The 141,815-nt window shown below is 47.4% G+C and overlaps 5 protein-coding genes across 9 annotated transcripts; 2 read left to right on the top strand and 3 right to left on the bottom strand.

The window, feature by feature from the left end:
- Window positions 1–39,319: 39,319 nt before the first annotated feature.
- THNSL2 (threonine synthase like 2) lies at window positions 39,320–47,977 on the bottom strand. Of its 3 annotated transcripts, XM_074903714.1 has the most exons (9): window positions 47,846–47,977; window positions 47,018–47,245; window positions 46,119–46,313; window positions 45,700–45,852; window positions 44,779–45,009; window positions 43,757–43,905; window positions 40,928–41,053; window positions 39,868–40,007; window positions 39,320–39,745 (listed from the first exon to the last, which is right to left on the bottom strand). In XM_074903714.1, exons 2-9 carry the CDS (start codon window positions 47,238–47,240, stop codon window positions 39,517–39,519), a joined length of 1,446 nt encoding a protein of 481 aa, XP_074759815.1. In that variant the 5' UTR covers window positions 47,241–47,245; window positions 47,846–47,977; the 3' UTR covers window positions 39,320–39,516. The 3 variants fall into 3 exon arrangements, with proteins under 3 accessions (XP_074759815.1, XP_074759813.1, XP_074759814.1); XM_074903712.1 differs by lacking the exon at window positions 47,846–47,977 and having other exon boundaries at window positions 47,018–47,507; XM_074903713.1 differs by lacking the exon at window positions 47,846–47,977 and having other exon boundaries at window positions 39,320–39,760; window positions 47,018–47,507.
- Window positions 47,978–58,603: 10,626 nt separating this feature from the next.
- Window positions 58,604–62,976, top strand: FABP1 (fatty acid binding protein 1). Of its 2 annotated transcripts, XM_074903717.1 has the most exons (4): window positions 58,604–59,178; window positions 60,233–60,405; window positions 62,308–62,400; window positions 62,926–62,976. In XM_074903717.1, exons 1-4 carry the CDS (start codon window positions 59,112–59,114, stop codon window positions 62,974–62,976), a joined length of 384 nt encoding a protein of 127 aa, XP_074759818.1. In that variant the 5' UTR covers window positions 58,604–59,111. The 2 variants fall into 2 exon arrangements, with proteins under 2 accessions (XP_074759818.1, XP_074759817.1); XM_074903716.1 differs by lacking the exon at window positions 62,926–62,976 and having other exon boundaries at window positions 62,308–62,815.
- A 2,097-nt stretch (window positions 62,977–65,073) lies between these two features.
- Window positions 65,074–92,242, bottom strand: SMYD1 (SET and MYND domain containing 1). 2 transcript variants are annotated; one of them, XM_074904304.1, is made up of 10 exons: window positions 92,017–92,241; window positions 81,300–81,476; window positions 80,392–80,605; window positions 78,569–78,699; window positions 76,567–76,605; window positions 73,469–73,661; window positions 70,008–70,100; window positions 68,667–68,830; window positions 67,071–67,239; window positions 65,074–65,614 (listed from the first exon to the last, which is right to left on the bottom strand). In XM_074904304.1, exons 1-10 carry the CDS (start codon window positions 92,151–92,153, stop codon window positions 65,456–65,458), a joined length of 1,476 nt encoding a protein of 491 aa, XP_074760405.1. In that variant the 5' UTR covers window positions 92,154–92,241; the 3' UTR covers window positions 65,074–65,455. The 2 variants fall into 2 exon arrangements, with proteins under 2 accessions (XP_074760405.1, XP_074760406.1); XM_074904305.1 differs by lacking the exon at window positions 76,567–76,605 and having other exon boundaries at window positions 92,017–92,242.
- A 3,538-nt stretch (window positions 92,243–95,780) lies between these two features.
- KRCC1 (lysine rich coiled-coil 1) lies at window positions 95,781–115,886 on the top strand. The gene is made up of 7 exons (XM_074904133.1): window positions 95,781–95,835; window positions 108,288–108,394; window positions 110,042–110,149; window positions 110,239–110,404; window positions 111,711–111,959; window positions 113,490–113,604; window positions 115,097–115,886. Exons 1-7 carry the CDS (start codon window positions 95,781–95,783, stop codon window positions 115,884–115,886), a joined length of 1,590 nt encoding a protein of 529 aa, XP_074760234.1.
- Window positions 115,887–133,899: 18,013 nt separating this feature from the next.
- On the bottom strand, window positions 133,900–136,524 carry LOC141959835 (uncharacterized). Its single transcript, XM_074904124.1, has one exon. It carries the CDS (start codon window positions 136,522–136,524, stop codon window positions 133,900–133,902), a length of 2,625 nt encoding a protein of 874 aa, XP_074760225.1.
- Window positions 136,525–141,815: the final 5,291 nt, after the last annotated feature.

The following is a 141,815-nucleotide window of genomic DNA, read 5'->3' on the forward strand; positions in this document are numbered from 1 at the left end:
ACCAGCAGAAGTTTGATTTGAAAACAGCAAAGCAAGCACTTCTGGTTGGGAATCCTGATAGTCTGTCTCATCCAGATGGTCAGAGAGCCAGAGAGAGGGAGGGAGGGAAGGAAGGAAAGCGAGTGAGAAACTATGGCTAAAGCAGGGTATGACCCACAGATGGCATGGGACCCTCTGGAGTTGGCATGTGGGTTACAGCAGCACTTTCCCCCTCTCGGTTTGCACCGAAGGAGTATCTGGGTGGCTGTGGCAAAGTGGCACTGGCTCCACTCCACCTTCTCCAACATGCACAAGGTTGCTCAAAACATTGCCCAAAATAAGGCAACCTTGCCCCAAAATCAGAGGCCTCTCAGACCCAGAGGGGCAGAGAGAAATGCGTAGGAGATGCTGTGTTCATAGGTGCGATTGCACCACTTGTCCCCGCAAAGCATGCTCTTCTCCGGGGAGGAAATCCCACTGTCCCTTCCCATTCCTGCCTGCCTGCCCTCCTCATCTCTTGGGGAAAGTCTGGTGTCTTTTTGGTCCCAGCCACTAAGTCAGCCCAAACCAAGCGTCCCACCAACATACAGCCATGCCTTTCTCTGCTACAGCCACCAGCTCATCCCTGTGGCACACGTGAACTCCCATGTCACTCAGGGCACATCTGTGTCTCCCTGAAGGAATAAATAGAAGGGCACAATGCATCGTTGGGCTCCAGACCTTCTCCCATGGGATAAAACCCCACAGCCTGTCCCTGAGGCCAGCCACGCTCAAGCACCACAACTGTCACCTGACGGCTCGGACACTGTGCTGCTCATCCTTTTTAAAAAAAAACTTAAATTGTTCTTTCTTTTTTTTTTCTTTTAAACTATGTCTCTCTGTCCATCCCAGATCCTGACCTATTTGGGGAGATGGAGGAGTGGAAAGTGCCCTTTTCCCTCCTGGCTGACCCCCTTGGACATCTCTCACTGGACACCCATAGCACCATGACATCCAACTCGCTCTCTTGGTGTTTCAGCTCTTGGGGGTGACCCTAAAGAGGGGATCAGGTATTTTGGGCCATCCTGGGGGATGGCGCTGGTAAACCCATGGACTGAGGGGAACTGCTGCTGGCTGCTTCCCCCCACTGCCCCCCTGGCCTCTGCAGCCCCCTCCCCGCGTCCCCCCACCCACGGCCCTTCGCCGGGGGAGCCGCAGCGCGGCGCAGCCTGCCCAGGGCTGGCAGGTCTGAGCCTTGTGAGAGACATCAAAGTCTCGCCTGGAATGTGTGTGGCTCTGCCGGGCTGCAAGAGATACGGAGCCAGGGATCATGAAAGAGATACTGCGATGGTTATCGCCCCATCAAATCAAGGGGAAGCTGAGCGTCAGGCTTGCCAACAATACCTGTTATTGTTCCTCCCCTGTGCGGTGCTTTATTAAGCGCTATAATCATTTTAATATTCATGCATCCGCAGCCATTCCACCCCCCTCCCCTTCTCCTCCTCTTTGCTTTTCAACGTATTCCACATTGGAAAGTGCCTTTCTTGCATTTCCTGGGAACTTGCTTTCCCTCCGGGCAGCAGGTGTTTCGGTCCACAGCACCCAGGCAACGTCCCTCTCCACACCGAGCAAAGGGGATTTTCTCTCGGTCTTTTGCTTCACTCCTCCCCACCTCCTTCCATCCACCATTGCCTTTTTTTTTCCTTCAAGTAAAAGCTAATTAAACACCACCCTGCTCAAATGATGGCATTGTTTCACTATCAATGAAAGGGAGAAGCTGGAAGCCCTTGGCCACACAGAGCTCCCACTCTGGTGGGGTGTGTGCTCCCGGGACATCCCCTCCATCTCCATGTGGCTCAGGAGTGGTCTGAGGGTGTCACTGCACAGATGCTGTAAGGCTTTCCAGTGGCTGTGCATGGGGTTGAGGTTTGCTCCAGCCAGCCTTGGGATGAGCAATCGAGGCACAACAGTTTGCACCACCTCGGTGATGCATGGATGGGGAGGCTCCTTTGCCCATCCTTTGCAGGCTCTCCAGACTTCATTCCTCAAAGAATAAAACTCTTTGTGGAGTGGGTCTAAGTGTGGGTACCCCAGAAATCATGGCACCACTTCCCCAACTTCCCTAACCTGATGGCACTGCTCCTTGGCACCAGGAGAGGCCAAATCCTAGCCAAAGCATCAGCCCCAAAACAGCTGAAAAGTCGTGCTCATCACCTCTGTCCTCCCGCCCATCCCTGGACAGGTGTCAGCTTGTCACAGCATCTTTGATGGGGATGGTGATCATCATGCAGCACACAACAGGTTCGAGTGGCAGGATGTTTATTCAGGGATTACAGACCTAAGAAATACCTACGACATGGAGATTTATTTTGTGGCGTCTCATCCGTTCTGGTCTGGGCAGTGTTTTCCCAGGGGTGGAGATGTGACTGTCACCGGATCCCTGGGAGCAGTGGTGAGATCTGGCATCTGTAAGTCATTGAGAAAACAGCAAATTTGGGAGTCGTTTCATGGGCAAATACCACAAAAATCTCCTTCAAATAGCTGTTTATGGGATTAGCTGCAGATAAGGGAGAAGTGTTGCAGCTGTCAGACCCTTGCAGCTGAGGATATTGGGAGTAACTTGGAAAAGAGGCTCCAAGCCTGATGCTGTGCTGCTTCACACCTTTGTCCAGATGTTCACAGTGTTGCTTTCTTACCACTTGGTTGAGTTGTGATTCACCCCAAAAAATGGGACCAGAGAGTCATGCGCTTTCCACAGAGACCCAACCAGGCCTGACAACAGGGTAAGAGACACTTCAGCCAAAAACAAAGCCCAGCAGCAACACCTCCACCTCGCTTCCAGCTCCATCCAGAGCCCATTGCTTGTCCCAAAATTTACTTTCATTTTGAGGCACCTGAATCCATTCTTAAACTCCTTCCTTGGTTCAGTAATTAAATATTTTCACTTGGAAATGAGATGGGGAAAAGGCACCTCTAAAATCATTAGAGTGAAATTAAAATTTTAAAAAAGGCATGGTGGGATAATTGCCCAAATTCCCCCAAGTACCTTGGGAACACTTCCAAACCCTGGCTTTCTGGTTACCATATTTGAGTAAAACCTTCCCCTGTTTGGTTGTATTTGGAGTACCTGTGGCAAAGGGAACCGGGTGCATTTAGAGTCGGATGGCAATGACGAAGGTGCAGAGGGAGGATCTGTGAGCTGCCAGGGGACAGGCGAGGGGACAGCAGAGCCCCATCTGGGCCAGGGGAAGCTGTTGGCATGAACCATGCTCCAGGGCCAGGCTTCCCAGCAGCAGCAGCTCAGGGTAACCCTCCCCAAAACAAAACAGGACTTCAAGGTGGGTCAGTTTTTGGCCTAGGGAACTCTTGACGGTCCAGCGAAAACTCCTTTTCCAGCAGCAGGTGTGAAGCCCGGTGCTGGGCTCATCCTGGTGCTGTGCAGGGGTGCAGGATGCGGCCCCTGGCGCCTTCAGCTGCGGCTGAGGTATGCACAGCTGGGGCTCGCTGGCAGGGCTCTGCGCCGCCGTGGAGTTCCCCCGAGTTCAAAGCTCTGCTGCTGACTTTGTACCCTGCTGGAAGACACTTCCCCTCACCGCCTTCCGGGTGAGATTTCATAGCTGCAGGAGAGAGGGCTTTTCATCATTTGGCCTCAGCCTTTTTTTTTTTTTTTCTTTCTTTCACCCACCTCCCTCCCCCCCCACCCCCCCCTTCTTTTCTTTTTTTGGTAACAATATCCTATACAGAAAAGGAAACAAACAAATTAACCGCTCGGTCTCCAGGCTGAGGCAGCCTCACCCACACACAGCAGCCGTCACCCTTGATCCCCAAAGCTCTACATCCCCTGCCCCATCCCACAGGCATGGCAGCAGAGGAGCCGATGCGGGCAGCGGGGGTTTTGAAGCTGCATGGAGCCCTATTCGTCCCATGGCAGAGCTCAAGGTCAGAGGGGGGGGTCTGTTTGCTGGGGCAGCCAGGGTTCAACTCAGGGCTTGACATCAAGTGTTGGGGATCTGCAAGGCTGGTGTGCGAACGTGCCTCTACTTGGGTCTCCTTCTCCTGCTGGGTTTGTCCTGCGAGCACAGAAACTATCAGGTCTTTTTCCCTGGAGGGGAGCATGAGCGATGCTGAGGTACATCAGCGTAACTACTGTAACATCCACACCTCATGTCTGGTTGTAAAGCAGCACTAAGCCTTAAGGGAGACCAATGGGTGCTTGGTGCCCTGTGTTCTCCTGCCCACCTCACGCAACAGCTTAATGACAACCTGCATGGCACAAGCTTCTACCAGCGCCACCTGCATCGTTGTGTCTCCCCATGCAGGTCTCTTGTAACTGTCACCAAAGCCAGGCATGGACACCAGGTAGAGGAGGGACACCCAGGAGCCCTTGCACCCCCAGCAGAGGTCACACGTGGGGCTGCAGGAGAGGTCCCTGGAGGTCCACCATCAGGGATGTTCCGTAAGACACCATAAAGGGCTTGAGTCAGGTTGTGGCTGAGAGGTTGGCAGGCAAGGCTACAGGAGAGGGTGGTTTGTCCCAGACGTGCAAAACACCCAGCGATTCTCACCAGTGCTCCCATCCCTTCATGACCAGCACCCTGTGGGGTGGGTGGGCTCGGTTGGGATGGGGTCCTAGCTGGAGGGGCTCAGCTATGCTGGGAGGCTGCAGCTGTTGCAGACACACCAAAATCCTCACAAGTGACAGTGGAGGCATGAAGGAGAAGAAGAAATCTGTTCAAGTGCACCAACGAACCTGGGATTGGGAATATACCAATTTTTTTTGTTCATCAGTTTGTAAAGAGCCACTATCTACCATAAAGCTTTTAGCATGGTACAAAAAGCAGCCAAACTTTTGAGAGGTAAGGTAGGTAGAGAGGAGATGTTTGAACCTGGATGAAGCAGTGTAGGGCCATGGACCATGACCCCTGGACCATTTTAAGGGGAAAAATGAAGCAGTGCCACTGGTGTGCTGAGCACCTAGCAAAGTAAAAAACCAAGTCTCCTTGGAACACAGCTGTGTTGGTGCCAAATATTTCAAGACACAAGACCTAATTTTGGTAGTTGCTGGATGACTTAAATCCTGTTCCTAATTCTGAAGCGATGTACATCTAGTATTTAACCAAGAGAATGAAGTAGCCTAAGTTTATTATGGGGCACACGGTCATACTCATAGCTTATAGTAAATAGGTAAGTCAGACAACTTAGTGGATAAGAATCACGTTCCGGGGTTAGGGTATTGTTAAGAGCTGTTTTGCTAAGATAAGATTTCTGACATCCATCATTGCTTCTGTCAAACCTGAGAGGTTGTGAATATGATAAGAAGTTGTCGTGGTTTTGCTTTGTTAAAAGACTTTCTTGAGTTTAGCAATGAGATTTTTAAAAAGTTTGATTTTGCAGTGGTGATAATTCCCTGCAAACGGGTAGCATGCCCCATAGCATCTTAAATAACTGTTGCACTAATATTTTGTGAGACAATTCTGGGAGCTATTTAACTATTTTTGTCTATTATCTATCCATTTATCTTTTTATCTATTTATGTATCTATTTTTATCTATTTTATCCAAAACCAGCACTTGGTCCAGGCAGGCAACTACTTCTACTGCTGTAGTTCAGCTGAGTTTGACAGGAGCCACGACTTCCTGAGAGTCACTTTAGGGCTCGTGGTCAACAGTCTCATGGGGATTCAGCAAATTACCACTTGTTAGGCAGAGCTGCATCAGGTTACCACAAACAGGTCAATTCAACCCAAACCTCCCTCGATGAAGGCTTTACCCCTCACTGGGGCTCCGCATCACTCTGGGCCTCCCCATCCCTCTGAGATGGAGGCAAAAGACCAAACCTCCCTCTCCAAGGAGTTCAGATCACGTGGGAAAACCGCACAGAGCGTGGAGGGATCTCAGCGTACAAATGTGCGGTGCCTCTTCAAAGCTCCAGCACAGAAGCTGTTTACACTGTAAATAAACAGACACAAGTAGCGGGTGCAATCGTTTTCCTCATGCTCTACTCCTCTGGGGAAGAAAGGCAGCTCTAGAGGTGCCGTGCCCGAGTGCAATGGCAGCAAAATCCTCCTTTTTTTATTTTTGGGGGTGTGGTGGAAGGGGTCCTCTGAAATAAACTGAGCAAAAACTGGCCAAGAAGGCTGGAAACAGAAATAGCAGGACCTCATTTTAAACAGCAGGTTTTCAGAGAAGGCACACAAGGGTGATGCTGGATTTGCTCTGGCCATCCTGTGCCCAGGCACGTCCAGCTCCTCTGCCAGCACTGTCAGCGAGGAGCGCTGGGAAACAGGGGCAATTCAGGGCCGGCTGGCACTGTCTGTCCCTCCTGAAGCACTGGTTTCCAGAAGGGGAAAAGCAAACTTTGGATGAGCAACAAGTGAATCATTTACTCCTGTCTGATTATTAAAAGAAAATCTGAACTGGGATGACAGGTTTAGTGAGTATAAGCGTTACTGCTGCAGGTACAGGGTTGCAGCTCCTTCACACGGGTACAGCTTTTACCCAGGCTGCGGGGGGGGGGGGGGGGGGGGTGTCCTGCATGCAGGACCCCAAAAAGCAGCCCTGAGCAAGCTGCAGTGGGGAGGGAGAAAAGTTTTTCCACAGATTAGGTGGGAAGAGGAGGACAGAAGGAAAGAAAACAAACATGTCTTAGTGATGGGGAATGTGGAGTAGGGCAAAGGAGCATCCATCCCTGGAGAGGGCAAATGGGTGTCCACCTAGTGCCCTGGAAACCCAGCAGGTGAAAAAGCAAGGACAGGAGCACCACAGGCTGCTGGCTGAGCAGCCACTAAGCAGAGGTATAGAGGATCTCCCATGGGTGACTCTTTCAGCTACAGGACAGCTGTGTGACATTTCTTGGGGCTTTGAGACCTGCCAGTCCCTTTGGCTTGGCCATACAGCACCCTGGTGTCAGGCATCAGAGGAGAAAAGCAGAGCACGCCTGAGCATGAAAGCAGCATGAGACCTTCATATGATCAGGGGTGCCAGCAGCCACCGGAGCTGTGAGCCCAGAGCAAGATGCAGAGCAGCTCTGCGGGGCCCAACAGCACCCGGTGGGTGGGGTGGCACTGGCTGGACCAGCAACTTTGCAGCACCACTTACTTGGCTTTCAGCCACCAAATGCACTTTCTCCTCCTGTCCAGCCCTGTGGGATTAAACTTTCCTCTGCCAGGTGCTCTGTAGTTGGGGCAGGGTTTGGAGAGGCTGGGTGGTGGTGGGCGAGAGAGCTTTAAAATAACCCAGGGTGTGGACACTTCTCTGGCAGTCATGTTATAAAAGGGCCTGGCTTGCCCAAACAGGTATGAGCTGTGTGCCCTCAGCCCTCAGTGGTGGGTATCTCTGCCATGGCAGAGTTAGCTGCAGGTGCCCTTATGATGGTCAAGCCTCAGAGGCTTGTGAAGGACAAACACCCTCCCACGGTGCACGGCAAAGCCATCCCTTGCATGTCTCCAAATAACTAGGCTTTGGGTCAGGCTGCCCCAGGGCTTGCTGCCAAGCCTTGGAGAGCCAAGGTTGGACTAGATGACTTCCAGAGGTCCCTTTACACCTGAATTATCCCATGGTCTGAGAAATTTCCCTATAACTGTAGGAGCAGTTAGATGCACATCATTTGCTGCTCTGTAACTAAGCCGTATCCAAAACTCCTCCAGACAGGGCTTGAGTCATGCTGTCTCTTGATATAATGACACTACGCTCCCAACCAGTGCAACAAGATCCTGTCATAAAACAAATGTTACATGATAGAAGTATGGGAGAGTTAATGCATAGGTCCATGGATGGGCTTTCACCAGGAATCAGGCACCGTTGTATCTCCAGGCACAAGAACCTGGCCCCACTACATCCTGAGGGTGTGTGCCCAAGCCAGGAGGACGCCACACAGTTCTCCCTGCAGCCTGCCCATGCAGTACCTGTCCTCCAAACCAGGGTCCAGCCATGGCCATCCCCACCTTTGGGTGTTTATTTCCAACTTGTTTGGTGTCAACGAATGCTCTCATTCTTGCCCCAAACCATTTCTATCATGGAGCTGGTTCACAGCATCTCAGCTGGGCGACTAATTCTGCCCAGAGGATGATGTGGCTGTGTGTTCCTGCTATGGCAAGAGGGGACACAGGGCAGGATGATGGCAGTACAGCTGGGAGAGTGGATGCGGCTGCTCCTGCTGCTTCTGGATGGATGAGAGGCATAAGGATGGGCAGAGAGAGCTATCAGTGGAGGGGGTCCCCAGCCTGCAGCTCCCACCTGCTATCAGCACAGCACCACGGACCCCACAGCTGCAGGCTGGGAGCTTTTCACAAACTGAGCACCCAACTGCTCACGTTGTTGAGGCCTCTGTGCCCCCAGTGCCATCCTCAGCGCTGCCTCCCGCTGACAAGGGAGCACTAGTGACGAGATCCTGTGTGTTTTTATTTGTGCTAGCTTTGCCGAGATAATTACCGGCAAACAATGTAGCTTGATAAGCAAAACATTGGCAAGCTGCAATTTCTAAAGCATCTTTAGCTAAATTTGTAGCGGTTGTCTCCAATTTGCAGTCCTGTTTGTGTCTGTGAAGAAGACACACACTTTCTCAGCTCCTTTCTCATGTTCCCACTTGCCTTGCACAGCCATGGAGGTAGAAGGAGGATTCCCCTCGCTTTATGCAGCTTGGCTTTGACTGAATAGCTTCCAGTTACCTTGAAACCTAATCTTCTTTTGAACTCTTTTTAAGTCAGTTGCATTCTTGGAAGGAGATGAGCCTGCGAACTTGTATCATCTGATGAGAGAGATAACAACTCTGCAGAACCTACGCCCGGTGGCAGGCACAAGCCAGAAAACATCTGCACCTGCTCACATGGAAAAAGCACCCGGGTATTAGAGGAGGCAATTTGCCTTTCATGAGTCTGGGGATGTTTATTCCATTGGGAACCTTCTCAGAGCTGTCCTGGCTGCCTGCTTTGGGACAACAGCCTGTTAGTCTTATGTGAGTGCTGGGACGTGCTGCAAGACAAACCAGTAACTGTCTCTAGATGAAGATGATCTTCATAATTTGCTTTTTGGGGTGGTCTGGTCACAGCTGATAAAATGGACTTATGGAAGGAAGCTGAGAGCCCTGCCCTTCCTTAGATCCAGGATTCCCAAGCTTTGTTATTCTTCTTGCCCTATACAGGGACTGAGCAACAAGATGTGCTCAAAATTAATCTCTGTCTTCCTTGTCAGTCCCGTTCCCAGTGTCAGCAGCTATCCATGGCCACCAGTGACCATGGGGAGAGCCCAAGGATCACATAATTTCTAAAGATCACATGTTGGTGACCACTCTTCTAGAGTGTTCTATAGAGCTCTTCTCATTGTTGTCCCCATACCCTAGTCATTGGGTTAAGGTATGACTTTTGGGCAGTCTGTCCGTTTTCCTGCAGATGTGCATCCCTCTAGGGTCTAAGTGTCTCTGATGAGTGTCTGAGCTCCCATTGACAGGATCCAAGGGTTTGGTGTTCAGCTCTTCTCCTCCACGTGGAGCCAGCCTGGGGTGGCCTTGCTCTGCTGTTGGCTTTGCATTAATAAATTTATTACTGCTAAGAAATGAGCTCAAGGAAGCAAGCAAGGAGACTCAGGGACTACGTGAGAGATGCAACCAGATCTGTTTGCTTTCACCCATTCCTCCACCCAAACTGGCCACAAGACAAAATGGTGGCCACTGCCTTTGGTCTCCGCCATGGAGCAGAGGAGCATCGAAAGAGAGGAGGGATGGAGAGAGGGACAAAAGTTGCTGCAGGTAACATCAGGAGGCAGGGCTGGATGCTGAGTGTGAAGCACCCAGCCTACCCAAGGGCAAAGACCTGGGCCCTCGCGACTCCTGCAGGGACCTGGGATGATGCCACATTTTTCATGTGCCTTCTGTGCTCCTCCATGGCTCCTTGGATCCTCAGCTTCAAACACAGCTGCTTATCTTCCTGCATTACTCAGTGTTTCCCTGTGTGTGCTCTAATGCGTCTTCAAAGCACAGCACTCACCGCAGTGAACAGACCGGTTGATTAAATTAGAGCGACTTCTAATCGTCAATGGTAGCGACTGCAAAGGCTGGGGAAACAATTTGGGGTAGCTGGGAATAAAATTGCCCTAAAATTGCTTGTTGTTAGAGCCATCCAAGGCGATACCCGTAACAACTCATAAGTCTTCTGTAAGGTCTCACCCTTACAGGAGCAGAGGAGCCTCTGCAAGAGCAGACGTGTACTAATGGGTTTTCCTTTTTTAGTAGTGTTATTCCCACTGGGATATTAAAGACCTACCCCAGAGCATCTGGGCAAACAGTTAATTCCCCCGAAACCCAGGGCGGTTCATCAGCCCAATGCATTTGCTCTGAGTTGCTCTCAACACTCTGCATGCCAGATGCGGGTTTCAAATTGTAACAGCGAGGGCGAGAGGAAACAATCAGCCCTTTTCCCCCTCGGAATTCCTTTGTTCATTAAAAAAATGGCAAAAAAGTGGTGAAAATCTAAATTCTGGTTCCCGAGGGTGTGTGCAAGCACTCAGCTGGAGTAAAACTGGGCTTTTGACAAAAGCAGGCTTGGGATCCTGGGCACCTCCTGGCCACTGGTGGTGGTCAGGAAGGATTTTTTTTCATTATACACACTTTTTTGAGCCATAGAATCGCTGTTTATTTTCACCTTCCTCCAAGAGCAGTTCCTGCCCTGTTAGCCACCATAAGATGACATGAGGTACCCCGATGACTGGAGAGGAGTCTCTTTGTCAAGTAACCCAACTGGAGTCCTCCCAGTATGTGGTGGTCACATGATGGTTGTAGGGCGATGGGAAAGGAGGCGAGTGGGAGTGGGACCGCCAGCTGCCAGAACAGTTCATACAGCCCACAGCGTGCTCCTGCCCACATCTGAGGAGCTGTCGGGAAGGTGAGCGAGAAGGAGGGAGCTGCGGACCAGATGCATTTCTCTGGTGGGCCGTCTCCAGCCTGCAGGCCATCGAGAAGGCACGCCTGCACCAACGCTCCCGGCGGTTGCTCTTTGATAGGTGCCGTGGAGCGAGATTGTGCATCGGAGAGAGAGCAGTGGGGTGATCCAGTCCGGGAAGTCATGTCTATCTTTGTTCTCCTCCTACCTGATTGCGGGATGACTCATCCTCTTCAAACCAGTGAGGCTATTTCTGACACGAGGTGCTACTTGGCGTGAGTAAAGATGGAAAAGCCTGCCCCATAACTTGGATGATAAAAAGGATAATAATTATGCTTTATATAGCAGACTTACAAATAATGGCTTGCTTCTTTGGCTGTTCAAGACCACACACGCTTTTTTTTTTTTTTTTCAGGGGGAGAGGTGTGGGGGGTTAATTTGGGACTTTTTTAGCTGGAACAGGAGATCTGTGTGGTCCCGTAGGCTCCTGTATAATAATTCTTTTAGCTTAATATCTTTTGATCTCCTCTAAGTTATTCATCAGCCCTGAATAACACACTGCTTGACAGTCAGAACTTTTTATTGGTGAAATGGTGCTTCATTTCACCTTCAAACAAAAGCAAGCTTGATGCTGTGCTTCCCCAGTTACTGCAGGAACCCATGGGCAGGTGTCAGGTATGTTAGGAGAAATGGGATACTAAGTGGAGACAGGAAGGAAGGGGAGGAAGAAAAAGGAGAGACATCAACAAAGAAAGGTATGACTCAAAGGAACAAAAAGAAAAAAAAAAAAAGCCCCCAACCCATTTGAATAAAAATAAAAGGGGAAAGAGGGCTGAAGTGAGGGACAGGTAAAGGGGTAAAGGGGAGTTAGTTCAAGTCACCTCAAGTCATTCAGTGACTCTCTGCTCCAAGTCCCCACAGGAAGCAGACATTGGGCACAAGGGAAAGGGGACTCTGGAGGAGAAAGTGGCCACATCTGGGGAAGTGGGTTCAAATGCTCAAGTCCAGAGAACCAGATTTTCTCATCCTGCGAAAGCTGCCAAGTTGGGGAAAGCACAAGTGAAGATCACCTCCACTTGAAGAACAGGCCAGGCTCCCTGTATTTGAGGAGGAAAGTGGTCTGTCCAGCTAAGCTCTCTGGACTGAGATCAACAGCATGGAGAGTGCTGGAACATCTCCCAAACACCGGGATGGACAGTACATTTTTACAGTGTAAATGTTTTGGAGACTTGAAAAATGCTATAACACTTTGGAGGGCACACAGGGCATGGTATGGAGGACATGGGTGCTGCCATGAGCTGGAGGGGAACAGGGATCCAGCTGAGAGAAGGTGAGGAGTGACCTGTGCAGGAAAAGATCAGCTGAAGGGAAGGGAGATCATTAATGAGGCTCCCGAAGGGTCAGCATTGGAAACCATCTCACATCCTTCCTGGTGACTTAGCACAAAAACTCCACTGTATTGATAAATCAGACAATATCAAAAAATGAGGGAAGAAGGAAAGGCATAACCAGTCTGGAAAAAGACATGAAGTCCAGAAAGACCGCCTGACTCCAATGACAGGGACACCAGAAGTGGGGAGGCACTGAAGAGCACAGAACGTAAGCTGACACATTTAGGGTGACATTCATCTGACCTTGCGTCAGCCACCTGAAAGTAGTCCAAACCCACTCTACAGCCAGTGCAGAAAGAAAAGCAGGTCCCAAGGGTAGTTTTCTCCACCCGCTATATGTGTCTGACTTTTCTATGGATGAAATTCATGTCAGAAATTAAGGTCTCCACTAGGAAGCAGCATTAATAGCTGTTGCTCTACATACACCATGTATGACCGCATTGTGCAAGCCAGTGTAGAAAGAAAAAAATGATGCTTGCTCCAATATGCAGTTTTCCCTATGGAGAGGCAGAGGCGATGCAGGATAGGGCACATGGCAGGGTGCAATCACAAAGACATGGAGGCCCAGGGACATTGCCGGCATCTCTGCAACATCCGCTTTACGAAGAGATGGTCACCCAACGGTGCTCACCAGCACCGGGACGTGGAAGTGCGGGAGACCACAGCAATACAGTGAGGAGCTGGCTACCCCAGGTGGTGGCAGGAGATGGCTAACCAGCTTGGGGTTGGCTGCTGGCACATCCCCAGCTTACGGCAGTGGGGATTTTGAGTTTCATCATCGAGTCTAGTTGGGACAGATTAGTGATAATCCATCCCCAGGCTTCCTACTAGTGCTGCTGTAATGTCTGAGGAGCGTTTACTCCCTGGCAAATCTGGAAGAGGGAATGACTCTTCCAAGGCTTCTGCACCTCATGTAATACATGCCCCTACTTCATCCAACACAGCCAGGAAGGATTTCAACTCCATTCATAGATGGATGATGACTTTCCCCTTCTTTTCCCCTGGGTGCCCACGTGTAACCTGTGGGGTACAAAGAGACCAAAAGAAAGTGAAATGAAGGCCGTCGCAAGGCACCTGTAAACAGGGTCACCATGGTTCTGACCTGGGGGACCTGCTGCTGCTGGAGATGCCCCCTCATGAGACCAGAGAGGCTGGGAGGCACCTCTGCAGTTTGGTGTCCATCATATTTGTCTGTCCGTGCTGAGACCTATCTCCAGTGAGAGTCTTGGGCTAGCAGCAGAAAACAGCAACCAATTTCTGATGCCTGGGAAGCAAGGAGAATAGATGCAGAGGTCAGAAATAAGTCCCAGTGAACTGCGGCCACCATTGGCAAGCTAACCAAATCAGAGTTTCTCTCTCCAGGTTTTAACTCCATCCTTGCAGTACAGTAGACAGGTCAAAGCCTGCTTTGAAGCGAAACCCAGGCTGTAACCTATATGCCCAGGCAGGCACATGGCCAGGTTCACACCGTGCATTAACCCTGGCTCTCAGGGCTTGTGTGTGGACAGTCTGGGTGAAAGCTTTGGTGGAAGAGTCAAAGCTGCGTGGGAAGCGTGCTCCCCAGGAAAGGGGCCAGCGCTGCAAAGGCTGCGGTGTAGCCAGGTGGCAAACGCTGGTGAGCGAACTGAGAAGAGCAAAAGTGGTCCAGCAGCAGCAAGCAAGACCAGTGGGCAGGAATTGGGACCAAGATCCTGCACGGGGCTGGCTGTGGGGAGACCCACTCCAGCCAAGCCCCTGCATTGCATCCTCCAGATGTGGTGCTTTGGCAATGCCAACCCACGCTGGCACTGGGACAAACCCAACAGCGGGCAAGACGGTCCCAGCACCCAGACGCCAGCAAGAGCAGGGCTGTGCTCTGCCTGCTGCCCCCATGGGGGCTTTCCAGCCAGCCTCACCCCACACACACTGCCCCATCCCAGGGCTACCCAGGAGCAAAGTCTTTATGAATGTGCTGGGAAGGGGAAGGCAGAAAGGCAGAGTTGCTGATGCACAGTCTGGATCTGGGTATCTGCAAGGTTATTGGGAGTAATATTTTGGTTTGGGCTGGAAAATGAAAGATGAACAGCAAAGCATGGTATTTAGGTGCAGGTTAGAAAGGAACAGTAAATAATGGGCAAGAATGTAGCCAGGAACTGGATTATTTACTATGACAAAGGCAGCTGAAGGCAGAAGAAAGTCTGGGCCTGAGTGGCAGAAGGAGGGATGCAAATTAAAGCCAGGGCTGAACCGGCATGTTGGCAAATGTGTTTATTGTGCCCTTCAAATGCAACAAGCTGCAGCTGGGATCCTGGTGCTGGTATTCTACGGGGAGCTTGAGGGTGGTGTTAGGGTGTGGGGGTTTGAACTGGGGATTTCTGAACCTGTAAGGATTGAAGATAAACCGAGCAATGGGCTTTGTGTTGAGGACAGTCCTGGCTCAGCAGGACTCTGCTCTGAAAGCCTTAGAAACACACATGGGAAAAGTTGAAGCTGTGGCTAAAATCTGACCCTCCTTGTCAGGAAAGTCATTTTAATCTCAGCTGAGAAGCAGACTCTGGCTGAAAGTCTGTTGCCTTAAGAGAGGTGTTGAGATGCATTCAAGTATCACCCCCAGGCCCCAGCTGCTGCTCCAGAAGGGCACCGGTCTCTTGTGGACACATAAGCTAGCCCTTGAGGATGTCTCAGATAGCCCAGCACCTCTCAGATGGCCTCAGGTGCCACGTGTGGTTGACAAAATTTGGCCCTCAGAGTCAGCAGAGATGGTGGAGAAAGTTCACATGGCCCAGACAACTCTATTATAGAAACACCCCCAAGTTTAAGGATTTATGCCTCAATTCTGAGTCCAAATAGCTTCAGAATAATTCCATGCTCCAGCTTGGGAATCTTTATCCTGCTCATTACTGAGCCGCAAGTTTTCTCAGCCATAACAGTGACTGCTAGCAACTGGCTCTTGCACAAGCAAGACACAAGGCTCTTAAGCAAAGCAAAATTCTTATTTGCAGCACTGATAAATCCTCACGAGACAACAACGGAGTCGATAGGTCAGATGGGTCACATTTCCATATGTTGTGAATCAGCTTCGCTACATTCGAATGAAGGCAGTCACATCAATTTACACCTGCTGTAGAAGTGGACCCAAGAAACTTGACAGGAAAGCTATTTCATCTGTCATGACTTCACTTTGCAAAGCAGGTCGTAAGGCAGTTCATTGAGTGCAATGTTCAGATGCAATACGATAAGGCACTTCCATGCCTGGAAGAAACACCTGTCTGGAGAGATTTTAATAATGACTGCCTTGCAAAAGGGTCGTACAGTTGGACAGCAAATGTCCTCATTCTGTCTGTGAAGAAGATCTGCATTTAAGCCTGGTGCGCCAGTTTTCCTGTTAAACCAGACTCCTAGGAAAGACTAATGCGGAAGAAGATGCAATCAAGGCAAGCTGGTGGAAAGATAACCCATCAATTACCCAGCGGCTTGGGATATTCCTTCAAAGGCCCATTCAATTAGACATCTGATTTGCATGTCTTTCCCATTTGCTGTAGGTACTCATTAGGGGCATTTAAATACAACCCTGACTGCAGCCCCACAAAGCCTTGGGTGGATGCTTTTGAGAACTCATTTTAGTTTATCAGAGTTGTCAGAAGTTGCAATTACTGTAGAGCAAGAAACGAAGTGCGTTATCGTTCCTTCGAATCTGCTGGGATTAACATCCCCCTTGCAAAAATAAGTGTCTTTGCAGTCTTTAAAGGTCCCAGAGATGAAGATCTCTTAAGACCCATCAGAAAGACAAGCACAGTGATCCCCAAACACTGGGCTGATGTGCGGCTAGGCTCAAGAGCACCTTTTGCCCCTTTTTTTAATAGATTTGTGCCCAAGTAATTGTTTGCCATCCTGGTCTTTGTCAACTCATACCACAGTTCAGACTAAGCCGGGAACAGTTGTTCTCCCTTCAGGAAGAGACCAGTGCTGGGTCCTGCCAGTCCTTGGCTGCAGTATCTCGGTTTTTCGGCAGTGGAGAGGGGACCGCCCTGCAGTCCCCACGCAACAGGTCTGTCCTGTCCTCCTGTCCTCCCTCCCTGACCTTTGCTGTTCTGTCCGAGCCTTGTGCTCTCCCTTCCAGCTGCTATTTCAACACCATCTGAGCTGAATTAGGACTGGAGTGACATGTGGACCCCCATCCAGACTGTGGTCAGATGCTTGGCTGAGAGTTTAGATTCTCAGATAGGCAGCACAACCCCACCAAGCTTGACCCATGGCTGAGACATTCACACTGTCTCTCTCCCATGTGGGTGTTGATCTCTAGTGAGGTCAAATCTACCTGGAAACTGCCCAGGAATCTATTTCCATGTAAGATGTAGGAAATGAATGTCCTCAAGTCTGCCTGCCTCCCTGAAAATTTGCCTGAAGTTGACCCAAATCTTCAAAGATCACTGTGGAAGGAGAGGTCCGAGAGCTGACAGATCCTTGAGGAAAACAGCTGAAAAAAAATCACGCCTCCCTTTCTCCTTCCCCCCTTTGGCAGAGCAACACAAGCAGACGTGGTGTAGACACAGCTGTACCCGCACACAAGGTCTTTGGTCAGCGCAGCCTGTGTTATCGTGGGAGGCGGCGCAGCGAAACACGCTCTGGCAGGAGAAATCCTTGCAGCATTGGCCCGGTCTCGGTCAATATTTGTCCTGAGTTTGCATGGAGCCAGGCCCAAGGTCAGCAAGGACAACTTCACAACCCCCCGTGCGCCAGATGAGGAGACCTGGTCAGGCACAAGGGCTGTGCATCTCCTCCAAATGCAGCAGGACCCCGTCCCTGTCAGGGTAGGATGGGTGCTGGAGGAGCCATGAGAGAGAAACTAGGGGTGGCCCCAAAACCCCATCCAGCCTGTCCCCATCAAACCCTTCGTGCCCTGCTTGTGCCCCGGCATCCCAAACACAAGCAAGAAAACAGACAGTGTTTTAAAAGAAGAAAACCATGTTAGTCTTATCCCAGCCTTTGATTTCTGCTTGGATGTTCTTGTACAAGGTATAAAGGTAGTGTCTCTAATGAGATTACATATTATAGTCAGTGAGGAGCTGTTAAAGGGCTGCTTCTAATGGGATTAAAATGTATAGCACCCAGTTATAGCCGTAATTGCATTACACCCCTAAGGAGAGCCTGTAGTGTAAACTGAAGGCAGGTCAGGGATTCAGAGCACACTGCTTCGCTTCAGTATCTCCTGAGCTGCTTCCCTGTTTTTCCTTTTTTCCCCTGTCTTGGATGAAGAACAAAGAGGGAGAAGATTTAGCAGAGTGTCAGGAAGTGACTGGAGGCTAATCCCTCTGCTGACACTCCCCAGCACCAGGGGGAAGTAACTGAGATCAGCCAAATTGGCATATCAAAAGCCTTCTAATTATGTCACTGGTGGCTTGAGCCAATTCCTAACATTCTTATTCATGGAGTTTCCAGCACAAGAAAACCCTTCTTAATCCAAGCTGCTGTTGTGCAGAACATAATGTCATGGATGGGTTTCTCTTTGTTAGTGCTGGGGACGCCAGGACGGCTCCCCGCTCACAGGCTGCCGCCCCGCGTGATGGCAGGACATGGCGGGGTATCTCACAGTTGATTTTGTGCAGCAAAGTTTTGTCAGCATAGATGTATCATCCAAAAAATAAAACCAAATCCCTCCTCTCCATGAACTTGCACTTTGGTCATGGAGAGCTGCAGTAAACTCAGCCCAGCTTTTTCCAAAAAATGATAGTGTGACATGAGAGATCCTGCGTCCCTGCGTGTCCGCCCAAGGCTGTGCTTCTCAGCACCAACCACCATGCCACCAAACCCCACATGCAGAGTGACCTTCTGGTGTTAAACCCACCACGGTCAGCTTTGAAGTAGCTTGTTCAGCTCCAGCGCATGATCTAGCTCTTAAAAAGATGCTCTCGAGCATCTCCCTACCCCAGGTTTGCATTCCTTGCTGCCACCTCGGTGCTAGCAAAGGTGAGGGGCCACGCCGGACAGCACGTGAGATGTGCCCATGGCCATCAAGCAGTCAGTGGCAAGGACAAGCCAAAGACCCAGGGCATCCTGGCAGACGGTGTCTGTCCAACCTGTTTGGCCAATGCCTCCCTTCAAACAGGGACAGCCAGCTGGCTCAAAGGGTGTGAGTTTAAAGCAGTATTAATACTCGGTCCGTAGGTAGTACTTTTCATCTGCATCCTCAAATCTCTTGATAAATATTGCTTGCAGTAACAGAGATCTGAAAAGAACAAAGGAATTGGGTCTGTGCCCATCTTGCTCCTTTGTAATATGCAAAGAGGGCCAGAAATCACTTTGTTCATGTTAGATTTTATTACTTTTCTTCTAAGGTATTAGAAATGCAGATCTTCATTGCTCAAGAGAAAACAGTACATCCACATCATGGGGCAGATACTGAGCAGGTGACACTCGAGCAAACAGGCAAATGCTTTGTTCTCAAGCTACTTAAATCACCGCCTTTTGTACCTTTCTGTTGTTATTGTTGTTACAACTCAAGAGCCTGCAAGACACTTGGGAACAAAGAGAATTCTGGTAAGACCTCCACACGGCACCATCACTGGTCAGCAGAGCTGAGATGCTCCAGCCCCAGCTGAGATGTTGGAGCTGCTGTGCCCAGCAGTGCCCGAGCCACACGTGGGCTGTGCAGAGTATCCAGCCAGGGCACGGGGACACCAGGGCTTTGAAAAGTTTTCAGTGCCCTTAACTTTTGGTACCCCTGCAAGGCTGTGCTTTGGGTTCATGTTTGAAAGTAGCACACAAAGGCTTCGAGTTTTTTGTTCTAGAAAGCACCTTTTTAAACTCATTTTTTGGTGATGCAGCAAAGCATCAGCCTGTGTGGAACCAGCACCCAGCCCTCCCAGCTCTTCGAATAGTATCTGCCCTCATTAGCAGGCAGTTCTGACTCCAAAGCCATCCTCCCTTAACCCTTCTAAGACACATCCCTGGGAAACCCCTTTCCCTGGCTCCGGCATTCCCAGTGCCACACAGGATCACCAGCTCAGCCGGCGAAGGGGTGATGATTCACACACTGAGAGCCTGTTGGACCCACAGCCGGCCAGCCGGGGTGCCCAGCAGTCCCAGAGGTACAGGTGGTGTCTCCAGGTTCCCTCTGCCCTCCCTGGGCCCTGAACAGGAAGGCAAAGCTCTCCCAGCCTACACAAGGCAGGGCAAAAATCTGGCACCCGCTTACTGCCCCGCAGCGCTCCATCAAAGGGGCTTGGTCCAGGCAAACGTGCAGAGCAGAACGTAGTCCTGAGGTGGCTCTTGGGGAGTGTGGGAGTGAAATGGGGGTGCTGGCCATCAGTTGGATATTTGGGCTTAGAGGGTCCCTGCTAACGTTGGGCAGAGATGAGCTCCATCTTCCTTGGCAGTGGGAGCAGAGATGGAAAGGGGATTGATTGCAAATGTTCTGGGGAGACAGTAGTTGGGACAAAAGTCTTCTAAAACCACCAGGGAGGTAGCCAGACCAGGGACCCAGCACAGGTTTGTACAAGAAGGCAGCATGGACCATGGCTCAGCCACATCCCAATTTTTTTCCGATTAACAATGGATATTTTTCTAATCCAGGTGCTTGGGATGAATAAGGGGTAAATGAATAACGAATTTCCTCTTGCATTGCACAGCTGGTGAGAGGAGAGGATACAAGCTCCCGACTGCCCCAAATCCCATCAGTGCTTCACTAGAGGGATGTTACAGCCAGGAGCAGGGTTGGTGACACTGGGGAGATGTGGAGCTTTTTCCCAAAGCACCTCCTGGCTAATAGGGCAAGACAGGGATGGGAGAGGAAAACAGGCTTCAGAAGCAGGAGGCAAAGACACCTGGACACTGAGCACTGAGCCGCACTGTCGGCCCTATCCATCTGCCTGCCCTCCCAACAGTGGTTACTGCCCTGGGGTGAGCTGGCAGGGGGACAGCCCCTTCCCAGCTCAGAGACCCAGCACAGGCCCTCCCTCCTCCACCAGAGCTCAAGCTGGAGATGCTCGGGGCACAGGGACCCATTTCCACCCCTTCCCCCTGGCTAAGCTGGAGCAGAAAGCAGCTACCCTGGCTCCGGAGAGCCAGCTCCCTTGAGATGCCGACGGGCAGAGCCGGGACCCCGGCCAGGGTCTGCGTGCGGCAGATGCACGCTCCATCCCCTACCCCAGGCTCCGTGTCCTACTCGCCTCCCCCAGCTACGGCATCACCTGCCTGTTTATACGGGAGATTTGAAAGCTGTTACCTCCAACTCTTTTTATACCTTGGTCTAATCTAGATACTGTTAATGATATTTACTTTCAAGACACTCACCTTAGATTGGCTTTTCAACATCTAAATTAAGCGTTCCATCCCAGTCTTTGATATCATGACGGCACTTCAGCTACCTTTGATCATATCTACTAAGTATTCTCATTAGTAATCAACATTACTTACTTAAAATAAACACATGTTTTCTTGAAGCTTTGTGGTTACGCTTAATCAGCCGCAAAAATTCCCCTTAAGATGGTTTGTATCATTCAAGGGCATTTGCGTCCATAACCCTGTAAATAGTTGTTGTTTTCCGTGCGCTCTCCAAAATGCCGTCTGCTGAGATCTGACTTTCCTTTAAAAGGGTTTGATATCCGTAACATCCCCCCACTGACTAAACCACTGTTCGATACTGCTGTGTAAACTGAATCATGGGGAGAATCGCTGTCAGCAAACTCCGTCTTTCTCATCTCAGACTATCGGCTTCGGCAGAGGTCAGAAAACGGCTCCCGTGGTGCTGAGCCTGACCCCTGACTTCCCAGCAGCGGCGAAACCGCCCAAGAGATAACTGGTGGTGCTTTGAATGGGAGGCAGATACCGCCAGGTTTGTACAGCGCCTGTGCCCTCAGACCACTCCATATGATTTAGGCAATGCAGGTCCTTACAACAAAGGTCCCTTTGACACGCAGAAAATGGTGAGAAACTTCTACTTTTGGGTAAGCTGTGTGTGAATCAGCTACTATTGCTGCAGTCTGGGCAAATAAACCTTACCTGGCTCAGGGTCCTGCATCCGCCACACTTCACACAGCTAATGAACAGCTTGGTACATGAGCAGCCCTGACTCACCCCTGCCTGCATCTGAGGAAGCCTCCAGGGGAGGCAAATAGCTGTCTCCCTTCTTCCCCAGCTCTGAATGTGTCCCGGTATCCCCTCCCAACTCGTCCCTCTGCTACTGCTCTTGTTCCTCCCTGTTCCTCGCCTCCTCCCTTGGGAGTCCCGTTCTGGTGTCCCATGTCTTGGGGTGGCCCCAGTTCCCCCAAATCCATCAGCAGCCACTCACGGTGGGGGATGGCAGAGGAGGTGGACCCCAGGAGACAGCTGGGCAGGTGACCCCAGGTGTTGGGCTCCCACCAGGACTTCTCCATCCCACCTGTCTCCAATGGGAGGGGACCATGCTGCCCCCCTGCCTGCCAGGCACAGAGGGATTAGGGACACAAAACCCCCTGCCAGGGGGGGATTTTGCAGGGTCTAAATCTTTCCCACTGCTGATAAAGCTTCCTCTGGCTTCACCCCATCCCCTCCGCCCTTTGATGTCAACTGGAGGCACCAGGTCTAAAACAGCCACTGCTGTTGATTAGACCTAATTAGTCCCTAATGCCCTCCTAAATCCCATTTTAAAAGGGAGCCATTCAGCACATGCAGAGCTGAGAAAGCCCTGGCTGAAGGCAACGGTTAAGGGGTCTGCGATCAAAAGGAGCGAGAGTGCTCACCAGGTAATTCAATATGGCCGGGGTGCTGGGCGGGCACCAGCTCTCATGGCATCGGCTGGTGCAGGCCAGGCAGGAGGGCAGGCAGCATCCCACCACAACTGGAGTGTTTCTTCTCCACAACTTCTTGGAGAAGAAACCCCAAACCCATGGTTTCTTCTCCACAGAGGCATCTCTGGTGTTGGGGACTGCTCATTTCTCTACTGAGAGAAGACACTGATTTCTGAGGGGGCAGGAGCCATCAGCAAGGTGGGGAGGGGGAAAGGGGATGAAGGCTTCAGCAGTTCAGGGTTAGTGCATCTGGTTTGTCTCTCAATAGCAATGTTTTTCTAAACAGATACACTTCCGCTGAATCAGTCTGTTGAATCAATACCCCTTGGGGACATCCCTTGGTTGGGGAGAGGAGAGCATCGCCCCCATCACCCAACTCATCTCCCACCAGTGCAAGAGGTATGAATACAGCCAGGCCTGAGCAATTTGGGCTTTGGTTTAGGAAGATACAGTGGGGATGAAGTCCCCTTTATCACATGTTCCAGTGCCACTAACCTCTGCGGCTCCTCGCTGCTCCATCCCCATCCCATCTCTTCCATGAGGCTCAAGAGCTGGGAACAAGATATTCCCCAGCCTGGGCCTTTGCCTCAGCCACACGACCAACCTCCCGCCTTTAGGTCCAACTTTCTCTAGAAACCAGGCTTGCGTCCAAATTAATTTTCTGTATGTGTTGTTGGAGCGATTAGATCTGCAAATCAACATAGCCACAAACTGAATAATGCACCAGCGCCTAGCGCTGTTGGGGCAAAGCCCCAAGATCCTCATCAAGTTCAGTCCTGCAGAGCCTGTAACTAATGATTTTTCTCACTTGGCTGGGAGTCAGCACTCTGTCTCTCACATGCACACACAAACATTGTACGTGTGCCTCGTTAGCATAGCGCGATCTGCAGATAAAGGGAGGCAGAGCGGTGCGCCAGCGCAGGGACACTCGTGTGACGCCTCACCCTCAGCACCTGGTGGGAGATGCTGAGACCAGGAGGGACGGCAGGATTTGGGGAGAAGCATCCCACCACCCAGCTCCAGTCATGTTGTGTCACTTGCCCTTCTCCCTTGCTGGGATGTTTTGCAGGTCTTTTTTTTATGCTGCTGTTGAGGGCTGGCCCAAGGCCCACAGATGTCAATGAAAGCCAGTGATGAGCAAAGTGGTCTGGCAGGTCCCAAACCTGGACATCACCACCCTGGCCACATGGGCATGGAAGCAGAGGGTGATGGTAAGCTCCCAGAAACTCCCCAAGTGTCACCTGGTTGGATCCAGGGAGAAGAATCACAAGGGAGAACCAGGTATAAGATGTCTTCTTCTACAAGCGTGCTCTGGTCCCCTAGATTTCTCTGTTGGAGATGTTGGACTCTGACAGGGTCCCCTCCCAACAAGTTAGGGTTCACACCCTTCCCCAAGCCACAAGCTTTATCTCTGCAGGTGATCCCATAGCCCACAGCCTTTCAGGCCAGAGAGGCAGCCCCATTTGGGACACACTGGCTGTGCTGGTAAGGCACAGGAATGAACTGCAGTGGGGAAACCAGCACACAGCTCTGGGCTGCTCTGCTCTGAAGTCATCTTCTTGCAGCCATAGAGGTGGGTTCACATTCACGAGTTTTCCAGCAGCCTGGCAGGAAGGTAGCGTTCTTAGACAAAAGGAGAGGAGGATGCTTATGTCCTAACATACCTCCTAGAAGTTACCTGTGGCACATCTACAGTCCACAGCAAGAGACAGGATGCCCCAGAGGACCAGCCTGCTCAATCTTCTGAGACATGTCTAGGTCAGGTAGGCTTAGTTGCCCTACAGACATGGGCATTTTGTTCTACAACCTACTGAAGTAGCCCAGGCAGACAAGTAGGGCCCATGTGGCATTCACACCGCTCACCAGTCAGTCTGGTAGTCTTTGTAGTCACCAAAAGCCCTCTGGAGCTGCAATTCACCCAGCCTGCTTGCAACTGCTTTAAGACAAGATGAACTGCACCCTAAATTTCCCTGGCTGTACAGATTAGATCTCCATCAGCTATAGAGGGAGCATAGCGAGACCTCTAGGCCTTTCACCCATTTGTATTTGGTCATATAGTTCCCACCCTTGGTGACCGAAGCTGGGTGAGATAAGGATTTGCATTAATGGAGAAAAAAGCAGGGTAGGTGAGTCCCCCATGCCTGAAACAAGGAGAAAGATCAGCAAAATGGGCTTGGGGGTGAAAAAATTGATCTGCCCCACAGGGATGTCCCTTCTTGGATGGGTTCTGTGCTGATAACTGCTCAGGGCAGAGAGGCCCTCAGCAGCGGATGCCAGCTCCCAGGACAAAGTCCCAGCTATTTAGTCCCGGCTCCTCATGCCACCTAAAGCCAACCTGTAGAGTAAGCGGCATGTCCGTGCACTCTCAGCACTGCCATCCAGCAGTGAGACAAATCAGCTCGTGGTTTTAACTTGACCTAGATAACCTACCATTGCGCCAACCCACCACGCTGGTACCATTTTTCAGGACTGCTGTGACATTTGCTGCAGAAGCATCCTTGTGAGTAGCTTGGTCTCCTAGCCTGACAACTGTGTTGCAGATACATGATGTTTAATGCAAAGCAGAGCAGCAAACCCTCCCTTCTGATGCTGAACAGGATGCTCTTGTGCTCAGGTATAGCTTTAGCTGCGATCATCAGTTGTATTACCCTGTTCATTCTATTTCCTTATGATAAAACTATCATTCATCAATTTTATCATTTATGCTCAGTTGTCACTCAGGTGTCATAGCTGTAGAGGAGGTTATTCTTTATATCACACCTCTTAAACAGACTGGGGCCTCCTAATCTGACACCAGCAGAAGCAGATCTATCTCCATCCATTCCTTTTTCCCCATCCCATGAGACAGCTGCCACTGAAAAGGAGCCCTTCAGTGCTACTGTTTCTACTGTAGCAGTTTTAAAACGACTCCTTTAAGATCCTTCCAAAGGCTATCACCTTAGCATAAGCCTTGAGATGGAGGTTGTGTGCTCAACCCAAATCCATCTGTCCCCTGTCCTATTCATATATCCCTTGTCTCCTTCCTTGGGATCATGAAGTGGATCATCCATCTCCCAGGACAGAGTGGGTATTTCACTAACCTGACAGGGCTTGGTCCCAGATGAGTTGAAAAAGGTTGTTTCTACAAGGTTGGGATCTTGGAGGGCTGCAAACATGATCCCTAAGCCCATGCAACATGCCACCTGTGCTAGATGATGGGAAAGGAGAAGCACTACCCTGGTGTCGCCTCATCATCCCCCTTGTGCCAGCACTGATTTCCTGGGGTAGACCTAGCTCACACCAGCAGAAAGGTAAAGTCCTGCAGGTGTAGCTTGTACCAGCTTGCCAAGAAAAAGATCAGTGCAAAAGAATGTACCTACAAGTATAACTTCATGGATTTACCTTGGGGCCTCTGTCATTGCAGAACTATCACCCCAGCTCACGCCCCAACTAGATGTTGCCACACAGCAAAGGTTTAGGGTGAAGTCACCCTCGGGAGAAGTCAAGAGGACTTCTGCTCTGGCCTGGCTGAGCACCACGCAGACAAGCCACAGGAGGGACAGCCCGGGCGCCCCAATTAACTACCCAGCAGAGACCATCCACTCTTTCCCGGCGCACCCATCAGCCATTGTTATGCTGTGGGAACCTGGTGGGGACCTTTTCCTCTTTCCACAGCTTTCCCCTGGGAAACAAAGCTATAGAGCTGGCCAGACAGAAGCAGGACATCCTGGAGCCTGGGAAGGGCACAGCTTGCACCCCCTTCTCAGTTTGGGTGCCTTTCAGGGAGGACAGGTCAAAATCAGTATCCTGCCAGCATCAAGTCTTGCACACACGTCCCCTTTCTACAGCAGACGGAGGGACAGTCATCCCTGGTGGTCCCCATCTCCTCTTGTGCGTCATCTAAGAAAGGTCAGGGATGTGCCCACAAGGCCCCACTGTGCCCCAGGACATGGCGCGAGGACATGGTTCCCAGAAGCATCCTGACACAAGGAGCCCGATGTGCGAGGCACGGCCCCAGGTGGGTCTCAGCCGCCCACTCACACAGCAGCTCCCGGTACCCCACCACGCAGCTTGTCCTTACAACGCCTTTGCTCCGCAGCGAGATCAAAAGGCATCCAACCCACTGATCGCTCAGTTTTGTGTCGAAAGGCTCCCTGATTACCTCACCATTAGCTGCACCCATTAAACAAAATCCTAAAGGTTTTAGACAAAGCTGAGGTTTCAGATGAGAGGGCGAAGGAATGACTCAGTGCCTTTAAAAGCCAAAGTCTTCTCCTCCGTCCTGTTTGTACAGCACCTAGCACGAGGGGTCCAGGTGCATGCCTAGGGCTCTGAAACACCGCCACAATTAAATAATAAGTGTAATAGCAGCTGTACTCCCACCAGCAGGGTTTTGTTTTATTATTTAAATACTCAGTTACGCTTGGTATCACCTCTCGGAGATGCAGTTTACTTCAGCAAGGTGGAGAATGACCCCCTGGCTGGCCACTGGTAGCCACCGTTGCAGCACCGGTACAGCTGGGAGCCCGTTGGTACATGTTGGCACCCACGGGAGCAGCTCTGGTGCTGGTGAAAGCAAGGACAGGGCAGGAGGCAGCAGGCACCAGGGTCCTGCAGTTCCTTGAGGGCTGGGGCAGGGCTGGGCAAGTGGGCTTTCAGCTGATACAAGAAGCTTAATATATAGGGTCTTTAAAGATGGTGAGACCCCCCTTGGGACTTTTCCAAATGAGACCCCCGGCTGTAGGCATCTCTCCAGATGAGGGCACCTGGGGACAGCAGGCACAGCAGTGTCATCTGGAGCCAGGGGCAGGCAAAGGGGAGCAGGGAGGGGCACAGAAGCTAACTTCTCCTCCCTTTCCACCTGGAGAATCAGCAACAAACAGTGAATTCAACCCTAAAAAAAGAGCCGATATAAAACAAGCAGTGCCGTGGTTTGGCACCGCTGCCTGAGGTTTGGGCTGACGATCACTGACTCGCCGTTGGGCACTGAACCCAATGGGAAGGCAACCTCCAGGAGGACAGGTCTCCGCAGGGACCTTGGAGACTCTCTACCCAGCTCCCAGCATCAGCCAGCCACAGCACCCTGTGGAGCCCACCACTGGCTCCCGGGGCTGATGGGGCTCCTGGGAAGCAGCTTGCCCTCAGCCTGGTGCTTCTTCTGCCAGGTCCAGCTCATGGTTCAGAGCAGTGGTGGGAACCACCTGCATTTATCACAGAAGAAATAGTGCCATCTACTGACATTAATAAATCTATTCCTAGAAAGCGAGGGGCGGATGCTTATCTCCCTTATGCTGATGGGCGTTCGGGGTCATGCCAGCCTGAGAAACCCCACATGGGCCCATGCTCGTGGGGCAACCCTATCAGTGACCCATGCTCATGGGGTCATGCAGGCAGCCTGAGACCCCCATGAACATCCAAAAAGGCCCCATGGTCCAGACAGCCTCAGTACCAGGGATGCAGAGCCTGAGCACACCTGGGAGAAGAGCTGGAGGGGAAGGTGTTGGTCACTGCCACACAACAGGGTTTAATTAACCTCTTATCCCCTTCACTGTAATTAATGAACAAAGCTAAACCCCTCCAACAAGCTACTCTTCAAAGGTCATCCCCCATTCCATACAATTCCTTAGTACAGTTTTTTCCTTCCCAATCTGTGGTCTTACCTCCTTTGATCCTCTGGGGTGCTGGAGTTACTGGGGCTCCCAGAGGAGTTACTGGAGCAAGTCCCTTAGCTGGTATGGTAAGGATTGAGATTTTTTTTAACGGTCCTTCTCAGACTCATAAAAGCCTCAGCTCCCATACAAGTCCCTGAGGAGGTAACTGCATTCAGTAAAATGGTCCCTACATGAGTTTCAGACTAGATTTTTTACAATGAGGGTGGTGAAACACTGGAACAAGCCGCCCAGAGAGGCTGTAGATGCTGCATCTCTGGAAACATTCAAGGTCAGGTTGGATGGGGCTCTGAGCAACCTGATCTAGCTGAAGATGCAGGGAGGCTGAACTAGATGACCTTTAAAGGTCCTTTCCAACCCAAAATATTCTATGATATACATGTATACACTATGCAGGTTGTATATATGTTATGCGGGGACCATGGCAGGAGATTTCACCGGTCTCAGATGTTGGCAAGGCAAAAGTCACTGCTCATGTCCAAAACTGCTTCTGTGGGAACATCCTTCCCCATGCAGGGTGGCACCAGGACCCCAGGTGGTTAGAACCCCGTGATCCCACCCCACCAACCTCCCCAGGGACACGTGAGTCACAGGACACCAGGTCAAAATGAGATGGCATGACCTGTGGCGAGTCACCAAAGCCTGGTGGAACTCGGCCTGGGAACGGCCCATGGAAAGCAAAGCTGCTAATTTTCTGATTTTCCAAGCTGACCTACCAATAGCAAAACCATCAAAGCAGGAGGCACATTCCTGAGGTCTGACCCAGTGCAGCAAAGTCAAGGAAAAGTTCTCACTGAACTCAACGGACACTGGACCTCAGCCACAACACTCACATATAGCCAAGATTTATTTATTATTTTTCCCCATGGTTTTATCCTGCCAGGACTCTGTCTCATCCTGCAACGAGGAAGTCAAATTTATCCTACAGAGCCATTTTAACACAAAAGATAACCAAATATATATAGTTAGAAACATTACCATGTATGCATATATATAAAACACATGTATATTATATATACATACAAATAACTTCTTAAATGAGAGGCCAGCATAAAAAACAGAGTAAACACCGTAATAATTCTAATTATGCAACATATTCTAACATATTTGTTTTTAATGGTAGTCATTTTAATAGCTCTAAGGCCCTGAATTAGTCCAATATGTTCTTAACTACGTTCACTTTAAATACAAATGTTAATGACTTTTCCAGAGGGTCCAGCGCCCTGGATGAGCTTGCTGCACACCAGTATGTTCTCCTTAACATGTTTACCTTTAATAACAGGTTTAATGATGCACTCGGGGCCTAATAACTGCGTTTAGTCACAAAGAGAAAAACCAGCTACGAAATACTTTCTCTAAAAACTAGGCTACAGGGGATTGCCACGCCGTTTTAAAGCCACACCAGCCATCCTTTAATGTGCCTCTACGTATTTCAGCTCTGCCTGCATGTGAGCTGGAGACCCTGGCCACAGATAAGCAACTCCATCGATTTTTGGAGTCAGTTTTGGGTGACCCAGGGACCCTGTGCAGTGGCCAAACTGTTTTTTTTTCAAGTGAAGGACCACCTGAAAGATGTGGCCTCACCTCCTCCCCACTACGGTGCTTGGTGGTTGGATCTGGGGAGATGCATGGGTTGGGTTTCAAAGAAGGGTGTTCCTGGGCTCCGACAGAGGCATCCCAGGGTTCTCACTGACGTCGCTGGCAGAGATGTGCCAAAGGGGAACGTGTTTGAAAAATCACACCCACTATACATTTAAAAAAAAAAAAAAAAACCCACCAAAAAACCCCAACAACAACAAAACCCCAACTCCTACCTTTAGCTTTACAAGAGCTAGAAATACAATCAAATTAAGAGGCAGGAGGCAGCTGCTCTTTGCTTTTGTGCCCAGATCAACGTGTTCCCATGAGCCCACAGTCCAGCCAGCTCCCCTCACATTTCAGCCCTCCCAGCTGGGGCTGGGGGCAGGCAGGACGCCCAGGGCACATCCACCCCAGCAGAAAGGTGCTTTCAGCTCCCCAAAAGAGAGATTCACCCAGCAGTGCAGCTTGGCAGGGCTTTGCTCTCCCTGGCCGTGTCCAGACCTGTCCAAGCCCAGACCTGTGAAATCTCATGCATCAGGGAGATGCTTGGAGCTGCCTGTGTGACCTGCAGGCATAGGACCAGCCCTACCCATCCCTTTCCATCCACAGTTTGAAGGGTCACCCCACGAGGTGTCACAGATGTCCCCAATGCGTGGCGGGTCCACGACAGAATGTGCTGGCAGGGCTGAAGCTACCCCAGGGGCAACACACTTCTCCTGCGTGGGAGCATCCTGCCCGGGGTGTGCATCTTGCACTGAAAAACCTTACGGATGGTCCTAAATATAACCACAGCAGACCTCACCAGACTTCAACTCCGGTTGCATGGAAAACACTTGCAAGTCTTGAACCAGCTCTAATTTGTATACCTTCTGCCCCAGGGCCCGAGCGAAACAGGAGGGTGGAATCCAATAGCATGTTGTGCATAAAAAGATTACGCCAAAGATAACCTTATTGCTAATAATAACCCTGGAATCCGACCCTGTGAATAGGCCCTATTGAATGTTTGAACACAGGCATTCCTCGGTTAGGTTTTTCTGCCTCCAAATATTTCGCTTGAGTCTTTAAATACTAATCACAGAATTCAGGCGAAGGCTTTTTATCTTCAAAGTGCTACCTAAAAAAAAAAAAAAAAAATTAATTCATTAATCAAACATAATTAAAGGGCAGAAAACATGCCTTTTTCAAGTGCGGGAAGCCAACCAACGCAGCATGAAGCCATCGCGGGGACTCTGAGCATCTTTCCCGCTGCGAACGTGATTTTCCCGGAGCGGCACCCGGGCAGTAGCTTTGCTTGTTCCCAGCAGCTCCTCTCAAGCTGTCTTCCTGACATGTGTTAGGCTGTATGTCTGCCACGCAGGAAATAGGGTTTGAAGCTCACAGCCAGGAGCAAAAACTGAGATTGAGTCTTTAATGAAGCTGGGATTGAGTGGCTAGGGTGGTTCAGTGAAGCAGTAAATGCAAACACATTATCACCTGAGAACTTGCTCCAATTTCACACCAATTAACTAGGAATGAGTGAGGAGGGCTGGGGCTGGCTGCAGAGATGGTTGATAATCCCGTGAATGGGCAGAAATGGCTCTTATGCAGAGGCGCTGGTGCCAAAACGAGTTTGTTAGATAACGCCAGTCCCGGCAATTTTGTCTTGAGGAGGGAGCATGTCATTACTGGAGCTGCTTTTATTAGCAAATATTAAAAACATTTGCAGAAATACAGATGCCCGTGAGGGAAGTACGGGTGGAAAGTAATAAAGCAATGGCTGATTATTTTATTTCTCTGCCAATGCGTCATATAACAGGGGGAGGGAAGGGGCAAGGGGAGAGGGAGGAGAGGGCTGGGATGTGAAGGATTGCTGGTACGAAGCCGGCAGTTCATGGAGGAGAATATCTCAACCTCAAGGAACCCCTCAGGATACTCAGCTCGGGATTTGGGGAGGGTTTGACATCTAACCCACCACCTGCAGATGTAGGTCTGAACCCCACAGGGAGGGCAGAGCGCATCCCCAAAACTCGCCTTGGTTGCAGTGGTAGGACCCATCCCCGTCCCCTCTACCTACACCCAGGAGCTGGTTCACCTTCGCTGCATTTTCATTTTTAAACTATTTCCCTTTTTTCCTGCTAGGATTGTTTCTAGATTAGGGGTTAGGGTGGAAAAGGGGCAGCAATTTAGAGGAAGTGCTATTAAATGGATTTCTATGGATTAAATACTAAACCAAACTGCATCCTCAGTGTGCTGGGCCCCACATCACCACTTCCTTAACTGCTGGTTTTGATGTCTGCATGCAACCAACCTGATCCTCCAGACCACACCAGCCATGAGACATCCTGCAATCAGCAGGATGAACTCGAGCAGTTTCTTGTATTTATATGAAATCTTGTCTTCGTTTTAAAATGCATCAGTGATAAAGAGGCTACCCCAAATGCAAGGGCAAGAACCGTTTGCTGGGTTTCATGGTGACACACCGGGCTGGAGAAGATCTCAAGAAAAACTGAGGCTTTGGTTGTTTTTCATATCTGGGCAGGAAATATTTGAGAGGTGGGGAGTTTCTCATCTCCATCTGTGGAAGGTGTCAGTACAAGGCAGGGAGGGCTCCTCATCCTCTTCAGCGCAAAGTCAGATGGATGAGAGTGAAGCCCTCCAGGCTCAGCATCAGGCACCACAGTTGCTGTTCAGCCGGGCTGGTCCTATCCATCAGAGGGATGTGAACGAACCACTTGAGCAGCATCACCTTAAACTATGGCAAAGCAACGGCCTGGCTAGCAAAACACACTGCTGCCCTTGGGCATGCAAATCTATATGGATTAACTTGGATGCTCTAATGCAGCATTTTGAAAACAGAAACGCTGGGGGAGGTCTGTGCCCTGAGAGAGGGCTCCTCAGTGCTGCCCCAGATCTTCTGCATCAAGGCAGCACCTGGGAAGTTATGTATTCCCTGAGAGCCGGCCTGTCCTGCTCCACAGCAGGAAGCTCCAGCAAAATAATTGCGAGAAAGGTGCAAACAGGAGAAAAGCGGTCATCATCTTCCTCTCACTCAATATTGAATTACTCCAGGCTACGAGAAGGCCTGAGATATCTCTCTTTAACATCAGGAAGATGTTTTCTTTGGCCATGGAAGATGGAGACCCAGTAAGGGACAAGGACAAACCATAATATCCTAAAAAGTATGGGACATCTCACTAAGAGCCAAGGAGAGAGCCAGGGCTGGGTGAAGGTAATGCCCCATCTCTGGGCAAGGGGGGGCCCTGGGTGCTTCCCTCCTTGCTGTGAGCCCAGTTTTCAGCATCCTGTTCACTTCAGGTGTGTGTTCCCTTCTAAACAGGCTTGGGAAGGAGGAAAAAACTGTGGCTTAAATATGCCATAGCAAAGTCAGCACCTGCCGAGCCCACTGCTGGGGGATGCTCGCCCCTGGGGTGGGTGGAGCAGGTTGCTGGAGGGACCTCTTGCTCCAGCTGTTCCAGCCATGGGGAGTGGGGACCTGTGGTCCCTCCCTCCCTCCTTGCGGCATGCAAACTGCTTTCCCAAGCAGGAAAAACACTGCTAAGTGGCAAATCTCCCATACTATACACAACGGTGTGCCCAAGCCCCGGTGCAAATCCACAGGGCTCTTCCTGTCCGCTCTCTCCAGCCTGTAATTATCTTAAAGGCAACAATTAAAACTATTGAAACCCATGTGATGGGTTTAGGGAGCATAGCTTGCCTAATCCCCACAAGCATCCTGGAGGAGCGGAAGCGAAGAGCTCCCAGGGGCTGAATACTGGTGCTTTGCTGGGCAGGTAGGGACCAAGTGGAGCTGCAGAGAACTGAACTCAGGGAGAGAAGGTGGCAGCAGCCCAGCCCCCAGCCAGTGTGGGACCCCAGGAGTCACCCACACGGCAGTGCCCAAGCCGGTGCCAAGGGCTGAGTGGGCTGCGGGAGGGTCTCCCTGGTCCTCACCCCATCTTGACACTCCCCAGGGTGATGCAGTGACATGAAGTCAGTGACAGAAAAGACCCCCAAAAGCTTCTCTTTTGCTTGAAGTTCTGTTTGTAAACTTCAATGTCAAGAAAGTCATCTTTCTTTTTCCGTGTCAGTCCAGGATCTAGCACAGCAAGTCCTGCTTCATTCCGTATGTCAGATACCAAAATAAAGATGTGTTCAGACACAGTCCCTTCTGCCTTCCCCATTCGTTACTGCAGCATCCCACTGCTGTTTCATATTCATGTGCAAAAGGCTGTGCAAACATCCACCATGCTCTCTGCTCAAGGAGTCCCAAAGCAAGAGCAAGGAGATAGATAGCAAAGAACCGCATGAAATATCAGTGTCCTCCTGTGCTCATCCATTCTTTTTTTTTTCCCCATTATTTTTGCTATTTTTCTGAAAGCATCACCCTCCTGGAGCCACGTTATATGTGATTCTCCACTCTGCTTTCTTTAAGAAGCGGCATCTAAACTGCCCTAAAAATGCTAAACAGCTTTGGGAGCCCCAAAAGGCAGGGAACTAGAGAACAAAAAAGAGAACACAAGCTCTTTGTTCTCAGTATCTTGTGATCTTAAAATGCTCAGGGTGATCTCAGGGGTGTCAGGGCAAGGACAGAGTCACACAGGGCAGCCTCTGGCCCCTGGCTCCTCTCGTTTTTGGCCCTCTTGCTCCAGTAAGGCAACACTTTTCTTGTCCTTCATATCACCTCTTTTGTGATGTGGTGTTTTAAAGATTATTTAGAATTATTTTCAAAATTTCTAAACTTATTTCCTTTCCAAAAACTCAAATACAATTTTAACCATTTGGACAAAAAGTGAGTCATCTTGGCTTTAAAATATCTTTTTTTAGCTCAAATATTTTTTTACAAATTCTGCTCAAAATCAGCTCATTTTTGGTGGAACAAAGTATTTTGTTACAATACAAATTAAAATTGCTTTTCAATTAAATATTTCATTTCTGTCTGAATGCAAGCTAGCTTTACTTTCTGCTTTTTTTTTTTTATTTTCTTTTCCCTCTCATTTCTCTCCCTCATTTAAAAAATGCAGATAATTGGGAAAAATCCTCTTCTGAACAATGTCTGCTGCTCTTAACAACTCCAGAGATGATCCCGTGCTCCCCTCAGTGTGGAAGGAGCCTGCAGAGGGTCCTGGACCCCTCTCATGGTACCTGTGTGGCTGTGCCAAAACCACAGGACAGACCCAGCCACAGGACTGGGGGACAGAAAAACCCATGGCAAATCCAGCCTCAGGTTGATAGGACCCCAAAAGGTCCGTGGCTGTTTTCTGAAAAGTGTGGTGAGCCATCAAGGCAGAGGAGCATCATTCAGGGTGCCTGAAGGGCTGTGCTGCCCCAGATCGGGGACCCCCTTGCAGGCAGGCAATGCATCTGCTTTATGTTCTCCGTATATTTATTACACATATGCTACAGATCTCAGGTTATAAATTACACAAATTCATCCTTAAATGTTTCCATTCAAAAAAATATATATGTGCAGCTCCCCACTGTCTTTGCTACAGTGAAACTCTTCATTTTTGTCATCTGTTGAGAACAGGATCTAGCTACAGGCTGATATGTGGATTTGGGGTACGGGCAGGACCTGGATCTGTTCCCCCATACATCTCCTCTCCTCCCTACCATGCTCCCCAGAGCAGCTGTGGGACAGAAATCTGTCTCTCATGGCCCAGCTCTGACCAGGGTGTCCTCCAAGCGAGCTGCATCTTCTGCTCTTACAAGTGATACAGCAGATGGCCAGTGTCTCTTCATGTATTTATTGATTAACAGCAACATTTTAGATAAATGAAGTCCAGTTGCCTTTGAGGACTGGAATAACATTGGGTGTAGGTGTCATTCAGCACTGCAGGCATATGGTAAATTTTATCTGGGGGTTGCTTTTCACCATGTGAGCATCTGACTTTTTTATTTACATTTCTAGAGGGCTTTAATGCCGAGTTTCTATTAGAAGCAGGGTTGGTGAGAGGGCAGCAGGGCTGGTGGGAGTTCAGGTTTCCCAGGGAAGCACACCCTGCATTGGGAGATTAATATTGACCACGGGAGCAGCACAGGGATGGGGATTTACAGCAGTGCCTGGTTTTTCACAGCAACGGTGAAAAAAACTGGAGAAACCAAGAAGCAAGTGAGAAGGATGGACTCCTGTCTCCAGATCTTCAGATTGAGATGTTCATAAGCCAACAAGTTGCTGGGCTCAATGAACGCGGCAGAGTGATGTTCAAGAGACTGTGTTGTGCCGGAGATCAAACAAAGTGATCTCCTCCACCTTTAAAATGTATGAAGTTGCAAGATCTTAAGGGCATATAAACTTACTTTGATTGCCGGGCTGGGATCTTGGAAGTCGCATTCCTTTAATTTCCTTGAGCTGGTTGCTTTCCCCATGAAGGACATGCACAGGGTGGTGAGTTTTCAATGGAAACTGGTTTTGCCTCATTTTCCACTTCTCTCCTGCTACAAGGAAAGAAGTGCAGAGCTCCGGAGGCCTGCCTGCCTCTTTCTATGCAGACAGAAAGGGCTGGGTGTCTGTGTTTAATTACAGCCTGAAAGAACTGCATTTAAAAGACAACAGCAAGCTATTTAATTAATACTTATCATTAGCACACATAGGAATGCCTAGCAGCAAATTGCAACAACAAAGCAACTGCTTTTTTTTTGCTTTTTTTTTTTCTTCCTTGCACTTGGGATAAATTAATTTTAAAAAAGAGTAAACAAACCATTTGCACCAGATTGGAGATGACTTTTTATGGAGTGGAGAACTGGAATAGTAGATATTACCCTAGGACAGCAGAGATCTATAAGAGGAGGCTTTTCAATCTCCACCTCTCCTGGCCAAGAAGCTTATCTTCACCTATCCATCTATCTATCTTTCTATCTCGGCATTTACATTGGGCTCATCCCCATGTCTGAGCGCCTACTTGTCTTCATACCTGTCCATAAATTACATGGTGCCTTTGGGGCATTATAAATAATAATTCAACTCCTAAACCTTCAGAACACTGTTTTAAAGCATTGGCTTATAATTCGCCACGTTGTGAACTCCTCCTCCCAGCCCATAAAGGCAATGCTGGAGCTGGATGTGACGCCCTGGTCAGTGGAGGAAATGCCCCAAAATTAGTTCCTTGGGTGGGAGAGATGGGGTGAGTGGCCACCAGTTGGAAGATGGGGATGGACACTGTGGCAAAGTACGGGGGAAGGCTGGACCGCTCTGTTTGTGGGAAATAGCATCCTGATCTGCAGATCATTGGGGATTTTTATATCCCCCTGAATTTTAGCTCATCCAGCACTGCAGACAGCCAGTCATCCCATGTTCTCCTTTAATTAATAACACTCTTAATGGCTCTATTAATTGTTGGAGCGATGAACTATAACATATCTCTGCTGATGATGGCTCCATGGGGTGCAATGCCAACTGACAGTTGCTGGCTCAGAGGCAGATGGCTTGAAGGGTAGACCCCACGTGTAGACCCTGGACAGATCCCAACCCGCGCGGGGACGGGTGCCCCAATCCCTTGTTGGACATGCCAACAGAAGGCTACAGGACAGCAAGATGCTTTGGTACATGTGAGCTATTGGGTAGAAGTCTCCATAAGAGCCATGGGGCACCCTATTCCTCTATCCCAGCACATTGCATTTCCAACCCAACACGTTGCATCTCCATCCCAGCACATTACTTTCTCCTTGAGGTATGTAGGCATTAGGAACACATCCAAACCATGTCCCTCAGTGTGAAGGGTGTCCTGACCTCTGGGAGAACATGGGATCTCCATGGAGGATGGCCGCTGGCTCATGGGCATCACTGGCTCCTGGATCACATGGGTCGGATCTGCTCAGAGTGAGGGACCTGAAACTGGAATTTTTGCTGGAGAAAAACGTGAGCAGTTGATATATGAGATGAATTATTTCACAAGTCTGACCTCATTTTGCGATCATCTCTGGAAGGTGCAGAACTAATTGTGAACCTTGGGACTATGTCAAGCTGACAGAGCACTCACAGCCATGCATCAAAGTGTTGGCTGGGGAGGTACCACCTTTCTGCACGACTTTCCTCCCTCCATTTTCCATCTTTTCATCAAAGTTGACCTTCCTTTTCAGTTGGAGACTGAGGGGTGAGCAGAGCCCTGAGCACCCATTTGGGGCCAAAGTGGGAGCTCCTGGTGTGGGAGCAGCCCGAGGTCCCCGAGCAGACGGTGGGACATGGCATGCCCACCAGGCCAGGTTCACCCCCACATCCCAGGCACCCAGGCTGCCCTGCGCAGCTGTGCGTTGCCCTCTGCGGGAGCATGGCCGCCCTGCAAGCTGAGCCTGTCTGTGCTCCTTCTGCCTCAGCTCCAGGCATGAAACAGGCTTTTCCTGCTGGGCTTCTGCTCCAGAAATCACAGAAAGAGTTTTCATAGTGTCCTGCCCAAAAAACATCTGGTTTGGACTGGAGGAGAAGCAGCACCCTCACCCCATGGGGTTATCCTCAGAGATGGCTGAGAATTAAACTTCTTTTCACACCACATGGGAATCGTCTGGACCCTTTACCCATCCTACTGCTTCAGGGCACTGGGATGGGAGCGTGGGATGTATTTGCCATGCTTTCTGCTTGCAAAACACACCAGAGCTTTGACAGGCTGCAAACTCAGCGCCACTCGCCCCGTCCTTCCCCATGCTCCCCAGCTGGAGATCTGGGACCAGCCCCTCTCCCCCATCTCCTGCTCCAGTCCCGGCCAGCAAGCTGGATTTGCAACCTCTCGCTTGGATGTAGAGCTAGGTGTAATTTTAAGCCTCTCCCCCCTTGCAGGGTGTCTTAAGCTATGATTAAGAGATAAATTACAACTGGGCAGCCGTCCCTGGCTGACAACCGCAAGATTTGGGGAGGCAGCTATTAAAGGCGGTGGAGTCCAACGAGTACAATGTGTGCATCAACAAAAGTGGCAGCCGGTCGTGGGGGTCAAGTGAGATCAGGGGGTTTCTCTTTGGCACCACCAGTGACTTGCTACACCACCCGCCAGTGCAAAGTCATCCTTTGGGGAAAGGTTATTCCTGAGAATAAGGATGTGTTGCTGCTCAAATAAGAGTATTTTGCTGGACAGTTTGGCTCTAAAGGAGAGGTGAATAATGGCCTTGTGAAACATCAGACCTTTCCTGGACCTCACCACCATTTTCCTCCCAACTGCTCGATCCATGCAACTAGTAGAGCCGTTAACATTAAAAGCATCCAGAATCCAAGTGCTGTGGCTTTGGCTTTTTACATCATTTTCAACTAAGTTGTTTCCCTCATCCCTGTTAACTGGGATGGGGCAGCCTCAGCCCCCACCTTGAAGGAGGCACAGGTCCCTCCTCTCCCGCAGGGTTTCGGTGGGATGGAAGGAGGCGGCACGGGGCCGGCTGTGCTGGGGGGAAGAGGAGGAAAAGGCTGCGCAGGTGCCAGCAGGGCAGCTTGCAGCCCAAGCAAAGCTTCCCACTCTTCCCGCACATTCTGCAGCATCCAATGCTGATTCACTTCACAGAACTTACTTTTACCCTGCTAAATGCCACTGAACCTTCAAATTAATCCTTCCATTATGGGACTTCCTTTGATGTCAAAGGCGGAATTTTTTTGATGGCAAAGGGGGATTTTTCCCCCCTGCTGTAATTATTCCTATTTTTCCCCCCCCCCTTTTTAGGCACAAGAGATTCCTGCCAGATGCTTAACTTGTGGAGGCAGCTCCCACATGAGGTATTTATATATTTATATGTATATGATGGGAACGTGGTATTGGAAGACCTAAAGTTTCAGACAGAAGATAAGGGGAATTTCCCATTTCCTATTTGTTTCAGTGGAAGTTGCCCAGGAAGAGTCTGCAGCAGAACTGGGACCAAAAGCTGCAAGAGACGGCACTGGAAAGTAGCTCCTTAAGATAAACATGTCCAGGAAAAACATCTGCTATTTAACACTGAGCAAGTTTCAATGCCTGTGAACAATCCCTGGCAATGTTTAAATTACAGGGATGGGTAAAGTAGATCCACTCCAGCCCTGCGTGTGCTTTCTGTTGAGCATCTCATGTGCTACTGGGATTGCTGGGCTGAACATCCCAGCACGGGGTCAGAGTTGCTGGTAATGCTCAGGAAGCTGGCGACTGGGGGTAGTGCTAAGGGAGCTTTCTGTAATAGCTACTAATGATGGAACAGGAGGGTTTATTCAGTTTTAATCATTTTTTATGAATTGTTAGGGAAAAAAGAGGATACAAGTGCAGAGTTCTTTACTGAAAATGTTATGAAATAGTCTATATAATTCAACAGCTAAGTGTGTTCTTGCTTGTATGGAGAATGTAGGCTCCTCTCCCAGAATAACATGGGGGTGTCCTGGAGGCACTGGCCAGCCATGCCCTGGTAGTTCAGGTCTGTGTGACTCCCTGCCCAGCGATCCCCCACCTCTGTACCGTGGCTTCAATCCGCTCCCGGAGTGCCTGTGCCCAGTCCTGCCCCCGCTCCAGGGGAGTGGACCTGGTCTCCATCGCCATTAAGGCAGTGATTTCAGGGGGGAACTGGGGAACCAAGCCAGCTCGGAGCAGGGCATCCGGAAATTTGGCTGCGGAGGCTGGAGCTAAGCAACACCGGGGCATGCTGGAAGGGGAAAAAAGCAAGAAAACTTTTGATGTAAACAAGCCCTGAGATGGAGATGCTGCTGGAGCAAAGGGAAAAGTGATGCTCTGGTCCCCGACACTCCCGACCATGGCTGTCCTTACCTGTCCAGCTGCAAGTAGTGGTAGTGAGCAGCCACAGCAGAGTGGGGGCACAGCAGGTAGCAGTTTTCCTCCCAGCAGCGCTGCATGGCTCCCACAATGTCCTCATCGGAGGCTGAGCACGAGCGTAGAGTCTCAGAGAGCTGCAGCCATGGGGGAAACAGGGCGGTTATCACAGGGCATCACCACCTCACATGTTCCAAGATGGGCTTCTGCCATGAGCACTCAGCAAAGCACTTCAAAATAGGGATGCTGGAGGCTGGAGTTTGCCAGGGACTGAAGGAAAAGGGGTTTCTGCTGCAACCAGGAGATGAGGCACTGCTGGAAACGGCCACGGGGCCAGGGTGTGATTGAGAGCTTTCCATCCCCAGGTGCTGGGACCATGGGTGGAGAGGAGCCAAGACAGCTCCTCAGCTCTGCACCACTATTTGTATGCTCCAAGGGAGTTTCTGAGGGCTTGTAAAGCCCACCTCAGTGTGATAGCTCTTCTTTCTTTTAATAAAGCAATTTTTTAATATTTATTTTGCTGCTATGCAAGCAGGAGTGGGCGCCGAGCAAAGGATGCTCAGCGGGGGACAGTTGGATGGGAAGAGGCAGGACTTTGCATTTGACCCAAAGAGCCTTGCAATTCAAACGTTTGGTTTTATCTTGTATTTCTCTCTGCTTTGTGTTCATGCTCCCATTTGCCATAACACCAAGGCCGAAGTGCAGCACCAAACCCAGCAGACCCGCTCCCAGATGCCATGCTCAGTTTGTGCCAATACCCACATGCACAGCCAATGCTGGCACCAGAGTGGCCAAGGACAGGGTGGTTTCACATCCTACTGAAATAATTGTAGGCATTTTGTAATGAAGAAAGAGATTTCTTTTAAAAAACATAATTAGAAATTGGCTTTTAACATCTCTATGCACATATAAAACTTCTGTGCTGGCCTCACGCTTAAATTTTTGGTTTGAAACTCTTCACTATGATTTTTTTATTCTGAAAATGAGTTGAAAACAACTGGTAGAGGTAAATCTCCTTACACATACACACACAGTGCTGTGTGCATAAGGAACTGACCTTTCTGTGCAAATCCTCCGGTAGCTTAAGTCTTTTTGACAAACTGAATCTCTCCATCAGCGTTTTCATCAGGCAGCTGTCAGAGCCTGAGAGCAACCAGAGGATTCTCTCCATGTTGTAAGGCTCCTGGGATAACAAAACAATAGGTGAGCAATGGAAATTCAAGTGTCTTTCCTGAGGGGGAGAGCACCTGTGTGGATTCTCCGGTGTCTAATCACAGCTGAGGTCCTACTGCTGCATTTTTCTCTGTGGAAGCTGGGGTGGGCTTTGGTCTTCCCCCCGCATACCTACATCCCAAGACAAGTCTTTAAGAAGACAACGTCTTTCAGACCTCTGACCTGTCAGAGCAGTCTGGCAGTGACCATCAGATTAAAAAAAAAAAAAACCCTAATGAAAGGACAACTGATAAATCAAAGGTGTGACCGCATCTGTAAAATCACTTTGAGGAGCCCAGGTTAATAACACACTATGCATTTGAGAACCAGAAATATCCAGCTGTTTACTCAGTGTTGCAGATGCTGCTGTGAGTCACCCAGCTTCCGCGTGACTTAATGAGACACCCAGCTCCCTTCAGGGCTGACCGATAATCTTTATGAACATATAAGGCACACACAGGGCCTGACCGGCCTGTATGGCTATGTAGCAATCCATGTTGCAACACTGCAGCAAAACTCGGTGCAAGACTATACAGGAGGGTCCCAAATCAACTTCACTGCTCACTGCCTCATTCCTGACTGCTCACAAGCACCAAGAAACATTTATCCAGGTGGTTTGGCCGAGACACCTTGTAGGGACAGACAGGACAAGGGGCACCAACTACCAAGTCCTCATCACATCTGTGTCCAAGTACTGGTTTTGGATGAGCTCTTCATACCGTTTAGCAGCTGACAGTGCCTGTGACCTTTTGGCCCTCCATTCTGACTCTACCTTGGGAAGTCATCAGGACTTACTCAGCCTTTCGTGTCCTTATCTGGGTGGCTTGTGGCCCCTGTCCTGTTCTTCATCTTCTTACCATCATCTCCCAGAGCCTCCAGCCTGTAATCTTCAGTCTAGTCTGGGTGTAGCCTGCCCTGTGTTTTAGGCTGTCCTCTGCCTCCCAACCTGGCTGTCCTGAGAAGCTACGTGTCAGCATGCCTGGACTTCTATGACCTGCTACTCCTGCCCTTCCTTCTGCTGCTCCCACATCCAGACCTTTCCCTTCACCCTCCATTCATACCAGCCTTACGGTTTCCACTACAGACCATTACATTGACACCAATAAGTCAAACTGGGCCAGGACACCGGTGCAGGCACTGGCTTTGCCATTTAAGTTATTACCCAGCTCTCCAGTCTGGTTTTGTCCCATGTCGCTAGAGTTGTCCAGGAGAATGTTGAGGCCCAGTTTGGAGGACAGGTCACGCTGGGCATGTGGACATGAGCTGCATGGTGATTCCTGACCTCAGGGCCAGAGAACAGCCCCTAGTTGGTTTTAGGTACTCCAAAGACACAGCATCTGCTAGGATTCTCCTGGGATTGCTCCTTACAAAGCCCATCCACACTAGACTTTCTGCTTCACCTTCTGTCACGTCCGGGACGTGACACCTTCAACTCTTCAGTTAGTGTCTAACCAGAAAGTTTTTTCTCCTTTAGCTTAGTCTGTAGAAGAGGCGACCTAAAGAAGTTGTGCACTGTCCATCCTTGAAGGTTTCCAGCACCTGACTGGACAAAGCCCTGAGCAACCCGGCCTGACCTCAGGGCTGAGCCTGCTTTGAGCAGGTCCCAAGTCCCAGCCTCCTAAATTCCCCTCCAGTGTGAATGATCCATTGAGCTATGGAAATATTTGCATGGATGCTTCAGATGTGAGCTGAACAATGATGTCCGATGTAGCTGTGGAGAGGGATGTGCAGAGGGATATACCCATCCTGTTCCTGGGGAATCTCTGTACATCACTTCACCTGGCTACCTTCCCTCATGAGCCCACAGTCTGGCACACGCTCAGGTGCCTCAGCAGACCCGTGTTACTAAAGAGACATGGGCCAAGAGAGCAGCCCAGCTACCCTTTGAGCTCTGAGGAGCCCCACAAATTCATGCCTTGGGAGGAAAGTCAAGCTGCAGACGACAGCAGCCTGGTGCTAGGGGTATAATGACTCACTGACTGCAGAGCATGTTCCTCTGGGCTCCCAGGTCCTCACAGTGTGTTTGAACAGCTTGGAAAACCCGGGTAGCTTAAGGCCACAGTGATACAACAGCAAGTGTTTCACACTTTGGTCACTTGTTTGGAAGAAGATCCAATTCCTGTAGATCACAGGGTAGGTGTGAAATAGCAGTTATTTGCTTCCAGGTGTTTTGTTTCTGTACCTCCATGACTTTTCATGTCTGAGGCCTTTGCCTGCCTGCTGAGACTTGTTCTGCTCTGAGCAAGTTGAAGACGGCCATAGATGAGGCATTTCTTCTGGGCTTCCCTACCTTCTTCCTGGTCTCTTCGCTTGCTCTTGGTGAAGCCTTTCGGAAGCATCAACAAAGCCCTTGAGACATGATGGGATTTATCATTTTCTAAGTGTTAAATTTTGAGGAAAACATCCTTCTTTTGCTAATGAAACCCCAGAAACCCAGCATTTACCAATGAAGATTACAACGTCAAGCCCTGAAAAGTGAGGAAGAAGGTGTGTGATCTATCTCAGCTCAGCAGTCTGCAGCATAGGTGTTCGATATGAGTCAATACATCACTGAGAGGCATTGCCAGTGGCTTTCATATACTTTCATAAACCAGGTAGAATTGAATACAATGGAAAAAAAATAATATATATATAATACTTAGTATGTTCCCATTTTGGTCAACTCATCACATACCTGAATATCCATGGCTGATGCTAACGTAGGCTTCACACTCTCTGACAGTGAGAAATCTCCATGTTGAACAGTCCTGTGAATGATGTCATTGCTGTTAACCACAGCAACAAGTCGAATCGGGAGACCCATTTTTTGGGCAATACAGCCAGCTAGGAAAAAAGTGAAAAATTATATGCATGCTTGTTGAAGAAACATTTGAAGAAGATTTAGCAAAGAAGTCATTCTACAAATTGTCTGAGCATACAGTTCAGGAACAGACACAAAAGGCATTCCCTAATGGGCTCTGAGATATCTGTCTTTAATGTTTTGGTAGAGCACCAGATTATAAAATTCAAGGATGCAATGTTCCATCTGCCATCAAACACTGATCCTTGGGCACCTCCACATTTGAAGATGGATGGGCAGGGGACTGAGAGGTCAGGCAGCTGCTGTTCAAGCAAGAGAGATGAAGCTTTTGGGCTCCTGCAGTTTATTAATTGCATTGCATTGCCTCAGATGGGCAGCCTAGAAGTGCAGCAAATGTAGTTGAGTGTATCGAATCCTTTATTGCTTTCATAAGACAGTCGAACACCTATTTTGGGATTGAGGCAATCATATTTAGAAGGCCAGATTATGCAATTAAGAGTGGTTCTCCTGACTGCTCACTACCATGCAGACCAGAGTAGGACCAGGCAGGACTCCACACCTCTGTTAATGTCTCACTTAGGAAATCAGAGCCACAGTATTCTCCCTCTTTTCTGGATCAAACAGATTCTGTCCTCTTCTAATGTGCCCATCCTCAAGATAGCTACAGCCATCATCAAAGGGTGGTTTGGGATTTTCTGCACCTTGCAAATCATCAGTGACACCTGAATGAGTAATAACCATATATGAGTAATAAAATGTAAGTGGTTCTGAAGAAATCCTACCAGAGAGTGGGTGTTTTAATAAATAGCAATATTCAGTATCTGCAAAGTGCTTTTAGTCCATAGGTCATAGCACACTCTCTCTCTTCCTTATCTAACCTATCTTTTTCCCTTCACCTGTGATATTTCCTCCGCCTCCTGTTGGCACAACAATTTCCACCACTGGCAGTGGGGTGGTATCCAGGGACGGGGCACACTGAAAATAAGCATAGAAGTGGTGTGCAATCTGCACCATAATCCTAGACCAATTGACCGAATTCAAGCTCATCAGATTGTATTTTCTGGCAAAATCGACATCAGCGAACAGTTCCTTTATCGGTTCATCGATTTCATCGCTGTTCCCATGAGCTGTCATAAAGGAGAAAGGAAAGATTAGATCTGCCAGCATCAGCGCATTAGGCACAAGGTATTTCTGCTCAGAAATAGGGTCAGTCTCAAGCCCTGCGGTTTGCTGTGGTCAGGGGTGTCCTGAGCTGCCCGTCTGCCTCAGGGGCTGTACGAACCAGGGGTTGAGTAGCACCACCTGGATGCCAGGTGGTTTCTGCAGACATTGGCACTCTGGGCTCTTGCTTATACCAAGTATATATTTGCTAGGAAAGCAAACACCTGCATCCCCTGTGAGATGACAGGATGAGACCTGGCTGAGCAGAGGAGTCCATGGGACAGCTCAAGCTCCATGGGGAGGGCACAGCGGTAGGGGATGGACCACCTGTGAAGGTGAGGGGACAGAGGGAAGGGGTGACTCTAAACCCTTTTAATGCCAAAATATGGTGCCGAATCCAGTGCAGCTAAACACTAACCACCTGCATGGAAGCAACTCTAATCTGTGGCCCGGAGAAACGGAAGTCTTGAACCTCGTGGTCATCAAGTGGGGACATCTGCTACAGTCTCCTGTTAGCCAGATGCCTGGGCACGGTGACCATGATGGCAATGAGCCAGCTGGCTGCAGCTGCTAAAGCCACAGCACCCTGAGACATTTAGGGTCATGATTTTGACACAGTAGGGCCATAAAGTGGACAGTCCAAAAGCAATGCCAACCAGCAAAGACGTGCACGTTGTCTTCAATGACAGTGGTCATCTGAAGTTCTTGTATCTGTGTGCAGAACCCCTTGGGCAGTAGAACAAAGATGTCCATGTTCTTCTGCCCTCTTACGCTTTCAATAGCCGAGCTCCCTGTGTCTCCTGAAGTCCCTGTTTCAAAGTGAGGGAAAACCAAGAAAAGCAAAAAATTGATGTGTCAGTTAAACCTGTATAGCTGCACTTTAAGAAAAAGATGCAGAGGTACACCATGAGATGTTTTGGGCTAGAACAGTCACCTTGGCATTGTCCTGAGATCACCCACCAGTCATCCCTGAGACCATACCACCCCGGGGCAAGTATGGGGAGGGTCATGGGATGATGGCTCTCAGGGTAAAGACCTGCTCAGAAATTTTATCCCCCCAAAGAGGCATACTCACCCACCAGAACAGTGACATGCTTCTGCTTTTTCTCCAAGAAGTACTGTAAAAACTGCCCCGTGCAGGACAAGGACAGATCCTTAAATGCATAAGTAACCCCGTGCCAGAGCTCCAAAACATTCAGCCCATTTTTCAGCCTGGACAGATGGATGACATCCTTGTGTCTGAACCTGCTGAAGGCCCTGTCAATCAGGTCTAGAGGGAAAATTGTTAAAAGGATTGTTAGATTGGGTAGAGAAGTGTTTTTCTGACCCACAGCTTCCCACACCTGAGCTCTTCATGCTCCTGGGAAGCTTTCTGCACAACCAAAGTCTCAGTTGATGGAGAGGTGACAGATATCCATCAAGGTATTCTTAGGTATTAGGAGTAAACCAGCCCAGCTTCATTGTGTTTGATGGTGACAGCAAGCAACCCCAGGGAACACTCGACATAATCAGAGCAAACTCTGTTAAAATATAAAATACAGGAAACCCAAATTTATCGTAATGTGCTGTTGAAACAGAGGTTGTAGCTGCCCTCTGGTGGAAAGCGATAGCTGTTAAGTGCTAAAAACTTTTAAAAATCAGATCTCTACAAGAGCATGGAGCAGCAGAAAGCCCTGGTGGGAGGGCAGGTCTAGAGCCCAGCAAAGCAACAGGGTACCCCAGAGTGAGCAGGGCAATAGCATCAGCCTTCGCTATTGCAACCACCAGAATCTCTATCTGCACACAGGGGACACCTTTTCCAGAAGGTAACAAGTCCCAGCAAGGTGACAGAGGAAAATAGGGTACAGAAAGGAGCAGGCAGTGGTGCAGCAGGCTCAATCTTCTGGGGGCTGAGAAGAGGATAGGGTGAAGGCAGGTAGATGCATCCAAACACCCCCAATTCCTCATGCACATATTTGCGTGGTCGAGGCTCACCGTTGAGCGTGCTCCGCGGGACCAGCTCGGCCGTGATGAAGAGGGAGCACAGCTCCTTCACCAGCTCCCGGTAGGACAGACGGCCCCACCTCCGCAGGGTGTCCCCGTCCAGCGAGGGGATGTGCTGGGGCATGAAGAGGCCCCCGTCGGGTGCGTAGCCAGAGAAGAGGGCTCCCTCAAAATCAACGGCCCCCGCGCCTCCCCGTGTGCTGACGTACTCCATGGGTGCTGGGGAGGCACGACAATCACTGCCAGGGCCCTGGAGCATCCCCCCCTCTGGGAACAGCCCTGTATCCCAAACTGACCCCCCATAAACTTCCCATGTGGACCCACAGAGCTCCTCGGGGAAGAAACCACCTCCTTCCCAAATAAATCGTGGGGAGCTGGATTAGCTATGGCTGGTGGAGGTCACACAGCGTTTTGCTGGCAGTGGAAACACAGCCCGGGACTTGTACCGAGGTGGCTGGAGCATTCTTGTCCCTCTTTCCCTGCGCCCTTCCCACCCTGCCCCGGAGACACTTCCCAGCCTGGGCAAAAGCCCTGACCGCGCAGAAGTCACTGCGCAAGCACGTCATGTCCCCTGCAGGCTATTTGCAAAACCTGGAGTTTTAAAATCTGAATAAATAAATAAATAAAAGGAAATAGCTACGGTTTTAGAGCAGGCTGATTTTCTTCAAAGGGGTTAAACTAAGGACAGGATTTAACTCAGTGTAGGAAGAGCCGAGCTAAACCCTCCGAATTCACCCAAAACACACCAAGCAGCTGCCGGCGGTGCCGGGAGAGGCCCCTTCTCGCCCCCATCCCGTGGACCCCCACAGCCATTCCCACCTTGAGCACTTGGGCCGACGGTGAAGCCCCCTCGGCACGGCACAGCCACGGGTCGCCTGACCCCACGCAGAGGCAGGAAAGCGGCCAAACAACTCGCTGTCACTTGTCACCCGGCCACCCTTTGCACTTGTGCTCACGGAAAACTTCTCCCCGTTGCAACCTGCCAACGTTCCCCTCGCCACGGCGCAGCGGCCGCCCTGCACCAAGCCTGGGAAGGGGAATGGGAGGGAAAGATGGAGCTGAGCTGCTGCTGGTGGTGCCGGACATCGGGGCAAGGGGCAGCAGGCCCAAGCTGCAGCTGGGGAAGAATCTAGTTAAATATTAGGAAGTAGCTTTTAAGCATGAGGGTGATCAAGGACGGGGCATGGAGAGCCTGTTGTCTCCAGTAGGACTCAAAATTCAACTGCGGAAACACCGAGCCACCTGATTTAACTGTGAGGTTGGATTTAAATTTGAGATTGAATCTGCTTAAAGAAGGGTTTGGGTCAGAAATCTCCAGAGGTCCTTTCCAACAAAAATGAGTCTGTGATTCAGCTGTGCAAAGCCAAGTCTTCAGCCGGGCTGGGACGTCATAACAGCCCCCTCCCACTGACGGGGAAACTGAGGCACAGAAGGGAGAGGGGGCATGTGCACAGCTGTGCGAAAAAACTCAGTTCTCCTTTGCAGAGAAGGGCTGTGCATCGCTTTTCCTACTTTTTAGTTTAATAAATAATAGTATTTTTTGAAGGGCAAAGTCAGCACAGGACTGGTGGCTGCACAGACCCGGGGTGCAGCGCAGTGTGTGCTGCTGGAACATGTGCAGTGACTTCAGCCCAAGAAGGCAAGGTGCAGAGGTACAAAGGATGGCTGATAACTGCCAGCCGTGAGTCAGGAAGCCCACGTCTGCAGTAAGGGACACATCATCTGCCAAAGCATCGGAGTCCGACCCAACACGCGTTGCCTGTCTAACTCTGGTGAGTAGCTGGAGCCATGAGAAAAATCTCCAGAGTGGTCCAGTCCTTGACCCGAGCACCGATGTGAAAACAGGCTGTTCTACACCCAGCATCCAAAAAGGTTCTGCAATCTCCTCAGTGGGAGGCAGAAGCTAAATTTCAGGCTCTGGGCAAAGTTGTCCGTGATGGGGTTGCTCAAGGTTAAACAGGGCAGCTGTAGCAGAGCAGGAAGCAAATAGCAGCTTTTTAATAATGTATCTGAGCTTACCCAGTGGGTCAGAGCACTGTTAATAGTCTCCATTTTCTGACCACCCCTAGAAAATCATCTAGAAAGGGAGCTACTTATCTATAATTATATAAATTATATCACCCAGCCTGCCCACATCTCCCCACCATAGGGAGATCTCTGTGCACAACATTTCTCATTATATTGCAAAGATGAAGCCTGAACCACCCAAACCTGCTCAGCCCCAGGGTCCTCCCTGTTCCCACGGCCACCAGGTCCTCATGGCACACTGGCATCTAGTGGGGTGCTGACCCTGTAATGGGGGTCCATCCCCATCCCAGATGAGCATCCAGGTTCTTTCACAAGGCACTGGAAAAATCAGGCAGCAGGACTGGAGCTTGTTCTTCAGGGATGGCTCAGGGTTAAATTGGTGAAACCTCCCCAGGGCCATCCCCAGAGTCACCAAAAGCTTCCAGGGTCACCTGGCTAGCTGAGGAGAGTAGCCAATGTCCCCAAAATGAAATGTTACCTCCCCATCACGCTCCAGAGGTAGCTGACACAAAAACTTCAAGTAGCATCTCTGGACAAAACAGTGAAATACTAGATATAAAGAAAATACTAAAAGCTGCACAATACATGATTTGCCTCCTCTACTCTGACCTCTCCCACCACAGCCTGCTGAGGTGAATTCAGGATTTTCCTTCCTTGCAGCAGTCTCTGCCCATGCGGAGGCAGAGCACACTTTGAGCCCAGCTCAAATTTAGGTTAAAACAACACAAGGATCAACCCCCTAGGAAAAACTGCACAAGCTGAGAGTTTTTATTATCAGTGTAACAATTTAATATCACCATTGTCCATCTGACCATCTCCGCAAGGGTCACCCGGCACACCCCAATGGGACCTCAGCTGCTTCCACCACCATGGGACTTTATGCCTCTGGGCATTTACTTACCATATGTCCAATTCTTTTAATGTGTGCATTAACTGTAAGATAACTTCGCTGATGTATTAATTTTTTTCAAGAGAAGAGCTTACCATGAGATTGATGATCCCTTTAGCATTACATTCCTCCAGGGTGCATGCAGGAACCCTGAAAAATAATTTAAAAAAAGGGTTATACCAGGATACTTACTGCTCTGCATTTGCAGACAGAAATAGCAGCAGGACTGTTGCCACAGCTTTATCTCTGCCCTGGGTCTATCAGCAGTGATAGCCCTCACTGAAGAGGTCATCGGTTAATGCTGTGATGGCAGGGACTGCTTATGTGGCAGCTACAGGTGGGTGCAGAATACAGGGGAAGCACCTGGGACACGTACTGGAATGACAGTGCCATTTATTGGGAGAAATTTTCCTGTGCTTGGTCCTGCAATTTCCATCTATTCAAGTTTAGAGTGCCATTTCTTTAATATTATTTTGAATTTTAAAAGAAAAGAGGGAAAGGGAGTGCCTGTGCTGCTACACACCAGCCCATCAGGGCTCAGCCACTGCAGCAACAGACCACGAAAATGTAAAAAACAGACCAGGAAAATGTAAAAGCCTTCAATTGACCTGGTCTTACTCAGCGCCTCCATATTCCTGTTAGGATTTGCACTTTCACTTTGGACCCTGTCTGCTCCTGAGCGGTTCATGCTCTTTGGACTCACACGTCAGAAAGCAGCTGTATTTGCAAATTCCAGCTAAGGCTGTGGTCAGACTTTTCCAACTTTTTGTTCTGTACTGCATCACTTTTCATCCCTCCAGACGGAATCTCCTCAGCCTCTCCACTGACCAAAGGCATCCCAAAGCGTGGCAAGGACTCAGGGAAGCAGAAGGACACGTAGTCCCCCCATAACCCTTCCCAAGTTCCCCCCCAAACCTTCAGGTCTCACCCCAGAGCGTTGCAGCGCTCAGAGGAAAGCACTGCACCCTGTTCGCTGAGCAGCTTTCTATCCTCCCCGACACGGGGCCCCCCTGTGTGTGCCAAGCACAAGCGAGGCGCTGGGTTTGGGTCCCCCTTGCACAGTCCCAGGAGCGCTGGGGACCGCAGGCTCTGCCTGTGTCACTAGATGGCAGCAGCACCTCGCATCCACGGAGGAGAGGCACAAATCCTGCCCCTGAGGGGCTTTGTCCTGCTTGTACCCAGCTTTTCCCACCCTCGAACACGTCCTTCCACCTCACGCCCAGCCATCCCACCGGGATTTCCAGCAACAAGCCAGGAAACATCTCTCCAAAGAGCCCCATTTTGGAGCGGAGGAAGAGGAGGCACAGGCGATGTCCTGCAGAGGGAGGCCAGGCTATAAACCTGGGTGGCCTGAGCCAACGCAAAAGCTTGTCGAGGTGGGGAGAAGGTTCCTCATGTTTACCCCATCATCTCCACAAGTTCCATCCTGGGCTTTTATCACCCTCCTTCCAGCTGGGTCTCTGCCCTGGTGGGGGTCTCTGGAGCTTACCCCCAGGGAGAGACTCAGAAAGGGGCGCGTGGAAAGACCACAGGTTGCAACCAGGACCAGAATGCACCAAATTTAATTAAAAGGCATCATGTAAGCCTGGGCAGCACAAAAATCCCCTATCTCCCACTTCTGTCTCTGCCCATTAGCTGTCTGGTGTCTGAAACCCAGACAGAAACAAAAGTTTTCAGACCTATGTGACCCAAGTAACACCAGGCAGGACCAGTAAGGATGATAAGGATGTCTGGGGTTTTGCAATGCCATTTGCTACCCCTTACAGAGTACTTCCCAGTGGGAAGTGTGTTATGTTGTCAGAATAAAAACAGATAAGCTTGTTTTGGGGGATTGTTGAAGGAGTTATGTGCCCCCTGCCCTCTCAATGTACAGAGTATGAACTTTCACAGAGAAAACAGGCAAATTCCAGGTAAAAGCTGTAGAGTTTTGACCAGAAATCAAATTATTTCAATTATGCCTTTCTTAGAGGCAGACCCACATGTCTGTGAGGTTCAGAGATCCGTAGCAGAAAGGGGGTTTGGGATGTTTGCAGAGAGTGTCTGCAGCTGCACAGGAAAACGCACACCCAGAATTATCTGTTTGAGCCTCATGCCAAGGAGATATAAGGCAGAAATGTACAACTGTAAATAAATTAAAGTGCATGAATCTGCCCCTTTATTACAGTGAATGTGGATCTTTTCCCCTCTTTCTCAATCTGACATAAATTGTCAGTATCTTAGCTGATATGAGGTAGGACTTCCACGTGGGACAACACCTCTTCTCACCTACAAATGTGCACACACACAATTTTCTACCTTCACCTCTGGTGATTTTGCAGGGCAAGGAGCTGCCAGCACATTGGCCCTTTCCCCACGGCTGGGCACAACACTCTTTCCTCACCACGAGGTGTTTCACACCAAGTTCAAGGACATCCATGTGTGGTTTGGGTCTTGTAGACTTGTAAAGGCAGAGCAGAAAAGGAGCACGAGGATGGGATTGAGCAGTGCTGGCTCCTGTGGTGGGATGCTGAAGATGCTGTTGCCTGGAGAAGGTTGTACAATCTGGTCCTACTATGCTGAACTTCACATTAAACCCCAGGGGCAAATTTTATCCCAGAATCTGCAGTCACATAGGATATGGGCTCTATGACCACGCACTAGGGACTCAGCAAGGAAGATGCTGTGGAGGCTGAGCAGTTACAGCATGTTTTTCTCTGTCGTCTTCTCCAGGTGACGCTGGGGAAGTCAGACAGTCTCTGTGTGCTCCATTATGTACAAAACAGGGATACCTGTGCTCAGGGAGGTGCTTTGACTATAGCAAACACAGCGGCAGTACCAAGAGAGATGCACACGGTGGCAATCCTAGACTGTCCACAGCTCTGGCCTTGCTGACACCTTAGTCTTTTTCCGTGGAGCATCTTCCTGGCTGTGAACCTGGTGAAAACTCAGGTGCTCTCAGACCCCATGAAACCCCTCTACCTCCTCGCAGCAGTGGCCTGCCTTGGGCCTAAGCCTCTGTGTCATTGCTTTCCCCAGCCGAAGAGCACCATCTGCTAGGGAAAGTCTTGGGGGGCTTTTGTTTTGGCTTTTCTTTATTTTAAATATAATCTGTGGTTATATATTTGGCTCAGAGACAGGCAGGAACAGTGGACTTTGGCTCAGCACATCTGCACATTCACTCTGGAGTGGTGAAGATACTAGGGTGATGATCACCCTGGAGAGTGAGGCTCTGCTTAGATATATCATGAGTGTGGGACGCCAAGTCAATTGTTTGACAGTGATATGACATTTATGAAAAGCAATTTCAGAGAATGGGACATTCATATAGTGCATGTGTGTGGTGAGATGGGTTGGACATCAAGACTCACGTGCAAATAGTAGGGCACGCAGATGCGCAGGCTCCTCCGCATGCTTGTATGGGCCTGAGAAGCTCTCCTTGACTAATTAGCTGCAACCCACTGTGAATAGTCATTAAGTGAGCTGCTGTGCCTGATAAATCAGGGCTAAGGAGAACATGGGCCAGCTGGAGAGGTGAGCACAGGCCCATAGAGACAGCCAGGTGTCCCTCCAGGACTCATCTGAACACGTGTAGGCACTTGGAGGCTGCTGATCTTTGCACCCCAACGTGCAAGTGTCCACTTGGTCAGACAAAGGTTTACTTGTATCTCTGCCGTGCCTCAGGGGCTCTTCATGTGCCTGGATCAGATGGAGATGTCTGCACCACAGACGTGTGGGGTGAGATGAAATGCATTTGCACTGGTTAAATGTTCACTGGCTCTGCTTTGGGGGGCTCTTCCAGACCTTCCTCACTGAAGAAAGTTACCTGCTAATGGCTCCATTTATTTCCCAACATTTTCTTTCTCTACCCCAGCACACACTAGTTCCATAACAATGAGCACCATTTTCAGTCCTTGCCAACTGACTCCATAAGCTGGGCAGTGGGATGGAGGACAGCATCATCCCACCAAAGGCCAAGCTGCAGGGACAATACCTGCCCTCTGAGGGCACGAGCAGGGGTCCATGTGCCTGGAGAGAGGCAACGGCACTATGCTGCAGGTGTCTGAGGCAAGAGAACAGGATATGAGCGGCATAGCATCTTTATTCCTGCTATAAGGCAAGACCCCAATGGCAAAGAGCAGCTCTTCTGTAAGATCTGCTCCCCAGGTGATCATTGGTAAGCCAAGCTAAGGCAGTAACAGGTCTCATGCTATCAGTGAAACCGCTGCCTTGCCCTTGGAGAAGCAATACTGAGCCTTTGCTCCCTTTGGGACCTTTGTAAAAAGATGACAAGGGCTCAGGGCTGCCCTTCACTGAATTTTGGCATTAATGGAAAGCTTTATCAAGCAGCAGTGCTCTGTACGAGCTGCCTCTTTCGGCAGTCTTATCAAGGCTTTGATAATGGCATATCTAATCTAAACCAATATGAACTGGCGCTTGCATGTCTATGACTTGGAAGTTACAGCTTGGAGGCAGCCAGCCTCCAGGAGACTGCCACGGCTGTTTTAAAAAGAGAAAAATCTGGGAAAGGTGCCATATTTCATTTCAGTGCTGTCTTGGTAATGCAGCACAACAAAAACTTGGTGGAAATCAAGAGGGACAGAGAGATCACAGCAGCAGCACCATCTTTTCCCATCCAGCCTTTTGAAGCAATACAGACATGTGGCCTGCTAAAGAAACCTTTGTTCCTCAGGGTTAAAAATAATCAGACCGAAGCTGTGAAAACTGTGCAGCAGACCAGGTTCCCAGGTACAAGGGCAGCAGAAATATGGGTGACCCAAGCAATAATATGGGTTGAGACTGAGGGAAGCCCACCTGGGGATCTGTGACTAGCAAGCTTGTGACCAAGCTCTTAACAGAATGGCTGGGGGTTTTGGGGTGTCCAAGTGGACCTGTGTTACAGAAATCCATGACTGAATCAGCAAAAGCCCTGGCTTGTAGATTTTCACATTTGGGCTAAGAAAATCCTAGCATAGAGCCCAGCTCCACCTTCTTAAAACACTGAAGTGAAACCAAAGTCTTTGGTTTTGTGAAAAAATCTGAGGAGTCACTGGTGGGACAGATAAGAAGAGCAAGAGAAGGGATAGAGGCGAGGTGCATGAAGACATTCCCAGACCTCCATAAGGCCGCCAGGTATTCCATCCTGGGCTACAGGAAAGTGCCTCTCCCCACACAGTGCTGTAAAGTCCTTTTCGTAGTTCAGAACTTAAATAAGAGTTTTATTTCAAACTGGAGGAGGCAGAGAAGGATTTTTGCTGCAGGAGCCCTGAGACACAAAATCTTGTTCCCCACCATAAAATCCAAATTGTCAGGAAGCAGTGAACATAGGAGGGTGGTTTCCCAGTGCCCTGGCAGACATGGAGTGAAAGTGAGAGCTGGGACTGGGAATCCCAGGGAAAAGTTGAGGGAAGGTCATAACAGCCTGCAGCTGCTCCGTGGGAAGCTACAGAGATGATGGGGCCAAACTCTTCTTGATTATGGCATATGTTGAATCATGAGGCACCAGCCAAAAATCGCACTTTGAGTGGTTTGGGTTAAGCACCTCTTCTTCAAGAGGTGGGTGGTGTGGCCGCAGGATGGGTACCCAGAGAGGCAGAGGATGTGGGGTTTGAGATTTGGCCAAAGCCATGTTTGATCTGATCTGGTGTTGGTGATGTTCTTGCTTTGAGCAGGAGGTTGAACCAGAGAGCTTCAGAGGTCCCTCCCAAACAGCATTTTTCTGATTCATCACCTTGGGACAAAAGAGCATTTGTATACCTCCATGGCTAGGAGGGAGCTGAGAAGTTTTGCATGTCCATGTCTTTGATTCAGGAGCAAAAATCAGAAATGAGACACTTGTATCCTTTTTTCTGACAAGCTTCTAAGATCCTATGCTGTATTTTCAAAGCAACTTAAACACAAAAGTACCTGCTGGCTTCACTCAACATGTAGCTTCCTCAATAATTTTTGAAAATGTTCCATGTCTTTTCTCTTTCTGCAAACCAGGTTCAGGTTTCGGGGTATGGATTTAGTTCTAAACAAATGGTCAATTGTTAATTGTGTTAATGCAAATCAGGTGCATATTCATGGCTCTGGTAAGTTAAAGTGATGTGTTTTAAAAGATCCTGTGTTCTGGTGGGGAGATGTACAAGTATTCTGAACTTTGCTATTGAGATTAAGTTTATCTCACCTGCTGTTTGCTCAGTAAGCCTGGCTAGATAATAATTACCCTGGCCAAATTTCATTCAGTAGGGGTTTCTTCTTTTTTTATAAGAACTTCTGCATTTCTTTAATGGGGGAAATAAAAGAACACAAGTCCAGCAGACGGTTGGTTGCATTCCCAAACTTGCCAGCAGTGATCCATAGTCCAGATTTATCCAACACACCAAAGCTGGGAGCGTAGATATGTTATATCTATCCACAATAAGTAGAAGTGTAGAGGATACCTGCAGAAACTTGAGTCCCAAATGTGGTGAATTCTGTCGTGAGTTGTCCATTTCCTCCAACTACTTGAAAAATTTCTGCCCAGTTATCAAGAGTCCTGAACAATTATATTCCCCTTTTAACATTTGATGGGCAACATCCAGACTTCAGGAGCCTGGACTGCCCAGGGGGAGTTCTCAGTCAATTGCTGGTGATTTTCTAAGTGGTTTAAACTGTCTAGATTAGGCATTATAACCATTTAAAAGTTTGTGGGACAAAACCTGGTGGGCTTTTCCAAATCCTATTTTAGGCTCGGGCCTCATTAGCTTGGTGGTTGTATCTCCTTTCAAGCTGGCATGGGTCTCTCAGAGAGATTGTGGGTCTGGGAAGTGTGCAGTGGCTGAGATGTCAGGCTTCCTTGGGGGCTTGGCTCCTTCAAGCACCTAAGAGTGGATTCATTTTGGATAATATGAAATGTTTACAAATGCCCTAGACATGTAGGCTTCTTCTGGAGAGTCTGGAGGGGGATAGGCGACCCTGGGATATTACTCATAGCGTGTTTCTCCTATTGCTCTCTTTTGACTTACCTAGATTTCAGCTCAGAGGTACTCATTGCACTGGATGTGGCTGAGGTTACCTGAGAAAGGTCTCTTCCTACTGACTTGGCAGCTAGCCCTTCTCCCTAGCCTGCCCGTGGACCAGGTGACCGGGTGACAACCGGACATCCCCCCCAGCAGCAGGACGTGGATAGACAAGGCTGGTTTGGGAGTGCATCTCACTGAAAAATGAATGAAAACCACAACTCCAGACTGCTCCAGTTGACAATGGCGGGGGAAAAATGAGCCATGCAGAGCTGAAGCTTCCCCATGGTGATCACCCCACTGCGCATCAGGAGTGCTAGGCTCTGAAATTAGTCAGATGGAAAAATATTCAAGTGTTTTTTTCAAGTCTGAATCTCCCCATCATGCAAAGAAAGGGGACCCAAATTGCCTGGAGGAGCAGCCAGAGGTCCAGGGCATGAATGCATGGGAGGCACACGTGTGCTTCCAGGTGGCCCATGGCTGGAGAACATTGCCTGGCAGGAGGCAGGGAGCTGCCAGCTCTGGCTGCTTCCAGGACGAGGCCGGAGAGGTCAGTCACCACCGTCCCCATGAAGAACACACTGAAAAGGGACATGTGGTAGCGCAGTCCAGCGTGACCACGAGTTATTCACTCAGGGTGGGGGAAAAAATGAAATGCAATTCCTAAGGTGATGTCATTCCTGTTGGGAAGTGGGGGATAAAAGGGAAAAGAGCTGAAAAGCTGTTTGGAGAAATTGCTGAATCAACCCACTGCCCCATGAGCGCTCTCTGAACCTGCCTGGCCACGGAGGGGGAATGTCCCCTACGGACGCCTCCCCCCAACCAACTTCACCCACTGCCCGCCCCACCGGCAGAGGTTTTTCTCTCTCCTGCCTCGTCAGGCAGACACTGCCTGTACTAATTAACCAGAAACTGAGGCTGAATGCAGCCGGGCAGTGTCACTGTGCACCACTGCAGCGCAGAGTGGAGGTGGGCAGCTGAGCCTGCAGGAGCAGGACGGGCGGCTGCGGAGGGCTCTGACAGCATCTGCAAATTGGAAGGAGAAAGGGTTTTTTTCATGCTTATCCATTATTTTACTTTTAAAAATGCCAAACATGCTATAAGAAGGCAGAATGGAAGACCTGCAAAGAGGAGAAGACATATGAGTGAAAAGGGGGAAAATCCTTGAGCTGGTCACTTTGGGAGTGAGGAGGAATTCACAGGGGCAGAGGATGAGATGGGAGCCAGAAGCTGAGCCTGGGAGTCCAGACCCAGAGGACAAATGCTCAGGTGCTGTGCAGCAAGCCAGGACACTCAGCCAAGGGAACCACCCTGCGAGAGGAGCCCCTGAGTCCTGCTTTGGAGGGAGGAATTGGAGACTGCTGCTGGCCCTACTTCTGACACGGCGTTTGGGAGAAATGCAGCTCCGAGGACCAGGATGCTCCTTCAGTACACGAGTGACTGTGGTTCCTCTGGGGAAAGGAGAGGAAAGGGGTTTTTGGCCATGGCTCCTGGCAACAGCCTTGGTAGATCACTAATGGCACTAGTCCATCTATCCACATGAAACCCCTTTCTTGGAAGCAAGGCCACAGTGATCGACTCTGAATTAAACTGCAATCTTCAGGATGGGCCAGTTCGAGATTTGATTTTGAGCCATGTTTTTTTTCTTCAGGGGATGATGATTTTGTGAGTACACCTGTGTTACACCAAAACCCACCATTAGAGAGGACTGTAAGGCATGTGAAGGAGTGAGCAAGTTACTCCCTGCCAGCGTGCAGCCACTACTCTACATGCCAGCGCTAAAGAGCCAGTGAGCAGAAACCCCACGGGTGTCAGTTCCAGGGGTCACCATGATCTTTCACCGCTTTCTCCTCTTCCAGATGTGCGCTTCCAGACCGCGACCTGATTAGATGATTTGGCTCACTCCCCTGATAATTAATCTCTTTGCACAATTTTTTTTTTTTTATCCTTTGTTTATGGATGCCACGTTGCTACCTCCATAAAATGGGTTTATGGGATTTCCCTGCCCCCACACTGTAAATCAAGGTCTAAAAATGTAGAGCAATTTATCACTGACCATTGCCCAGTTTTATGTTTGAACGTGGCCGTAAAAGAATTACATCATCTTACCTCTGACCAACTTTTAAGGCGAAAGGACCTTATAAAACCAAGCTCTGTTTACCAGCAAGGCACCTTCTCTTGTGTTGGGAGCACAGAGAGCCTTTCCATCATGAGCTTCACTGGAAAGTATGAACTCCAGTCTCAGGAGAATTTTGAGCCTTTTATGAAAGCCCTTGGTAAGTGCCTGCACATGCTGTGTGCTGCTTTGCTTCCACAGACCCCACTGTTATTTGGGAATTCAACTGTGCTGATGTGCTGATGATGTAGATTGAAAACATCTCTCAGATTTCCTATTTCTGTCTGTCATTTTGAAATTGTTGGGTTTATTTTAATGCATATGCATGGAGATGGGATCTCAAAATAGAAGAGAAAGCGTCTCTCTGGCTGGTGGCTGGAGATCAAGAGATGTTGGGTGAGGTTTTATGGCTTGTAGGAAAACAGTCCCAGTGGGCTCTGCAGCTGTGGGCCAGTGCAGCAGGGTGCTACACACACGTGATAAACCAGTGGAACTTTGGTGGCTTAGGGTGACTGCAGATCTGTTCCATCATGCTGTGAAATTTGAGGATGAGCAGGACATTGCTCAGCCCACCATGCTGCTGCTAGGGGATGCTGCAAAGCCCCAAATTCTACCATTCATCAGAAAAATAGTCAGTGTTGTTTAAATGCTTTATGATAAATGTGTCTAGCCAGAGTTCCACCAGTGTCTGTGCCAGGGAATGTGCTCCTGCAGGGATTCAGGAGGCTTTGCACTACTTCTGCACAGTCATGTGCTGGAGGGTTCTACCTGTCAAATTAGCTTCAGGCTTTGGGAGAAGACGTTAGTGAGCTGGTTCTGAGGGACTCTGAATCTCATTAAAAAACTACTTGGTTCCCTCATTCTGCCTCCATTTATTCCATTTTCTCTGCCTGCCTCTCAGTGAAGTAAAGAAAACAGGATTTTTGTCTTTTCATCTGGTGTTTAGCCAGGCAAGTAGCTGTTCTGCTCCCAGCCAGGTCAGTGAGACAAGGGAGAGGTCTAGTGCCCACACAAAACCCAGAGTGACAGCATTTCTTATTCTTCCTCCCCAGAAGACTCAGGGCCATGTGGCCCTTGGGGAACCATCATCCTTGAAAGGTTTTTACATACTGGAATACAAATTTTCCCGGCTGTGGGTCCCCAAATCCCACCACATTCACTCAGCAGCAGCAGTCTGCTCCAAGGTCCAGCTAATATCTCTTGTTCCTGCACAGGGCTTCCCGATGACCAGATCCAGAAGGGCAAAGACATCAAGAGCATCTCAGAAATCGTGCAGGATGGGAAAAAGTTCAAGGTTACCGTGACCACTGGCTCCAAAGTGCTGCACAACGAGTTCACCATTGGGGAGGAGTGCGAGATGGAGATGTTAACAGGGGAGAAAGTCAAGGTGAGTGATCAGCAACTCCTCTGCCAGGGCTGCAGTGGCTCAGGGACATCAGATTTCCTTTCCAGCCATTCCCTCTGCACTTGAGCAAAGCAAATGACCAGACCACAGGTGTTAAAGCTGACACAGGAAAAAGACTTGGGTAATTCCCCAGCCTAGTTCTGTCTCTCACAGTTTGTGTGAATGATTTAATATAACAGGAAGGGACTAATTGCTGAAACCAGCTCTGCAGATGTGACACCCACTGCCCCGCTCCCTGCAGGTCCTCTGCAAGTCTTTTAAGGACACATTTCCAAAAGTGACAGTCCATTTCTGAGCCACTTTCCTGGGAAAATCAGAGCCCAAGACTCTGAAGTTCCCATCTCCCCTCTTTGCTTTTGCAAAACAACTTTCCCCACCAGCACTTCAGCAGATGAAGCCTTGCATTTCTAAAGATATTTTAATAGCCAGTTTGGAAAACACTGGAAGCCAGTGTTTTAATAGCCCATTTGGGAAAGGGGGATAGAGACACTTCTGCAAATTTTTCTAACAGTAAAATGTCTGAAAGATTTGAGGTGGAAAAGGGTTGACTTTCTGTCATGCTGCAACACAAAACATACCCCCACCTTCATTTTGTTGACCTAAAGGTAGTGCAGGAAAGTCAGCCAATCATAAACGAATAAAACTCTCCTTTTAAGTCCCAGCAGCTGTCAGATTCTCTGCTAGCCTTTACCACTGCTTGTGTTTACACTGGGTGAGATGATTTGGCAAGGTGAGGATTTATCACCCTTGAAATTGGGTCAGCTCCCAGGGAAATTAGTTTCCAATGGTTCATAAAATGTCAAGGCAATGCCACTGGCAAATATTGCCTCTCACCTCTCCCTTGGGAGAAGATATTGCAGGGACTTTTGAAAGCAGGAGGGATGATCACCAAAAAAAATGCCCCAGTGAATTGGGCTCTGAAAGCCGTACCAGCTGTATCATGATTTCCAGCATCACTGAAGTCCTTTGCACATAAACTAGGGGGAAATGGCTATTAGAAAAGTTTTACCCTCGTAAATCAGCAGCTCAAGGGCAGATGAACATGTCTTATAGCTGGACAGACAGATGAACAGAAATGGGGTTTTCTCGGTTGTTTGAGTAATTTCAGCGATCAATGATAGCTGCCCTGGGGGTGCTGGTGCTGTTTGTAGATTTTTTAGATGTGCAGCTCCTGAGGGGCAGAGATTCAGAAGATGTGCCTGTCCCTCTGAGAGCTTTCCTGCCACGACTGAGTTTCTGAAAGCTCCTTAAATAGTTTCCCACTTTGACCAAGACTCCCCCCAGACCCATGCTGTTGCCCAGTTCCCTGTTACCCCACCCCAAAGGAGTTTACAGCAGCTATATGGAACAGGTGGGTGGTGGAGAGGAGATGACATGGCATGTCCTGGCCCAGCTGAGGTGGCTCTGCAGTCCTCTCCTTGTAGTTATGCAGCTCCTTTTGGTCTGGGTGCTGCATGAGGAGTTGCCTCAAGGAGCATCAGGGCTGCACAGAGGCACCAGCATTGTCAGGGTGAAGAGCCTTCCTTCTTCTCCCCCAAAACTCCTGCATCGGTGTGATGCCAAGGGATGCCAAGGATCCCTGCTCTGGCATCTGAGTGTGGGAGCCATGAGTGAGTCTCAATTTGAAGGGGAGAGAGGTGGATACGGTGGCAAAATCACATCCCTGTAGAGGCCAAAGTAAACATCCATACCCTTGGGTTGTAGTCACCATCAGCACAATCCCCTCTCCTCCTCCTCCCAGGAAAGCCAAAATCAGCGAGGGAGCAGCTTGCTCCAAACAGCTTACAGAGGAGACGGTGGCAACTCCATACAGAAGAGGAAGGACAAAATGCAGGGGTTGAGATGGTCTCCTCCAATAACATGAATGCCTCTGTCTTCTATCAGGCTATTGTTCAGCTGGAGGGTAACAACAGACTGGTTGCGAACCTGAAAGGGCTGAAATCTGTCACTGAACTCAACGGAGACACCATCACCAATGTAAGTGCAGAAGAGAAGGGCAATGGCTGGAGTAACGGTGCATGCAGTTACCTTCAGGTGGCTGGGCCCCAAAAAGCCTACAGAGATGCTGGGAGCCTTAGGGAGGTGCTGGAGATGAGCACGTCCTTGCACTCAGGCTTTGCAACCAAAGTTGATCTGCTGGTCAGGCCCTGAAGGCAGTGTTTCATTATAGTCCAATCCAAAAAGTACTCTTTAAGACCCCAGTAGGCATGGCTGATCAAAGTTTCATGTAATGGGGGCATGCTCTCACCCACCCAGAGGTATAGGTATGTGTCTGGGCCTGACACTTTTAAAGAAGAGAGGTGCAGCAGACTGATCTCAGTGGAGGGAAGCCGGATTATCCCTACCTGCTTTGGATTCATGAAGAAATCCAAAGTTTTTACAATTTAGTTTATAGGAGATAGACTGGGGACCAGTCCTGGTTTCATTTGCAAAATTTTCCTTTCCAAGTAGAGTTTGGAGACAAGCACCATGAAAAGCTAACACTCTCCATTTCTTTTTCAGACGCTGACTATGGGAGACCTCACCTACAAGAGAATCAGCAAGAGAATCTAGAAGCCCTGCACATACAAATCATTTTACTGTGTAAAATGTGTCCATTAAAGTAAAATTTGTATTGAAGGCCTCTTTGTTATCATCAACATCTTCACTGTTGCTATAAAGAGATGCAAGCCTCCAAAACTCAGGCACCCCCTGGTAGAAGTTGGGCAACAGGCTGAGCCAAGGCTGTGCTGATGTTGGTGGATGGAGCCGGGCCAGGGCGCAGGCTCCGAGCCATTGCGTGACCCTCTGAGACGTGCTTCACGCTGCTGAGTGCTCTTCCAGCCCCTTCTTGGGGACAGGTGCCAGCATCCTGCTGGGGATGTCCTGGTGAGTGGTGTACCCACAGCTGCCCTGGCTGGGTGGATGGAGGACCACCAGGCAGAGAAAGGGCTTTGTTCCCTTTCCTTACAAACATGGCCACGTGACCACAAGGTGACTGGAAGGGGTAAAGGATGGGGTGGTTTAAATGGGCTTGAGGAAATGTCAGTGATCCTGCCTGGAAAGTTGCCTTGGGGAAGCAACCAGCAGTGGGGCAATCTGGGTGTCCTAACTACCATCTTCATCCTCACACCTCTGCAACAGGATCCAGCCCTACAGGTTCTGGCCACCCCATCTCCTCCCCATCCCTCCCCACCAGCAGGAGGGCCCCAGACAGCCTTCAGGTGTCCAGTGTATGTTTCACCCCAAACTGCACCTGATAAATTGGGTTGAACTGGAACTGAACACTTCTTCCAGGGTGAAATAAAGGTTTTTTCTCCTGGCAGGAGATGGGCACTGGTTGTTCACAGTGTAGATATAGAAGGACCACCAAAGTCATCTCCCATGCTCTTGCTTGGTTCTGCAGATGGGATGGAGATGTGGTTTTCTAACGCACACAGGAGAAGCAACTCTTCCTTCTTAGCTGCATTTTCCAAGCCCTGTGCTTGGATGATGGCCGGGAATTGTCACTGGGAAACGGGTATATGGCTGGTGTGATACACCTAGCTGGGATGATGTTCTTACAACCGCTTAAAGCTGATCAGGATGTTAGGAAAACACCACAAGTGCTTCCCCACCTCCTCCTGCAACCCCAACACGTGCCACTAAAGGACCAGTTTGTCCTCACGAGTATGTCTCCCACAATTCCTCTCTCCTCGGGGAAGGTTTTCATGTTACAGGTCAACACTGATCCTCATGCTGAGAACTGAGCCAATATGGACTGTCACACTGGGCATCAGATGGGCACCTCATGGACAAACGGAAGGGCTTAGCTCAACAGCGCCTAAAAAGCAGATGTTGATCCCCAGCGAACTCATCTTAGATCTGGAGAAACATCAGCAAAATCACTGAGAAACGTCCAAGAGGAAAAGCCGTGGTTTTGCTTTCTTCCTATTCTGCTGAGGAACAGGTAGGGGAGTCTTGAACAAACCATCCCTTTTCATCTTTTGGCTGCCATTGAAGGTCTGGAACAAATCAGCTGGACCTTGAAATAGATGAGCAGAGAGCAAAGACCTTTTTTTATCTATAAACCCAACCATTGCCCTTAGACTTTTCCTTAGCTCCGTTGGCTGTCCACTGGCAGCTGATCCATGGACTATCCTTTTTTTTTTTTTTTCTCAGATTTTGATTAAGCACCTGTCTAAGCTGAAAGGCAGGTGCTGAAAGACATCAAAGCCCCCAACTCACCCTGAAGGTGAGCAAAGGTGGATCCCCCTCCCTGGAAACTGCTTGTTCAGTTAGAGCAATCCACCCAGGCAGGGCACCACAGCAGTGCAACGGACTCATCTCATGTCCATCTGCTGCCATCACTACAGGCATTTTCTGATTTTTAACTAAGGAGACTAATTTACCCTAATGAATTTATCCTGAAGTAGGAATTCCACTTAGTCTTGCTTGCAAAGTGCCCACAGTTTGATGTTGCACTTATGTCAGCTGCAGAATCATTTTTCAGCAGATTTTCATCAGAAAAACACCACTTTACACAAAACACCATCTGTGGCTCCTACTCAGTTTGCACTCAGTGCTCACAGGCATACATAACACTTATTGGAACCATCTTCCCACTTTTACCATCCCTTGATCAACCACCCATGAACATCACTGGAAAGAAATGATGTCATCACAAGGAAGTGATGGGAAAAAAACACTTTGGAAAGAATCAATTAAAATTTAACCAAGGACTTCAGGATCGGGACCTGTGTAGAGAGAAATAGGTTTCCAGCGAGAATGTAAATAATTTTATAACAGGTTTTTTTGATTCCATTTTTAATGCTGGTGGTAGAAAAAAGATGTTGCTTCTGCCAAGATCTCTTCTGCTTTGAGCCCTCAGAAGATTTCTCAGGACTCCACCCCAGCAGGTCCATGCTGGGTCATGCTGGATCATGCTGGTCAGATTGATGCCACTGGAAACAATCCTTGTGGATATATCACATTCCTATATCTCATTCTCAATGTTTGGAGGCGCCACAGGTGATGTTATCCAACAGGCATGCATTTGTGCCAAGCTTGGGATTTATTCTTTCTTGTGGAAGAGGCTTGGTGAGGTCTCATTGCTGGGTTCAGGCATGACTTGAATCTTTTGGTTTTTGAGGGCAGCTTCCCTCATCTTGTAATACATGAACTCATTCTGCTGGAACATGCGCAGCTCCATCTCCGTCTGGACACGCATGACCTGAGGGACACAACAGGTTATAAAACCTGTGACACGGGGGATCTCGAAGCAAGTGAATAACACACTGCCTAAAAATGGGGACCGTCCTTCAGGGATGTCCTAGGCCAGGTAATGACTGATGCACCTTACTCTAGGTGTCCCAGCAGCAGGACCAAAGCTGACTGGACACAGTTATCTGGCTCCTTTCTCAGACCTGGTTGCCTGTGTACTGTGAAGATGAAGAAGGCATAAGCCCTTCCTCCTTTGGGAGCCTCACGCTCCCAAACCTGATGCAGGACCTAGAGACAATGCTGTGCAGAGCTACAAAGGAGCGCATTTCCCATCCATCACCGTCCCCATTCCCATCCCCATCACCGGGGTGGGGGTCACCTCCTGTAGGAGGAGGCAGCGGAGGAGGAGGATGCTCAGTCCCTCTTTGACCACATCATAATTGCACCCCTTGCATTCCAGGATTCACCATGAGCAGAGTCATTCCTAGTGCTGCATTATAGCAGAGACTCAGGAGGGATTTAGGAAATCTTTTTACACCTGTCTGTGCGTTTATTCAATCCTTGATTTAGGAGCACAGACATAAGCATGTGCTATATATCCACTATTTTCCTCCTAAAGTAAGTGGGAAAGGAAATACAGAAATGGAGGTGGAGTCTAGCCCTCTGCTATATATAGGGAAACAATCAACAGACAGGTTGGCTTTAGGTGCTAGATACTCATTTTTCTGATGATATAAAATGGCAATAATAAAAGTCATAGCTCTACTATAACAGGGACAAAGATATCAATAAAGGATTTCAGTTGGTATCATGTAATTTTTCTGGCTAATAAAGGAGAATGCTGTAAAGCCAACAGGTCACATCAGGCGAGTTAGATGCTAAAGAAATTACAGATCCCCTGCTACAATTGTAAAGGGTTCATCGTAAGTGAGCACATGTCATTCCCTGGGATCTGCAGCTCTTGACTCTAAGCTAGGACATAGACCTATCAGTCATTTGAGCAAAAAAAATGCACTGCAGCTTGGGCTGGGGAATGGTAACTAAAGAAGAATGAACACTGATAAAGAAAATCAGTTGGTAAATTGGGAACATCAATGATACATAATTTGATATAGTCAAGTCATAATGCCATCCATCCAAGAGCAGCAAAATCAGCCTGGTTGAAGAATGGGAGGCTCTGTTCTTGAGCATAGCACTTTCAGAGAAGATTCTTTGGGGCTCAGTAGCTATTTTTAATGTATGTCCTGGTGCAAGATAAAAGCTATTATTCAGGGATGAAAATTTCCCATAGGAAGGGACATGCATTTCTCAGCAGACTGTAACATCATCTAGAGAAAACCACAGCGCTAGTAAGAAGCAATCAATACTTGATACAACTCTCAGCTCTTACACACGGGTTGTTTCCACCACTTGAACACAATTTTGCACTGACGGACAACAGAGACAACACAGGAGATGACACCTACCTCCAGGTCTTTGGTAATAGGGTGGGAAGGTCCATGGGTTATCAGGAGAATGGCATAGGCTTTACAGATCAAGCCATGTCCGGCTTCAATGAGACCAGCATGCCAGTGAGTCACTCCTGCCCGCATCACAGCCATCCCCAGCTGTGCGTTGTTGGGATGGTATATTTTCCTAGAAAAACATTGAGTAATTTTAGTTCAGGAAAGATCTGGGTTCACAAAAATGTTTGTCAGTGACATGATACATTTGCCAAAGAACAGACTGTTTACTCAACTGAAGGGCCTATTGCATTCAGTGCCACTGAAATGTGCAGCCCTGCTTAGAAAGGGGCAGGTGCAATTTACATGAGGACATGAGTTATACGAGGACATGAGCTGTTGCGAAAGAGGATGAACAACCTGTGAACAGGAAAAGTTGGACATCTGGGTTGGAGCACGCCAAGCTCTGTCATTCCACATTATTTTGGCGCAAAGAAAACCCAGCTCTGACCCTACAGCCCAGATGGCGCTAACTTAACGCTTAATGCAGTGCCTAAACTGAGAATGCAACACACACCAGCTTTCCCTTCAAAGTGGGCAGAGAAATAGGTGGTTCTCGAAACTCCAGAAATGTTCATCTCACCCTCTGGAGATGCGTCCCTGCCTCTAGGAACTGTCAGATCACTCCCCTACAGTCAGTACCTGCGGTCTTAAAGCAAGGAAGGACATTACTGCAGTCCTCAGTCTGGACTGAAAAACTGAGAAACAGGGAGGAGAAGAAATTTCCTCTGTGTCCTTCAATTAGCTCAGTGCCAGGGCTGGGACATGAAGTGGCTTGTCAGGCCTGCAAGACAGGGAGGGGATTCTGTCACCCCTCAAAAAAGAACAAAATATCACAAGTCTTTTGTGGTAGAACTGACCAAAAAGGCAAGTAATGGGTATGATAGGATCTCAGCAGGAGGGTGAATGAGATGACAAAATGGGCTTTTCTCTCTTCTCTATGGTTTCCGTTACTTTATGTTTTCTTGTTATTTAATACTCATCAGTCCTGTAGTAAAACCTCAGTAGTAATAAAATACATCCTTTTTACTGATGTACAGATTTGCCATAGAACTATGTGAACTAAGCCTGAGTTTCTTTATTCTCACTGCGCTTTGACCACAGAACTTGTGTATACTAATTAGCCAAGACAAAAAACCATGTATTACTCAAGAGCAAAGGGATATCTTGAGTGACACCATTTCTCTTGTCTCTGTAACCTCTCCTTCCTGCGGGGTGCAGGGGAGTAGACCACCTCCTGCAGTGACAGCCTCTCCGTCCTGTACCCAGGCTCTTTGTCTTGCTACCAGGGCAGTCCTGAGATGCTTTTGAGACAAAAAGTAAAGGCCAATGAAAGATGTACCCAAACCATTTACCAGTCAAAATTTAGAAAATCAGGATGTTTGGGAACCCTTGTGCATTTAAGAAGGGGTCTCTCTTTGTCTAGTGATACAATCAGGTCCTAATCTGAACACCAGTACCACTGCCCTGATGGGAGCAGACTAAGAAAATTATTCCTATAACGTACTGCCTAACATTGCATAACCACAGAGAGCTGCCCAAAATAGGGCACAGACATACAGGTAGCCGTCCACCATCCTCTTGGCATAGTCAGCTGCTTCCTCAAACATCTGGAGGTAGGAGAGCACCTCGGAGGCAATGCTGAGGATCCTCAGGAGGTAGATATTTGTGTCCCCCAGCACAGGCTCCTGTTTCTTCAGGCACTCGCGGCACAGCTTCACGACCTGCGCCCGGAGGAAGCAAGGAGAGAAAGTCAAGTCAAAGCACCTTTGGCCCCAAAGCTGCCACAGCAAAGCCCTGGGGGGTTGCATGGTCCATACCAGTCTTGGAGACCAAGCCTCTGTGAAGGTTGGGGAAGATAGGATATGGTTTGATTTGTTGAGAAACATCAGCCTAGCAAAATGATTGGTGCTCAAAGCTTTCTCTCCCAAGGTTACATTCAGAAAACTGGTGAGGAAAAAGTGATGTCTACTATTCAGGAGAAGAAAGACCCCAGGTTTTCAGATATCAAGCACCTACAGGACTCTTGCGCCCCAACGCCATCCACCCAACCTCCTACAAGCACTTGATGTCATGAATGCTCTTAACAGAGACATGGAATTGCACTGTCCCATGCCTGTCCGCTCAGCTGGGTCACATCTGCACCTAGCCCTTAACCAATGTCCAGATTTTTGCTCTGGGGGACTTCAGCCTTTTCCCAAAGTAAGGTCAAAGCCCAAGGTTGTTGCCTAACCTGGAGTGTTTTTCTAAAGCTGTTACACTCTGAAGAGAACAATCAAATATTTCCCAGGTCAGCAAAAGAGGGAGAAAGGAAAAAATTGCTTGAGGTCTTTCATCCTTTGGCCATGTGGGCTGTGCTTCAGGTGGGACATAGGTTTCCCACACCACACACCTATCCTCAGTACCCGACAAATAAGCAACAAGTAGGAGGCCAGGAGGAGAAGAGGAGAACAGCACAGGCAAACACAGCCCACAGCTTAATGTGGGAAGTCTCCAGACTGTCCTGTCCCTCTCCTAGAATGACTGTCCTTTTTATGAGTTAACTTGGCAGAGCTGACTCCTTACACTGGCCCTGTAACTCATGTTTTTCACCCAGGAGGCCCCTGGTTCAACACCTGTGTCAACTGGAGGGGCTAGAAGCCACCTGAATCTCCTTGTATCATCACTATGAAAGAAATCAGTCTGGGATGTTGTCTCAGACACAGTTGTGGTTTACAGAGGGCAGAAACCAGTGTCAGCTTTCATAATTTGAGCTGCCAAGAGGGCAGGAAGCACATGGGGATATTCAGATTACAGCAATAAGGGGTTGTTTCATCCTTAAATCATTGACGTAGAGAGGGACAAGACCTGCTTTCCCTGTCAGTGTGTATACAGCAAGGGAGAAAAAGTACCAGGACTCACTTCGTGGTAAAGTCCCTCCATGCGGGCCTTGTTGATCTTCTCCAGCGTGTCCTTGGAGAACTGGACGACCTCCTTCACCGTCTCTGCAGAGGGCTGGGGACAATGTTAGGAAAACCAGTGAAGAAAATGCACTGCCCGACACATGCTGAAATACCCTGGCTGAAGGGATGCTTGTTCCACAGTCTGGGAACCCAAATCAGCTCAGGGGGATGCTTTCCACATCACCCGCTACCTTGCTGCCACTGGCTGTGTATCCCATTGTGCCTCTCAGTGCTGCCCAAGACTGGGCTGAAATGGTCCTGCTACCCAGTTGAGAGGTGAAGCTCCTGCTGACTTCATCAAGAGTGTTGTTCATCAGGATAGTGGCTGTTTTACATCTGGCATGCATAACTGCGTTCCTTGACTCTTCCCCCCAGATCTCTGCTCTGGAAAAGGGACAGAACTGACCGTGCAATGGGAGGTCTCACGAGATGCCAAAGAGGCTGTGAAAGCCACCAGCTGATGTGTATCAGGTGCTCATAGTGCAGCTGCTTGAGAGAAACGAGACTCCTGAATGAGAGATGGGTGGACTAAGGATAAGAAAGATGACTAAATTTTACCCACTCTTAGAAATGCTGTCATCAGGTCCAAACACTATAATACGGTTGACCTCAGATTTAACCGGCATCCAGAGGGTGAAATGTGTTTTCCCACACACCTCAAAGAAGTTTGGATTTCACCATGTGTTTGAAGATAATCCTGATTGATTCTATGGTTCTAAGACACGATGCACATCTAGGCACACCTCGCAAAACACTAACCAGCTCATAATTATCTGCCTTCACTTTTATTTAATGCTGAAATATAACATTATGATATCCAGCACCATCATTCATTCTCTGTTTTTCTGAGCCTCTAATATGCATTTTCAAACTATTCTAGCTATTGTGACCTTCCTTTTTGTAAATAGGAAATCTGAAATCAGCCCACAATCACGTGACTCCAGGAGTTTGCAGAAAGAGCCTGGTCTGGAGACACGCACTAGAGCCAGAGCACAGGCACGTGCTCAGCAGCCAGGAAGGACCTCTGGGTGTAGATCACAAGCAAAGACACAACTTTGCAACGAAGAACACAAAAATTTGGAGTTAGGACCATAGGACTGTCCCGTTGTCTTTTTCCCACATCTGGCCAATCAGATTTTTGAGGAATCAGTGAAATTCAGCTAGTTGGGAAAAGCTCTTTAAAGTCGAGTATGGAAGGAAAACCAGTAGCTTTGCAGAGCCATATACCCCATCTATTTATGGATACATATGTATGTGTAGTGATATATTATTCTATATTACTAGACTAAAGCTATCATAGCTAATCAGATTTTGGCAGCTGTTTGAGCAGCACACAGGGTTTCCTAGTGCGCAGAGCACATTCAAAGTCAATTTTAACATCACGTCGCTATGCTGTCTGAGTAAAGACTCCCAGAATAGACACTTTAAACAGCACTTCCACAGTGGCTTTGTCTAATAAAAATCCTCTCTTGCAATTACTAGACCCTAAGGCTGTTGCCATTACAAACAATGGGAACTTTTCTACTATTTGGAAGGGGTGAAGGACTGGAGGTCAGAGCGGCTGTTGAGGATGTAAGCTGTCAATCTTGCATATATTCATAGCACATTTTCCATGCAGCTGTGAGTGTTGCTGCTCTCAGGCAAGTGAGCCTGAATTCAGAAAATGCGATACAGCCAGCAGTGAGCAGACGTGCTCTGCGGGGTGAGGTCAGTCTGGATACTTATTGTCTGTGGATGGAGTGTATTTTTAATAGTTGAAATCATGCAGCTTGCATAGTTAGAGGCTTTTTCTACACAAGCACTTCCGATTGTGGAGAACATTTACCCAAAAGTGTACGTCTTCCCACTGCGTGCTGCAGAGCACCTCTAATGCTCATGAAAAGGGGATGGTGCACCTCACTGCTGGGTCAAGGCTTGATAGCAGATGTTGAATGAGAGCTGAGATTTTTTTATGCCATTCACTGGACGAGGTGTTTGAAAATACTTCTACAGAAAGTCAGATAAAAATGCTTCTGCATCAGAGGCCTCAGCTCTGGGACAGCTTTACATTAGAAGCGGGGAGTTTCAATAGTCAGGATTAGCTTTAAAATGAAGTTGGATAATTAGTAACAGGATTATATAGCAGGGTCTTTTGCACTAGAGGAGAACTTCACCCATAAAGCAAAGGTCTCCTCTAGTCCCATGTCCTATCTCCCATGTGAGCTCCCTGATATCAGCCTGATACCTTTTCTCTAAACCTTTCTCAAGGAGACTTATACTCTGCAATATCTGACTTTACCTGACTGCCACCTATATGAAAGAATAGACATAGGACTGAGCTTGGCTTTCTGGTAACTGCTGAGCTGGAGGCTGAGGGTTTTGTACTCCTTCCCAGGAAGGTGCAGCTCGCTGTCCTCTCCTGGTGGCAGCCCTAGTCTGAGGTCACAGTTCCTCATCTCACCTTTGCTGTTTGGTCCTGCCCCACATCATCCCCCGAGCTATACTGTCTGATTGATTACATGACTGCTAAATAGTGCAGATAATACATTAAATTGCCCTTCCTTGCTTTGCTTTGCCTTCCTTTATAGAAACTCCCTAAGCTAACACTGCCACAGAGGACAAAAATATGAGCAATTATATCCTTGGGTAGAGGAACCAAAAAGAAACTCAGAGCTACCAGCATGCTCATATACTGAAGCTGCTGGCCAAGCATCACATCCCACTGTCGACAGAAAGACACAGACTTACACCTTCCACTGGATGACTTGTGAGACATCAAAAAACCCCACAGATTACTTAAAAATGAACAGTTAAACATGTTAATTCTTCACAGTCAATCTGCTCGCAGCACCCATGCACAGATGTCAAGCGATTGGTACAAACTCCCTGTGACAGACAAGTCAGGGACTGGAAGTTTAGGATTCCCACCTTCCTGGAGCCAGTGCGATGGAACACACTTTACAGAGCCTCAGCAGTGCTGGTTAGTCCTGTCACCAGGAACTACCTGCAACACATTTTCCTTTCTGCTGTTCAAAACTTCGATTCCCTTTCAGTTCCTCAAAAAAATCCGCAATCTAAATGCCAGAATTTTTCTCATCTCTAGACCTACTTTTCCCAAATTTTAGCATTCTGCCTGTTGATGGACTTTTAGGTTAAAGTTAAAGGCAACATCTGTGGGCTTTTTAAAATTAAAAACTGCACTTACGTTGCATCATTAGGGATTAAACTGGCCTTGCATGGTGGGCTTGAATTGGTGTTGTGAAATGTTCAGTTCTGTTCTCATTTTTTACATTGGCACTAGGCAGGCTTCTGCCAAAATCTGACTCTGTTCCTATCAAGAGTGTGCCTGGGCTGAGGAACCACAGTCACAGAGACACACAGATGTCTTGGTGGAGGAGATGCAGCCACTTCTGGGTTCAGACACAGCAGGACAAACCATACCTTGCTTTCCCCCGCCTTCGCTGCCAGCATCAGGTCGTCCTTGATCTGTTTCTTGCAGTGCTCGCAGGTGCAGTCGAAGTAATACTGCTTCTTCAGCTGCTTCCGCCGCTCCTCGCTCACGTTGAGGAAATCCACGTAGGAAACAGTCAGCTCAGCCCCTGGAGAAATCTTGCTCAGTGCCCGCAGTTCGATCCTGAGCACAAAGGAGACAAGATGTGGACTTAGAGATGCAGCAGAAGCGAAGGTGAAGCCATAGAGCCATCAGGGACAAATCCTGTGACTTGCCCCCACGTTGCAGAGGTGAGCCCCTGCCCTAAGGTACTTCAGGAAGGTAATGCAGAGCTGGGCAGCAGTCTGGTTAACTGAATACAGAGTAAAAAAAGGGTCACACCAGTTTTTCCTTCCTCTCTGCAAGTCCGTGGCAGGGATGCATAAGGGTCCGAGCTATACACAGATTATGGCTTGATTACTTTATTCGGATGGGGTCTGAACTTAGACATAAGCTTTTATTATGTTGCAGGAGATCTCGCCAGAAGAAAACCCTGAGATTAGAAATATCCAACAAGCTTTGCAAAATGCTGAGTTTGGACTTTGGGTCTTTCTTTAAGTACTGCTTTGCATGTTCCCCACACATTCCTGGCTAGACTCCCAGATCCCAAGCTGTGCTGCTTTCAGTATCGTTTTCACTCCAAAAAGTTAAGACAAATTCCCTCTTGGTTCTGGGTAAGAGATGCCCTCATCCCATTCATGCATCTCTACATAAAGGCTTAGCAACAATTCTCTGGGAATAGCCTATTTTTTAATAGCTCATTTGATCTGACGCCTAGTGCTAATATAAACCACAATTCAATCGCCAGTCTCTGTTACCAAACCAAAATCCACAGCAAGCCCTTGATGACAGGCTTTTGGAAAGCCAGACCTTTGCACCTGCCTCCCTCTCATGTCTTTCCCTGCAAAAGGTCTTAATGTGGACACTCAAAACTATTCCCTTGCTGTTTCACTCTACACACTTAATCTCCCAGTCACTCTGGGCCATCTCTCAGTTGCAGGGACTGGACAGGCACAACTGGTTGAAGAATTTGACCAGAGTGGGAAAAAGCTCCATCAAATACCAATTGCAAGGTGGTTCTTCTATATTCATCTATTCCCCCATCTACTAGTGACTCTACCCACGGTTAGAAATAATTGACTGCACTTGACCTTAGGCTGACCTTAGGCTCTCCACTCAGATCAGTCAGTTGGTTAAACACATTTCTGCAGGTAGGCATACTTACTGGTTATCAAATGAGCATTCCCATGGTCTGAGCTCCCACCCTATCGTCACGCTACTGTGTGGCGCGTCAGTTCCTGGACTCCCTCACCGTGGGCAGCGTGCCTTGATCGTCCTCCTGCCGAGCTGAACAGCACGTCTGATGTACACACCTGCTGCAAGGTGGACCTGGGGGGGATCTGCTGGCTCCCACTTGAACACGAGTGGCTTTAGATGGGACCCAGTGAAGGTCTCACCAAAGGCACAGGTGGCATAGGACCCAAAGGTCTCACCAGGTGCATTAAAAATAAGTCTTTTGCAGAGGACATGACTTTTTCTGTGTGATCATATTTCTGCAAAGGGATTGTAATTCCCTTGTAATTCCTGTCACAAACTGCCAGCACTAAAGACGTAGCTCTGAGCCTTTGAACTGTGCTAAAGCTGCTGTGAAAACTACTCTCTGAGGCTGGTCTTGACCTCCTCTGGGTGTTAGATCATATCAACAGCATATTTCATACAAAATTTTTCACTAAACATGCCATCATAACGAAGGGCAGCTATTAGTTATGTCGCAACCACGGGAAAATGCCAGCCAGAGAAAGGTGCAACCTGCTACTCCGGGAGAAAGTGCACGAAAAAGAGCAATTCCCATCAGAAAGGTTTACAGATATAAACATTCATGTTCACACTTAACGGGATCCTCGTTAAAGTGAGTCATGCAACCAGAGAAGCAAAATCAAGCCTCTGACTTTTATGATGCCCCTGATAGCCTAAACACCGTAGGTATATTTTAAGCAGCCATCCCTTGTATGGAGGGGATTTATAGCATTTGGGATAAGCCTGGAAACACATGGCATATTTTAAATGCTATAGTTAAAGAGACACTCTCAGCCGAGAGCACCCCACTGAGCTTGTCCCATGCTCTTTCCCCAGTGTCTGCCCCAAGCACCAAGGACCTTGAAAGATGCAGGCACAGCAAATGCCTGATAGTTCAAAACTCAAAATTGCCCCAAAATAGCAACTCTAATCAGAATCTAATCATTTGGCCCTTTTTATGGTCCTATCTATAATGCACCAAGTAAGCGTCAATGGTGAAGAAGAGCACTTCAAAAGTATTTCCTGTCTTATTTGAGGAAATTGAGTGTTTGCTAGAAATTAGAGTTTAAAGACAACAGTGTCCCTTTAACAGGACCAACTATAATACACCAAGTGCAGTGAGCTAAGCATTTTTTTTTATATATATATATTTTTGTGATTTATTTAGTTTGGACCAGGTAACAGTGGCATCATTAAAAGGTAAAACATTAATCATGTATTACAATAAAAAAGGATGAAACCTACATTTCACAGTGTTGCTACTGTAGTTAACACATTCAACGGACACTGTTTGTTGCAGAAAAACGTGGACTATTTAGTATGTCAGTAATGCAATCATTTCTCATCTCCTAATACGCAAGGTTTTATTTTGGGCTGCACAAGATTAGCAAGACCTTGTTCTGACTTTCATGCTCTTGCTGTAGTCAGGGGAGGAGAAATGAGAAGTGGAGAGGGGAAATACTGACAGGGAGGAAGCCAAGGGAGAGGGTGGGAAGGCAGAGAGGGAATTTGCTGTGGGGGAGACAGTCACAGTATTACCATCACCACTATCATTTTAATTTACTATAAAATGCAGAGTTAGGTAAAGTTTGGGTTTAGTGGGGCTTTACACGGGGAAGAAGTTCAGAAAACAGGGAAAGTGAAATTTTCTACAAACAGAGGGAGCCCCTTGGGCTGTTTGCAGCTTTTCCATTAACGGGGCATGAGGGGTACAGGGCAAGGAGGGAGGATGATGCTTTCAAGACCGACCCACCTCATCTGTGTGTGGAACATTGACCTTACAGCCTCATGACTGAAAGACAAAACAAACATCTACAGTTTACACAGGTACAAGTACAACAACAACAAAAATGGGTACATGGTGTAGGGCATCGGGTCATCATCCTGACGGGAGACAAGGGGGCTGCCTGTGCCTGGCTCAGGCCCTCAGTTTCACTGCATGAGAGCTTTGCTTTTGCTATGCAGCTGCCATAACTGAACTTCCCATCACTGGGCCATGGAGAACTGCCCTGGCACTGTGATTTTAGGAGTGGTCTTGACCAGGGGGTGTGCAAAACCCGCTTCTGACCTCTGGCAAGTACAAGAGGGCTAGTTCTGTGTGTGATTCTCCTGCACAGAAATGTCTCATCAGCCATCATGCTCTCTACCACACAGCTTGAAATGGAAATTAGACTGGGATATCAGCAACAAGGACTATGCTCTGTGTGATGAGTTTAGTGGGTCCTCATGTCTGGTATCGTGCCTTGAGCACTGATAGAGAGCTCAGTGTTCACAGCAGGGGCTTATCATCAGGTTTCCACAGAAAGACAAGAAACCTTCATAATTTACCTGGCCAATAAGCAGATGGTCAAGTTTAAAGTCAGTAACAGGATATATGTGGGAGCTTCGAGAAGCTGCCAGGAAAACAAAATACCATTCCTCTACTTACCACCCAGAAACTCAGACTTCAGGGTTGCTATCACTGCTAGTTACCTCCTCCACTTCCCAGGCTGGCTGGAGAGGCTCTCCATCATCCCACTATGGATCTGATCCAGGGCAATTAACTATCAGAGCACAGACTCCAAACTGACTGGATCAGACATTATTTCCCACCAAGGTAATCATACTAATGCAGTTTTGTTTTCTCTTTGCTCGTTTACCAGCTGCTTGATAAACGCTAGTATAGTTTTATCAGGTAAAACCAGCCGTGATAACTGGAGTGCACAAGCAATGTGTTAATTAAAGAAGAGAGGCTGGGGGGTTAACTTAAGAGGACTAAAATTTGGTGAACATGGCAATTTGTAAAATATGAGTGGAAAAATTGGATGAAATACTGTGGCTGTGCAGTTTTTGGCAAGCAGCTTCCCACAGATGATGTCTTGCACACGATGCAACTTGCTGGATCAGCAGCAGTTTATACCTGTTATGGCCTGGAGGCTGGGAAGGGCAGAGCACCCTCCCGCAGGCTGCCTGGAGCACTGAGAGCAGCAGCCTCCACTCCCAGCTCTGTTGAAATGTTCTTGTATTTCCCACTTAATCTTTTTCCATCTCACATGTCTCGCAGAAGTTTTCTTACAGGACTTGGGTGAGAATGGGGAATGCTCAGCAGCTTGGGGCATCCGGCACTCTCAAGTGACTGGGCTTGCAGGTAACAGTCACAATTGTCATTAAGATCTCATTGCTAAAGAGTTAATCAGTGATTAACAGAGATGATAGACTCTCACAAAGATGAGGGTTCTGTTATGAATTGTTATAAACACATGAGCAGATAGTGATACACCGCTGATTGCAAGCTTTGGTTATGAGAAACTCCTGGACTGTGGACTTGGTATAATCTTTAATGAATAATATTTAATAAATTATTAACCATAATTGTTCCTTAACTATCCATAAATAAAGTCTCAATATTGGGGGTGATCTAGTAGGCAGCTATTTAGTACTTTAAATACCTATTTTCAGTCTGGTTTCAAAACTCACAGAAACCAGGGAAAAATTCTTTGCTGATTCACTGGATCTCGGGTCAAACCTTGTGTATTTGTTTAGTGCATCAGACAATAACTTTTAAAGTAACAATAATGAGAGAGAAAACAGTTCCTCTTTAGAAAGAAAATCCTGGGGTTTTGGTTGTTTTTTTTTTTTTTTTTCTGAGCTAGAGAAGGAAACAAGAATGATTAGATTTTCTGGGGCAGGGATCTGACACTGTGGGGTTAGCAGAGTCTGCTGAGGTGCGCCTTAGGATGCATCCCCGCTGCACCTGAGGAAAGAAATCCACTCACTTGCCGTTGTTGAAGATGACAGTACAGTTGGGCCAGCAGTCATGGTTGGCCTGGCAGAGATTGGGGAAGATTCCCACACCAACAGCCTGCAGTCCTCGTTGGTCACTGAGGGTAAAGCCGTTGCAGTTGATCTAGTCCCAAAACATAGGCAAGAAGAAAAGGAGAAAAATCTGAATTCAGCTACATTCAGGATTTCTCAATTCCTGCTGATGCTTTAGAAGAGGTGTATCTCCAGCATCCCATCTCCAAACTTTAAGGAGGAAGGAGTGCCTACAAGATCATGGCAGAAGGTAGTTGTAGAAACAACATCTTTAGTTGGGATAAAACATCAGAAGAGAAGCAATGCAGGACTTATGCAGCTGGACCAACTCAGAGCAGAGCTGAGTAAATGCTTCAGAGTATTTGCTGTTAATATCCATTTTGGATGTCTAAGATAGATTTGGTTTGACCATGCATTTGTTTCCTTATATTCACTTCATGCAAATAATTCGGAAAAAGGTCACAGGAAAATGAATTTGAGGCAATCCAAGCAGAGCATTGGCAAAAAGCAAAGTTCACACTTATTAAAACAGGTATCAGTTAGAAATTAACCTTGAGAGCTACATTCAACCTGGTCATGTTTGCTGGGTGGCCCATAGAGATTATAAAAACCAATTACTGCTGTTTGTTATGAGCCCCAGACAATTTTCAGAATTACTACTTTTGGGTGACATATAGGCCAAGAATAATTTATTATACTTTTCTATACGGTACATTATTATCACATATGAACAGAATAGTTTTCAACTGTAAACGTAAACAAAGGAAGTATTTGCAAAGAGAAAATGCGATAGGATATACCAAATGAAATAACTAACTCGGCTGCTTATTATTTTACTCTGTTAATAGTTTTATTTCCTTTCTTAACTGATTCTGTACTTTATCCGCACTTCTTTGTTTCTGCATGGACAAGTTATGTCAGTCACTAGCACATAGTTCTCCCTGCACCCAGTGGACTGAATTTTGTTTGCAGGGTGGGTACCAAAGGATGCTGTGTCCCCTCCCTGTGCTAGGGCTGGCAAAGCCAACTCCTCCGCCACACCAGCCATGGGCAGAGGTGCGAGCAGAGCGTGTGTCTCAGCTCAGCTCACCCTGGCCCCTTGGGCAGTGCTGCTAGCTGAGGGGATAGTGCAGCCCAGGATACACCGACTTGTGCCGGGGCTGAGGGCAGAGCAGCTCAGCCTGAACTGGCTTCTGACAATTTCTCTCTCTGCTACACTGAGAATAGAAATTCATAACAAGTTAGTAATGGATATTATTAAATCTATTTAGTATATTTTACCTATTTTATTATATATACATATATTTATAATGCACATGTAAAAATCCAATGTACATAATATGTAATGGACATTAATGTATATATTAAACCAGATCCGCTCTATTCAAATATATTCTAAGTATATTTACTAAAACTATATTTAAATAGATTTTCTCAGCTCTCCCAGGTGCAGAGAGATGCCCAGTGGGACTTGTGATGACAATGCAGCACCTATGGTTGAGTGAGCCACTTGCCTACATGTTTAGACAGATAAAATGTCTCAGACCTTGCCCTTGCCATGCCTCAGTTTCCTAGTGTCAGTGCAGAAGTGGTGAAGATGGGGAATGGGCAGTATTCAAACTGCCTGCAGCTAATGTCAGTCTTGGCTATCCCAACTGCTATGGCTTCTTAAAGGCAAGAGAGGGATGAACTTGGGCGTCCACAACACAGGCTGGTTGGAGATGTTCTCCAGGAAGGGCATTAAAATCAGCCCCCCGTTTGCAACCCCACCCCTCCAACATACCACTCCGAATATGTGGGAGATGAATTGCATGCCAAACTGCTGGCTCTGGGGTGGCCAAAACTCGAGGAAGCTCTCCATGTCGGCACGGAGCTCCTTCTTCTCTTCCTCGCTAAAGCTGTCCACGTGGTTCTGCAGGTCATCGATGGAGACCAGGCAGCCCTCTGCCAGCCCGCTGCCTTCCCTTTCTATCTTCCACATGATGCGGGCAGCCAGCCTGGACAGGACAGGAGAGAGCCCCAGGCATTAGCACCACTGCCACTCAGTGCAAGGAGAGGGACCGAAGGACCACTGAATTTAATTTCATGGGTGGGAAATTGTGTGCAGACAGACAGACTGAAACAGGCTCAGCATTGGATGGCAGATGGCTGGTCACCATCCAGGGGCTTTTGAAGGAAATGGAGATATAGGGTTTTGCCCCGGCATCTATACTCTCATCTGCAGAAGTGCTACAGAGCACCAGGTCCCCAGCCTTCCATGATGGCTCTCACTTCCTTGAGGATTCCTCTCATTTTCTTATGATAGAGCCAAGATGTGAACACAAATCAATGTATCCTGCGGACAAACTGGGGGACAGCCCATCTCCTCTTGCACTTTTCTACCTACTCCCCACTTTCCCACACCTCCTAAACCACTCCGGGCAGGTTTGCCTCACCATGTTCAGCTGCAGTAGAGTTTTTGGGGCCTAGCACCAAAAGAAATGCAGAGGCACAACCCCCTCACCCCATAGATGCTCCTCCAGGTCCCCATCCCCTCAGCTCAGGGATGCTCCTGGCCTTCCCCAAACCATCTCCCCCATGTACCCCGCTCAGATCAGGCCACCCGGCTCTTCCTCAGCACCCTCCAGAGGGATGCCCTGTCCTCTCCCACTGCCCCAGGCTGCTGGCTCAGCCCCTGGGGCCAGCTCTCACCTGATGTTTTCGGTGGGTGCCTTGCCGTGCTTCTTGATGGCAGAGCACTCATTTTTGTGGTTCAGCCAAGCCGCCCTCTGGCAGGTCCGGTCGCAGTAGTAGGCAAACTTGCACTGGCCGCAGCGGTGGAGCCTCTCCTGCCGTTTGAAGCACGTGTGACAGATGACGTGCGTCAGGCTGGAAAGACAGAAGGACCTGTTGGCTGGTACCTCAGTGAAGGGCCAGCTCCACCCAGTGAGGGTCCTGCCAGCTTTGCATCCCTGGCCTCCCCACAGCAACTAAAGGTGGACGCTTCAAGATTGTTTGGGAGGATTAAGCAGCATCCCACCCAGCTTAATCCTTGAGTGCTTGCCCAGTGCTGTTGCTTTGCTGTTTGACTACATCAAAAAGACAAATATTTTGTTTAAAGGAGGACAGCAATAAAGCATTCCCCAGCTCTCAGCCCTCTGTCTGCAGCTCATCTGCTCTTCCTCAGCACCGCCGCCGTTAATAGGATTTTCAGTTTGTTTTAATAACAAAAAGTCTGGCCCATGCTGAAGCACCAGCCACCCATTTGCTGAGCAGAAAGCAGACGCCTAATGAGTCTGTGGCTCAGACGAGCACAAAGAAGAATGTGAAGACAAAGAGCCAGCCTCAGAGCTTCACCTGTTTGCAAAGCCTCTGAATTTGGTTGAAGAGAACCCTCCCCACCCCAACCACTATTCCTGGGTCCCATATGGACCAGGTCACAAAATGGAGCAGTGGCCATCACCATGCCCAAGAGACTTAGGAGAACATTGCACGAGAGGCAAGCATGGCTCTGAGCAGTCCTAACTGCTCTCCTGAGCTTAGGCACAGGCACACTGTGGGGATAAAAATACGCATCGGAAATGCTCTGCTAGTGAGCAGACCAGAGGTGTATCACAATGATGAAGACTGATAGATCGAAGTGGTTGCATAGGGAAATCCTGGGTGCGTGCTGCTTGAAACCAAGATATGTTTCCATGGATTAAAACTTCTTTTTGTCACCAGGCCAAAGGTGTAGCTGTACTGGAGGTGCTGCACTTCACAATTGTGGCATTGTGTTAGAAGCCAACAGAACAGCCTCCTCCAAGGTAGATCTCACCATAGAGTGTTTTATGTTTTCTAATCCTTCCTTTGGTTGTGGCACATGTCTCCTGGCTGTCCACCATCAGGAGACAGCAGCACAGAGACCCAGGTTGGGTGGGTTTGGGGTTCTCCTGGTCCAGATGACTCCAGATAGATGCTCAGCATGGACTAGTAAAGATCTGAGGGACCAGGCCAGGCATGGCTGCTCAGTAGATCCCCAGACATGACTGCCAAGGGACAAGTGGATTTTCAGCTGCTCAGGGATGGACAAGAAACACCAAACAGCTGAAGACAAAGGAAAGATGAACTCTCAAGAGCTCACAGGAGCACTGGCTGGGGTAGGACATGGGGTGGGCTGGTTGCAATGCCAAGTACTTGCACTTATTACCACTGTAGGGTTTTATTAATAAATCCTGGGGATCTTTCTTCTTCACAAGGCTGGTACGTTGCTGAGCTGAGAATGTCAACAATTTAGTGCTGGTCAGTGGCGCGGAATATGCTGCCAATGGGGGTGTTGTTAAACATCCAAATAATGAGCACAGTGCCTGGTGTGCAGATGTGCTCAGGGAGTGAAGTCCTCCCCATTTAGTTCATCATCAGCTTTAGCACTGTACTCTTCAGGCCACTTAAAGTTTTCCTGCAGATTTCTCCTCCAAAACCAAAAGCCTGACTTGTCTTTCTCTGGTGCCAGCAGCAGTAAGTTCTGTTCACTGGCTATTCCTGCTCCTGGCTCTGCAGTTTAACTGACGTTACTGTGAGGCATGGTCACAGGATAACTGAGAAACACCTTTCAAAAGGAGCAGGTTTCTTCTTTGGGGGGTTCAAAACAGGATTTCCAAGAAGAGTCCTACAATTGTATGTATGTAACTATAACCAAGGGCTGGGCAGGGGAATATATTAGAGGATACTGATGAAGAAATCTAACCTGATATCCTCCCTCTGAGAGTGTCCGGGGTCCCAGACCAAGAGGAAACCTCCCCTATGTGCCTGTTTCACATGTCCAGCTGCTTGCTCCTTCGATGGGAAGGAGAGGGAGACACTTTGGTCTCCTGCCCAGACAACTTTGGGACTTTCCCCTTGATGCTAAAGAAGGATTTTCCCTGCCTTATTTGGTGTCCCCAGCTGCCTGATTCTCCAGGCAACTGCCCACTTTATCTTTGCCTCCAGCCAGGCAGAGGTTCTCCTCATTGCAAAACACTCACCAACCACAGAGGCTTCATTAACAAGGGAATATTATCATCACACACAGCCTATATGGGAGAAACTGAGGCACAAGGAAATAAAAAAATTACTGATGATCACATGAGGAGGATGTGCCACAGGCAGGAATCAGACCCACAGCCCCAGACTCCCCAGCCCCATAACTGTCCTGTCTCTCCACTACACAGATATATATATATATATAAACATAAATATGCACATTTATATCAACCACAGTACATTTAAAATGCACTTTCATTCCTCTGGCAGTATTGTGTGAGCTGCTGACACAATCCACCCTGTGCCTCGGCTCTTGCAGGATTAAGAGGGCCACTGATTTAAAGCAGAGGGCCATTGATTTAAAGCAGAGGACCATTGATTTAAAGCAGGACAACCTGCAGTAGACAAAACTGTGTGTGAAAATGAGGTTTGGAAAATGACAGTGAGCAGTGCTGGAGGGAGTCTGACGCAAGGTAAGCACCCGGGATGGGGCAGGGGGGAGCATGTGTCCGGGAAGGGGGATGCAGCCAGCTCCATTAAGTCAAATGAATGAGCTGGGAGCTGGTGAGAAATGCGAGGCTGTACTCTGTCAGCTGTCAAGTCAGGGGGGTAGAGAGGTGCAAGAGAGATTACACTCCTTGTAAGGCAAAGGAGAGCCAAAGAGCTGATAAAACCCGCATGGGTACATCGTGCTGGGAAGCACAGGGAGGTATCTCATGCAGGGAATGGGGCTTCCTCCTGCTGCCTGTGCTTTGAGAGCAGTCAGAAAAACGCAGTTCAAGAAGTTTGCCTGTAAAGAGGAGTGACAGGTTAGAGAGGAATATGGTGCAGCAAAACCCAAGTCCTCAAATAGAGGCTTGTCTCCCCCCAGTTCTCCCTCTGAGAACAGAAAAATACTGAAATGCTGGCTTTACATTTTGCTGCTTATTGCATAAGGTGTTCAGTTTCCAAAGCAAACCCAGCTGGTGGAACATACTGCCAGCCCCAGAAATCCCTCATTTTTAGAAGATGCATAAACGCACAAAAAGAAGTTATACGAGATTTCCCAAGGAGGTGAAGGAACACTTTATGTGGTATTGAAACTGCAGACACAATTACTCACAGGTAATCAAACTGGTCGGTATAAGAAATACCACGTCTCACAAAATCCTTGTGGGATCCTTCCTGCTCAGAGAGGGTTTAAAAGAAAATTGGATTTATTGATAAGTGTGCATTACCAGGACTGTAGAGGCTTAGGCTCAACTCTTGGTGCAGAAAAAAATCAGGAGACACAGGTATTTGAGATCTATTGCCTTAATCTTCAACAAATGTTGCTTCAGCACCGCCTGACCCTGGAAGCACCTAAATCCCCCAGGTGCCTCCAGGCCGCCATGCAAACCCCTTGCTGTCCCAGGGGCACTCAGAGCCAGGCACCCCGAACGGGGATGGTAAAGTGGGGCTCTCCCTTGGCCCCAGGACTGGATCTTATGGCAGGCTCTGATATCCTCTGTCCTGATGTAGATAACACCAAGGACACCAAAGGCCTGCAGCAATCCACAGTGTCCCCTGACATCCCCTCTGCAATGGTTAAGGTCCCCCAAGGACGGGAGCATCCTGAGGTTAAACCCAAGTCTCTCAGCCTGTGGAAATCCCTGATCTATAAAGCTTTCTCTGTCTGGCCTATAAAGTGTTTATCACAACCCAAAATGGCTCCAGGTGGCCCAGATGGAGCTTCCTCTCCCTGTAGAGAGAGCAGCCCATGCCCATGTCATCAGGATGCTTCCTGGCCAGGCAACCTGAAGGTTTCTGGGGAGACATCTGGCACCTGCCCAGTAGCCCTGAAGGTCTGAACCCTTACAGACTCAGAGATCTGCTCCCCTTGCTTTAACATGGGGACAATACAACTGCTTTCTATGTACACCATGGCCTCTGGGGTGATCTCCAGCCATTCATTCACTGACATCTTCCACACATAGTGAGAATTTCTTTTTTTTTACCCTGCCCAAAAGCAAGATCTTCATTAGCACAGTGATTTCTCCAGCCTGTCCAAGCCTTGCCAGGTCAGGGATTTAGGACTGACTTGGAGGGCAGGTGCCACTGACTGACTCATTAAATTACTTTCTTGGGAGTCTCAGGTTTCCTTGGCCTCTCATCCAAGCATCAACTGAGCTGAACTCTCAGTGGCTCATGAGCTCTGATGTTACATAGATGAGACACACAACTACTACTAATCCTGGACGTGGCTACAGTCACAAAAGCAATGACTCAATGTGCCAGCCAACAAATGCAAGAGGTGACAGAGCACTATCAACTAAACCATGGCTCCTGCAAGCACGGCTCTCAGTGAAAGCAGAAGAAGCAAATAGCTCTTGTGACTGCTTGGATTGGATTCAGACAGATTAAGATCTGTTGGACCTGCCAGGACAAAGGGCTAAGCACTGCCATAGAAAATATATTAACCTCATCTCTGAGACATGCATAACCCAAACATTGGCCAACCATTTGCCACCCAGCACCCCAGCATCTCATTCACGAATCTGGGAAAACAAGGTCCAGGTAGATGACGTCAGTTGCTCTTCCCTTATCCACCAACGCTGTAACCCATTGTAGAAGGCCACCAAATTTGTCAGGCACAATTTGCCCTTAGTGAAGCCATGTTGGCTGCAACCAATCACCTCCCTCCCTATTTTCCATGTGCCTTAGCATACTTTCCAGGAGGATCTGCTCTATGATCTTACTGGGCATAGAGGTGAGACTGACTGGCCTGTAGGTTGACAGAGATACATTAGGCATCTCCATGCCCATAGGAAATGCAAACTCTTTCAGGCTGGAGAGCCAACTGACAGGCCAGAGGAGAAGGTCACATACTGTACATTGAGCCCAGGCACAGTGGGAATGCCATCGTCCTGAAGGTGACTGTGAGGAAAGGGGTCCTGGGTTCTTCAAAGAGAAAGCAAAGAAGGAGGGAGGGATTAAAACCTAGCACATAAGCAGAGCACTAGAGCAAGCTTCAGTAAGAGGTAATGCCAACGGGGAATGCACAGGGGCTTGCAAATCAAAAAATTACCCCAACAAAGGCAAATTCCTTGAGAAGGTATATTTACAACCTTGTGCATCTATTTTAGGGCAAACTGGGCCTAACAGTGGTGTTTTATGAGTGCTATTTCAGCTGAGAATGGCAAGGTTGATTCAAACACAGATCAGAGAGTGTGTCTGCACTTTATCCAAACAGCAAAATACCAGAGATCATGCTGAGATCTGCACTCCCTTCCAATCAGTATTCACTGTCTCCCTAACCAGCCTGCTCTAGTTCAAGTCGATGTAATGGGCTTGATGCAAGAGTCAGTGCCAGGTAACCACTGTGTCAAGTAAAAGGTTACAGAATCATAAAATCATACAATGGTTTGGGTTGGAAGGGACCTTTAAAGGTCATCTAGTCCAACCCCCCTGCAATGAGCAGGGTTAGCCCTGTGAGTCATACCCTGGCCTTACAATCTAAGAAACTATGAATGGTGGCTGATGTCTATAGGAACCTTCTCTAGCTTCACTTTTGAGTTTTACGTACTTCTGGACTAAAAGTCTTTGGCACTGGGTAAGAAACGGCTGCTCAAATGACCATCATTGTGTTGAAGAGTACAAGCCTTCACCAGTTTTAATGACTTCAGAGACCTTTAGGGACCTTTGGGATCCCTGTGACCTTCGGGGGCTTCCAGGGTGGGATGCAGTCTGCGGATTTAGACACCTAGATGTCGTCATCTGTATCCTCAGTGTCCAAGTAGAGATTCCATTCAGTGGGTCCAGGAACCCATCCAGCTCAAAGGTAGGTATCTGAGTTTGGTGCACATTATAGCGCTCCATTGATTATAACGAGCACTTAGGGCTGGATTCACTTGTCTGGACATAGGGGCCTTGTGTTATTTTAGGTTCTGCAGGGACACCCATCTGGCCTGAGAGAAGGCCTGATTCACATAAATCCTGGTTTGTACCTGTCAACCCTCAAAAGATTTCTCAGACACCCTGAGGCATCTCAAATGACACTAAACACCTATGACGACTCAATCCTGCCCTTAGCTCTATGCACACACTTATAAAAGATCTTAGTTTTGGGTGTCTTAATTTGCAAGCAGAATCCCAAAGCATATTGCTGGACAAGCCATCACACCACTCTGTAGGTTGGTCCGGTTAAATGGATGGGTCCTATTTGCTCAAAGTATTATGGCTGGTTATAGAGTTTTGTCAAAGAAAACACTTCTCCTTTTCCTAGCAAAATAAATTTCTCAACAGCTCCTCAAACTCAGCCTCCTACTGAAAGACAGACATTCATACACTGCAGGTGGTTGACAAGTCTCAGGTCAAAATTGCTTCTGCAATTTCTCACATCAGTGTATCGGGCTTTTGCATGATTTAAGCCCAAAGGGTCCCCACACTTTCTGCTGTGAGTACCTAACACCAGGTGCCAAAATTAGCTGTTCAGGCTCCCTAGATCCCTGTGCAGTCAAGGCAAAGAGGCTTGTTCTGCCAATAGTCTCTCTGAGTACAAAACGTAGGTTTCTGCTCCGCAACAGTCCTGTGGAGGGCCTTCTCACTTAGACACCTCAAGTTATAGCAGGAAATGCAAATTTTTCATTTCATAATTATGTCCTTCACCAGGTCAAAGGATGATCAGCTTTTATGGGGCTTCCCCATTTCTGAATAGTAAGACTTCCCACCTCATTCCTGTTTTGTGCTCAGGCACAAACACAAGCTGCTTTCCATCCTGCATTACGGCCACACCAAGAAAACTGCGTTGTGTCTCTGAAGAGCTGCTCTGAAAAAGAAATCTGAAATGGACACCCATACAGAAGCTGGCCTCAACAGCAAAATCAGGGGCAGGATTTCAGGGGCTCAGCACCTGCACTGGGACCAGACATCCCAAAGAACTAAGCTCCTCAAAGGGCTGCAAAGTACAGACCAACTTTTCCAAGTACTCTGCACTCGTGCTTCCATGGTGGCCTTTATACACAGAGAAAGCAGAGAGCTCTGTGAAGAATCTGATCACCTAATTGGTAGGACGCAAGCTGAAAAATTAAACCTACCAATCACCAACATTGGAATCCCCTTTCCATATTACTCAAATATACAATGCTTTCAGCAAGAGATGAAGATGCTCAGTGGAATCAGGATGATGGACTCTGGACTTTGGGTTTCCCAATGCAGGGCAAAATCCTTTTTAATAGTTTAGACTCAACACCAGTTTTAGGACCTATAAATGCTTGTTAGTGGGCATGGAAAAACATATGCCTCTTTATTGGACTCTTTATCCATGCAGATGCAACAGTGGTTCTTTCAGGGCAAAACAACCCTGAGCAGAGCTACAGGCTTGGGGAGGAGTGGCTGGAGAGCTGCCAGTCAGAGAGGGACCTGGGGGGGTGATTGACAGCCGGCTGAACAGGAGCCAGCAGTGTGCCCAGGGGGCCAAGAAGGTCAATGGCATCCTGGCTTGTGTCAGCACTGGCGTGGCCAGCAGGGACAGGGAAGGGATCTGACCCTTGTACTTGGCACTGGGGAGGCCGCCCCTCGATTCCTGTGTTCAGTTTTGGGCCCCTCACCCCAAAAAGGCCATTGAATGACTCGAGCGTGGCCAGAGAAGGGCAATGGAGCTGGGGCAGGGTCTGGAGCACAGGTCTGCTGGGGAGCGGCTGGGGGAACTGGGGGGGTTTAGTCTGGAGAAGAGGAGGCTGAGGGGAGACCTCATCCCCCTCTACAGCTCCCTGAAAGGAGGGTGCAGAGAGGGGGGATGAGTCTCTTTAACAAAGTAATAAGCAATAGGACAAGATGAAATAGCCTCAAGTTGTGCCAGGGAAGGTTTAGACTGGATATTAAGAAGCATTTCTTTCCAGAAGGGGTTGTTGGGCATTGGAACTGGGAGGTGGTGGAGTCCCCATCCCTGGAGGGGTTTAAGAGTCGGGTTGACCCAGCGCTGAGGGATCTGGTGTAGTTGGGAACTGTTAATGTTGAGTTGATGGTTGGACTGGATGATCTTCAAGGTATTTTCTAACTTAGACAATTCTGTGATTCTGTGAAAACATCCACCATGGCCTAGTATGGATTTATTCTTGCAGGTCTTTCAAGGATCCAGGCTACCCTTCCTTGACAGCAATCAGTTCAATGGGGGCTATATGCAATTTAATACCGTCAGATAGCAGTAGAAGGTACATTCAAAACCAAAGCCCTGTGTGTGTGTCAGAAACATCAGAGCAGTTTTCACAAGAAAAATGCATGTTTCCATTATATCTCAGGCCCAGGATATTCCCTGCCGAGCACTAATCAGCAAGCATTCAGTTGGCACTGCCTGCTTCGGAGAGTTTGGGAATGCATTTCACCACTGACGTATATGAAGTGCTTTGGGATGAGACGTGCCATGGGAGGGTAAGAGTCCGTTACTGCACAGCAGCACGAAGAAGAAACAGAGAGATAAGAATGACTGAAGCCATCCCCATCCTCTGCAGTCTTAGAGAAGGGATGTGTTTACCTTACCCCCTTGATGCTCAGTGCCTAGATCTGTCCACTGGGAGCTAAAAAAACACAGCCTGGGGAGGGAGTGAAGCACATCTCCCCCCACCCAAGGTTTTCTGCTGGAACCTAAACCTAAGACACAGTCTGCAGTATAAAAGCCGATGTGGTGATAGGTTCTCCCCTTATCTCACATTACACAAGTGACATTTGAAAATGCAGTGAAGTTGTAGCTCTTCAACACGGGTGGCTCTACTCTATGCATAATGCTCGCAACATTTCACACAGAAGAAAAAAATTCTCAACCAGCAATGAAAAGGCAAAATTATTTCAATAGTTTAAAAGATTATTAGTATTTTTAATAAGGCATCTGGGAGAAATAATTGTCCATAGACACTTCCAGAGCAAACACATTATCGCAGCAAGATTCCAGCTAGTGACACAAGTGAAACTGAAGTACAAGAGCTAAAAGGGCACATCAAGGAGAGATGGTTTTGTCACTAACTACTGTAACTGAACTCAAGGTTAAGAATTCAAGAACTTAACATTTTAAAATTTAAAAAAGGACATTTTAATGTGAGCTTTTGCAATGACATATTATAATAAAAACTAAAAAGTGTCACAGCTGCTATTGTAAAGATTCATAAACATGTTCACCCACTGACAGTATAAGGGCAAGGGAAAAGTGAACGAAAGACACAAAAAACCCCTTATTTCCTGCTCTGTCCATTTAATCCCCAATTCTCTGCTATTGTCAGATCACACAGTAGCATGAATCAGCTTCAGCTACAAGATGACCAGGATTAAAACAGCAGCATGAGCTCTGTTTGTGCCCCAGACTTTGTTAGCAGAGCTGATTCAGTCAGGAAAAGCTCAGCTAGGCAGAATCGCTCACTCCATTCAGTGTGCAGGATATTCACTAAAGTCACTGGCAGTTTGGGGCAAAAAATTCAGTCTTGGGGACTCACCATGATGCCCTTGAAGAATGTTCACAAATTTCCTAAGCCCAAATGAAACCCTCAGCCAACATCTAGTTCCTTGGTTTAGAAGTTTGGACCAAATTCTGTTCTCAGTGCATTATATCGCTTAACAAATTCCATTCGTGTTTGAGGTTTTATTCTAGATTTATCCCATGGGAGATTAACATAGAATTTGGTTCTTTGTGCCTTTTAGCTTTCAGGGTATTTAAGTGAATCTTCCACTGATCTGAAGGGCAGAACTGGGCACCTACCAGCCACACTGGCAGCACAGGCTGATTGAATGTTGTTCATCCTTGAAACAAGCAGCAGAAAGGAAAAATGTATTTGCACCAGAATTCAGTTAGTGGCTACATCATTGTGAATAAAAATTTAAAACCAGTCTCATGCAAGAGCAAAACCAGAAACTTGTTTCCATTTAACTCAGCTGGCTATAAATATATAAAATCACTTTAACAGAAACAATATCACTACCAGATGCCCACTACCTTCTAGTTTGAAGGCAATGGGCCATGAAGCTGCATGTACAGCTGGGAGGTGGTACACATGAACAGAGCACAATATAACCCACTTTTATCACACATTATACACCGGAGGCTTCAGCAAAGTCAGACTGAGATTGCTGTACCTGAATCACACTAACCCCTGGCAGTTCACTAGAGCATAACATGGGACTGGTTTTGTGAGGCACTTGAATACCCACAACTTTCACCACATTTGGTAAAAGCTGATGGCACCGAACACCCTGCAAGATCACATCCTGGAAACAGACTGCACCATATTAAAAGTAAAAAAGCTGATCTGAGCCCTGGGAAGCACATTCACTGTAAGCTGTGAATGTGCCATTACAGAAGTGCTTCTGACTTCTGACTTCCCATCTGACATTGTCCAGATGCCTTCAAACTTTTACCCACCCGGATAAATGAAATTCAGCATCAAGATTACTTTTGGTCTGTGTTTTACAAGTGCTTTTCTCTTACCTATCAAAAACCACGGCTGCATAGGCTGGCTCTGCAAAGATGACATCCCCAGGCAAGAATTCCTTCTGGGCTTTCAAGCCCCTGCCTTTGCCTTCAGATGTGAACACTTCGACTGACTCCATTCCCCCTTTGGTCATCCCAGGGACCCCAAGGCTTGGGAGGTGTGTTTCTCAGAGCAAGCCAAATCTCCCGTCACTCCTGTCAACTTCAACTTGCCGCAAGACCACGCTTATAAAAGGGCTGGCCTCCCCCCACCCCCGGCCACACCGTTTCCCATAGGAGGGCGAGGGGGTGGGAGCAGGAGAGGCAGGAGGCAGAGATCCTCTGTGCAATATCACCGACCTATGCAGGGAAGGCACAGAGCTGGGACTGCTGTTTCATTAAGAAACCCCTCTCCAAAAACCACGTTTGGAATTGTTTCTCCCAGCCACAAGCAGTTGTATATGTTACGACTCAGAGTAATTTATACTCTACCATTGGAGGGAGAATGGATTCTCTTTGCAGGGTATTTTTAGCAACCACATGCTTCTGTCTCTCAGGAAGCAACAGCTGAGACAGTGGAATGGGGAAAGCTGGTATGCATATTTCTGATCTCTTCCACTGTCATCTGTCTTTTTCCAGAAATTAAACAATGCTGCTTTATTTTTACCTTCTAGGAGATGGGCGCCGTATTTAGAGGCAGGGATAACAGGGAAACACGTGCCTTGAAATTCTCAGCATCCTCTGTTGCCACCAGAGCCTGGAAAAGGGAGTCACTTCCCAAACGCCAGCAGCAACGGGTACACAGAGCAGCGTGACAGGAGCTGGAAGGACAGCAGCCATTCAGCACCAGCTGCGGAAGCATCTTAGATACACAATTTTGAATGCACAAACCTCTATGAAATGGCACTGCATTTGAGAGCTCTCCCCACCTCCAATGCTCAGCTATGGAAGAGATGGGGGAATTTGAGCCACCTGAGTGGAAAAGGAGGATCCACCAGAGAAACCAAACCCATGAGAAGCCAGGCCCTGGCTTTGCTCTCTGCCCCCAGCAGCCAGTACAAGATCAGGGAGACACAAGGCCTCCGTGTATAAAAGTGAACCTGATTGTGGAAACTGAACCCAGCCCCGATTGTCATTCAGCATTTTTTTTTTGTCATTTAATAGCACTTCATGGGACTGGTTCCTGCTAATCTCACCCTTCTACCCTTAGGAAACCTGATGCTATTTCCTCCTGGATTTCTAAGCACAGCACAGATATCAGTGTTTGCAAACCTCTTCCCACACATCCATGCTGCACAGAAAAACCTGTCTGATCAACAGGGGAAGTGAGGTGCAGAGAAATAAAGAGGGTAATTCCTGTGCATCTCATGACTGTGAAAAAAATGCTTTACCTTGCCAAGGCAGTGGGAAGTATCATGCTCTGAAGACAGTCACAGAACTGCTCAGCATCTTCTGCTAAAAGCTTCTGGCAACTTTCCTTCCCTGTGAATGAAGTATGGTATCACACTTCAGCACAAATATCCCGTGTTATAGTTTGCCCACATGTGCCGAGAACAAACAATATCAAACGACAACGCCATAATTCAGGGTAATCTGGCTGTCTGTGTGATTATGAGCAATCTTCTCCAAACAACCAGACTCTTCCACTCATCCTGAGGAGGGCCAGAACCATCACAGATCCATCAGCAAAACCTCCCACCATTTATGCCGTGCAGCACAGAAAAGTCACTACAGGCAATTAGACCACACAAGCAATTACGATTTTCATTGCAAAGCTCTACTTCTGTGATATGTGATGTCAGGATGCTCTGGTCTCATCTGTTACCCATGTTTAATTCCACTGGGTGTAAGCACCTTTTAGATACATGTATTTGCCAGGAGTAATTGGGTGCTGATTTTTTTTTTTCCCCAAAAACCACAAGTTGGAGTGCGGCTATATTGAATCCAGTCATTAATCACATTAAATACTGTTTCTGATTCCCAGATAACACAGAATATAGAATAAAATAGAACAGAATTACAAACAATATAACAAAGAATGTATCTTTTCAAAGTAACCGTCTAAAACCAATGGATCAAAGTCATTCCAGGGCAGAGTTACAAAAGACCTGGTCTCTGCACGGGCAGTCATCTGTCGCGTACCCAGTACAATGCACCCATCACACCTTCAGATCACAAGAAACACCACATTTTGGCTGAGACAGAACGTAACAAAAGTCTCATTTCTCCCCTTTCAGCCCAGTGAATGCCACAGTGGTGTGTGCTCAGCCGAGTCATATAGTTTGATCAGCCATCCAACTGCACATCACACCCCCAGTACCACCAGACCATGGTTTCAGACCCAGCTGTGTGCAAAAATACCGTGGTAAAACTGTCAATCTGAAGAGAAAACACTGAGAAAGTTGAAGAGGACCAGGAGAGGCTGGATACAGCGATTCTTGCTTAAATACCTATTTGGAGCAGTGACCATACCTTCAACCTCTCTGAAACACACTGAATTTCAAAGCCAGATGGAGAAGCACACCACTTCTGGAGGACTGAGCAAGGCCAACCCTTCAGCAGTGGGTTATTCTGTGCTTTGGATCTGTCTGGATATTGGGCTGGAGTGGCAAGTGGCCCTGTCCTCCTAACAGGAGAACAAACAGCACCCTCTACTGCCCTCCAAAAATTAATCCGAAGTACAGTTTTATCAAATTTAATCGCTGCAGTGTACTGACAAGTTATGAATTAAAGAGAAAAAAAAGAAAAAAAGAGGGTGAAAAATCCTGTCCTAGGCAGGTGCTCCTCAGACTCATCCTGTCATTATAATTCAGCTTTAAACGTTAAATGTAATCACCTCAGGGTGAGGGTGGGCTGTGCAGCCCAGTGAAACCCCTTTTTGGAGTGACAGGAAACATTTTGGGGGAATTGGGACTGCACATTTTCCTCTGGGGGCTGAGGGGGATTGGCCCCTGACGAGGGATGGATTGATGGGGTGATGGAGGGGAGGGCCGGCTGCTGGTTTGGCAGCAATTTGGGAAATTTTGGGGGTGTTGAGGGTGCTGGGGGCAGAGGGGAGCCACCCAAGGCAAGGGAAGAGGCCTGCAGCTACTAGTAGCTGTTAGGCAGAGTTCAGGCAGTTACTACTAGTTACTAGTGAGCCGCTAAGGTATTACTAGTAGTTACCAGGCAGCTATTACAATATTACTAGAATCTTACTAGTCGTTATTGAGCAGTTATTAGGCAGTTACTAGGCTCTTACTAGTAGTTATGGGGCAGTTATTAGGTACTACTGAGGCAATTCTGAGGTGGTTACTAGTTGTGAGGCAGATACTATGCTGATACTGTAGTTACTAATAGTTATTGGGCAGTTATGGGGCAGTTACTAGTAGCTATTGGTAGTCAGTAGGCAGTTACTAGTAGTCCCTAGTCAGCTCGGAGGGCCGTGGGCCGCTGGGGGAGGCCGCGGCCCAGCCGGGCCCAGGGCAGGCAGTGAGGGCGGGCTGGGGGCCGGCGGGACCAGCCGGGCGGGGGCCCCGTCACCTCCCGGCTGGATTAAAGTCGCCCCGAGGGGGTGGTGAGGGTGGAGGGGGGCAGCCGGCCCTCGGGAGGAGCTCGTTAGGGGAGAGGCGGCGGCTGGGGCTTGTTAAAATGGCCCAGCCCTAAAGGCCCCGCCAAGGCGGCCCGGCCCGGCCCAGCCCAGCCCAGCCCAGCCCAGCCCAGCCCAGCCCAGCGCGGCCCGGCCCCACTGGCGGCTCCGTGTCCTTTAAGAGCGGTGGCTGCCTGCTGGCGGTGCTGGGCTCATGGCGGGTGGGGCGGTTGCCCTGCGGCCTCTGCTCGCCGCTCCCCGCCGCGAAGGTGAGTGAGGTCCCGCCTGCAGAGCCACCCGGGCCCCTCGGGTCGTGAGGCAGGAGGTGGCCACAGGGGCCTGGGAGAGTGTGGTAGTGCTGTTCCCTCTGTGAAATAAAGTGTGTTCTTATGATGCCACGATAGAAAAACAGTAGGGGTTTGATGACAAAGGCAGAAATTAATGAGGAGCGAACTGCAACGAGAGGCTTGTCTGTGTTTTGCGTGTGGAAGGAGCAGGTGGGCTATCTGTAATAAGATCAAACTGATGTGCAGCTTGTAAAAGGTAGTTTTCTGTTTAATTTTTCAGTGCAGATGTCTTGTTCTAGTTTCCTAAATTAATCTTATGCTTCTGGGACAGTAAGATGATAAACAGGTTAGTTTTATGTACCAGACCTGTTGATGTAGAACCCTGGAATTTCGTCTGAAGTGTGTGGCTGAGAAGTGATGGAGACTTTCCATGTCCTCTCCTCACCGGGTGATCTCTCTTGAAATCTAGCAAATAGCACCCAAAAAACAAGTGTTGGGCTTCCAAGCCATTAAAAACTGGTATAAAATACTTGCATGTTGAATGGCTTTGGTCAGTGGTTTATAAACATTGACCACTCAGTTGTATAATGAAAATCAAGTTTAAAAAGAAAAACCCACATACTTAACCATGTATAAGCATGGAGGTTTTTTTAAATATGTGAAACATCCATTAACAGCAGATTTCCCCATTGTCAGTTAAATTTAGTAGTGCTCTTGAACAGAAATAACTGGAGTGGAATTAATCACTCTGTTTAAAAAGCTTGCAGCTATTTTAAGCAGCCAGCTTTCTGGAGGAAAAAAGCAACACAAGTATGTATGCTCTTCAAAGAAATATACTTGGGGAAAGTTAGGAATGCAGTCTTGCTATGTTAGGTTTAAGTTCCATTTTTCACACATGTTTGTTGAACTGATCACGTTCCTGAACTCCAAAATGTGCTTTGGTGCATTAGCAACAAAGCCTTTAACTTCAGAAGTACTTGGACCTCATGGGAATTTCAAGGGATTTTAAGGATCTAAAGGTTGTGTTTCTTAAATTCTTAGTGTTTAGAGGTAGCTCACACACTTATGTTTAGTGCACAGCTGCTCCAGGTTTTGTCATGAGCCAGACACAGCAAGGATTGCTGGTTATGCGTGTCAGTTCATACCTGCACCGAACAGCTGTGGAACTGGATAGTAAGGTAATCTCTGGTTGATAGCCTGTCGAGGAGGGAGGGTCTCCCTTTTCTTGAATACAAAATTAGCAGTGACTTTTGGTTCTGGAAACTTCCTGTGGCAACAGTTCTGGGTAATTTTTCCACATGCACGTTCACACCTCTTGGAGCTTTTTGTTTGTTTTAGCTAAGGGGTTTCCTTTGACTCAGTAACAACAAGATAAAAAGCCTTGGTACCTGTAAGAGTGTAATTAATTTGTGGTTATAACCATGCATCCTTTTTCAAGACTCAGTATATAGCACTTCTGTTATAAACGACTAATTTCCCCCTCTCCTTCCTTTTCTGTTCTCCCTTTGTTTCTGTTCTACACATATTCACTTACTGGAGAGGAATAAAAGGTCCCAATTCACTAGTTATATGTCTCTCACCCAACCCGTCTTAAATAGCACTGGGAGTAGGCTGACAAATAACATTGCACAAGCTACTATTGTATAGTCGTTGGGGAGCATTTATATATCAGAAGGGTAAGTAACTTGTCTTAACCTGCCTCAGAGTATACCAAGTGAGGACTGGGAGGTGTATTTCTTATAGTGCTCTTAAGATATGAGGAAGATTAAACCAAAACAGAGTGGAAAGGGAAAAGGGTCTGTTATCCTAAGGAAGTAACTTAATGCCTGGCAAGGCAACTAGCAGTTTATCCTGCAGTGTTTAAGAAGTCCAATTCATTACATTCTCATTCAGAAGGAACCAACCATCCAGCATAAGCTTGATCAGCCTTCTGTTACACCCTAGTCACGTTTTGACGGTGTGTTTAAAGTACAGCTGGATTAAACTATGCTCACAAATGTAAAAAAATTGAAGATGTGTTTTCTGAAATCCTGAGCAAATTATTGCAGTAAAAATGATTCAACACTTTAAAAGAAAATTGCAACTTTTTTTCTGGTAAAAGCAGAATAGCTGATTTGTCTGCCCCAGCTCTCCTGGGTGTGATGGGATGCAGGGAGCAGAGATCAGTGTGGTGTTAGCAGGGACAGAAGCGGAAACAAGGACTCAGGCCAACAGGGAGAAAAATTAAGAGAATCACGTAACTGTGTTTCAAGAAGTGGACACCTTAATTTTATTAGTAGTGATTGATATATTGTACTTAATGGTTTAAAATATTTTCTGTGTCCTGACTGAGTTCAAAGCACTGAGAGAAGGCAGAGTGTCTTGTTACGTGTTCACGCTGGGCAAAAGGGGAAGCCTTGTGTTTCACATCAACTGCAAACTGCTTTTGTTGTGTCAGGGAAGATCGCAGATCCATCTGGCCATCAAGGCTTTCAGCACTGTTTTGGCTTAGCTTGTGTATTTGAGGTTTGGGCAAGGCTAGGTTTAACCCCTGTTTTGGTAGCATGGTTGTGCACCAATGTGTGTGTGTGTGCAGAATTAGCCATGTATCTTCGTCAAATGTGCCATAACGTAGCATTCAAAGATGCATATAAATGATTGTAAGTTAACTTACAGCATTCTGTAAGGAAAAATCGTATAGTTTGTGTGATGAAACTAGTCTTTGGAAACATGCAGCACTGGCATTAACAGCATTGGTTTCCAAACAACAGAGTCCACTTTAGTATTTCATTTTTTTAGTATCACCTGAGCTTTGAAAACAAAGCAAAACTAAAGAAATCATTAAAAAGGATATTCAGTGACTAAACTGGTACTAAATTTTGTCTCAGCTACTACAGGCTTGTTTCCTTGGGGAAACGTCTTTCACCTAACTGCAGAAATCAAAATCTGTCTGGTTCATCCTCCCTTCCTTGTGTAGGAATACAGTGCTGAAATACCACAGTTCCATATATTTGATAAGGGTTTTAAAGTTTGTTGCCTTTACCTGCCATTTCTAATGTGGTTATCTGTGGGTACTTGAGTTTATTTCTAAATTGCTTTCTGCCTCCCACTGTACAGTCACCATGCTTGCCTGCTGTACCACAGCCAAAACTGACTGGATTTCAGTGATGCTGTTTGCCTGCAGTTTCGGACAGTTGATACCCTTAAGCGTTCAAGCTTTTGTTCATCTTTCATCCTGTTACAGAGTAGGAGTGTGACTGCCTGATTTCAAGCAATAGAGTTTGCACATCATGTGAAATTGCAGCCAGTCAGCTGAGAACTGACTGCGTGCAGGTCCTGCCTTTCTTGCTTGCAGAGTAAAGTAAAATTAATGTAGTGCACGTGATGTAAATTAACCTGTTGTACTTTGCAGCAGGGACAGGCTTCAGCATGCATGCTCAGTTACTGTGAGGCTGACAGGTGGTAGCCTGGTAAGATGTGCTAACCCCATTGCTTGTGTGGATGAGCCTTGGAGACAGCAATGAGAAAGGGCTTTTAAAATGAGAAAATATGTGGGTCAATATTTGCTCTTGAGGACTTGGAGTTGTTGAGCTTGATTCACGTATATCCATCTATTTTTCATTAAAATACTATGTTTGCTGTTGGCATTTGAGGGTGGAATTTGGCTATGTCATTTTGTGGGTTTACTACCTTGAACTTGAAAATTTATACCTTTGCCTTAAGGGATTTGTCTAGCCTAGACTTTTTCTTTACTCCATAATTCTGCTTTCTATCTTCTCTACCCTCAAGAATTGGGAAAGAAAAATTAATAATAGAGTAAAGCTGGGAGCATGTCCTTTTTAATCAAGTGGTAGAAAATCCTGGGCTGAACAGGCATTTTAAAATTACCTGGTTTCTGATATTTTAATTAATGTTAGTATTTTTCCTACCACATTTATACTGCCCCAAGGGTAGACTTTTTTTTCTCCCTGCCTTTTCTACATGGCATGCCACAAAAATTCCTCTATAATTAACCCAGTAAAAGTAAGAAAACAGATAGCAAAGGTTTAAAGTTAAAAAAACATCCTTGAACTTCTCTCAAGTAGTAAAATATACAAGTATAATAATGTTAAAATGTCCCTGAGCCTTCTTACATCAGTGTTTTAATGCCTTAATTGAATTGCTGTTCCACTGAAGAACATGGAAAAAAAAAATAATTTTAAGTGCTGGATGTAGATCGTAACTCAGAAACAGTAAGCAAATTGTTACCTTTCATTGCAGACACTGTCTCATCTGTAATTATTAGGCAACATGTTTGTTTCCAGATTTCCAAAATCCACCTCTGTTATATGTATTTTTTAAAAATCAAAATATTTGAATTGCTTCAGTTTTCTTGTTGAGAGGTGCTGAGCACCTGCAGTTCCCATTGCCTTCTCAGTGCTCATATTTCAGTGTTTGAACATTAACGTAATCAAGTTGATCCTGTTTTAAGAATGTCTTTCATTGTCTATTGATTTAGGCTGGGTTTATTCTCTACATTAAAAAAAAATGTATAAAACATACTCTGGAAAATTACTGTTATAAATGCTAACTGAATAAGGAAGAATGGAAGTCTGTTGGGTATGGTGGATATTCAGGTGATGCTTGATGTTCTCTACCTTCCTGTGTTACTCTCTGTTATGCCACACTGCACTTAGTTTTACTTCATACAAAGTATTTAGCTTCTGTGTCTTCTGAACACTCTTAGAAGATGCCAGTCAGAAAATCATACCAATAAAAAGTATGCTGGGTTTATTGTTATGGTCTACTTCTGCTTTAATAACAGATTTCTCTATTTACTCAGATATTTTAGAAGTTGCATGGAGATAAGAATGAGACATAATTTTTATGAAAGTGGATGTGTAGGAAGCTTTTCTTGCACCAGTCTTTGTAAAGTTTGAGTGGCTTTCAGTATTTAATAAATCTTCAGTGATTCGTGTCTTGTCTTTATGATGGAGGACTTGTGAGAGTGAGACCAACTCATTAAAACATCAGATTTGAATCAGATTATTAGGTTGCATCTCAATCTCAAGCTTAAAAGGTAGCATCATTAAAAAATAAAATTATGCAGGAGAATGCCAAGTGTGACTTAGATGGAGCACTGACTTAGAGGGAACAGTAATGAAGCAAATATACTGTCAGTATTTCTTCAAAGAAGAGTGGAAGACATGATCATTTCACCCTATGGCTTGCTTCTGCAGTCTTTGCAAACATCTGAAAATACACTAATTGCTGGTGTTATTAACTTGGGCACAGATCTGATGGGAGTTGCACTCTTGAGGTGATGGCACCGTTAAAAAGAGGAACGATTCCCTCTCCTATGTAAGTGTGGAGCAGCCACCACAGTGAGAAGTTACAGCAGAGGTGTTAGCTCACTGAGTGTTTTTCAAAAAGTTAACATGTAAAATACATCTTAGGTGGGAAGGAGTTGTGTCCTTCTCTGATACTTTCTACTTATTTTATGTTTAAATAGCAAGGTGTTGGCAGCTGGCATCACTTACAAAAGTACTTATTTTGAAACACTTGTTCTCTAAGAAAACCAAGGAATTTAAGCTAAGACTGTTCGTACCCTCACTGAAAACAGTAACTTAAAGTGATGCTGTTTATGCTCATTTTGTTGTTTAGGGTAATATTGAAAGGGCTCATCAAAGTGAGAAACAGTTACATTCACAGGAATTACTTTTAACTCATCCCTTTGCAGTAGGTGACTTAATTTCTCCCATGGTACTCTTGGTGTTCTGTGCACCACAGAGGTGCACAGAAATGAAAAGCAGAGTTTTCAAGCTTAAATGCATAAATACAAGCATACCAACCTGAGAACGTAGGTTTGGGGGTGTGGACCAAGTTTAACAAGTAGGCAGCAAAGCTGAGCATGGACCCAGGGTCTCCCAGTCAGACCCTCGTGCTGAACAGTTGTGGTTTTTTCCTTTTAGTCACTCTTGGGGGCAGCTGAATTACATTAACAGTTAAGTCCCTCTTTCCATAGGTAGCTGCAGATTTGATGTTCACTTGATCTGTTCCTTAGGTCTTGAGTGAACTGTTTTTATTGCAGTCCTGCAATGCCATTTTAGCATAGGCATCCAGAAGTATCTATAATCATATGTTTATAAATCCACACTACTAAAACAGCGATTTGGGTGGCTGGGGAATTAGTAGTGGGATAGCAAACAGTCTTAGCATTTAGCTGAAACATGACCAAAGCTGGTGCATCCCTTTCTCCTGAGACATGCATGAGATGAGATATTTAACACCCAGATCATTCTGAATTTAGCACCAGTAAGGGGCTCCCTTTGGCTGTAGCAGTGAAGAAGACAATGACTAAATGGGCAGGGAGAGCCAAAGCATTGTTTAGGGCGAGGTTGCGTGATATTGCAGTTGGTGATCACTTATTAATTCTGTGGCCTGTATAGGAAGGCAGCTTTCCAGTCTGTCTCTGGCATCAAGAGCGTTTGACACAGCAGACAGTTGGAAGCGATGCTGCTGTCTGATTTCAAGTAGGTTTCTCAAACTTTTTCATAGTGTGGAAATATAACCTGTCTTGAGCATCTTAAATGAACCCACCTTGTGCCATTTCTCCATGCAGAGGCCTTTCCAGCCTCATCCTCTCACCTTTTTCTACCTCTCTCTGCCTTCTCTCTTAGAGCTCCATAGCCTCTGTAGTGTATCTGGAATTGCAATCTTGAATTGTAATAAGAGCTGAAGTAATCATAAGAAATACTATAGTAACTGCTAAGAATTAGTAGTCAAAAGAATTGAAAACATTTTATTCCTTTATTTGAAAAGAAAATTTAAAACTTCACCTGTTTTTCTAGTTTTCCCTTTGAGACTCTGCTAATTCTAACATGGATTATCACTCAAGGTAGCAGTTGTCTTCCAGGTCTGCTTTCTTTGTTCTTGACAGTCCAACAACAATAATGTTTTCTCTGTGTGTGTATGTGAGTATCTGCTTTCTTTAAGGACAGCTTACAAGTTGTACATTCGTGGAAGCCGAGACTACCTTTCACAATTTCTTTCTGGGCATGCAAGTGAGCCGTGATGAAACAGGAAGATGTTACCTAGTTTCTTGGCTGGATTTTCCCTTTATGCCTGAGTGGTACCTGAATGCTCGTTTCTCATTCTATCTAATCAGCCAGCTTTGACAGGTACATTTCTCAGCCTAGTTCCCTCTGAGAAGAAGTATTTCTTAAGAGTTTAGGAAAGATAACTGGGCAAAACAAATAGTCCAGGTGAGGCAGGTGGTATGTTGGTGAGCTGATAATTATGTCTGCTTGAAATAAGAAATCTATAAATACACATGGTTAATTTGTGCAGCCTCATGTTTCTGTAATTGTCCATTGCCATCCTGGCTCCTTCCTGGTTGTGTGCATCCTTTTGCTGTGGTCAGCCACCTTAGATTGGAGCAAAAGCTCTGTTTTTTTTTAATCTTTGTACTACACCCATTGGAAATGAGCTCTAATCCTTCTTGGTGCTTCTAGACACTTCCAAATCAAGAGCTGCACTCTTGTTTTCAGCCCTGTGTGGTCATGTATCTTCATGTGAATAGGGCACCCTCGAGACCACTGAAGCCCCAAAGCTAATCAATTTAATCTACCATATGAGACCCTGTGTCTTTTAATGACAGCCTTACCTGATGATAACATCTATAAGCACCAACAAAGTTTGAATCTTTTGATTGCCAGAAATTCCTTTATGTGTGTTACTTCACTTTGTGCAACCTTTTAGATCTGTGGAGTTCTCTTAATATTTACTGTTGCTATAGTATGTCTTTCCTGAGGACGTCAGTGGACTTCACAAAACATGAGATCTCACATGATGTCTGTGGCAGTACTAAGTACCATAGATTTCATAATGTAGCTGGGAAGATTGTGACAAGGACAAACACATAAGACCTATTAAGAATCACATGAGAAAATATTGTCACTGGGTCATTAGTAAATAGGAGGTGTGCGCTGGATTAAAGGACTCCAGTGCAGATAGTCCAGAGACTTATATTTTTCTCCAAAGTATGGGCTGTTGACAAATATAAATTGGGGGGTGGGTGGGGGGGTGTGTGGAATAGACTAAAAATAAGGGAAAAGTTACACTGAAAGTTACTGGTTGACTTCATCATGCAGCATGAACACTGATTTTTTTTTTAAATAAAAGATATAAATCTCATGTCTTATTTCTAAAACATTTTTATCTGTACCCTTTTATTAAGGAGCAGGCCTTTTATGTCAAACAGTAGTTGGTCTGTTTTGTGGTGAACCGTTTCTTAGTGACAAAAAGCTGATCCAAACAGTTGCTCCAAATTCACGATACCAATATCTGAACATCTTTGGAGGCACAAAGGTGACAAAGTCAGTATGGCAGTTCTGCAAGGCTACTGCTTTTGATTGCTTCTCTGAAAAGTTTCTGATGGCATGATTGCAAATGGTATGATAAGCTATTTTAAAAAAAAAAAAAGTTTTGCTGGTGGGAAGGATGTCTTGTGAATCTGAAAGCTGGAGACCTCAAGTTCAATTTAATATATATAGGACTGTTTGCACACAGGCAGTGGTGGCATAGATCTCCCCGTGCTCTGTCACTTCTGTGCATGGCAAATGGTCTTGACACATAGTTAAAAGAAGAAAGGGCAGACTTGTCTGTGACCCTTTTCCCGACTCGAGCAGAGACGTGTCATTTAGGGAAGAGGGCTGCTGATGTGCGTGTTTATCACTGAGAAGGAGCCTGCAGTTGTCCAGATCCAGCTGAAGACCATTTACAACCCACTGCCTGGTGTTTATTCCCGAACTTGTCTCCATGCAGTTTGTTAGAAGACCATGTAGAAATATGTTATGCAAGGCATATATATCTGCCTAAAAATCCGCTAACTATACAGAAAATAAAAAGGCTGTGTTTATATATACAGGTTTTCATGTGGTTTGAGTTATCAGATCAGGGTTTTTAAAAGTGGCTGCTCTGTGTTTTCAGAAGTGCTGGGTAGCTGTGCTTCTTACCCAACTTCAGTAGCAGCTGCTGTATCCTTTTTGTGGATCAGTATGTTCTGCCCTTGTTTGGCTTAAGGAAAGCAGGTGAGGTTATGGTGTGGTTGGCTGCATCACACTAACAAAACTGCAGCTGAACTCCCATGCTAGTGGCTAATGTAACAGCAGGTGAATGCCAAGAGCTGCATTAAAGCAGCTGGTCTGTGTTCCCCAGCTGAGTTACTGTTTGGAAACCCTACCTGTTTCATGTGATATGTGTTAATCTTGTGACCATGGAGGACAAATGAGTTGATCAAACCTTTAAGGTTCTAAAATCAAGGCAAATGTTGTGAACTCTGTGTCTTTATTTTTGTAGATATTTCTCTCTTGGTGGAAACCAATTCTTGGGCTTAACAACTCTATAAGGGTTAGACTGATGTAGGAGACTTCACTGAGGTTATTGTAGCTCTGTATTCATCACTGCTGACTCAGATAACCTTATCTTGAGAAAAGATTGGGGCAAAACCAGAGGGACAACAGTGTTAAATGAAAAATGAAAAGACTTAATGTGAAATAGAAAAGACAACGTTACATAGAGAAAAGAGAACCAAGATATGATAAATTTACAAAGAATCTTAAGTCCTGTCAACCTTTTCACAATATTGAAGAATGAAAATAGCTCTTACAACAATGAAGAACAATATTTAGAACCATCCCTAGAATATATTTTAGTGCAATTCATCTGTTACTGTAAAATGCCATTGAGCACAAGGAGACAACAGGGTTCAGGACAGCTCCAGGAGGCACAGTAGAAGCTACTTGGACAACCAGACTTCTGGTGCCTATAATCCAATCTTTTCATTGCAGTGGTTGGCCAAGAAAAAAGGCGAACAAAACCACATTTTTAATTTCACATTATGTTTTTAATTTTTCACAATATAATGCTTTTAGGGTTTTTTGGCTGGTTCTTGTCTGCTAAGAAGGCTGGACAGTTCACTGCAAAGTCAAGGGAAATATGCATAGACTACTGTCTGTAACTAATAGAAAGAAGTCTGTCTTTGAAACGAAGATATATTTTCCAGTGAGAAGTTATGCAAATTGAAATAGAGTATATACTGCCCATGGTAATAACATTTCATAGAGTTATGCCTAGTTGCATTGTGATTTGCCTTTTGTTGTTTTTCTAAATAGAGAATATTGTTCCATTTATTTTTCTGCAGGTAGCTGTTTTTACAGCTCAGTACACTTGAGTAAACTGGTGCAATTTTCCTCTGTAAGTGGCTTTTTCTGCTACAAACATTGGCAAGTCGTGCGTTTCAGGTGCAAGATGGACTTTCATCTAACTCCCAGAACTAAGTCACTGGATTTTCTTGTGTGGATCAACTCAAGTTATCATACCCATCTTTCACTCCTCTGCTTGAAGGGGCTAAGCTATGTGAATCAATAACTAAAATATTGAACATTTCTGGATGACTCATACTACAAAATAGAAAAGCTCTAAAGGGCTAATCACCTGGCCATTGTACCTCATGGAAATAGAGTTTTTAATTAGAAAATGAATTCTTATATTGGGGACTGATGGTAAACCATACCAGACAGCTGCATTTTGATAGCCAGTTGTTGCAATCTCAGCCAAAAGCCTCATCAGAGCCAGTTTTATTAAGATTTGTATATTAAGCAGTTCAGGAGTGCTGCCTTGGGAAAGTGAAGTGGGGTTCACCGTGTCTGAGAGAGATCTCTGCATCTGCCACTCCTCAGGTTTTGTCAGTGCCCGTGGAGCTGCTGATAGATTTTCCAGCTGGTTGCACATGTTAACGCTGGCTTGGCAAAGCAGTCTGGCGTTCCTTGTTTCAGGCTTCCATGGCGCCTTGCGGTGTTACTGGCTCAGTTGAAGTACATGTCATACAGCTTGTAGTGAAATTCATGCTCTGGTTTTTAAGTGGCTTTTTACCTGTGCAAAGATGACAGGCGTGTTGTCCAGGGCAAATGCGGGGGACTGGGTAGACTCTAATCCTTCCTTAATCAGTTGTGATCATCCCACAGCTTAGCACCATTATTTAGAGTTACAGAACACAATACAAAGTTGGTTTTTTTCATGTTCCCTTGGTCTTTGCTTTCCTCTGACAGGGGACAAAGAGAACAATCTTTAGAAATAATAGTAAAAGCTGATTGCCTTTAGAGGTTTCTACATGCCTTCTGGCACTGAGCCTTGAGGCCACAGGGAGCAATGCTTTCCTTGCCCACAATCTCTCCAGGCTTCGTGCAGAGCACAGAGCCAACTGCTCCACATATGGCTTCCAGGATGGCCCCTTGGGTAAGCTTAGTGGGAGTAAGCTCAGTTAAGACATCACAATACTTTCCCCAATATTTTCCCTTTAACCTCAGCTTCATTTGAAGAGCATGCTTTACTTGAACTGTCGATTATGTGGCTTCCTTTAATTTTGCTGTAAACTTGGTTAACTTTGGCTTATTTTTAAGAGCAGAGCATGCTAAAAAGTGAAATTCTAGCTTAATTGAAATTAGTATGACCCACTGGGGATGAAAAAGAAACAAGTAGTCTTACAGTTTGTCAGCAAAGAGAAAGTTTTAGTGGTACAGCAGCATGGGTAAATTTGCTCCTTGAAAGCATAGCCTGAGAGGTATGAAGTGTTTCAAGCAATATGAGTTAAACCAGTTTCCCAAGTGAATTAAGAGGAGAAGGAACATGGGTAGTGATGTAGCTTTATCTTTGTGAGGTTTTTACTAGCACAGCTATGCTCTTCTGAAGAGTATGTTTAATTTTCTTAACTGATGTGATGTTGATACTACTTCAAGTGCTTACTAGAGCATTTTCCCCCAAATCAAATGTGCCTGCACATACAATTATTCAGAAACAGCTTCAAGCCTGGGCCAATTTTAGTATGAGTTAAAGGGTATACAGGCCATGAGTTAACTGAGAAAAGGCAAAGAAAATCAAAACAAGCCACTGGAGCAGTTTTTCCCCATATAACTAAAACAGTTAAATTGTTACAGGAGACATAGATACAACCTTCCTAAGCATCTGAGACCTGGCCCTTCTCATGTACTGAGCTACTCCCAGACTTTATTTAAATTTCTTGTTTAAGGAGTATTCACATATTTAACTGTGTGATCTAGTCCGGTTAAAATCCTTTCTAGGCCTTTAGTCAAGTATTTCTGACACTGGCCTATTTGAAGAGGACTGAAAACCCAATGAAGAGTCTCTATCTTTGTTTTTAAAGGCTGGGTACTCTTATAGTAATACTTTATAAGTCCAAGAGAGCAGTACTTCTGTAAGTAGGAAGGTTTAGGTGGCTTTACAGCGTTGCTTTGAAGCCAGCGAGGCACATTGTGATTCAGTGGGTGAACATTAGTTCCTTCATCCTGTGCTGCACATGAATATTGAAGTGGTTTATGTTTTGTGTAAGCAGAGACATGCAGGTATATCTTGTCCTAAGTACTGGCTGATTTTTGACTTTTGTTCTTTCCGTTTAGATGACATTTTAGATGAAGCAACAAGGAAAGACCTTTTCACCAACACTTTCTGTAAGGTTTGTGGGGCTGTGCTGAAGTCTGAGTCTCAAAGGACATCACACTATAAGGTAGGCTGGAAAGGAGAATTTTTCCTAGTGAGCACTGGGACTTTGGTTTGTTTGGGGTTTAACCATTATAAAAGACTTTTTCTAGTGTGTTTCTCAAGGCTCATGCTAGCCTTAGACATTAACCAGACTTGAATGTTGTGGAAGTTGCGGGTTCAATGATGGTGAAGGGCAATCACCAGCATATTGCAGCATGGTTTTGGAAGGAACTGAGCAGGTTCAGGCCATGCTGTGTATGGGATTGAAGCAGATATGCACCATGTGAGCCAGAACACACGTATGGCACGGGGCAGTGCTAGCTATAGAGGATTGAGCTTGTGCCTCCTGACGCTTCACCCAGTGATACACATGTGCTGCTCTGTGCACTAGGTTCTGCTTGAGGCAGGTTGTATGAATGATGCTGAAGGCACTTCTTGGAACAACTGTGTGCCTTGGGATATTGGTGTAGGCAGGGGCAAGCGTGCTTTGTTTTGAAACTTGATCTTGAGGGGTTTACAGGCACAGGCATGTCTTTTTCTTTCTTCTTAAAATTGTTGAAGTTTAAAATGTCATTTGCTGTCAGAAGTCTTTCTTACTACTCACATTATTAAGACTCAGACCTTGCAAGGTGTTGTATTTACTTACTTCAATTTAACTTAAGCAGAAGTTATGCTGTCAGAACTTCACAGAGTTCAGACCCTCAGTCTGATCTTCAGTTTCTTGGATCCAAATCCAGTGGAGGATAATAGATGCAATTGTAAAGTTACCTGACTCTACCATTACAAATCAAATTGATGGAAATAACTGACTTTTTTTTTTCTCCTCAGTTATATTATCTAGCCAGGTATGTTAGGACCCCCTTCTCTTTGATAATATTCTTATAATATCCTGCACTACTTCTCAGAATCCTTAAAAGACATCTGAAAAGCATCAGACCAGAGAAGGCAAGTTACTACTTTTGCTTTGTAGGTTACCACTGTATAGGGTGGCGTGTGGGTAAGTGTGTTACAAATGCAAGAGTTTGAAGGTTATGGGTTGAGAGAACATCTAAGAATTAATTGCATCTGAGGGAAGTATCAGTTAACATCTAATTTTAGTTACCTGGACTGTTGTATCCTCAGTAGAAAGGTGTAGAAATCTCCATAGACTGACTCCAAGCTGGAGATACTTTTAACTCAACTTCCAGTGAAACCTATTTCTCTTCACTGACTGTACAGGGAGACTAAACTGCTTATTTAGGGAGGTAAGTTGAGTCGTGCTGCCTGTCATTCTTCTGGACATGGGACAGCCTTGATGTCAAGCCCCCAAGCTTAGTGATAAAAGAGCACAGCAGACTTGCTCTGTGGTGTGGCTGCATTCCTTTCCTTACCTATTTTAGTGTCCCTGTTTATAAGGGACATGTCAGGATTTCTGATTGCCCACACAGTTGAGAGCAGATGACTCTGAGGGCTGCTTGAGGCAAAATGTTATGACTAATGCTAAGTACTATATTATTGATTGAAGTATAGTATTGTTACATGAGCTGGTGTTTGTCCACTTCTGGCTCTGCTTTATACAAATTCAATTTGCAAATGTTGAAAGCAGTTTTTGACGGATGAAGTCCCAGTCACTGGATATATCGCTCCTTGGATCCTTGCTATTGAAACAGGAATAATTCTAGTCTCTTCCCAGGGCAAAAAACATGCTCAGAAAGTGCGTCTTTACATCCAAATGCATGGTGAGAAAAATGAGAGGCAGGAGCATGGCAAACAGAAGAAAACAGATTGTGTCAGTTTTCAGGTGATTATTCCTTGTCATTGCTAAATAAAACGTTTCCTTGTATGCTTCAGTGAATGCTTGTAACTGAGCTTGCCTTTATCTGGTTTCAGATGGATGGGAGTAGAGTAGTGGACAGAAACAAATACTGCAATCTCTGCGGCATGTGTTTTACTTCCCCAGTTGTTGCTCTGTATCACTACTTGGGAAAGATCCACGCTAAAAAGCTGAAGCAATTAGGAGATCAAGCCCTCATGCCAGCACCACAGCCTGTTTCTGGTAGGAACTAAATAGTTTGCTTTGCATGTGTTTTCTTATCATTCTGAAACAAATACAGAAAAGTATCTTCCTACACTTGCCATGTCTTTATGCCTTTCTATATTGCTAAAGTTGTGGAGCTGTCTTGTGGTAACTCCTTAGGTGAATAAACAAAGATACTACCCTGTGCAGCTTTGGAAGCCATGGAATCCTTATTGACTGAAACTAAAGGCAAATATTTCTGGCTTTTTCTTTTAATGAAGGGCATTTATTGTTGTTCTGAGAAGTCACTTCAGTCCATCAAGGTGTTCCTCTGGTAAATTAATATGATAAGAAATTTTTTACAAACAGTTAGTCCGTGCACAACGCTTAACTGGTGTTAGTCCTGTACAAGTTGCTGAACTGTATTTAAAAATGGAGCATAGTGTATGTGCTCTGAATGACCCTCTGCAGGGTATATCTCTCTTCTCAGACTCTATAAGGACCTTAGAGTGACCAGCCATCTGTCCTAGTTTTGACTGAGATAGAGTTGCTTGTCTTCCCAGCAGCAGGTACTAGGATTCAGTGTGAGGATAATGCTGGTAACACACTGATGGTTTAGTTGTCGATCAATAGCGCTTATCCAAAATTAAGGATTTTTCAGTTTCCCATGCACCTCCTCGCTGGCAGAGCACAAGAAGCTGGGAGGGAGCATGGCCAGGACAGCTGACCCGCACTAGCCAAAGGGCTATTCCATAGCACAGAGCGTCATGCTGGGGGTATAACCCGGGGGGTGGGTCACTGCTCGGGCACTGGTCAGCGGGTGGTGAGCAGTTGTGTTGTGAATCACTTGTCTTTTCTTGGGTTTCATTTCTGGTTTTATTATATTCCTTTTCATTACAATTGTTGTTGTTGTTTATTGTTATTATAGAATTTTCTAAATTCTATTTTATTTACTGAACTGTCCCTACCTCAACTCATAAGTTTTACTTTTTTCCAGTTTTCCACCCCATCCCACTGGGAGTGGGGACGAGTGAGCGAGTAGCTGCGCTGTGTTTAGATGCTGTCTGTGCTTAAACCATGACACCATCAAACACAGCTGATTTTTAGGTATTTAATGGTGCAGTTTCTGAATATCCCAGGGTTGTATTCCTTATCAGTCTGTACATTCATATCCTTGCAAAGACTCAGATATTTTATAGTCTCTTGCAAGTAGTTCACCACCCATCAGACTGTTCTCCTTTCTGGCTCTGTAGTTCTGCAGTCACCTGTTTTGCTCCATGGAATCGTTTTAGCCTTTCCTTTGCTGTGCTGTCAGCAGATCTATCCTCTACTTCCCTGTCTCCAGCTTTACAGAACCCATCAGCTGAGAAGCCCTTGCTGCCTTCAGAAGCTGGGGAGTCTTCATCATCCTCCAACATAAGGTTGAAGTTAAATGATCCAGACAAGTACTGCAAGCTCTGCTGTGCTCCCTTCAATAATCCACTTGTGGCCCAGCAGCATTATGTTGGTAAGAAACACAGAAGAAATGTAGCACGGAAAAAGATATTGGAGGAGCTAGGAGACAAAGCTCCCCCTGCAGAATCCAGCACAAATGGTAAGCAGAACTTGAGCAAGTGTTGTGATCTCTTGAGTGTAGCTTTGAGTGATCTGTTCCAATTTGTTCAAATAACTGCTCTGGTATGTGCAAGGAAATGATAGTCTTCTCCTATGTTACAGAACAAGTCCATTTCTTCCTTTCTGCTTGGTCTATGAGCTGCTAAAGTTCTGTCTCTGACAGCTGTAGGCTGGAAAATATTTCTTAGTGACTTGGAGACCTAAATCCAGTCCTCATCGTTCTGCAGACAAATTCAAAGTGTCATAGAAAATAGCCCAGTCCCCTAAATCCTAAGCCAGTATCAGTTGTACCTGTGTCATTCTGAGGATGCTCATCCACCTTGTTCTTAAACTGCCTGTGCTGGAAACTCCACAACCCTCATAAGAAACATCTACCAGGATTTACTGATCTTTACCTTCTCGATCTTAAAACCTTCTACTGACTTTGAACTTGGTGCTCTCTGACCACAATGTATTTCTTCACTGCACAGAACAAGAAGCAATTGAATCATTTATTTCCTTTTTGTTGCGTTAAATAATTGAAAACTGATGTCATGTCTTCCCTTTATCTTTTATTCATGAAACTGGTTGTCATAATTATCTCAGTCTTTCCATATAAAGAAATTTGTTTCCTAAACAGTCATTGTTCTCTAGCCTCCGGTCAGGGCTGTTTCTAGCTCAAGCACTGTGTCCAAAGCCAAAGCCCTGTCGCTGTGCAATTTCCATTAGTTTTGAGGGGGGCATTGTCTGGTCCTGTGCAATAGAACTGTTGATCCTTTCTTTAGTAAGGAATTCAAAATCCTACCTGATAGTCAAAAGTCACTGTTATGCTATAATTTAAACAAAGTAATGTGTTTTGATGCAAAGCAATAACCCGCTAGAGTTAATGCTGCATTTTGCTAAGGGATAAAGCTCTTGGGTTTGCATGGGGAAAAAGGTTACTCACTGGTTTCAGAATACTTAAGTCTATGGATGACACAGCCTGTAGGAGAAAAGAAAATGACAACCTAGAAAACACAAGGGTTTTCCTCATCTGACCTTACCTTATATTTGACTGAGGCTTCGTGTACCATATTCATAATGTACTGCACTGACAATTCTCTGAGCATCCTCACAGGGTTGAACCAAGACTGCATGAACATTTGAGCAGGTAGTGTTTAATCTGATCTTACTTTAATTAAGTCTGGACTTACTGGATTGGTATCTACTGGTGCTTGCTTTTGGTCAGGTATTTACAATAGTATTTGATTTTTCAGTACAGTTCATTCTCATCAGCACACGACAAGAGTTTACTGGAATTATCTTGGATCACTTCAGTCATCAGAAATACTCTTTGTTAATGTTTAAACCGTGGTTACACTGCAACTGTACACCTCAGCAGCTCTCTTCATAAATATTCTAGTGTAAAATTGTAGCGGACACTTTGTATCTGTCTTTAAACATTGTTTATGGGAACATTGTGTTAGGACTCTTGCGTGGGCTGGGGTCTTTTTGAGTTTTGCCGTTCATTTGTAGTCTCTCTAACCTGCGTGTTCCTTCTTTTCAGCCATTGGGGTTGGCTATTATATGTGCTCTGTCTGTAAGGTCACTCTTACATCTGTAGAAATGTACCAGGCCCATGTGCATGGACATAAGCACCGAATCAAGTAAGTCAACAAGTCTTTTGACTATTCCTTTGTAGTTTGTACTTTCAAACTTCATTAGCCCTGTTGTCTGTTAAGTGACTTTGACAGGGTCACTGGGTTTGTGTTATGCTTTGCTTTGTTTTTTGTTGTTTGGTTCACTGGTTTAAAGGGGCACTGTTCGTTTAAATATAATATTTGTGACTGAAATTCAGTCTTAGAGTTCCCACAGTTGCATCTTCAGTGATAACCCCCAAGGTGAATGTCCTGAAACCTGTACAGTTTTCCCACTTATTTTGCTGTCTTAGGATAGCAGCACTTGTTTTGGTATAGCATCTTCAGTGCTCAGCCTAGAAGGAAATGGTCTGAACTTGAAGGTTCCTACTGACAAGGCAAAGAAGACTTTAATCCTAAGAAGTGCCAAGTCTCCATCAATTGTGTTGCTTTCAGGATTCATCATCATGCATCTTACATTTGGCATAAAATAATTTATGGGATAGATGATAGCTCTTGTACTTCCCCTTTTACCCAGAAGAGTGCTTGTAGACTGTGTTAATGGCAATATGGATATTCTGGTGTTTTAAGATGTACTTCTTAGAGATTGCTGTGGAGGCAGGCTAAATATCAAAACTGCTTACATGTTAAGCATTTTGATAAGATCTATTTTAAGTGAAGGTGAAGGTAATAATATAACCACAAGAGACTGATGTAGAACTGATATGATTTTAAATGTTTGTTTAGTCAACAGAATTAGAGTCCCCAAAACCAGGAGTGTAGGGAACTGCTACAGGCCTATCTGCAGTTTAACAAAATGAATCTATAAAGCTGGCGAATTAAGCCAAAACAAGATACATTTAAGGGATGGGTCTTCAGAGCAGCCCTTTCCACTAGGGATATCTTTGTCATCTAACCACTTTATCTTCCAGCCTGAAGAAAGGGAGAGTAGAATATAAACTGATAGGTAGTTTTGCCTTGGGAGCACATTTATCTTGTTTGGGGGGTTTTAGCAATCCAGGTTGGTTGTTTCTGTTCCATTTTGTTTCTGCTGTTTCTGCAGTTTGCCTGAAATTAGTGTATGCAACTGCTCAATAGAATGAATCTCATAAAGAAATTAGTTAACTTTATTATTTGACAGTCAGTATATACTGTAATTGCTTCTTATCTGCAGCTAATTGGAGATTAGTTAGTAAGACAGAATCTTAAATTTTCTTTTTAAAAAGTAGTTTTAAAACTGTATGCAGTCATTTTAAAAGCATCTTATTCTACCTAGGTCACAAGAAACTCATTTGGTCTTCATGAAGTTATTCTGGATTTTCAGTTTTCACAAAGAGTAGAATCTGTTCCCTGTAACTTCAGCTTTAGTGATATGATCATGTGTAATGGGGTCCATGTAGTTACCCAGAACAACACACTTGGAATATGTTCTTTTTCTAACTCTGAAAATGATTTCTGTTTTTTTAACTCAATAGATGCTAAGCAAATTTTTCAGTATTAATAACTAAGACTTTCCATCCAGTTTATGCAGAGAAACAGCACTTGCCAATCTCAAGAAGAAATCAAAGAAAACACATGACTCCTTTCAAAATGAATTAACAAATTACCTTGAAGTTCAGAAAGCTAGAGATCTAGAGCCAAGAATGTATTTAGGAAAAGCAGAAGAGGTGGAGTTTCAAGATAAAAATATGGAAGGAAGAAGTGACCTCGGTAAGGTTATATCTTCAAACTTTAAGTATGAACAAGGCCAGTGTTCCAGCTTTTTCCTAGAAACCCAGTCACCTACAAATACTGGGGAAAACAGCTTGCCAGGCTGGACATCAGCTTGTGAGCATGCACTAGAGAAGATACCTAGTTGTTGCTATAACAAGGAATATGTTAAAGAAGAGCAAACATCTGAGGTGGCTACCATGAGAGATGAGAGCTTCAGCTTGTTGGTTGCAAAATCAAAGGACTGCTACAAACTTACGCTTGCTTCTACCAGCTCCTACAGAAAAGAACAGAAATTTCAGATAAAACATTCTGAGGAGGAAAAATGCATCAATGAAGAGCTGAAGTATAAGAAAGCAGCCACAAAGCAGAAAAGAAAAAAAAATAGTGAGGATACAGATTTTAGTAAAGCAAACGAGAAGCAAAAGCGAATTAAATTTGAGATAGGCTTGGTAAGTGAGAAGAAATCAAGACCTTATAAAGACAAAAGACTTAATGAAAACCCCGCTGAGAAAAAGAGAAAAAAGGGTAAAAAGAAGCCACAGACAAATGTCAAAAGAGAAGAGGAGCTACTTTGGGATGAATCTGTCTTGGGATATTGATAAAGACTTTGCTTAGCTTTAAACAGTTGATTCTGTTTGTAGGCTCACGTAGCCATTTTGTACCATACTTTGACTTCTTTTTTTTAAGCAAAGTTTTTGTTCCAAACTGAAAGTGAGAAAAAGCCTGTCCTCTGAAGTTTTGGGGCAGTAGGTAGGCATCAGTTTTTAGTCATTTTACGCATGCAGCAGCCACTGCAGTGACCTGAGTTTGAAAGTCTGTAATCTCTTCTGGAAAATACCACAAATAAGGGTCAGTATCTAACAGAACATTGTTGGCCTTTTGCCAAAATGTATGGTTTCTTTCTAATATTAATGGTGCCTACTGTTGAGGCTTCTGTTATATTTCCTGGGAAAGTACATAAACACTAGTGTTCCCAGCCATGTCTGTAACCATTTCTCTGACAGATGTAACAGGGAAATGTGAGAGGCTTTTGATTTCAGATCCTGTTAGCTGTTGGGTTTTGTTTGGTTTGATTTTTTTTTTGTCACCCAGTTCTGAGTGGAAAATGAGTCCTATTAAACATGCAAATGGTTGTCACATATGCGTTGTCTAGTAGATTTTTCTCATCATCCTGATTTTTAGTTTAATTTCGGAAACATAGAGAAGGTGCAGTATGCAAAAATAATTGCTAACATGAGGCTACATTCTGCTTCATTCACTCAGCATAGAGAAGGAATGTTAGAATTGAAGCTAGATTTGTGATCTGAACAATACCCTGAAAAATCAGTAACAGATTTGTGTTTCTATTTTAAATGTCATGTTGCCAGACCGTCATTCACAATATGGATTTACGTTACTGTGGCATGAGCACTGATTTCCTACATATGTGTAATTAATCAAGAAATTCAGATGATGGGGCTCAAGCTCTTGCATTGCCCCCAGGACTCTCAGATGAGACCTTCAATAAGCCATGACACTGGAAATGTGTCTGTGTCTACAGGGCCTGGGACAGGCAGGCTGCCTGAGAGAGAGAGGGGACTTGCATTGTCTGTCTGCACTGTGCAGAGCTGGGATTGTGTAGAGGATTTGAGGCCTGTGTGATGTCTTACTGAAGGCTACTGGACTGAGTAATACAGTTAAAACTCTGAAAAGTGATAATTTAAAAACAATTTTATAAGACACCATTTAGTATCTCTTTTACTGTGTTCAGGTTACAAGAAGGCTTTTTCTGAGCCTTGGTGTGGGGTCTGAAAGCCATCGTGTTCTTGGTGGGCATCACTCAGGCTGCACTTGCCACTCACAGAATCGTCTAGGTTGGAAAGGAACTTGAAGATCATCCAGTCCAACCATTAACCTCACACTGACAGTTCCCAACTCCACCAGATCCCTCAGCGCTGGGTCAACCCAACTCTTAAACCCCTCCAGGGATGGGGACTCCACTACCTCCCTTGGGCAGCCCATTCCAACGCCCAACAACCCCTTCTGCAAAGAAATGCTTCCTAATATCCAGTCTAAACCTTCCCTGGTGCAACTTGAGGCCATTCCCTCTTGTCCTGTTACTTGTTACTTGCTAAAAAAGACTCATCCCCCCTCTCTGCCCCCTCCTGTCAGGGAGCTGTAGAGGGGGATGAGGTCTCCCCTCAGCCTCCTCCAGACTAACCCCCCCCAGTTCCCCCAGCCGCTCCCCAGCAGACCTGTGCTCCAGACCCTGCCCCAGCTCCGTTGCCCTTCTCTGGCCACGCTCGAGTCATTCAATGGCCTTTTTGGGGTGAGGGGCCCAAAACTGAACCCACTCACTGAGGTGCGGCCTCACCAGTGCCAAGTACAGGGGTCAGATCCCTTCCCTGTCCCTGCTGGCCACGCCAGTGCTGACACAAGCCAGGATGCCATTGGCCTTCTTGGCCCCCTGGGCACACTGCTGGCTCCTGTTCAGCCGGCTGTCAATCACCCCCCAGGTCCCTCTCTGACTGGCAGCTCTCCAGCCACTCCTCCCCAAGCCTGTAGCGCTGCTGGGGGTTGTTGTGGCCCAAGTGCAGCCCCCGGCATTTGCCCTGAGTGAAACTCCCCCAGTTGGGCTCAGCCCATGGCTCCAGCCTGTCCAGGTCTCTCTGCAGAGCCTCCCTGCCCTCGAGCAGATCAACACTCCCACCCAACTGGGTGTCATCTGCAAACTGACTGAGGGTGCACTCGATCCCCTCGTCTAGATCATCAATAAAGATGTTAAACAGGAGTGGCCCCAAACTGAGACCTGAGGGACACCACTCGTGACCAGATGCCAACCAGATTTAACTCCGTTCACCACAACTCTTTGGGCCTGGCCATCCAGACAGTTTTTTACCCAGCAAAGTGTGTGCCCATCCAAGCCTTGAGCAGCCAGTTTCACCAGGAGAATGCTGTGGGAAATGGTGTCAAAGGCCTTGCTGAAGTCAAGGTAGACAACCTTGAAGCCAGAGCCTTTCCCTCATCCAATGAGCAGGTTGCCCTGTCATAGGAGGAGATCAGGTTTGTCAGGCAGGACCTGCCTTTCATAAACCCATGCTGACTGGGCCTGAGCATCTGGTTGTCCCACGTGTGCTGTATGATGGGACTCAGGATGAGCGGCTCCATCAGCTTCCTGGGCACTGAAGTCAAGCTGACAGGCCTGTGATTTCCCAGATCATCCTTCTGACCCTTCTTATATATGGGCATCACATTGGCCAATTTCCAATCAGTCGGGACCTCCCCAGTCAGCCAGGACTGCTGGGAAATGATGGAAAGCAGCTTGGGAGCACCCAGCCAGCTCCTTCAGCACCTCGGGTGTATCCCATCCGGTCCCATGGACTTGTGTGTGTCTGTGTGATGCAGCAGGTCACTGACTGTCTCCTCCTGAATGCAGGGGATCGTTCTCCCAGTCTCTGTCTTCTGGCTGAGCAGGCTGGAGGCAAAAAAGGCATTAAGCACCTCAGTCTTCTCCTTATCACTTGTTACCATGTTTCCTCCTGTGTCTAGCAGGGGATGGAGGCTCTCCCTGGTGTGTCTTTTGCTGCTCACATACTTACAGAAACATTTCTTGTTGTCCTTGATTGCTGAAGCCAGATTAATTTCCAGCTGGGCTTTAGAGCTCCTGATTTCTGCCCTGCATATCCTCACAGGATCTTTGTAATCACTGTCAGTGGCCAGCCCCTTCTTCCAAAGGCTGTAAACTCTCCTTTTCTCCATGAGTTGCAGCCAAAGCTCCCTGTTTAGCCGTGGTGGTCTTCTCTGTCACCGGCTTCTCTTACAGCACCTGGGGACCGCCTGCTCCTGAGCCATTAACACTTCCTTCTTAAAGAGCGCCCAGCCTTCCTGGGGCCCTGTACCCTTCAGGAGCGTCTCCCCAGGGATCCTGTCAAGCGGGTGCCCAAACAAGGCAGTCAGCCCTTTGGAAGTCCAGGATGTCAGTTCTGCTGTCCCCTCTCCTGGTGTCTCTAAGAATAGAGAACTCTGTTATTTCATGATCCCTGTGCCCTAGTCATCCTCCAACCCCCACATCACCCACCAGCCCTCCTCTGCTCACAAAGAGGAGATCCAGCAGGGCACCTTCTCTGGTTGGTTCACTCAACAGCTGTGTCAGGAAGTTCTCTCCCACACATTCCAGCAATCTCCAGGACTGGTCCCGCTCTGCTGTGTTGTGTTTCCAGCAGATGTCTGGGGAGTTAAAGTCTCCCACAAGAACAAGGGCAAGCGATCATGAAATTCCTCCTAAGTGCCTATAGAACATTTCATCCACCTCTCTGTCCTGGGTGGGTGGCCCACAGTAGACTCCCCCTACAACATCTGCCCTGTTGGCCTTCCCCCTGATTCTAACACAAAGACACTCCACCCTGTTTCACTACACTTGTACTCAAAGCAATCATAACAGTCCCTGACATACAGCACCACCCCACCACCTCCCCTTCCCTGTCTATCCCTCCTAAAGAGCTTGCAGCCATCAATTGCCATACTGCGGTCGTGGGAGACACCCCACCATGTTTCTGTCATAGCCAGGACATCATTTTCCTGGGTTAGTCTGTCTGTAGACACACCTGTGATGAGCTGCTGCTCCAGGTAAACCTGCCCAACTGAAACTTTCTGTTGGGGGTTGTTGTGGTGTGGGATGGAGTAGAGACCAGGCCCCTCAAGCCTTGAATTCTGTCTGATTTGCCTTAGGCTCGGTTTTGTGAGTGTAAGTAGTAGGTTGAAAAGCCCTGGAAATAATGTAGTCTGGTTATTTTTTAAGGATTTGTGTTTTTGTGGTTGATTGCAATCTTGAATTTAGATTTTTCCTGCTGCTGCTAAAGTTATAAAGTAGTAAATAAAGTATATGAGTAGTTAACATCTGAGCCTCCAAGTAACAGTCCATCCTCTAACATAGACAAGCCTAACTAGGTACATGTACAACTAAACAAAGCTGAGCAGGAACATGTAGGTGCCAATAACTCATTGGCCAGGAGTCTCAGGAACGTGAACTTGGAGGCCCATTGGGATTCAGCTTTAAGTTCAACATGTGCATAGGGTCCTTGTTCTGGTCCCCTTTCCTAATCTCTCCTGGTCTTTCTTTGAGGCCGAAAATGCCTCTGCTTTCTTCAGTGGCCCTTCTTCCTCACTCAAGAGTTAGTTGCCTTTATCTTCCAAAGGACTCTTTCCCTGGCTTTTCTTAGCCCTTGCTTGTCTGATGAGGGAGTCTGAAGTCACACATTAAAACTGCTTTTCTCATTATTTACTTGGGCAGGGAGTGAGTTCAATCATAATTTACTTACGCTAACTGTTGATGACAGTTGTGAGCTGTTGTAAGCTGCCAGGCACAGGCTGCATATATTGTCCTACAGTGTCACTGGGGAGGTTTTCAAGCACTCATGTATATACTCTTTGCTGTGAGAATAACATGGGCAACACTGCAGCTTGTCTCCCATCTAAGACAAATAATGAGTTTCTCTTCTCTAAGGATACCTAGTTTAGCACACTAGGCATTGTAAGATCTCTCTGATATTTCTGCCACTCTGTCACATAGGGCTGAACAAACACAACCAGTGTCTTTCACAATTATTAGTAAGGAATCCTTGCTCCAGTATGGTCATTTATGCCTCCTTGCCTTGGGAAGTCAGCCTAAGAAACCAGCTAGACCTCCAGCAGACAGAAAGGCCATGGTGTAATACTGTGCTTGTACACAGGGGAGAGATAATAAAAGGGAAATACACACCAGTTTACTTGCTTTTGAAATAAGAGTTGCACTTTTGGAAGTCAGAAGAAGATGATTAACAGCTCTGATAATATGGTAAAAGCATGAGTTGGCAAAACAGGGAGATGGTTTTTTTCAGTGTTCCATTCCAAAATCTGTGCTGGATCTCCATAGCCTCCTTGCCCACCCACTGGGAAGTGGTTGCACAAACTATATAGAATACCTCCAGAAAGATTTTTGGTATCAAACATGAAAGATAAGATCGCCAAAGAAATGTTCTTGCCACATTTTGATTAAACAATGATTAATCTGTGATATAAATGCTGCAGATGAAACATAGCAGATTCTCATCTAGCAAAAGTGACTTATAGCTCTAATTTAAGTAAGTGATATCCAATTTTCTAAGGTCATAAATAATGATTTTTGTTTGTGTTTCCTGATTGCCTTGTTCCTAGCCTTTCACATCTGTGCCAATAGTTATCTACATGCTAGACAGTTTGAAATATTAGGTACAGAGATTGATGACTTTACCTTTTACTATAAATACGTCTTTTTTCACTTCTTAGTAGCAAAGGAATTCACACTGTCTGTAATGAAAGCTAATTCTGCTCATCTGTTCCTCCCATTAATACTACCAAACCATTACAATTCAGACTGGAGAACAAATTAAATCCCAGATCTTCCTGCCACATCGGAGGAGACAGACTTCAGATCTGAGTGGAAACCCCTTGGAGTCAGTGGTGTTTTATGCAGGTACGAGTGTTCCCCCGTGAAGGTCCAACAGCGCTAAATTTGATCTGCCTCCTCTCAGTAAACCTGTGTGCTGCTTGGCTTTGTGAAAGAGCTGCTGTATATCAGCAAGACAAGTTAATACCGTACATGTAGCTGAGGACAGAAGTGAGGTTAAACCTGTTGTTTAAAGCTGGGCCTAAGTGAACACTCCTGCATTTCAATTTTGGCTTTCTCCATGGTTCACCAGATCACCTGGATCAAGTACTGAATTCTCCCAAGGCCTCTTTTTTTATCTACAAATGGTGCAGAATGGGAACTCTGGCAGATTTATCCTGCTCATGCCATGTCCCTGAAGCAGACTGCTGCTGCCAGTTTCCCCTCCTTTCTCCTGAAGGTTACTGTCCCTGGGACATCCTTGTGTCCCTGCATCTGCTGTGCTTATTCACAAACAGATCAGCTTAAACTCTCCATAAGGGCAGCTGACATTAGAGAGAGGCAAGGCCACCCTTCTGCTGGAGCAGGAATAGCAAGAAATACCTGAAAGCACTAGAGTTGCTTGTTCAGTGACCATGTAGTAGAGCCTAAATGCTCACCTCTGAAAGAAGCTGTCACATTCAGTGTCCTGTGAAAAGTGGCATGATTTATGTTCTGCAAAATGCTGTCACTTTTTTTAATAGTTTTTCTTTTTTATGCGTTTTTATACTTTGGTTTTCATGACTGGCTGCAGTATGTGAAAACTTGGTAGTGAGATCCTAGTGGGAGGTTTATCTGAAAAAAAACACAACTGAAACAACACATCTCTTTCTGCATCCTGTGAAGTGAGTAAAAAGTTGTTTTCACAGTGGCAAGTTATCATTTGAAATCTTGTGATAAAAGGGAGAACCACTGAGGTCGCCTTACATGCCCTGAACTCAGGCTGTGGTTTCAGCGAGGCACACTGGGAGCACTAACACTTGACAAGGTAACCCTGGCACTGGCCTGTGAGACTTATCCTCGTCATAGCTAACCTGCTAACTTGTCCAAACGTATTTCTTTGAAGACTGAGAGGCATTCAGTTGAAATTGTATAAATTCTCATAGAAAAACTGGCTGCTCATGGCCTGGATGAGCTAACGGTCTCCTGGATCAAGCACTGGATGAGTGGACGGTCCCAGAGAGTGGTGGTCAGTGGAGCTAAATCCAGCTGGTGGCCGGTCACAAGTGGTGTTCCTCAGGGCTCGGTGTTGGGACCATTTCTGTTCAACATCTTTATTGATGATCTTGATAATGACATAGAGTGTATCATCAGTATGTTCACAGATGACACCAAGTTAAGCAGGAGTGTTGATCTGCATGAGGACAGGGAGGCTCTACAGAGGGACTTGGATAGACTGGATCAGTGGGACAACGTTAACGGGATGAGCTTCAACAAGGCCAAGTGCCAGGTCCTGCCCTTGGGCCACAGCAACCCCCCGCATGGCTACAGGCTTGGGGAGGAGAGGCTGGAGCTGTCTGGGAGAGAAGGGTCTGGGGGTTCTCATTGACAAGCAGCTGAACAGGAGCCAGCAGTGTGCCCGGGTGGCCAAGAAAGCCAATGGCATCCTGGCTTGTATCAGAAATAGTGTGACCAACAGGAGCAGGGAGGTGACAGTCCCCCTGTGCTCTGCTTTGGTGAGGCCACACCTGGAGTGTTGTGTCCAGTTTTGGGCACCTCAATACGAGAGAGATATCGAGGTGCTGGAGCGAGGGCAGAGGAGGACAACGAAGCTGGTGAAGGGCCTGGAGAACAGATCCTGTGAGGAGAGATTGAAGGAGCTGGGAGTGTTCAGTGTGAGGAGGAGGAGGCTGAGGGGAGCCCTCATCCCTCTCTGCAGCTCCTGAAAGGACATTGCAGAGAGGCTGGTGCTGGGCTCTGCTCCCAGGGGATCAGGGACAGAACAAGAGGAAATGGCTTTAAACTGCAACAGGGGAGGGTCAGACTGGACATTAGGAAAAAATTTGTCACAGAAAGAGTGGTCAGAGAGTGGAATAGGCTGCCCAGGGAGGGGGTGGAGTCACCATCCCTGGATGTGGTTAAGGGTCATTTAGATGAGATGTTGGGGGATGTGGTGTAGGGGAGAACTTTGTAGAGTCGGGCTGATGGTTGGACTCGATGATCCCAAGGGTCTTTTCCAACCTGAATGATTCTGTGAAATCACCTGAATGCAATGCCTTGAGCTGCATCTCAAATTTACCATGTATCTGTGGAACCATATTACAGTGTAAAACAGTTGTTTGAGCTAGCTGGAGGACTGTTAAAGTATTTTTTCAGCATAGAGTTTTTGGCCAGCACTGCCATCCAACAATGTGGAAACTGACAGTGTGCTTAATGGCTGTATCTATCCCCCACAACACCGGGATGAAAGCATCAGGGTGAGGGCTGGGAGCTTTGGATACTCTTTCCAGCCTCTCCACAAGCTTCTCCTGTGATTTACAACTTGCCAGGAAGGTGGTGCCAGATGACCTCTTCCACCTGCAGCTTTTTTAGCCTTAAAGTCTTATAGCTGCTGGTGGTTCTTCACATCCGCTGGCAGAAATTACCTGAGGGAAGAGGTTACAGCCCTGATAGATCTCCTCGTTTCTTTCCAACTGTACCTGTTTCCTATCCTGCTAATATTTCCCAAGGGAGGTGGTGAGCAGCAAGGCACAGTATCTTTTTGACCCTGCCTAGCTGTAGCAGATCTTGACGATACCCTTAAAGTGGTGATGAATGCAGGTATTGCAAAAATGGGTCACAAAGCATCAATGAATAGGAAACCATAAATAAAAAACACTGTACAAAAAATGATGTTGGCCAGGCTGGAGAGGAGCCAGGGGAGGGCCACAGAGATGATCAGTGGACTGAACAGCCGTGTGAGGAAAGGCTGAGAGACCTGGGGTTGTCCAGCCTTGAGAAGAGAAGGCTTAGGGGAGACCTTATCTCCATGTTCCAGTATTTAAAGGATGGCCGCAAAGGAGATGGAGAGTCCCTTTTACAAGGAGTCACATGACAAGGGATGATGGGTAGATTCTGATTGGACATGAGGAAAATTTTTCCCAGTGAGAACAAGCAGCTACTGCAATAATCTCCCCAGGGAAGTGATAGCCTCCCCAACACTGGACACTTTTAAGATTCAGCTAGACAGGGGTCTGAGCCATCCTGTCTAGATCATGCTTTTGCCAGAAAGGTTGGACCAGATGATCCTTGAGGTCCCTTCCAACTTGGTATTCTGTGATTCTGTGAAATAAAGACAGTGCCATAAATCTTTCCGTGAGAAAGCTTTAGAAAAAGAGCAAAAGTGTTCCTCATCCCCAAATAAGCTACTGTGCTTTATTTCAAAGAGCTCAACTGACAGTTGAAAGCAATGAGGTGCTATTTCAAACAGTTATTTCTGGCAGCGCAAAGGTTTAGGCATTGATTTCTATTGAACTTTAAGAAAATTCTGTTTTGATTTCAGAGAGCTACAGTCAACTGCCTGCCCAGCTTTGCTCCTTGGTGTACACTGGCAATCACTCCTGCTCCAGGGTGGGAGGCTGGGTGCAGGCATAGATATCAATCTCCCCAAGTGCCTGACATTTCCACAAGTCTTGGGCATTTGCAGGAGCCTACCTTCCCGAATGTGCTGAGTACCACTTGTCTCACAGTTGTGCTTCATTGTGGGACTGATATTCAACAACAACAGGCAGAACCACAGAGCCTCAGGTCGCAGACCTTTTCTTCTTGCATTGACAGGCTCAGGTCCTTGCTCTTTCTCTACTTGAGACACAAAAGTTTGAAATAAGACCAGAATCTCAATGGGGGGGAATGTGAAAGAAGTGGTACATTGGTTTTTTGTTTGTTTTTTTTTTTTTCTCTGAGAGCTGTGGGGAAAACTGAAAATCTCTGTGTGGGGGAGGGAGGGGAGATTTAAAAGAAACCTTTAAAATGAAGTAGGATTTCTTAGAATTAACAATGAAACTGTTCACAGCAATGTTCTGAGCATTAACCTAACAAACAGTTGAAATAAAAGTTGTTTTCCAGAAAGCTAAGTGTTTCCAACTTGCATTATAAACTCAAGCTCCTTAGGCTGAACCAGAGTTACTGATAATACTGTGCTCTATGAGAAATATATTGACTGTCATACCTCTTGCTCATAGCTAAGCTGTCTCCCTCAAAATTTTTCTTTTGGAACTGGATTATATCAGTCTCCATTGATGCTATTTCTGAGCCACAGTGGCAAAACTATCCCTTTTGTAGTCAGCAGAATTTACTATTTCTATTTCTCTTCACTCTTCCATGTCAGTGATGTGTCAGTGGTAAATAACAACTGAACTACCATGATATATATATATATATATATATATATACAGGTTCTCCTCTGAGTGTTAATCACAGCTCTGAAGTCTGTATCCTTACATTCATTCATGTGCAAATGAAGTTTGTGCCTTGAGAGCATGATGGGAGAAGCTGGGGGGACTTTCTGCATTAGCTCAGTTCTTTCCTACCCTGCCTTCAGCCTTTCTCAAATCCATCTCTTTTGTTTAAAAAAATAAAAAATCTCTCCGCTTTGCTCAGCTTCACCCCAGTAATGCTCCTTCTCTTGTTTTGCACTCCCTATGTTGCACCAGGAAACCCATCAAATGAGTCACCAGGGCAAGGTGGTGTGTGACCACTGAAATGTGAAACTTCTCAGCAGCTTGCAAGATTTGGCTATTTTGCCCACTTCTTTGAGGTCAATAGAAGTTTTGGTGCTGTAGCTTCATGCAAGTCTGGACTCAGGGACCACGCAGGATGCACTCAGCTCACACAGGTTTCTCAGACAGCACCTGGGCTTGCCTTCAGCAGCACCATCAGTGCCTGCACCGAGGTCCCTTGGCCAGGGAGCTCGTGTCAGTGGTAGCCACAATGCAGAGGCCTCAGGGCCCCTGGGGAAGGCACCTTTGGCACCTGCATTGCATGTAGCATTCAAACTTGAATGTGCGTCAGCAATTCCTTCACACGTGCGCTCCTTCCCGGCTCCACGCTGTTGTGCTGGGGTGGAAGAGGACACCTGGGAAGCCAATGCGAAATCAAGACCCTGACAGCAGAGTTCATCCTGCAAAGCAGCATCAGACCTAAAACCTACCCCATCAGGTTTGTACAGAATCCAGAGTTTGGGACCCTCTGTGAATGGTCAGCAGGTAGTGTTGCTGGCATTTGTGTCTGTTCAAGATCTTACAGATTTTTTTGAAAACTTTCAGGATGAGTGTCTCTTCCCGCTAAGTTATTTCATGTCCTTCTGTGAGGGTATCTGTACTCACAGCCTAAGCAAGCAGATGGACTCGTTTCCTTAGAACTACCCTCAAAATGAGAGCATTGTCTGGAAGGCACTTTCTTTTCAGAAAAGCACCTGTCAGATCTGACGGAGGTGATACCAGCTGCTTCACTGCCTGCCTTCTGGTTTGTTTACATCTCTTTTTATTCTTTTTTCTAGCTCAGCAAATGAAGAAATCAGACCACACACACCAGCTGTGCCCGCTGAGGAGTGCTGGTGTGCCCACCCCGGCGCTGCACCTGCGGTGAAGGTGAAGGAGCAGAGCGGGCACGCTGCCTGCCACGCAGCTGCAAACGGGGGGGCTCGGCGGGGCGGGGTTTGTACACCAGTGCACAGCTGGCCTGTCATCTTTCCACTCCACGCTCGGAACAGTGAGAAACACCAGTTGGCAAAGAAAAAGAGGTTGAGACAACACCCTGGTGTCTCTCTCGACCTCCACTGTGTAGCTTTCTCCAACACTCATCTCATCACTGTGTCATCTTTCATTATGGTTCTACTGCTCTGCGTTAGTCCTGGCAACTAACTGGGTTAAGATTATTGATCAGGTTTATAAACAAGCAATGGGGGAAGTGAGGACAGATATACCACCACGGTTGTGGCTGTACTTTCTTGTTCATTGGTACATGTGCTGTTGAGACAAATGTCTTTTTTTTTTCTTTTTTAGCAATGTTTTATAGAGTATTTTGTTGCTGTTTACTTAGGCAAAGGTAGGCAAGCAGGCATCTTTGTAGCATTACTGCAGTGTTTGCTAATGGAGAGCAAGTTTAACGCAGTGGGAGCCCCGCCATGAGATGGATTTGTAGTGTTTATGCTTCAGAATGTGTTCCTGTGGCATTTGACAAATACAAGAGACTTCAGAGGAGGTCAGCAAATGGAAGCCTAGGCCGTGTTGTCTAGGCAGCCTTGAGACTGTTAATAAATAGGCATCTGTATCCCCTTGTAGGTACCTCAAAGAGGGGTGTAGTTTTGAGAAGAGATGACTACTTGCTGCTCAGTAGCACTAAAAATCAAAGACAGTCCAACCAGTCCAATGAACTGTCTGAAAAGAGGTTTGGGTGTCTTGTGTTAGGCCTCCAGGTTTGAAACTCCTGATCTTTAATCAATTTAAGGGTGGCTGTGGAAATGCTGCACTCTTTAAAATATCTGATGGCACTTACTGTTTGTTTACTTCCTCAGGGGATCTGTAAAGGTCACTGTGTACCCTGTCTCCCTTGGAGCACTTGCTGCACAAGCCATGGGGACTTGTCTCTCTCCCCACTGAAGGACACTTGGCTCTGCCAGTGGGGTGAGTCTGTCTTTGCTGCTTTCCTCTGTCCCCAGTAATGCCTGCTCATATATGGGTTTCTGAAAATATTTGTGTCAGTCCCGTATACACAGCCAAAACACGTTTGTCTTATAGAAAACAGACCAAGTGCAGAGAATATTGCCATGCCAGCCTGACTGTGAATGTGTTCGGAATGATGATACTAGAATAATTTGCTGGAAAAGTTAAACAAAGGGTTATGTTAAAGTGCTGACTGCATATTGCCAATGAAAGGGAATTTTTACTCCCGTTTTCCTTTCTCTCTGTGCCTTCATTATCATACTGGACAAGCCTTGGAAAGGGGGATATAGGTAAAATGCAGGTGGCTCCAACCATGACTTCTCTCCGTGCACTGTTGATGACCATGCACGGAGCAGTGCAGCACCCACGGGCATACAGGTGTCAGAGCCTATCTGGGCAGATGAGGTGGGAGGGCCAGGCCTGTAAATCTGTGTCTAGCTGCACAGACAAGTTACCAGGAGACAAAATAGGGCATGGGTTTGCTGGCCAAATGGGTACTCCTGTCCCAGGACCAGTATGAGTAACACACCTCGGTTTGATTGAAGAAGTCACTCTGCGCACACCCTGTGGTACAAACCTGGAGAAAGCAGTTTCCACGGGGCAGTGTGTGGTGTAAATTCACACTGTTGCTCGCCTCATGGAGCTGAGCCCTACAGCTGCTTCCTGCTCTCAGTCCAGGTCAGATGGCATATCCACCATCACTTGTGCAGATGCCACCAACTTCCCGTGTTTCTCAGTGGAATAAAGCCTCGCATTGCTTCTGGAGATGCTGGGAAGAAAAGGGAGTTGAAAGTTTAAGGGGGATGTTTTTTCCCCCGTATCTTCTAGCCTGCACTACTCCAAGTAACCTTGTGTCTTTCAGTTCTCTTTGCAGGTACCTGTGACTCACCCACTGATGAAACTGCTGAGAGCAGCTGGAGGAACAAGGGCATTTTGATTGCCCCATGCTGTAAAAGGCCTAATCTTAATTATGCTGTCTTGTGTTAGCTTTGCCAAACTCAACAGTCGTGCTGACAATATATCTCTCTCAAAATTGGAAATTCTTTCCATTATGTTTTATTTTTCAAGAAAATGAGTGAACCCATAGGAATTCCCTGCATTTCCCTCTGTGGGATATAACTTCAGTTATTTCACCACTCCTACGAGTAAACGAACTCCCTACTGAGTTATTCATGACCCCTTCACAGGCAGGTTGATGTATATCTGATCGCTTCCTGAGTCTGCTGTGAGGAATAAATCCAGCGTCTCCCTTCCTGCTGAGTGCTGGCACATCACAGAATTTCTCTGGGACTCTACAAAACAGAAAAAAAATCAACATAAAACAGAGTATGTTCCACATCTCAGATGAGCTACCCATCTTTTTTAGCTCTCAAACCAACTCCCCTCACTGTGCCTCTGGAGCGCTGATGCTCTTCTTTATTCTGCCTCCTAAAATTAATTTATTTCATCCTGCCCATACATAATAAATCGTGATCAGCCGGGATATAAGACACTGCGCTACATCAGCATCTCATTGTATCACTCTGTCCCTGGGGCTTTCTCGCTCTTTCCTTACTGCTCTGCTCTGCTGGGTCGTGTCTGCAGTAAATTTACAGGTTGTAAATAGCTGGAGCTAGTATCCAGCTTCTCTGTGAATCACCTGGTGTGCTCTGGGGTGGAGTAAAACGCTTGAGAGCAAAAGGAACTGCAGGACAGCTTAGGTAGCCACTAAGCAGGGCTGATAGGAGTAAAACGTTAGTTCTCAACCTTAAAGGTATCTTATGAAGGGGTCACAACCAGAGCACTGCAGCAGACAGTCCAGTGCTGCATCGAGACTGAACCCTCCAGGGTATCAAACTGCCTGCTACTACTTTTGCATTTATAGGTTTCCTTTGATGTGCAGTGGCTTACGAAATGCATGAAGTTTGAAGACATCAGCACCGAGAGGTGTAAGCCAGATGCATCCCCTCTCTGTGAATGTGCAGGCACCTTGTGGGTGATGGGTGAAGGAAGAGAGATTTGCAATGTTCTGCTCAGAGCAGGGAGTCCTGAAGGATGGACAGTCACACTCAAGAAGCAAGAAAACTGGTGTTAAGGAAGATGGAAAGCACCTGGTGTAGGAAGGGGATAAAGAGGTGGGAAAGAGGGAAGGAGTCAAAAAAGGGGAGCCATGGCCAAGCCTTGAGTCTGAAAGTCAAAGTTCACTCTGGAGACTGACATTGGTCAAAATTCTGATGATGGATTTGGGGAGGCAGCTCCGACAGACGGGCAGGAATCAGCCAGCCTGGCCCTGCCCAAGGAGGTACTCAATGAACCTTGACAGGACTCCCCCCCAAAAAAATTCCAAGTTCTTGAATGTTTTTATGAAAATACAATGATGTTAACCTGCTTGGGGCTTGGAAATCAAAGTTTGAGGTTTTTTCTGAGCAGCACGCTCAAGTACAAGCCTAGTGAGGGGAAAATCCAGGCTCAAATTCCTTCTGCATTTAATTTGAGCCAACGTGGGATGTATAGGCTCAGGGTAGGTGTTAGATCTTTACCCCAGGACTTGCTGTCGAGGTGGCCCCATGCAGCCATGATCCAGATATCTCCACGTAGCCCCTCACCTTTGCTTCAGAGGACATGGAGACTCTCCATGTCTGCTCACACGGACTGAGGACCTGCTGTGGCACCTCCACACGGCTGCAGGGCACGACCCTAAAGTGTCAGAATCCTCTGCAGCAGCAGGAAAAGTCCATCCTGCCAGGGATCCCTGAAGTCCCATGAGACATATCCAGAGATAACATGATGCTTTGCATGGAAAACAGGTTCCTTGGGTTAAATTATGTGTTTGGTACCTTCCTGTTCTTTGTGGGCTCTTATTAGTCTCTCCAGAGGACCCCAGCATGTCTGCGATTCCACCAAGGCTTATTTTTACATCACTTGTTCCACTTGAGACAAAACTGCTTCACAGCAGCATGTTAGCCCCTGTTTTTTCAAAAATTAATCTGACACAGGACTAGACCAGTGGGGCTAGCGACTTGCCCACATCAATGTTTGCAGCCTAAAGCAGGGGCAGCCAGGCTGGGCTAGCTCTGAAAACTGCCTCTTCGATCTACCTAGTTGGAACGGAGGAAAGCTGGTGGGTTGCAGATGGGTTGGGGGTTTCCACAGGCCACGGCTGCCCCAGAGGACTCAGAGAAAAGCACCAGGGAATAAATCCAATTGTGTTACCCATTTGACTTGGAAAAGCAGGAAAGTGTGGGTAAAATCTTTTATGGGATTTACTGAAACAACCAGAAAAGCAGACAAAACCTCCTGCCCATGGGCTGCACCCGAAGTCTTCTGCAGCCACAGCAATACTGCTGCTACCCTGAAAACAGTTCTCCTCGGTTTGTGGTGGTAAACAAATGACACTAAAAGGGAGTGGGAACATCATAGTTTTGCAAACTTTCCAAACCAAGGTGCCGGCTCTGCAGAGGGCAGCAGCTCGTTGCAGCTGCAGAGGATGCTGCAGCACATCCAGCAGCTGTGCAGGGCTCTGCATCCAGCTAAAAGCTGCGTGTGGATGTAGGAACCCCTTTCCCTATGGCTACAGCAGCTTCCCGGGGCTAACCCCTGCTGTGCCACAATCTCCCAGTGCAGGTTTGGGGCCGAAGAGTGGATAACGTGAATTTTCTGTGCTTTCTTTTTCCCCTACAGGCTCGCAAAACAGGCCAGAGGTGTAAAGGCTTTGCATAAAAGGGTAATTACTCATACAGAAATTAATTCTCATGAAACATGTAAGGTGTCAGCAAGTAAGAAAGATGCTATAACCAAAATAGCCATGTGTTTTCTGTGAGGCTTAATGAAGGGAGCAGCAAAGCGTGGAGGACACCAGGCACCAGCCCTTTCCTGGGCAGTGGGAGGGCTGGGGGGAGAGTTCAACCTCCCATCCCAAGGGTGAAGGGGGTGTTTTTGTGGTAAAGGATTTCTGTGGTGTTAGACAGTGGTTTATTTATTCACATTTTCATGAACTCAGTCATAATGTGTGCTACTTAAAGAGAGGTGTCTTTAATAAACCCATGTATTGAAGTTTCACTTTTCTTTGAAAGAAGTGTGCAGTGGCAGTATGCTCTTTCTTTGTGCTTCCCAGCCCGGTGTTTGTGAAAAGTAGGGGTTTTATCTCATTTCTTGAGTTAGCCCAGCAGTTGCCTGTTGGGTTAAAGGCCAATTCTTTATTTTTTTTATTTCATCCTGAATTGCAAAAGGCTTTTTGTCTGCATAACCACCACCTTCCCCCCACACCCCCCCTGCCCATTCTCAGAGAGAGCAGCACCTCCAAGATGAGATGAGATACGTGGGCTGAAGATGAGGTGGTTAATCTTTTTTAATTGCCAGTGTTTTTAAATTCTTTGAGACCCCCTATGTATATTTTAAGGCTCCTCCTGGATTCAAAGGCAGGGCGGGTGATGCAGGTCAGGAGAGGCAGAATGAAAGAGGGGTGCAGGTTTGTGCACCATCGCAGAGCCCCACCCTTCAGCCCGAGGCAGAAATCTTTGTGTTTCAATTAATATTCTGCAGACAAAAAGCAAGTGAGAGATGTTGGCCTATAAAGGGGGAAAAAAAAACCCCGCATCTTTTATTTTTAGCAGAATTTCTCATTACCAGTGTACCCGAAGTTCCAAGTCTGGTCAGTGAGCAGCTGAGCAGGTCACAACTGAACACACAGTCCGTTCTCTAACAGTTAAATTTTATTGATTACATGCACAACTACACAAAGCAAAGTGGCAAAGCGGTGATGTCCAAGTACATGCACAACTACACAAAGCAAAGTGGCAAAGCGGTGATGTCTGGGCTCCAAAAACAAGATCTCACCAAGCCGTTGGCCAGGCGTCCTGGGAGTCTTGGGAACCCAGAGATAATTGCTGCAAAGGTCCATGTGGATTCAGCTCCTTTAAGTCCAAGGTGATTACAGGGTCGTTCATTCTGCTCATCTTTTATTGTCTTTCCAAGTCTCTGAGGCTGGTAACACATCTGCCATCTTCAGCTTTTCCACGCTCAGACATTACATTCCCTTCTCTTTCCTTCCAAAGACACTGTCCTTGGCTTTCCTTATCCCCTTCTCCTCTGCTTAAGGAGTCTTAAATCACATAAGAGCTGCTGCTTCACACTAACATTTGGGGACGGAGGGTTCAAAGACAAGTTATTATGCTAACTCACTAACTCTTGCTTCTTTACTGTGAGGGTAATCAAACAGAGGAACAGGTTTGCCCAGAGAGGTTGTGGAGTCTCCATCTGTGGAGACAGTCAAAACCCAACTGGACGCAGTCCTTGGGCAATCCACTCTAGGTGACCCTACTTGAGCAGCAGGGCTTGGACCATCTCAAGAGGTCCCTTCCAACCTCAACCATTCTATGATTCATGCCAACCACAGGCTGCTTGGCCTGCCCTCCCCTCCTGGATGGCCCTCTTAGAGAAGGCCATCCCTCACATCAAGGTCTGGTATGGCATGTGTCCCCACCGCTCAACGCCTACTGGGTTGCAGCCAACAGCGGAGCCAAAAGTTCTTCTTGGTGGCAAACACAGAGGCCAACCCAGTCTTGCCCTTGACTATGGTAGGAGACGCTTGGCCATCCCCAGTTGTGTCATCTGGTTGTCAATGAAGACCTTGACCTGCCTTATCCAGTAACAAGTCACTACCATGGCGAAGCACACACAGATTTGCATTAGCAGTATAACTGCAATGGGGTGCAGCAGCATGTTGAAGATGCCAGTGGCCGTGGGGGACCAGCCAAAGAAAATTTCCCACCAGTGGTGTTCTCCTGCCCTCTTAATTCGTTCCATTACCTGTTTTATAACATTACCATCATGATGTACGGTTATTAGGATCTTCTTAGCTTCTGCCTTAGCATTTTCTAACAGCTGCTGTAAATTTGCATGCTCTAACATTTCTTTTACAAGTGACAGATCCATACCGATGGGGGTCGGGGTTATACTACGATACAAGGTGTAGTTTCTAATTAACAGCTGGCTAGTAAACACAGGTGGTTTATACACAAAATCACAGCCTCTAATAATAGCTACATTGCAAGCACACATATTGGAGTCATTAAACGTGGTCTGATTATAAACTTCGTTAATCTGCACGTATTTACACATCGTTCTAAAGCACACGCACCCTTTCCCTACGTACACTAACACGGTTTTATTACTGCTCTGGGGATTGATCTCAAAATGGCACACCCCTTCTTTGGTGTCAAAGCAAACATCACTCGCCTTAAGGGCATCATCTTCGCATATGAATCCCAGACCCCTCTCCAAAATGCAGGCTTCCAAATCTACCGATTGCCATTTCCCATCAGACACCCTCGCCCACATGCGGTGGTCCAGGGGGTAGACCACGGACCCGTTTGTGTTAACCCCCAGGGCCACGATGGGGTAGACCTTTTCGATGTGAGCCTCTGCCACGGTCAGGACGTGGGCGATGACTGCATTGAGGGCCTGGTCGTGGGTGAAGTTGACGAGCCTCCACCAGGCTTGGAGCTGCCGCTCCTTCTCTGTGGCCGCGTCCCACACGATCTTTCGGATCTCGGTGGGGAGGACGCCGTTGTCGCCGTCTCTCAGGATACCTGCAACAACACTCTGCACCCACATCTGTGCCTGGATGCAACTAAGAGCAAGGGAGACGTTACTTTGTTCAATGCCCAGTGCTCGCAACAGCACCTGGTGGTCTTTCTCACTTATTTGTTCCCAGGTGGGCAACACCTCTGACACGAGCCACTGCCCCATCCCGAGGCTGGCCAGGGATGAATTCAGGGGGTTGAGGAGGCCCTGCACGCCCGAGGTGACAGTCTCTAACTTGTTGGCCAAGACCTCAACGTTCATACTGTTGAGGACTCCCAGCCCAGCACCTCCTCCTCCCAGTGCCGTGGCCAGCAGGTCTCTTCTGGCCCGGGTTCCTTGGATGGAACGGCTGTGGAGCCATGCCAGCCAGCCGGTGTGGAGGGTGGATAGGAAGGGGGTGCAGTGGGGTCTGATGGATGAAATATTAACAGTGGACAGAGACAACACCACCTTCTTCAGTGACCGGACAGGCCCAGTCAACAGCTCTTGGATGTGATTTTTCTTGACTACATACGGGCCTATTTTGGAAATAAAAGGATGCATGACAGCAATGATGGTAAACTCTTTTTTAAACCCTTCAGGGCCTCCTATCCACCACTGTCCTCCAAGCTCAGGGGACATTTCTACACTCAGGTTTCCTTGACACCACACCTGAAGGTTTATGACCAGGTGTGGGCAGCGTTCATAATTCTGATTATACCATGAAGCTTCAGTGCCCAATTCAGATCTATCAAGCATTTTGGTCTCGTGGAGGCAGTTTACTGGCACGGCCCACTTGCGGCCATTAGGGGCAGTGACAGTCATGGTGGTGCCATCAATTTGCATGGGATCAGTTATACTTTCTTGGGAGTATTTAATTTCCAATTTTACCTGGTTGCCAACTTCAACATATTGGGCTGCATGCCAGGCCAAAAAATGGCACTTTGAGACCTTAACAGCAGCAAAGGAGAGTTTTGTGGTACTAATCTTGAATTTAAAGGACAGCCCCACGCTCTTGTGGGCCCAGAGGCAGACCACAAAGACTGGCTGGACCAAAGTGAAATTGTACCAGCAGTCCGATTTTTCTATGGCACAGGTTTTTTTCTGATTCTTCTTAGTTTTTATTTCAGTTACAGAGATTTGAGTTACCTGCTGGTGAGTGGATCCATTAATTACCCTGCACCCTACCTTTATTTCTTGTCCCACCTTCCCCAGCAGCTGTGGGACTCTGTCTGTGCTGTCCCAACTCCACTCCTTTTCCAGGTACACCTCCATCCCATGCATAACCACCGTTGACAAATTTAAGCCGTTGTTAGAATTTAAACCCATGCTTCCCGTATATTTTATGTGAGCTTGAGACCAAGGCCAATCAGTCCCAATTTTTGTGTACCTCCTAACCCTGTGCTGGGCTGTGGCCCATGTTTTGGGGTGCCTTTCTAAGTGGAAATGACTGACTTTTTGTCTGAGATGCTGATGAGTTGGTTGAGCATGTTGGGTGCTCAGCACTAGGCACATACCAGAAAGCAAAGCAAATCCTGCAACCAGAAATTTGAAAGCATTTTCCCCGTAGCACAAACAGGGCTGGTGATGCCACGAAGTTCGCCCTTCCCGCCGGTCACAATTGCCTTCCATTTTCCTTTATCTGCAAAACATAAGCAAGACGGGCTCTCCAGCCCCGTTAATTTCCCTTCCATGCTTTTAATTGAGAAGAATGGAGCCATTTTTCCTGCCTTTTCGCCCCCTTCCTGATTTCTACCTGGTACATGGAGGGGCTGGCCTTGTTCACAACCCTAAAAGGCCCCAACCATTGGGGTCCCAGCACCTGGTTCTTCTCTCTAACCCCCCGATACATTACCAGGTCCCCCGTGTTCCACTCCGCAGGGCGCAGCAGTACTCCCAGCTGCTTATCCATCTTGGGGATGTTGGTGTCCTGCACCAAGGCGAGCTGGTGGTACGTAGCTGACACCGTCCTCAGCATGTCCTGGACCCACTTATCTGTCAGCACACGGGGTTGCAGTTCGTCTGGCGGCTCCCCTCTTTGCCACCAGTGTCCTGGCAGCTTCAGGTCTCTTGCAGGAGGCAGCTTTTGGGGAGAAGGCATGTGAGATGCCACAGACCCCCGTAATGCCAGCAGGACCAGTGGGAGCTTCTGATCCCAGTCTTTCCTTTGCTGGTTCATGAGCTTTCTCAGCGCTGTCTTCAGTGGGTGGTTGGGCCCCTCCACTGAGCCAGGCTTCTGGAAATGCCCTGTGATGTGAAGCTTTTGCTTGATACCCAGGGCTTGGCACACCCCTTTTGTGACTTCTCCAACGAAGCGTTGGCCGTGGTCCGAGTCGATCTCCTTTGGGACACCCCACCGTGAGAAGACATGCTCTACCAGGATCTTTGCAGTTGCGCTGGCTGTGTTGTTTCGAGCTGGAAATGCTTCCACCCACTTGGTGAAGTTATCACTGATCACCAGGCAATACCTGTTCCCTTGGGCTGTTTGGGGCAAAGGGCCAATGAACTCCATCTGCAGCTTGCTCCATGGCCCAGAAATCCTCTGGTGGCCCAGGAGGGCTTTTGTCATTTTGGCATCAGGATTGTTGGCTGCACACGTCAGGCAGTTGCTGACGTACCTCTCCACATCCTCCCTCATTTCAGGCCACCACCCAGCAACCTGCAGCCTCACCATGGTCTTGTCTGTCCCCAGATGCCCCTGCTCATGAGCCAGGGCCACCAGCTCCGTCCGGACAAGTTCAGGCACCACCCAGACCGGGAAGTCTGCCCCCTCCCTCCGTGCCAGGACCAGCCCTGAGATGTCCTTCCACACTTTGCACCCTTTATACTCCCTGCCCTGCACTAACACCCGGATGCTGGGGTCTTGTGCCTGCAAGCCCAGCAGGTCCACACTCTCCCAGTGTCTGCTGGGAGCCACCAGCACGGGGCCATTCTCCAGGGACTTGCTGGCCTTCCACATCAGCCCTTCCTTTGCGCCTTGCTTGGCTCTGGCATCCGCCTCCTTGTTCCACTTGGCTTCTTCTGTTCCCTTCTTGTGGGCCTTCACCTTAATGATCTGTGCTGGGTGTGCCCTCTTCTCTGCCAGCCTCGTGAGGTACAGCAGCTTTTTGGCATAGGTGACAGGCTTGCCATCTGCAGACTGCATGTCCCTCTCCCTCCAAAGCGGCAACCACTCCAGCAATGCCCGCACTACCCAACCTGAATCCGAAAATATGGCCAGTGGCTGGTCTGCTGGCGTGTTTTCCATGGCGGCCATCACAGCCACCAGCTCGGCAGCCTGGATGGAGTGTGGCAGGCACTTCCCCTTCACCACCTCCCCAGTGCCCCGGTTGATGGCAGCATAGCCTGTGTAGGGCACCCCTTCCTCGTGGTAGTTGGACCCGTCTACAAACCACACAACATAACGTCTCTCCTTGGCCTCCTCCAGGCTGAGGCTGCTCTCAAACAGGGGCACCTGCCGCAGCTTGGGCTCAGCTGAGGGACCCCCTGGCTCCTCCCCGTCCCTCTCTCCACTGATTACCACCCCGTAGGTGCCAGATGAGGGCTCCCCTGCCTCCCAGGGGACCTCCTTGTCAGTCAATGCCAACATCCAGTTGGCCATCCTGGGGCAGCACAGGGGATCCTCGTCCCCCTTCCCCGACAAGAGGTACCTCACCGGGGCACGGGAGGTCTTCAGCAGCACTGGGGCCGACCCCACCAGGTACTCCCAGTGCTGCAGGGCCCAGGTCAAGGCTAAAACCTCCCTCTCATAGTCAGTGAACTGCTGCTCAGCCAGCGTCAGGAGGCGCGAGGCGTGGGCAACAGGAAGGAGATGGGCACCATGCTGCTGGCCCAGGGTGGCCTGCAGACCCCTCCCCGCACTGGCCAGCTGCAAGATGTAGGGTCTGTCCCCTCGGGGATGCGCCAGCACAGGGGCTCGTGCCACACTCTCCTTTAAGGTCTTCACGGCTTCATCCTGCTCTGGCCCCCATTGCCAAGGGATGTCCTTCTTCAGGAGGTGGCAGAGTGGGGCAGCTTTCTCTGCGTAGCCCTCGACAAACTCCCTGGAGAACTTCAGAAGAGCCAGAAAGGACTTTAGGGTGGTGGCATCGGCTGGTGCCGACACTTTCTGTATTAGCTCAACCCTCTGCTTCTCCAGTGAGCGCGCTTCCTCCCCCAGAGTCACCCCTAGGTAGGAAACCTCCTTCCAGCACAGCTGGGCCTTCATGGGGTTGACTCTGAAGCCCGTCTTCTGGACAGCCTCCAGCACCTCCCCCAGCACCTCCAGGTTCTCCTCCTTTGTCCGGGTGTGGATGAGAACATCACCGGCACAGGACAATACACTCTCCCGGTGGCCGAGCTTCTCCCACATCCTCACCACGTGCGCATGGCAGATGGCGGGGGTGTTGTGGAAGCCTGGGGGAACTCTAGTGAAGGCAAATTGCCGTCCTCGAAGGGTAAAGGCAAACTTGTGCCAGGACTCGGGGTGCAAGGGGATGGCGAGGGACGGGCTGGTCAGGCTGAGCACTGAGAACCACTTGGAACCCCGGGAGATGGCCGCCATGACATCTGGGTACTTAGCCACCATGTTTGTACGCAGCGGGGTGACATGGTTCAGGGTGCTGAAGTCGACCGTCAGCCTCCATGTTTTCCCATCAGCTTTCCTCAGGGGCCACACTGGTGCATTGCTAGTGCTCTGCTGCTCCACCAGCACTCCCTGCTCCAGCAAGGTTTTGACTGTGTCCCACAAGGCGGCCTCAGCCTCAGCTGGGTACTGGAGCTGCGGCTGAGGGGGGGGATCTGGCCCCTTGACGGCCACGACAGCATCAATCTGCCCACAGTCCAGCTTGCTTCTTGCCCAGACCTGGGGGAACTGCTCTGTGACCCGTTTTATTCGGGGCTCCCACTCCGGGTGGACCAAGAGCTCGGGGGCTTTCACTGACATCACCCTGTGGCTCGCTGGGATGATGGGCACATTACTTTGGGGGCAGTGTAACAGCGCTTGGTTTGCCAGGTCCACCACTACCCCCATCTTTGTCAGTGCAGAGAGAGATAAAATTCCCAGCTTTCCCTTCATTTCCATTTTCCCAAATTTTTCAGACCCTTTGGCAGTCCCAATTTCAAAGGGTATGGGCCCTGTGAATGACACAGATGATTTTTGGCCATTCGGCCCTGTCAATTCAATAATTTCACAGGTTTGGAAGATCCCGGCTTCACCAGGGACCATATTCAGAATTGAATAAGAGGCACCAGTATCAATTAACATCACTTGTCCAAGCACCCCTCCTCCAATAGTTATATCAACTATCAGACGCCCCCACAAATCGGTCTTAATCGGTGCCACAAAAAGGGGCGATGCGGGTGCCTGGCAGCCCTATTGCTGAACCTTAGACCCCGGGTCGATCGGGTGGGAGCTGCTGTGCTTTTTGGCCTCGTGCAGGGCCAGTTTTCGGAAGAGCTCCGCATCCGGCAAGCCATCAATATCCTCCTGCTTCTCGTATTTTATCAAGCGCTTCCTCAGCTCAGCCCGCCAAGTGTTGGACTTCTGAAACCTCAGCCCTTGCTGGTTCTCCTTTCCTGAACCACCCTTGCCATCAGGATCTTTTCGGTTGTCTCCTTGCATTTTTCTCATCCCTGCGTTTTGGAAGGACATGGCTGAGGTTTTCCCTTTCTTCCCCCCCAGCATGTACCCTGGGAATGCCTGCTTTTGCAGCTCAAAATTCTGGGTCAGGATCTGCTCCAGCTCCGACAGCGGTTTCCTGGCCGCATCCCCTCCTGCAATCACCCGCAACGGGGGTGTCAGCCCCACCACTAGTGGCTCCTTGAATTCAGGTCTGTCAAAATCGAGGGGGGAGTCCTTTGAGCCGGGCAGCCCAGCTATCTGATAGAGCATTTTTTTACGGTTAACATAAGCATCCGGCCGCTCCTCAGGGTTTTGCTTCTCCTGGTGGAAGAGCACTAAGGGGTTGACCTCTGGGAAGAACACCTTCAGCACAGCCAACTGGACATCCCCGATGTCCTGGACATTGCCCATCTGCACATCCCCCGGCAGCGCCGCAAAATCATCCGGTTTCATGCACTTTCTCACCACATCTATCAGGTCACTCACCAAGTTGCCACTCTGGCACCTAGGTAGCCGCTGAGCCCTGGACAGCCAGTTGACTGCTGTCTCCTTTGTTAATGGCCCCAGCATCTTCCCCACTGTCTTGAGCTGCTCAGGGGTAAACCAGAGAATAGCCCTGTTGGTGTCTATGGCCTGGAGTGGGCTGTGGGTGGCCGGCTCATCGGGTGGGCTCTTTTTAATTTTGGAAGCCTCCACCTCCCCTCCTTGCATCTGGCACATCTCCTCCCTCAGAGGAGCATAGGGAGATGGCCTGGTGGGGCCGTTGGCACCCCACACATCATCCTCATAGTCATAGTGGGGAGGGTGAGGGTCTGGGGAGTTCTCCCCCTCGCCGTTCCCAAACCGGCTCCTCTTGCCTTGGATGGCAGCCACGATGCCCCTCGACACCCCCAGCTCTGCCTGCAGCTCCTGAATCTTGGCATGGCATACTTTGTGATCAGGGCCAGTACCCCGGTCCCGCTGGACATCCTGCAGGACCGCCCGCACCGCGCTCTGCGCATCGTGAGTCTCCCCGATCCACTTGCCAACCTCCTTCTCCAGCTCCTCTGTTTTCAGCTTCTCATAGCCCAACTTGCTCTCCAGCCGGGTGATCTCCACCGCACTCCGCAGAGAGTCCCCGCACAAACCCTGCACCTCTGCCCGCAGGTTGTCCACCTGCATTTTGAGCTCACCCTTGGCCTGCTCCAACTTCTGCACATTCTCAAGAGCCTCCTTCAGCAATTTGGACAACTCCCTGCCCACCATCAACAAACCCTGCAAAGCCGCTCGCTTCTTGCACTTATTTGTGGGTTTGGGTTTTTTACTCTCCTCTGACCAGCTC

The sequence above is a fragment of the Athene noctua genome, chromosome 4 (assembly GCF_965140245.1).
Source record: "Athene noctua chromosome 4, bAthNoc1.hap1.1, whole genome shotgun sequence".
Classification (NCBI taxonomy): Eukaryota; Metazoa; Chordata; class Aves; order Strigiformes; family Strigidae; genus Athene; species Athene noctua.

Coding starts and splice junctions, on each gene's coding strand:
- FABP1 (XM_074903716.1), top strand. CDS start 59,112: ATGAGCTTCACTGGAAAGTATGAACTCCAGTCTCAGGAGAATTTTGAG. Junction 59,179..60,232: donor GCCTTTTATGAAAGCCCTTG/GTAAGTGCCTGC, acceptor GTTCCTGCACAG/GGCTTCCCGATGACCAGATC. Junction 60,406..62,307: donor TAACAGGGGAGAAAGTCAAG/GTGAGTGATCAG, acceptor GTCTTCTATCAG/GCTATTGTTCAGCTGGAGGG.
- THNSL2 (XM_074903713.1), bottom strand. CDS start 47,285: ATGCTCCAGGGCCCTGGCAGTGATTGTCGTGCCTCCCCAGCACCCATG. Junction 45,853..46,118: donor GCATGTCACTGTTCTGGTGG/GTGAGTATGCCT, acceptor ACTTTGAAACAG/GGACTTCAGGAGACACAGGG. Junction 41,054..43,756: donor CATCAGCCATGGATATTCAG/GTATGTGATGAG, acceptor TTGTTATCCCAG/GAGCCTTACAACATGGAGAG.
- LOC141959835 (XM_074904124.1), bottom strand. CDS start 136,524: ATGGAAGGCAATTGTGACCGGCGGGAAGGGCGAACTTCGTGGCATCAC.
- SMYD1 (XM_074904304.1), bottom strand. CDS start 92,153: ATGACCAAAGGGGGAATGGAGTCAGTCGAAGTGTTCACATCTGAAGGC. Junction 78,700..80,391: donor TCTCCCACATATTCGGAGTG/GTATGTTGGAGG, acceptor TTTTGGGACTAG/ATCAACTGCAACGGCTTTAC. Junction 70,101..73,468: donor CGAAGGCGGGGGAAAGCAAG/GTATGGTTTGTC, acceptor CATTGTCCCCAG/CCCTCTGCAGAGACGGTGAA.
- KRCC1 (XM_074904133.1), top strand. CDS start 95,781: ATGGCGGGTGGGGCGGTTGCCCTGCGGCCTCTGCTCGCCGCTCCCCGC. Junction 108,395..110,041: donor AAAGGACATCACACTATAAG/GTAGGCTGGAAA, acceptor GTCTCTTCCCAG/GGCAAAAAACATGCTCAGAA. Junction 113,605..115,096: donor GGACATAAGCACCGAATCAA/GTAAGTCAACAA, acceptor CTTTCCATCCAG/TTTATGCAGAGAAACAGCAC.